Here is a 144,179-nt window from a genome sequence, read left to right as displayed (position 1 = left end):
TCTCTGTCCTCAAGAAAAAATATTATCAGTCCCAAAACTTTGTGTATGCCCACCGACGTCCAAAAACCTTGGGCATGTGAACCTCTTGGTCCATGTATTAGTCAAAATAACTTCAACGGCTCAATTGTTGTCACTGGTTGACCTAATTGATTAACATTAATCACATATAGATCAATTAATCAAAAATTGGTTTAACTCAATCAATTGGCTAAGAAATCCACCAATCTGGATGCCAGGCTACACCTCATGCCCAAGAAGATATAAAGGAGCATGCCAACTCTCTCATGGAACCATTACCATCATCATTATGATGTCTACACAATCCCTTATCAGCATGAGACTCCTAAATGATTTAGATTACGGTAAATCACCAAATCCTAATTGGTCATTTTAGTTAGTACTGATGTTTGGTAAAATCATCAGATAATGCCTTCTATGAAATTTCCCCTACATTGGATAGGGATTTAACTACATCATAACTTGAGTCAGTTTCCTCTAATGCCAAAGAGGAACAATCCCATCTTGACAACACAATCATCCTCGTGGACTTTTTGAGTTAGGATAGTTTGAAATCTCCTAATGAGAGACTCATAGGTCATAGTCAAAACACAAATGTCCATCCACAAGGCATCTTTGGTGTCTTAGGTTAAAGGACTAATTACACAACAGTGACATGAATCAACCTGCCTACTGATAGGTATAATACCATTTAGGGATTCATATGGATCAATTTAATGAACTCTTTCCCCAAAGAGGACCAGTATTTGTCCTTAAGGTCTCCACACGAATAGCTACTAGGTCGGCCATACTCATCATATGAGTGAGGCAAGGTAATGTTATTCTATTCAAGTACTTTGATGCCCCTCTCAAGTATTCTTCAAATAGGAATATTTATAATACATGATTAAAGACTAGTGATCTCCATATTAAGATCTCAATTACGATCTTGTTGTATTTTTCCAAGTCTGATCATGCATTTATGGAATTCATTATAATCATCACAAGTGGAATATAATGAATACATTACACTAATGAACATAAAACAAGATATTGAATTTGTGATTGGCTTGTGGGCCACACATGTTTCCAATAAGTTTTATAGAAACAAGTCATCTTGAGCCCATGTATCCACATGTCACAATTTAGAGTCATTTGGACTAGGAACATATCTCAACCATCATGATAAGATAATGGCAGACATGTAGAAAATAAGAATGTGGCACTTTTATCTGTTCAACTTTATTCTTGTCCATCTCCCAATGGGTTTAAAATAAGCACACCTGAAATGTGGCACTTTTGTTTTTTGCAATGTAGTGGAGATATATATTATCTTTTCAACTTCATTCCCCAACAGATTAATCACAAAAATTCCATCAATGTCCATCAAGCTTTAGTAGGAAAAATTTTCTTTGGAATATCATGATCACGACCATGATCAAAACATAAGGTTTGTGGTGACACCTCACACATCCTCCTCCAAGTGAAGAAGTTCATAGAAATAATTAAACCACTCTAAGGAAAATAAGTGACCATCAAGAAAATTTAAATATTATTTATTTAACTTTGGATAATCTACTTCTTCTAATCTTAGATTGTCTTTATCCTAGATCAGTCTGCCAAAACCTGTTTCTAAGCTCTTGTCTACGTATTATGGATCCAACCTTAAAGTTTTATTCCATTAGGAAAGTTAACCAACTTCTCAAAGATTGATCAATAACTTCCATCAAGCCCTACTATAGCTTACTTTCACTGGAGAGTACAAATAATAACATAAAATTTTAAGTTAATGTTTTTCCTAGAGGGTTGGCCTTGAAATTTTGATCTTTTTACATTGGCATCAAGACTTGGAAAGAACATCTCATTTCATCACCTATTTCCACACACAGATAAATAGTAACATTGGATAAATTTAGTGGCAATAATGAAGCATCAGAATATCCAGTATTTATACTAGTTTCTGATTAACATCAGATTTCACCTCATTAGGATTCTAATCAATCTCTAAATAATTCATAACCCACTAGAAAAAAACTCTATAAAGCATGGTGGCCACTTTGGATACTGCCATAGAGGAGATTATGGTTGTCACTTCATGAATCATAGAGGATAAATAACTAATTCAGGGTAAGGATTAAATACATAGTTGATAAGCAAAAAAGAGGATGTACGTCATCTTTAATTCTTAGATTAAACAAAAAATTTATAATGTTTCCTTACCAAGTCTAGGTTTTGAGTAAGAGTCAAACCACAGAGAGCCATAAATAAATTAGAATCTATTTCCTTTTGATTATATAAATATAGTTTTTTAGGTAAAAAATACTTTATTTTGATCAATCTTTATTTTGATCTAACTCTACGAGAAGCAATACTTTATTTTTTAAGCAAATGCAATGGAGGAAGACCTATATAATGATGAGAATAGTGTTATACATATTTTTGATAAAATTTATCTGAATTTTGTAATGTTAATAAATCAAAGAATAACTACTTAAAATAGCTTACGATATTTTTTTGGCAACGGGTGCCAGGGTTTCTTGCAAGAGCATCCTGGACTTGACGTCGGTGGATCTTGAATTATGCAATAACTTGAGCTGTAGGATGAATTTTTTAGCATCATTTATGGAGTTGAAAAGCCCTGGGTCTTGACTATCATGTCCTATTATAACCAAGCCAGAAAATTTGTGTATGGGAGCTATATATCCATGAAACTCCGGCGTCAATCCCTTTCGGGCCAAGGATGCATTCTTTTTTGCTTTCCTCCAAATCAGATGATCTGATTCCCTTCTTCGCTCAGCCTGACACTGAAAAAGAGTGGTTCCAAGAAAAACTTCTGCACTCAAAACTGCCAAAATAGGTTTTGGCACAAAAATTCAGGGATAGTTACAATGTAGGAGAAAATGCGTATAAATAGGGATCCTAGACTCTCAATGTGTGAAACTTAGAAAGCATGGCCAGGTTTTGGTAATCTGTCCAGTCAATTTTGTGACCCCTTTATAGGAAAGAAACAAAAATTACCCACTTATATTTCTCTTTAAAAATAGGCTTCTTTTTTGATTGGGCTTAAGCCCTTTTGGGATCCACAATAAAGCTCCAAGGAAATCATTAAAAAAAAAACCAATTGATTCAAGGGAATCAGGTGAGGTTAGTTCATAAATCACTAAATCCCATTAGCTAGGACCAATTACAAAACTGGGTGTTAATTTAATTTTCAACATAAATAAGTGATAATTTGTGTGCATATTCTTGATATAAGTAGTAATATAAATCATACAAACATATAATTACCACAAAATATTTGATTATAACTTCGCATAATTCTGTTATATTCCAATTTATAATTTCATAAAAAAATGATGTCATATAGTTTTGTAAAAATTTAAGAAATTGAGAAAACTTATAGATTATAATAAAATGTTTAATCTTTTTTAATATGTGTTTTCTAGGAATTCATAAAACACATATTTTTTATCATTTAAATGAAAATACATAAGGAAAATTCATGATATTAATATAATAATTGGTGTGTTATCAATGATACACTAATTGGTACTAGGGTTGGATGTGGGCAGTCATTATTTCATGATGTCAGATGTTCAACAAGTCGTGGGGTAGTGAATTCTGGATGGGTGTATAATTTTTTTGGATCACCAAGTGATCAATATCTTCTATGCTTATTTGGACTAAAATTTGTGTTAGCATCATTGGAAAAAATACTGATTGACCATCATTCACATAAATCAACTGGAAGCACATAGGAGGTAGGAAATAAAGCCAGAAAATCCTTAAATAATTCCCAATAAATATGATTATGTTTTAAGGTAATTTTTTGGAACTTTATGACATCATAGTTTTATAAAAAGTAATTTTAGTCAATATATATTTTCAATTTTCTGAGTTTATATTTAGAATATATTATTTCAGTTTTAATATATATTTTCAAAAACAAATTTCTGACTTTATATTTACAATATGCTAGGTGTTGCCATCCAATCTATTTAGATGATTGATTTGTGACACTGACTAGATGCATTACACATTGTTAAAATATCCAGTATTGCATGAAAAATTATAATGCCGCAATGGCCAATCATAAGCTGACATTTTACTTTTTAATACATAGGGAGATGTGGCCCAATGACAAAGAGACACAATTAAAATTAAAATAACTGTGATCCAAGTTAGAAACATGTCACCCTGAAGAAAGGAAGCAATAACCTCCTTTGAATATAATGTTGAAGCATCAATTGAGGGAGACATGTCACAACTTTTCATAGGATCAAAGACTATCAACGTGGATCATGAAGCATACTTTTAAAAGCATTGGAGGATGTATTTTTTGTCAATGTACACGTGTCAACTCATGAATACAAATTTATAAAATGAGGAAAAATATTTGGAAAATCCTAGGATTACTTGAGTCATAGGTATTCCCTTTAAATCCTAAGAATATTTGGTTTGGTGAGGAGCAATAAAAACTGATAACGTAGTATTATCTAACTTTAAATCATGATATTAGATTATCAAGGAGTTTTGAGCTGACATCATCATGGGAGCTTTGTTTTTTCTCTCTCTCTCTCCTATATCCACAAGTACCCTCACATCTAAAAATAGACCCATCTATCCATGTGATAACATCAATATGTAGTGATAAATATGCACGAAAATTATCACTTATTCATGTTGAAAATGAAATTAACACTCATTATTTTAAGTGGTTCTTATAGCGGGGTTTAATGATTTATGAACTCACCCCACTTGATTATCTTGAATAACATGGTTTCTTCTAATGATTTCCTTGGAATTTCGTTGTATTACATGGCTGAAATAACGAGAGTATAATAATATATGAATGTTGGAGGAGAGAGGAAATCAAAGTACAATGAAGCCCACTATAGAGCGGGCCCAATCTGGATTCGAAAAGGAGCTTAAGCCGAGTTAAAGGATGGGCCCATTTTAAATGAGAATTCAAGTGGGTGGTTGTTCTTTCTTTCCTATAAAGGGAGGACGAAATTGAATGTTCAGATTGTTGGGTTCTAGAGGCCTTGACATGGAAGAAGACGATGATTCCATGCAGCAGAAGACATGTAATGGAATCATAACTGCATCATTAAATGATTTTAATGGAATCAGATCAATATCAATCAAACAGGTTTTACAGATTGTCCCAGTCCATGTACAGGAGTACCTTCGTAAACAAAAATTAACATGGAAAACTCCCTGAGCAGTGTCATACTGATGAGAGGTGGATTTCTTACTTTTAATAAATATTAATTGAAAGTTTTTTATGAGAGTGGAAGGATCAAATAATCCTACATGCTTCATCAGCTTCATGCATGTTTCCATGGAGATCTAGGAGAACGATGCTAGAAGGATGTAAAATATGTTCGTACGTAATTTAGGATTTCTAAGGATATATTTCTAGTTTGTGCATAAGAATAATAAAAATCAATGGTTACATGACTTTAATATTTTCAAATTACATGCAGGATATAGCAAGGCTACACTGGCTTCTTGTTATCACTAAATGTAAGTCCAGTTTGTTGGAAAGGTTACAAGTAGATTATGATTGAACACTCAATGACTTAAGTCAAATGCATTGTTATAGCTTTATTCTATGATACTATTGGTGACAATTTAATCATCAATGTTAGCCTTATTCTTAGAAATGACACTTGATCCTGTACACTATTCCATTATTCTATGATACTAATAGTGCTATTGGACATGTGACCTATCCCATCTTTACAATATTAATAATGTTATGCTGTAGTTTCACTTGATTAGAGAGATGTTTTCTGGAGAAGGTATCATGAAGTAACAAGCTCCATAAAAAGGATTACATAACATAATCACCTAATGAAACCATTAATCAGACATATTTTTTGCATTAATTAACAGCCAATATGATGTTCTCACAGAGAGGTTAGAATTTGTCCAACTTAAAATTTTCTGAAGTGATACAGCCCGAATTCCATTTTCTCATCCATGTTTAATTTGACTCGTGCATACAAATCATATTCACTATTATTGGTGTAATATTAGTTATATAGTATAATGATATGAGCAATGATGAGTTATATTGAGATCATACAACCACAATTATCTTTAAACATGTATCCTAAAAAAATCTTATTCCTAAAATATTCAAGAGCTACTTTCAAAATTCTATAAGGACTGACAATATCTATTTTATACTTATAAGATAAAGATGATGAGCTTATGACCATTTGCAGAAGATACTAAAGAGAAATAATAAGATGTCTTCAAGGAAAGAGTTCAAGCTGTTTATTCTTGTGAGTCCCTTGATGATCCTTGGATTTGACACACCAATGGCATCTTGAGGATGTACTTTTATGCTCAGAGTATTAAAAAAAGTTACTAATGACGTTATTCAAAACAGTCTTAGCTTGAATTCAACATCCATGAAGGGAATTGATTTTCAACGATGGGATCATTTATCCTTGAGAAAAAGAAGACAAAACACAAGGATATGGTGCTATGAAACCATTGGCTTGGGTAATGAAAATATTTGAAATTTCTTTTTGATGTTTTTCTACTGCAAGAGTTCTCACTACGATGATGTATCCGGGTTTTATAGTTGGTGACGCCCTAACTCATTTAATCAGTGTCACACGGATGAGGGACTACATGTACTCAAATGACATGTGAGTTCCATAAAGAGTTCAAAAAATAATTTCTTCCTTTTGTGATGCATTGTGGATTTATGACTGCACCTATACATTTAGACACATAAATTTAAGCCTTAAAAATGTATGTGTTTTCTGTAGTTAATTCACTATGTTAGCCTACACAGTACCTATTCGGCTAATGTAATAATTTACAATACTGATTTATTGGTCTAGAGAGTCACACACACACACATATAGACTTACCTATACCTCTCAGTTCATCCTCCTATCTCATCATCATCACCATCTTTGGCTACATCTTTCTTATTTCTACTTTTTGTCCTCTCTTTATGTCACAATCTCATATTGTCCATCTTTCAGAATAATGTTTGTACAGACTCTGTAGAAATCAATTATCACCCTCTATAATATCTGATGTAAAATTTTAAAGCTTTCCCTTGTATTTCTGCTTGAATTTAAACCATAGAAAATTATACAAATTAACTAAAAATCCAGAAAAATCCCAAAAATTAGATTTCTCACTTTGAAACTCAATTACTTTATCCAAGCATGGGAAAATTTGTGAAATTAAAATTTCACCACTCTGTGGATCAACCCCTTGCTTGCGCTATATTAATTTTAGAGTATTTAAGTTGAAATTTTCAGAAATATTGTTGGTTAAGTCTGAATTAAAACAATGACATAGAACCCATAAATTTGGACTTATCTATCCCCATTATAGTCTAAATGTCAATACAGTTAATTAAAATTTGGAAATTTGATGTAAAATTTTAGTGCTTTCCCTTGTATTTCTGCTTGAATTTAAACCATAGAAAATTATACAAATTAACTAAAAATCCAGAAAAATCCCAAAAATTAGATTTCTCACTTTGAAACTCAATTACTTTATCCAAGCATGGGAAAATTTGTGAAATTAAAATTTCACCACTCTGTGGATCAACCCCTTGCTTGCGCTATATTAATTTTAGAGTATTTAAGTTGAAATTTTCAGAAATATTGTTGGTTAAGTCTGAATTAAAACAATGACATAGAACCCATAAATTTGGACTTATCTATCCCCATTATAGTCTAAATGTCAATACAGTTAATTAACGAGGGATTACGATAACTGTTATTGGTCATCCAAATTATTAACGGGATTGATACATGGGCCGTAAGGGTCACACACAAGATTTATTGGGAATGGTGAATATATTGTATTCATAATGACTTTATGAAAATTTCTTAAAGAAGTACAAAAGGGGGATTTTAATTACCCATGCGAGCCAGAACCAGGCATCTCCCCTTTATTTTTTCTCTCACTCTCGACTCATTCTAACGGAAGGTCTTGCTGGTAAAAGATCAACTAGATCTTCAAGAAATATGGAGAATAAGAAAGGAAATTGACCAGTCCCTTTATTGCATGAATACTTCTAGAGACTAGGCACATGAATAGCTTGAAGAAACTCTCCCATGGAACAAGTCAAGGGTGAAACAAGTTCCCCACAAGGTACTATGGGTTTAATTTATTTATTAATGAATATGAATTGACCAATTCTTACACTCCATTGAGAAAGTTTTCAATCACCAAATCATAGCCCGATAACACAGAAGAAACATCCATCATTATATTCCCTCTTTATGTGTAATTATCACATTTAACTACATTGGTGTCACCTCATTCATTGGTAGACACTTGCAACTGCTACTCACCTGGAAGGGAGATTTATCTAGTTCCCAAAAACGGGGGCATGATGATTTGTTTTGAAGAAAGATATGGTGATCACAAAATTTTGGTGACCCTCCCAAATTTGGGCATAGTGATATTGGATGCGTCAAGTACAATGTAGCAATATATTGAAAGAAAGTGCCCATTGTGCAAAGGGATTTGAGGCCCACTTATGCATCACTCTTCTCCATAATATCTGGCATGAAGAGAAGTAGATTCCCTTTCTCATCTTCATCAGCTCTTTCAAAGCTAGGTGGGACTGATTTTAATATCCCATACCATATTTCATATATCTGTACTTTGAAAGTTGGTGCTCTCATATGTTTACTTTCATGGATGATATGATGACTCAAAAAAACTTATAGGGCAGTAATAAGGAACTAACCATTGTTTAAGTATTTGATATCAATATCAATAAAAATTATACTTTCGTAATTCAACTTTGCACTTATTTTTAGGTTAGCACCTTCATTATTCATCATTTAGGGTTAAAGTTAGAAAATAAAATTATTTTTCCTAAATTTTATTTTTGTATATTTATTAATTTCCAGACTACTACAACTTGACTTCTTAGAGTCAAGTGGATTTTTTATCATCTTATTGGAATTTTAATTGTTATTGAAGACCTAGGTAATATAAACTGTGATTTATGGACGCAAAAGGGAGAAAAAGAGAAGCCCAAGGCACTTAATCAACCAGAGTAGGGAACCCAAGCCATGACCTATATATATATATATATATACATACACATTTTTATATTAAGACCAAGGCAGATAAAAAAGGTCATTGACAATAACCTTAGAAATAATAAAAATGTAGATTTGAAAATCCTGTTTCCAAATTTGGGAATAAAGGGTGTGGATCCAATATGGATATGAAATCATGGTCACTCTCCCAACCTTTGGAATCAAATACAAGGACTAAGTGAGATAGGGAACTTCTATTTAATACTTTTCCCTCTCTCTTAGTATCTCCTCCTGGATTTTTGGTTCCAGAATATTATTGGCAAAATAATTTAATATACACTTTTTCGCAAGATTTTGGTTGGTAGAGTTCATGTTTGATCTAGGTTCTTCAAAAAAAATGCCACACTCGAGGTTTGCATGATCTCTAATATTTTTATTTGAATTTTCTCACTTTTATCTTAAAGTAAAATTTTCCATGAATATCATATATGTGATGCTTTCTTAAGTCAACAATGAAGCTCCGAAATTCATCTTGTCACAAAATTTTCATCTTTTTTCTACCCCACATGCTGTCGCTCACAAATTATACTTGATCAGTGCAACCGCCTGCAACATCTGGTGCTTGAATGGTGAAGGGTATTTGAATTTAGTTTCAATGAAATATGTCTCTTAGACTCATTAATTATATTTTCAAATAATTAAAAATATTATAATATTTAAATAAAATTTTATTTAATTTATTAAACTTTTTCACTAGTTTACCTTTTTCATTAAATTAAAGTTTTAAAATATCTCAAAATCCCAAAAAAATAAGAATATTTTATAGTAAATTTACCCAAATTGACTCTTTTGTTTCCTACTCATTGTGGATTTAAAATTTTAAGCCTTTAACCTTTCTAAGAAATATATTATTAAATATTTTGCATAAATCAGAGCCCTCATGATGTATTTTGATCAAAATACTCAGTTATCACCACACGTATGTGAGATGAAGAAAATGATACGGATGTTTTATTAAAAAGTACTTTTCAATATGTTTTGTTTTACTTTGTCCTAAAGAGTTATTAACCTTCTTTATGTTAATCCAAAATTTGGTCTTGAAAAAAAATTACTCCCGACCTTTAATCTCTTCCTAGAATTTTATTGGAAAACTCATTTTTGCCCAGCATTCCACATGCTGCCACCAACCCTTCGACTGTGATGTTATTTTTTCTAAAAATTTTTAAAGAGTAGAAAAAAAAAGAAAAATTCCCAAACACAGTCTCTTTTTATTTACAAAGTACACATAAAATTTTTATGAAAAATTCTATAAATGGTTGAAAATATTCCCTTTGGAGATGAAATTTCTTACTTCAGACTCTCTTTTAATTAGAATTTAATTCATTTTTATTTACTTGCCTCCTTTTGGTCTGAGTTCCTTTATCTTCCAAAAGGAAATTTAAAAATATTATTGCATATCCCAAACAATAATGATAGATTGAACTAAAATTAAATCACCTTATTGTTCGACTTATCACAATTAATTTTAAGTATATTAAAATAAAAAATGAATAGAATAAAAACTAAGACAAAAGAGAATAAAATAAAAGATATTATCCTCAGTATACCCTTGTTTTTATAAATATATTGATTATTCTCACTCTGATCATTAAAACTTATTATAAGTCATTTAATTCTACCTAGCACACTCACATTTTTATTGTTTCCAATTTTTTTTTCTATTAAAACATGATATAATATCAACTACACACACTATTTTGTACTATTATATTATATAATAATGTTTTGAATATTTTATTATTATTATCATATTTAACTCTCTTTCTTGTCTTTTTTTAGACATAAATATATTCAGCCATCAATTTTATCCTTGTGTCTTCATTTTAATCAATACTATAGAATTAAGTTCTCTCAATCTCACACTATGGAATTACATCATTTATATTTTATTACTATCCTTATTTTAACATATTTTTATCTTAATATAATTATCAATACTTGTCATTAAAAAAACCTTATCATGCATACACTCATCAACTCTTCATATTAATACCAAAATAACTTAATTATTACAATTATAATAATTATATCTAAGAATCATTCCCATGGGATGACTTTCCTCATTGTTATACACTCTAGAAAGTTGAAACCTGTATAAATATTTTTTATATGAGCTGAATCTAATTCCAATTAAAACTTATCACGCCTAACTTTTTTATATATCATATGTGTACATAGCATGCCTTTTATTGTTCATTATCATTGTATTTATTTATTCAAGCACTAAGGATTCAAAAACATATGAACATGCATTTGATAAAAAACCACTAAATATTTTGCAAGCTTCCAAATTTATAGTGACTTAAAAAATTCAAATATCTCTATTTATAAAGCAGAGATCAATAAATTACATCCTTAGAAAATTGTAAACCAACCAAGATATTAATATATATGATGAATTATTTTCCAAATAAACATATTAAAGTGGACAGGTAAATTAATGATGAAAAAATTTCAGGATCACAAAGAATTACCTATTATAATTCAAAATTTTAATAGAATATGAATGGTTAACTTCAAAAAATGAGGAAATCTATCGATAAAATAAAGCTAGTATTCCAGGAACTTGTGTACTTTATGCATTTTCATGAATTTCAAAATGGTGGTACCATCTAATCCTTTTAGAATCCAGCTTTGAGACAGAAAGATGATAGAGGGAAAGTGATAAATCTGGGAACTACGGGTGAGGAGTTTAATACTAAGTATTACTAACCTAGGTGGAACGAGGAGTTCACTTCATTAAGCAATAAATTTATGTTCCTCACTGATAAGGGAGTGCGGGTCAAACTTTGGAGAGCACTAGACCAAATCTGAGTGGATTTAAGCTAAAAACAGGTGTGAAAGAATCTTATGAATTATATTCAATTTTATTTTATTAAATAGAGTGTAAAAACAGTGAATTATGATTTTTCCCATGTAAATGATTTTTAATGGGTTTTAAAAAATTCATGTAATTTGAGAACATGTTTTAGTGAGTTTTAAATATTGTTGTAGATTTTTATTCTATTTAATTTGTCAGAATTAAATCAGAAGAAATTCAGAATAAAGTGACTGCTTATTGAACAAATCTTGGTCGACCATGAATTCCGACCAAGATTTGCAAGATGCTATTTCACCCCACTCTGGTGGGATCTTCCAAGTGTTGAATATGGAATTGGGTGTGTTCTTAGGCCAAGAACACCCATTCCCACAGGGCAGGTGGTCTAGACAGAGAAAGAATACCTAATCTTGATTTCTACAACAAGAAATCAAGATTAGTCAAGAAGGAGATGGGTAGAGAAAGAAAAAATTGACTTACCTGGATCATGGGCCTCTCTGTCCACCTCCGCAAGCCCTAGACGCTTCCCACTTCTTGGATCCTTTTGCAGATTCAATGTAGAGAGAGAGAGGGGAGGACTTCTTGGGAGAGGGACTAGAGATAGAAGGGTTTCTCTCTCTCCCACCTAGGCCCTATCAGCTCACCTTCCCCTTGGCCCTCACTAACTCTCAGAATTATAGAGAGAGAGATCAAGAAAATAATCTTCTCACCCTTTCACTAAAACTCCAAATGAAAATTCAGGATGTCTTTTTACAAAGGTGTCTAAAGCATTAATAGGCATGCCTTAGATAATGGATCAATTTGATGGGTGAGATTTGGGCCAAGCCATAGGCCCATTGGTGCCCCTTCCAGAAGATCTGAATCCTTTTAAAGGGTATTGTGGAGCTCCTTCTTGGGTCTTCTCTCAAGAGGGAGGCCCATTAGCCCAATGAGATCTCCTTTGCCTTTATGAAGAGTCGCTTGGTCCTTTCATGAAAAAGGTCCGAAATTCTCCAAAGAAGAGGTCAGATTTACCCCACTTGGCTGATTTGCCAAGTGGGTCACATTAAGTGAAAAAAACTATATTTGTATACCATTTAAAAGATGAATATATGTGGAGAATTCTAACATAATATTTAACTAAATACTCATGCTCCACGTTAGGATTTAATATGAAATGTGAATAAAATGTGCCTTAATGAACTCTTATTTAATACCTTTATATTGAGTTATCAGAAATACAATCAAGTTAATTTTGCATTAGGTTCGAAGTATCGACACCCTCTGCTACTTATAATCTTTGGGAACCTTTCATAGTGCCAAAAAGTGGAATATTCACCAACGACCAAAATCTTATGCATGTGACAATCTAGGCCCTTGTATCATGATATTTAATAAATCAAATTGGACAAATAACTTTTACCGGGCAACCTTCTTAATATACTATATTAACATATATGTTAACTCATGAAGTATCGAGTTGACTGAATTGATTGGTTGAATTTCTAACCCATGGGTGCCAAGCTAAACCTCTTATTCTAGAAGTGTACCATGTAAACTCTTTCATGGAACCTTTACCATCATTTGTTGTCATATTTATAGAAGCCTTCATCTATGTGAGATTATTGAATGTCATAGAATATGGTTAACCATCAAACACGAGTGGCTCATTCTAGTTACTAGTCATGCATGGAAAAAAAATCCTAGAACACCTCCAATTTCTTCTCTAACCTAGCATGGGATTTTTTTCATAGTTTTCCTCAAGTCAATTTCCTCTTATAAAAAGGTCAATGATCCCACTTTGATCACATAATTAACCTTCCTAGAGTTTTTGCTGAATCTGAGGGAACATTGTTTGGCATTCCTTATTAGAGACTTTTTAATCATAGTAAGAATACGACAGTATATCCACATGGTGTATTTTCTGTCTCATGTCTTTGGACAACTTACACAATCTTGGCATAAATCAACATGGTTTAAAATTAGGTGTAAAACTATCCAGGGATTCATATTAAATCGATTCTGTGAACTCTTTTCTGAAATGACACACACTATATATAGTATGCATCCACACTGATGAATATAGGATAAATATGCTCATCAGATAAGTGGAATTAAATAATGTTATTCTCTATGGATATTTCAATAGCCATCTTGAGTATCATATCAATATGAATATTGTGTGTGTTAATATATATATATATATATTAGAGATCTCTGTAGCATGTCTCATCATAATTCATTTAGCCATTGCATGTTCCAAATATGTTAATACAAATATAGCACAAAAATAATGAAGAAGGATTTCTTTAATAATATAAATAAGATATGTAAGTTTGATCGGCATGTAGGCAAATATAACCCTAAGTCATTTAGAATCCTTTTAATTTAACATGCCTTAAACTTCACAGATATTCATTAATAATAATATCCCTTAATGTTGAGAGTAATAACACTTATAAATGATATTTTTGTTTAATTTTATTATTGAAGATATATGAATTCAATTGACAAATTCATAAATTTCCTCACCTCGTATAGGTAGAATCCATAGTGAAGAGAGTATTGAAATTAATAAACTAATACAGAGAATAATTTTTCAGGAATAAATCCATATTGAGGAGATTAGTTTTTTCTTATTTAGTTTTATACGTCTTATTTTAATTCATGAATAATTATAAAAAATACATAAAAATCATATTTTCTACTTTTTTAGAGTTTTCATATATTTAACGTAGACTAAAAATCAAGGGGGAAAATTTTTTTTGGTGTTCTTGTGGGTATTGGCAGTACTATGGAAACCTGGTGACACTCGTGCAGCCAGGTTGGGAGTGACATGAGTGTATAATGGAGAAAAACAGCTGCACTAACAACATGTTGTGAATTTTGTGTGCAGCTGTTATAACCCTTGCAGGCACACATGGCAGTTGTGAATTTACACACAAAGCAAACACTTGTAAGCCGTAGATGATGATGAAATGGGGGAACGGTGGTAGACAGCTTGAGATGCCATGTTTTGGAGGAAGAAGGGTGACTAAAAGAGATTTTGAGTGGGATTTGCCAAGAGCACTTGTAGGGATGTAGGGAACCCATGGAGAATCAAATCTCAAAACTATCAATCAGGAAGATAAGACATGCCCCATTATTTTTTTCCAATCATAGGTCAAGTGATTTTATGTTCCAAAATCATTGATTTAGAGTATGGAAACCCTTTTTCAATGTAATCTTGGAATTTACAGGAAATGCTTTTACACAAGGTTGATGACTACTAGGAGAAAATCCCCTCTAATGCTCCAGACTCCTAATTTTCTGCTTGGTTACTGTAGGGTAGGATGACTTGATCTGGTCTATATATCCATGTCCTCTCCTGAATCATATATGGAAAGTTTTAAATCAAAAGTTTGCCAAATTTGAATAAAAACTTGAATGGCGATTAACTCCAAAATGTTCCACTTCAACTCAACTAGTTAATGATCTCAGATATTATTTTTCTCCTTTTGAAGTCCATATTACCCATGTAATCATGATATCCTGAATTCAAATAAATTTCAAGAATATTTGAAAGCTTTACCAACTTGATTTCAAGGAATTTAAGCTTGGAGTCGTTAGGAATAAGGTGGTAATTTGATTTTTCCCCCGTGGGATGCCATGAAACATGTCACGCTCTAGAAGATACGGAGTAGAAAATGAAATGTATCATGGAACCTCTATCATCATCAATTATTGTATATATATAATTCTTCATCCATGCAAGACTTCTGAATGCCATAGGATAGGCCGAACTATCAAACCTATTTGACATTCTAATAGTACTTATGCATAACAAATATCATCCAAAAACATCCTCTCCATTTCCATTTAATTAATTTTCTTCATCTTATAATTTTAAAGGATATACCAAGGATTTCATTTACTTCTATGTACCAGAGCTAAAACTAATTTTCATCTCATAATTAGGGAACTGTAATATGTTGTCAAAATATAAATGTTCATTCACAATATGTTAATTGTGTCTCAGGTGTAAGGGAAACTAACATGACGGTGACATAAATCTACCTAATTAGCAGTTAAAGGTAATATCATTAAGAACGTTCTGGTGAACTGTATCCCTCATGAGCAACCACTATCTGCCTTGTGTCTCTACACTAATGTCCATAGTGCCAACCATACTCAACCTATGCAAGTGTGGCTCATACTCAATCTATGCAATTCAGGCTGCTTAGATTTCTTTTGCAGATCGCTTCTGAAATCTGCCCTCAACAACCCATTCAGGCGGCACAAGGAGTCAGCCCAGCAATCTGTTTGACTTGGTTCTATCGGTTTGTGTACCAACTCTTGTTGGCCCACTAAGATCTCTTCAAGATTCAATACACCAGTCATATACAACCATAATTCCTGCAATCAAAAGAAACAAATACTTGTAATATATTATTTTCATGTAAAAATATTTCAAAAAATTAAGAAGAAGCATTTCCAAGAATCTATTAATCATTACATTTTTGCATCAGATGATAAACATTTCTATAAAAAAATTTTATGGGAGCATTACTGTCATAATTTTATGAATATTGGTAAAGAAGAAACATAAGATCATTATCTAGTTTGATATCTAAACATTCTACATCAGTTTCATATTTTAATTTTTGTTATCTAAATCAGATTTCCAATCATTCACACTGATTTTTTAATAGTCTTATAATATATACATGCTTATGTTGGGCCTTGACATGGATGAATAAATCAAAATATTCCAGAGCGGAAGACTTGAACAGAATCGAATGACATCATTAAAACCATTAAACAAAGTAGCTTTACATGGATCACATCCGTGATTTCTTGGATCTCAGAGTGAGATGAGTTGAGCTGCTCAAGTGTGCAGCCTCTAGACATATCCACGCGATCCTCGGCATGTAAAATCTTCTCCTTCTTATTGACGTGACCCGTCCTACCTCCACTATCGTCGTTACGCCATTCCAATCACATCGGGCATGGAGAGGGGTGTTGGGAGAGGGGAGAAGAAGGGGAAGGCCCCTGAACAATTCTGGCCTGGGTGAATTTCGTTCAGGGCTATACCCTACTTATACTAAGTGGGTATTTTTCATAAAAAACCCCAAAACTTAAGTATATCTTCCGACGTCCAAAAGACCATTCGCATGTGACCCTCTAGGACCATGTATCAGTCTAGTTAATGACTCTAGCAGCCCAATAACCTTTATTGGCCATCCAAATTAATTAAATATATCATCATATAGATTAATTAATGTCGGATTGATCTAACCCAATCGATAGATTGAGTCTCCAACACGTGGGTGCCAAGCCACACCTCGTGTTCTAGAAGATACAAAGGAGTGTGTATCAACTCACTTCATACAACATGTTCATCATCGGTTACCGTGTATGTATAGTCTCTCATCCACTTGATGCTCCTTGGACGACTTAGGGTATGGTCAACTATCAAACTGTAATCAATTCTAAAATCATTGGAGAACTCTTCTCAGATATTTCACTACATTGGCCAAGGACTTCATCGCATCGTCTTCCTTGAGCTGTCACCTCTTATAATGAGGGTGGGCAATCCCATCTTGACCACTCAATCATCTTTGTGAACTTCTTGATGTACCCAAACTAAGACCGTTTTGAATCCCATGATTAGAGACTCGTTGGCCATAGTCAATGTATAACCGTCCATCCACAAGATGTCTTTGGTGTCTCAAGTCTAAGGACCACTTACACAAATGTGACATGAATCAATTTGATTGACAGTTTGGTATAATACCATTCAGGGATTCATACGGATCAATTCAATGAACTCTTTCCACTAAAGAGCACCCACTATCTAGTTGTAGTGTCTCCATGCTAATGGCTACGGGACCGGCCATACTCATCACATGAGTGAGGCTAGATAGTGTTATTCTATCCGGATACTTTGATGTCCTTCTCACGTATCCTTTGAATATGAATGTTAGAGCACATGCTTAAAGACTAGTGATCTATGTAGTATGATCTCATCATAAATCACTAAGTCGGATAATGTATTCATGGACTTCATTAAAAGCATCACATGTGTACTATAATAAAAATGTTGTATTAATGAACATGGAATGAGATGTGGAGCGTGTAATTGGCTTGCAGGCCACTAATATTTCCATCACAGATTGTAATATCAAGGCCAAAAATTCTAGGTTTCTCATGTTGAGAAGATTTTATCCTTATTTATATTCCTTTTCTCCAATGAAACAAACGGGGCTTAAAAATTGGAGATACAGCTCAAGTCAAGCTGGTATAAAGCTCAAGTTATTTCATTATTACTAAACCTGAAAATTGGAGATATGACATCCCTTTTACAACATTGCCACACCTAAGTCCAGAGTGCTCTTGTGGGAAAACTCTGTGATTTCTTAACATTAGACTAGTCAATTTTTTCTAAAAAATACATTTAAAATTATTCCCTACATAGTCTAGGTCCTTCATTCAGTTTGCTTAAAATATAAATATTGGTTCTGTGAGAATATATTTTTGTTTTGAGATGTACAAACTAATATATAAATACACATAATCAGATGAAAAATATCTTTTAATTTATCTCTGGCTCTCTCTGGCTTGACCCTTACTCAAGTCTATACTTAATAAGGAAACATTATAAATTTGTTGTTTAATCCAATAATTAATGAGTTTATACCCTCTTCTCTAGCGTATCACCATGTAAAAAATATCTGGAATTCCTCTTACTTTTGTAGGCTGATTGTAAGAAAGCAATTTTATTTTCCATTATTGATCCAAGTTAGAGGGTGAGTGAGAGGTGGAGGGGCTCTCTTAGTGTCCCAAATTACCTTTATCTTGGTGGAATATAAGGATCTATAGTGACTCCTTGTGTTTATGTTGTTATTTTTTCTCAATAGCCATCCATCTACATCAATCCAGAAACATTTATCATTCCACATCTATCGTTATGCAAGAATGCATCTCATCCACACCCATCATACATCCATATCTAATTTATATATCATTATTACTAACACATTCCATTTTTTATATAAATTTATATTCATCAATTATTCCATGTCCCTTAATCCCCATCTTCCTCATCTCACATAAAATTTTCTCGTCCCTTTATTACCATTTAAAATACATTCAATCACTTACATCCATTTCATGTGGAGACTATCCTTGCTCGTTACTAGCTAATCATTTTCTTTTATGAGTCAAGGTGAATAAATTATATTGATTAGCTCAAATATCAATAGTGGAGAAATCTAAGACATAATTTCTAATGTGTTTATTTTTTATTGTAAGCAACTGAATCTAGAAATGGATCAGCAAAATCCTCTTAGGTACATTACAAAGAAATCATTCTCCTTCCTAGTCAAATTGGAATTACCAAAACTTAAATGGACTTGTTTAATTCTTAAAATCAACCACAAAAATTATATTATAATTAAGATAAAGTGAAAAAGATTCTGTGAGATATTCCATAGATTTGTAAAGGTTTAAGCAGAGTGAATGTCATTAAAATGCATAGTTATGTCTTTTGATGAACATTGAAATTGGATTATGCCAAGTCAGCCCTCATTCAATGGGGTTGACAACAGATCATACATTTACATTTCATATTAGGAGCAAGAAGATAAATGACTTCATGTGATTAAAACTTTGCAACTCGAACATAAGATGTATACCTTCATGTATATGAAGATATCTGACACTTGACTATCCATTCAGCCAGAAAAATCCTCAACTTAGGAGTCGATATTTTATGATATGTTAATAACCATACTTTGTATTTTTGGTAAAATCTTTATGTCAATCACACATCATTGTCCAATTAAACATGATGGCCAACATGGGCTTTTTGTACCTATGTTAGATACTTATATTCATATCATTGGATTATTTTATATTGTATTACATACAGATGAAAAAACTTAAATATCTGAAACGTTTTAGAGAAGAAGATTTAATATAAAATCTTATTATTTCAGATGCATATTCACATATACATAAAATGTTTTACATTTTATGGCTTCTGAAATGAATACTAAAGTTGTAATTTTGCTAGTTCAAAAATTAAACTAATTAAAATGTCTTATTTTTCTCTCATCTTCAACCATTTGACGATTTTATACAGGTGAGAATTACATAATTTGATTTTGAAAGTCCATATAAGCAGATTTAATCATAATTTAAGACTATCCCTCGTCTCTCTCCCTGTGAAATTTCCACTATAATGAGCAAGGAAGAGTTTGGCCTTCTGAAGAGATTTGTCGACTTTGTCGAGAATTTTTTAAGGACCACGTTTGTTTGTAATATCATCTTAAATATATAAAATTTGGAATCATGTAGTTGTGACAGGTTTCAAGAATTTAAGAGGAGGAAAGTATAGTGACCTTGATTTCACTGTGTTAGTAACTATTGCCTGAAGATGATCAGTTAGGGAGTTTTGTGAACGACTTTTTACATTTTTTAAAAGTTGTATTGAACCATTTTTTGATACTTACTTGAATTTTAAAAATATTTAACTCTAAAATATGTTGAATGATTACTTTTCAATGACTATCCTTGAATATCTATGTGGACAAAATTATCTTATTTTGGTTGGTTTTTTCATTAACTCAATATAAAAACTGTATAAGGATTCCAGTAGGTTTTGGGGATCAAGTAGTCGAGGGCTTTGAAGCCTGCACAAGAGAAGTATTTGGGGACTGAGACAAAGGAGGTCAAGTGTCATCATTTTGTGGAAGGTATTGGGGGTGGAGTAAGATATACATTCACAAAAATTTGAATTTCTTCTTGTCCTTGTTATAACCTATAATTTTTACTTAGAAGGAAGTCACACAAACATGGTTAGTGCTCATCATAACCTTGCCTTGGATAACCCTGAAAAACATTAAGGCCTAGCATAAATTATCTAAGAAATATAACTGAGACTAACCTATCCTCAATCTAATTATCTAAATAGATACGTCATACCTGACGTACTTAAATATATTATAACAAATAAATGTTAAATAAGCTAATACAACCCTTTATTAGATCATAACTCAACCACATAAACAAATAATTGTAATGAATTAATGCAGGAGGTTTCTATGCATGATTACCAAACGATCAAAATGGAGGATTGTGACATAAAACTTTTAAAAATGAATTACCAAAAGATTTTATAGTCAACCAAGTAATAGGAAATCCATACAGCTTGACAATAGTTTAAAATTTTAACATCAGGATGACCCAATTGAGCGTACCTCATTTATGTTGAAATATTTTTCCTTGAAAGGGCATTCGATGATGTAGCCTAGAAGCCCATTTTTTTAGGCCCATTAGAAATTGGTGGCCCAAGAAGGAGATTCTTCTAGAAGCTGACAAGATTTTAAACAAAGTACCTATAACCCCACAAAATCCTCTAACATATTCTTCTCTAACAGGATCCTCTCACAGATTCTTATCTAATAAAATCCGCAGAAAAATTCTTCTTCTGCCACAATCTATATAATATCTCTTCTCTAGCTTGTCAGACCTGCAGATCTCCTATCAAAATCTCTTGATCTACAAATATCTTCTGGCAGATTCTACAGGCCCCAAAAGCTGCTGAATATCTTGGTCAGGCCTGCCAGGTTGCTTATCCTCTGTTTTTGAGCTTGTCACAGTTGTTTTCATCTATGTTTTGAGTTGTCCATTCATGGGTACTGTCATTGCGAATGACCTTTCACTTGTTGTGGCCTATATAAGCCCCCCATGTAACCTTGAAGGATTATTATTGAAGTGTATTATTTTGTTGAAACTCATGTTTCTCTCCTCTGAGTGTTCTCTTTGCTGGAGAGTGCTTCAATGCTTGTGGATTCAAGCACAACCCCTTGTGGACTCAAGGGCTAGAGAAGCTAGTTATGTGGATTTAGGACTTAGATGCTTCAAGTAGAACAAGGTTTGTGGCTTCAAGGCATATTCCTACATTTTTTGGTAGCTGCGTCAAGTGGTGAAGTAGAAGGTGCCTTCAGATAATAAATACTTTATTTGCGTTGTCTAGTGATAAGAAACCACCTATCTATTTTTCCTCACGAGGCATTTAGATGTGTGGAATAACAAAATAATACTATTTTAAGAGGATAAATATGAACATAAAATAAATTGCATAAGTGACTGTGATGTATGAAAATTATGTCTCTTAGCTTTAGTGACTGTGATGTATCATTGCATAAGGCTTCTTTGTGATATATTTCATGTAGTTATGTCATATATATATGCAATATATCTAAGGACCTACCTTGCTTTTCAATTTCAACCCTAAGCTATTACCTGGGTATCGTCTCCTTCATAAGATTGGGGATTTTATATTTGTGAGATATCTAGAGTAACATGGTGGGTTGTGCCATTGTCAAGGTACCAGGATATAGTTGATCCAATTTCAGGGGGAGCAGAAATGCATTCAAGATATGTTTGATGAAATTTCTTTCAGTTATATTGAGGCCGCCATTTTGAAGCTAATTTTGATGTCTCCAATCTTACAAGTTACAGTAAATGTATTTTCTACAATCTCAAACCCTATGATCAACTTGGTCACGGAGCTGGTATCTTGGCACATACTTGTTATGGGGACATCTTCCCTTGTTCATTCCTTGATCAGACTGGGTAACACGATAAGCATTTCACAAGGCTTAATTAGCCAGTATATATCATTCGGATGTTTTCATTCTCATCTCAAAATGAAAGGAATGGTTAATCTTGCTTGGACCATTTCTCAATTTGTGTGTGTCATCCTTGCGCACGGGCCATGCTAATCTTCTCTGTATCGTTCCAATTTTATCGGATATCCCCGAAGGGACAATGGTTAATCTTGCTTAACGACTCATGTCAGTTCTCAACTCTTGATCACAATATAAACTGAGTTTTCCATAGGATAATTTTATCATGTGTTAGTTTCAATGAAATTGACATAGCAGAGGTTAGTGTGATAGGAGCATTCATTCGTGGCAGCATTGGTAGGCGTATTCACCATATCGGCCAGAGGCCGATATCATTAGGCGATGCACTTTGATACTACACAAAATCACAGGAACTTGTGATAGAATAAGAGAGGATAGAGAGCCAGATTGAGCATCACTTGAAATTATATTCAGAATTTGTGATTGGAAGAGTTCAATGCATAGGAATATTATGCTTTTCCATATTCATATTCGTATGCCTTTTCGTATTCATTAATGAATTCATGTCCATACTAGTTGTTCATGTTTAGACTCATGCTTGTATTCAGGTTCATCTCACTGTTTCAACCATCATATTCCTGATCCTAAATTCAAATTCATCATGGGAAATTGTAGAACTCTTGAATACGCGAAATCACATGTTGTGTATGCCATGCTGGGCTGATCCCAGCGAGCAAAAAATATGTCTGGGCTCAGAAATCCACACGGCGGTCACTAACTTAACCACCAGCGACCAAAACCCGAGTAACAGTGGAAAGAATAGAATAGTTATGCACACAAGAATAAGAATATGACCTCGGATGAACAAGTAACGGAGGCGTCACAAATGGCCGCCTTCTCCGGTGGCACCACCGCCAAACTTCTCCAGCTCTCGACCGATGATAATATCGCTCGGCGCCAGATACCCACGAAATGACTTTACAGTAAATCTGGGTATCAACCCCATGACCAGAATTCCCAGCAAGCACAGCCAGAAAACAGAGGTGCCCATCACTTGAAAGATAGCCCTGAGACAGCCACAGAAAAAAAAATTGGTGATGAGTTAGAGAAAGAAAGGAGAGGAGGAATTGAGTGGGGGGTTGAATTACCAGTAGCCGGGTAAGAAGGGGAGTGAGTCAATGACGATGACACAGACCCAGGTGGCTACAATGCATCCCCAGATGGATGCATGGGTTATCCAGTTCCAGCGGAAGACGTCCAAGGCAAGGTGGAAGTTGACCAAGATGACCACTCCTAAGATCCATAAGTCACCAACGCTGGACCCGTCTATGGCGCTGTGGCGGTATGCGAGGTATGGGATGAAGAAGATGGCGGCGCTCTGCCATATCGTGTCTGCCATTGTCAGGAAGAAGCCGTTCAAGTCATAGCTCTCATCTCTCTGCCCTGCGCCATAGAGCTGTGGGTACTTGAGCAGCGTTTTCCTGCTCAAGTCTTTGTCCAATATCCCCACCACAATTGTCGGCAACGCCGTGTAGATTATCGAGTATAAAACCGCGCTCCACTCCGATATCGCCGTTGATAAGCTGAAAGCCGTGTAGATAGTGTACCTGCCAAAGAAAAAATAAACTCAAAATTGAAACATTGCCCGCCAATGGTTGAGAGTGTACGCCTGTGTTGCTCACCAGAACACGACGAAGACGTAGACGGCATTACGGTAGAAGTTGTAGAGGATCATGTACGCCATGCGCTGATAGTTCCAGTGGCCATGGACAAGCAGAAGAGGCACCAAGAATCTGAACTGCCCGATGGCAAAGTCGGAGGCCATCACAGCCTGCCTGCCCTCTTGCCCGCTCACCCCGATGCCGACATCAGCCATCTGGATCATCGACACGTCGTTCGCGCCTGCAAGATCAAACTTCTCAGATCTTTTATTACGGCCTTTACACCTTGTTTAATCAGGTTTGCAAACAACATCCTGCTTAAAGATGAAAAGTAACGCCCTTGCTAATGATAGCTATAGCTTTTAGCACAGTTGGTAAGCACTTGAATTCAATTAAACAGAGGGTTGTGAGAGTTACCGTCTCCAATGGAGAGGGTCATGTCATCAGTTCTGGACTTGATCAAGGACACGATGCCGGCTTTCTGAAGCGGTGCGACTCGGCAGCACAGCACCACATTGCAGGCCGTGGCCACTTTGAAGAGCTGCTCCAATCCGGTAAAGAAAAAGGAAATCAGTACAAGCACCAAACCGAAAGAGAGCAAGTAATTAGCACAAACCTCTTCCTCCAACTCGGTCTCGAGGATGTGGACGAGGCTGGTGCCGTCAATGACGAGCGCCAGAGACTCCTGGCCATGCTTCCGAGTCATGGCGAAGGCCTCCTGGAGGCTCCTCCGGCAGGCCTCCTTGGAATGGCTGTTGATGACAATCTGTGTCATGCTGGGGGTCAAAAGCTTACACGAGAACCCAATGGAGATGGCAGTCTCCTGCTTGTCCCCCGTCAAAACCCAGACTTTAATCCCCGCATCTCGCAGCGATTCAATCGCCTCTGGCACTCCTTCCTGTAGCTTGTCTTCAATTCCAGAAGCCCCCAGAATCCGCAGCTGGGTTTCAATGTTGACGGCCACTGCTCGAAGAGCCTTGGACCGCCCGAAGAGCGCCATGCTAGCCCGCTCGTAGCCAGACTTCCACTCCCTGAACTGCACCTCCGTAAGCTCCCTCACGCCCACCACAAGCGTGCGAAGCCCCAGAGATGAGTAAGCCAGCAGGTGATCCTTCGTCTTCTGAACAATCCAGGGGTCCAGCGTTTCCTCCAAAACTCCCAACATCGCATTGTCCGCCCCCTTGGCGAACAGCTTCACCGCCTTGTTCGGGCACCCCACGATCACCGACATCCTCTTCCTATCGCTGTCAAACTCGTGCAGTCCCAGAATATCAAACCTGCCACAGACCCACCAACCCACGACCTCAAATTCTCAGCCAGAATTAGACATGGTTGTTCTGTTCTGTTTGTTTTAGAGGAACAAAAAATTCGCACAAAAGAACCGCACAGGCCTTGTTTTTTTTTCTGTTCTGTTTTTTTTTCAAAAACGAACAAAATTCGCACAAAGCAAACAAAAGAACCGCACACGGGTCTGTGCAATGTTCTGTTCGAATTTGTTTTTGTTCTGTTAGGAAAACAGATCAGAGCTAACAATTCGCACAAATTCGCACTAAAAGAACAGAACGACCACGTCTAGCCAGAACTACACTCTGACGACTGTTCTAGGAAAGCAAAACGGATGAGATTTTTACTTTACCTCTGTCGACGGCCGAGAATGTCGACGACGATGTGACCAGAGGTGCGCTCGACGAGGACAAACCCGTAGGAGGCGGCGGCGTAGACTAACGCCTGCTCGTCGGGAGACTCCCCTTGATAATCAATCAGCTTGGAATTCTCCTCCAAGGTGTCCACAACGATGGGCACAATCGTGTTACAAGTGGCCAGCGCGAGGAAGAAATCGTAAGCCTGGCGACGCTCCTCGCCCTCGCCGCTTCTCAACAGTCTGAGCAGTTCCGGGTTGACTCTCACCTTCATCTTCGGCCTCCAGACCTGCCCCCCCACTGAGAAAGAAGCACCTCGAGAGGTCAACAATGGCGGAGGCACAGAAAGAGCAGAGATAGAACAGAAAATACAAGCTTACTCACCTCTGACGAAGCAGTCTTCGAGATCAGAGGAAGCGGCCTGGTAATCAGACCCGGTAATGCTAGCGCACTGGAACTCCATCTTGTTCTGGGTCAAAGTCCCGGTCTTGTCCGAGAACACGTACTTGATCTGGCCGAGATCTTCGTTGATGTTGAGAGCCCGGCACTGGAACCTCGACTGGGAGGCCTCGTCGTAGAGATTCTTGTCTTGGATCATGAAATAAGCCTGGCCGAGACGAACCAGCTCCATGGAGATGTACAGAGAGATGGGGATCATGATCTGGAAAACGATCACCGACATGAGAAATCTGTACCCGATCTCGGCGCCGATCCCGTCGTAGTTGAAGTCCTTCTCTTCCTCCCCGGAGAAGTCCCTCTTGCGGAAGAAGGGGGCGAGATTGAGCTCCCCTTTGTGGGTTTTGAGCCAGAACCCAGCCAGGAGAGTGACGATCGAGCAGAGCAAGAGCAGCAAGAACGAGAGAAGAACAGTCTCCCTGTTCATCTTCGTCTCCAGCCGGCTCCTCTTCGATGGCGCGCCGGAGCTGTTCAACATCACCTTCGTCTCCCTCCCGGCGTAGACCGCCACGCCGACGATCCAAGCCGTGTTCTTGATCTCGCAGCCGCGGAGAACGATGTTGGGGGCGCCGAGGGAGACGGTCTTCCCTTGAATCTCCATGGCCGCGTGGAATCCGTAGATGTTGCGATTGGGCTGCTCGCAGCGGAGAATTCCTTCGAATCGATCTCCGGAGAGGGTCTCCTGCTTGGCGTACCTGGTTTTGAGGTTCGATTCCCCGTCGAGATTGATGGTCTGAACGTAGGCGACGCCGGTGGGATCGCTGGTGGAGAGGAGAACCATGTCGCAGGGCAAGGTCTCGTTGGAGTTCACTCTGATCACCTCCCCGACTTGAACGTTCTTCCACAATTTGGGGCGGAATTCCCCGTCGGAGAAGACGTTCGCGCTGCGATTGTTCTCGATCCGATCCGCGCGGTGTCTTCGCCAGTCTTCGTACCCGTCCTTCACGGCAGTGACGAGCAGGACGAAGGCCAGAGGGATGATCGAGGCCTGCCGGCTGAAGACCGCCAGCTGCGGGAGCTGGTTCAGGATCGCGATCACCAGGAAGTAGATGTACGCCACGCGGTGGAATTGCTCGAACAGGTTGCGGGGAAGGAAGGTGAAGAAGTTGTACTTGCCGGTGCGGATCGAATTCCCGGCGAAGGCCGATCGGTTGTTCGTTCTCGCCGGATCGCCGATGTACACGAATCTGGCGTCCTCGTCGGCGATCTCCTTCTGCGAGGCGCCTCCGAATCGGTCCGATTCCGGCCCTCTCGAGCCGAGCTCCGTCGAGAAAATCCGATCCTTTCCAGCCGGAAACCTCGCCGACGCGCCGCTGAGCCTCGACGAAGATCGCAGCGGCCCTTGCCCGATCTCCGGATCGGAGCTGATCCTCTTCTCCGACATCGATCCGCGTTCAAATCCAGATCATTCTCCGATCAAACCCCGAGATCGATCCAGAACCACGATCAACAAAACGAAGAAGAAGAAGAAGAGGATCAATGAAGCTGGATCGAGCGAGTTGGTAGCAATTGCCGAGGCGCGTCGAGAGCCGCCATTAAAGGGCGAATCTTGAGGAAGACGAAGCTGCCCCACTTCGCTGGTCAGAACTTGGCCGCCGGACTTGTCGCGAGCAAGAAGAAGAAGAAGAAGACCGAGTAGATTCGCAATTTCCCCCTCCTTCCTCTCTATTTTGCGCTACCCCCCTCCCTCCCCTACCCACTGCTCCCGAGTACTTCCCTAAATAAGTATAATATTCGTTTAAAAAACAATTCCCTATTAGTCGAGGGTTGAATCGAAATCCTCTCGCCCGCGACTCCCCATGTGACGTGGCGCTCACCGATTCGTCGCGCTGCGCGCGTTTCTTAAATGTGACTTCTACCGATGGGCTTTTGTTAAATTATGCAGTGCGAGCTTCTAGAAGCATCTCGGATTCCGTCCGAAATGACGGCTCCAATAACGTTGACGGCGAAACCACTGATCGTTAGAATAACGCGTAGGATGGCGGTGGGGCCCGTGGGTACACGTGGCAGTTTGACTAGATTTCTTAGAAACCAAGGACTCTTGGGACTTGTTTGAAAAAAACTGGGTTTTATTATAAAGGATTAGAGTTGACTTTTTGTAGCGGGGGCCTGTTGGATGATCATCCGGATCCATCGATCCGACGGCTACCAACTGTTGGATTGGACTAGAAACGAGATTTCATGATTTCAGCGAGAAGAGCTGACACTGCGGCAGGCCTCGGTCGTCGTCTAATGATAGCTCTTACTCCCGCACGCCAAAGCCTGCGCTCACGGCAAAAGAGCTGGAGCAAGTATGGGAAGAGAGAGGATAACATACAGAAAGAGAGATAGCTAGATAGATGCATCATCAGAGAGAGAAGGAAACATGCAGAAAGAGAGAGAGAGAGAAAGAGACTTTAGAGAGACAGATAGCGCAATTGATAGAGATTTGTAGAGAGAGATAGATAGGTCACTTAAAGGAGATTTGTAGAGAGAAAGGTGACCCACTTGAAAGATGTGTATAGAGAGAGAGATAGCCCACTTAAAAGAGATTTGTAGAGAGAAAGGTAACCCAGTTGAAAGATGCGTATAGAGAGAGAGAGAGAGCGCAACTGATAGAGATATGTAGAGAGAGAGAGATAGTCCACATAAAAGAGATTTGTTGAGAGAAAGGGAACCCAGTTGAAAGAGATGTATAGAGAGAGAGAGAGAGATCCCATTTAAAAGAGATTTGAAGAGATAAAGGTGACCCAATTGAAATAGATGTAGAGAGAGAGAGATAGCCCACTTAAAAGAGATTTGTAGACAGAAAGGTAACCCAATTGAAAGAGATGTATAGAGGGAGAGATAGCCAACATAAAAGAGATTTGTTGAGAGAAAGGTAACCCAGTTGAAAGATATGTATAGAGCGGGAGCGCAACTGATAGAGATTTGTAGAGAGAGAGAGAGAGGTAGCCCACATGAAAGAGATTTGTTGAGAGAAAGGTAACCCAATTGAAAGAGATGTAGAGAGAGAGCGCAACTGATAGAGATTTGTAGAGAGAGAGACAGATAGCCCACTTAAAAGAGATTTGTAGAGAGAAAGGTAACCCAGTTGAAAGATGTGTATAGAGAGAGAGCGCGCAATTAATAGATATTTGATGGAGATAGCCCACTTAAAGAGATTTATTGAGAGAAAGATAACCCAATTGAACGAGATGTATAGAGGGAGAGAGCGAGTAATTGATAGAGATTTGTAGAGAGAGAGAGCGCGCGTAATTGATAGAGATTTGTAGAGAGAGAGAGAGAGAGATAGCCCACTTGAAAGAGACTTGTGGAGAGAAATGGAACCCACTTGAAAGAGATGTGTAGAGAGAGAGCGCAATTGACAGAGATTTGTAGAGAGAGAGAGAGATAGCCCAATTGAAAGAGCTACGTAGATTGAGTTAGCCAAGTTGAAAGAGATACGTAGAGAGATGGATAGATAGATTCTCCATGAGTTTACCTAGGTTCTCTCCATTATAAAGAGATGAAGAGAGAGGCGGGTTGTAGAGAGATAGAACGGCCTAAAGAAAGGAACATGGAGAAAACCTAGGTAGTGGAAAGAGAGAGGGGAAACTGTAGAGAGATAGAGAGATATATAACCCAAATAGAGATATATGTGAATAAAATGAAACATACAGAAAGAGAGAGACTTTAGAGTGAAAAATAGTCCAATTGAAAGAGCTACGTAGATTGCGTTAGCCGAGTTGAAAGAGGTACATAGAGAGTTGGATAGATAGGCCATTAGAAAGAGATATAAAGAGAGAGGCGAGGTGTAGAGAGATAGAACGGTCTATAGAAAGGAACATGGAGAGAACTTATGTTGTGGAAAGAGAAAGGGGAAACTGTAGAGAAATAGAGAGATAGATAACCCAAATAGAGATATATGTGAAGAAAAGGAAACATACAGAAAGAGAGAGACTTTAGAGAGAACGATAGTCCAATTGAAAGAGATATGTTGAGAGAGATGGCCCAGTCGAAAGAGATACGTAGAGAGATGGATAGATAGGCCATTAGAAAGAGATATGAAGAGAGAGGCGAGGTGTAGAGAGATAGAACGGTCTATAGAAAGGAACATGGAGAGAACCTAGGTTGTGGAAAAGGTGCAGGTAATGATTGAAAAGGGAGGAGAGAGGGAAGACTGTAGAGAGCTGGATACCGCAGTAGAGAGATGTGAATACAAGGAAACATACAGAAAGAGAGAGAAAACGACTGTAGATAGAAAGCCCAATTCAATTACAGATGTACAGCTTGATAGATAAATAGAGAAGTGTGGGTAATGGGAGAGTGAGGGGGACTCCAGAGAGATCGATGGGCTGATAGAAAGAGATGAAGAGAGAGTTGAGGGTTGAGGAGGGAAATATAGAATGGCCGATCGAAAGGAATATAGAAAGAACGAAGGTTATGGAAAGAGAAAGAGGTAATGATGGAAAAGGAAGCAGAGAGAGGAGACTGTAGAGAGAAAGATAGTACAGTTGAAAGAGGTATAGATAGAAAGAGATAGATAACAATGAGGGGGACTGCAGAGAGATAGATAGGCCGATAGAAAGAGATATGAAGAGAGAGGAGGAGAGGGTGTAGAGAGCTAGAACGGCAGAGAGAGCAGTATCGAGAGAACTACTGATGGAAAATGGAGAGGGGAGACTGTAGAGAGATAGATGCGACGATGGAAAGAGATATAGAAAGAAAGAGAGAGAGAGAGATGAGTAGATAAGGAGTGATGGAAAGGCATCATGAGAAGGAGACTAGTGGGTCGTCATTTCTGACGAATGGGTTGGGTGGCCGGCAAGGCGTGAGGAGAGGAGACGCAGAAACAGGGGACTGGCAAAGGAGTGGTTCATGGCGGCGGAGGGTGACGCAGGAACGTGACCTGTGCCCAGTGGACCTGGAGAAGAGCAGACGCATGGCCAGGAGGAGAACTACGGTGCTGAGCTAGTGCCTTATTTAAACCAGAGTGAAAGGACGTATCAGACTGCTCCTCCCCTGGACAGCAAGGGAGGATGAAATATTTATATCTCTATCTATTGCTTCTATATCTTTGTAAATTCTCTCTCCCCCTCCCTCTCTCTCTCTCTCTCTTTCTCTTACTCTCTCCATCTCTATCTCTCCCTCTCTCTCTCTCTCTCTTTCTCTCTCCATCTCTCTCTCTCTCTTTCTCTCTCTATCTCTCTCTTTCTCTCTCCATCTCTATCTCTCTCTCTTTCTCTCTCCATCTCTCTCTCTCTCTCTTTCTCTCTCCATCTCTCTCACTCTCTCTCTCTCTCCATCTCCCTCTCCCCCTCTCTCTTTCTTTCTCTCTCTCTCTCCCTCTGTCTTTCTCTTTCTCTCTCCTCTCTCCCTCTCACTCTCTCTTTCTCTCTCCATCTCCCTCTCCCCCTCTCTCTCTTTCTTTCTCTCTCTCCTTCTGTCTTTCTCTTTCTCTCTCATCTCTCCCTCTCCCTCTCTCTCTTCCTCTCTCCTTCTCTCTCCTTCTCACTCTCTCTTCCTCTCTCCATCTCCTCTCTCCCTATCACTCTCTCTCTTAATCTCTCCATGGCCTTCTCTATCCCTCTCTCTCTCTCTCTCTCTCTCTCTCTCTCTCTCTCTCTCTCTCTCTCTCTCTCTCTCTCTCTCTCTCTCTCTCTCTCTCTCTCTCTCTCTCTCTCTCTCTCCATCTCCTTCTCTCTCCATCTGCTCTTTGGGATTGGGGATCGGATCTGATCTATCGAATCCATATCAAAAGATTCGAAACAACTGTCGATTCGAACCGATCTGTTCAAATGTTTCTATAGAACAAACCATTTGTTCGTGTTCGAACGAACTATTCGGTTAGTTCGTGTTAGATCGGTCATTTGTTCAAACCGTTCGAACAAATGGCCAGGGACTCGCTGGGGACTGCCTGCGGCTGGCAGTCACTAGCCACGGTGGGTCGCTAGCAGCAGTGGCGGTCAGTCGCTGGAGGCAATGGGCTGCGCCATTGCGCAGCTGTGCTACTTGAAAGCGTTTGTCCTCTCTCAACGGTCAAGAAGAAGAAGGAAGAAGAGAAGGAGAAAGAGAGAGAGAGAGAGGGAGAGAAGAAGGAACAAGATTAAGATCATTATTATTCTTCATTCCAAATGATTTAAAAATGTTTGTACTTATACTATAAGATTTGTAGTTGTAACGTATAGTTAATCTGTTATAATTGCAGCCGTTATAACAGGCATGACGACTACAATGGATCTAATCCTAGCCGTTTAATCCTATCTCTATCTAACCCTATCTATGTGAATCGTAGCCATTATAACAGGCATAACAGCTACAATGTATCTAATCCTAGCCATTGAATCGTTTCTATGTCTAACCCTATCTATGTTGAATCCTATCTATGTTAAAACTTATATTGAATCCTACTTATCTAATCTCTAACGAGTATAAGGAGTACATGGCCAATTATTACTGACTACTCTTTATTAAGTTTCCAAATGGGCCATGTCAGCTCTGCGAGTTGCGGACTGCTCTTCACTACTCAGCCTGGCCAGCGCAGCGGCAGCTGGCGGAGCTGGTGGGCTCGCCCGCCAGGCTGTTTGCGAACGCGCATGGGTTTCTTGCCCGGGGGGGGGGTGGCACCAGCGGCACTGGTTTCAGTCGTGGAATTGGTGCTTGCGGGGCAGCACATGTTGTTGCGGTTGGTGCGGACCAAGGCATGGAGGCAGTGGTTCGGGTGCTCGCACTTCCGGGTGGACACGGTGGCACTAGACGAGGGGGTGTTTGCGCCAAGGGTGGCGCTGGAGGGGCTGAGCCTGGAGGGGGGCGGTGCTGGAGCCAGTTCGCGACCACATCTTCCTCCACATAGAATGCGTCTGGTTGGATTTAGACATTCACACTGATCCGATTCAAACAATGAGTTCCAATTGAATCAAATTTGAACATTTGATCCAAACCTCGGGTCTGTTCTGACAATACAATCCCGATGCGCAGATCGGGTTTGGATCGGATCTGAAATTGAATGATCGGTGTTTGGATTCAATCGTTCGAATGCCCGATCAGATCGAACACTCGAACGATCAGTCCAAATCCCCGATCCCTATCTCCTCTCTCCTCTCTCTCTTTCTCCATCTCCTTCTCTCTCCATCTCCTCTCTCTCTTTCTCTCTTCATCTCCTTCTCTCTCCCCCTCACTATCTCTCTCCCTCTCTCTCTTTCTCTCTCCATCTCCTCTCTCCCTCTCTCTGATGCAACACGCCCACTATCGGGATCGATCGGCGCACGTTGCAACACAATAATTCGGCCAACTATTTTCAACGAACGGATGATGACAAGAAGAATGCACTCGATGCAGGAGAACACGAAAGAAAAGATGCTACGCCGGCGCGAACACGGAAATTGGCTCTTCTAGTTTTTCAAGACGGGCTAGTAAGGGACAGGTGCCCCGAATGCCGGTGAGTGACTCGAGACCTACGGATGGGTGCCCCAGTTAGGGTTGAAGCCTTCACCTAGAAGTTAGTCATGGGTGGCTAGTTCTCTACTGGATTGTTTCCGTCCCAAGGGGTCCCTATCAACTACCCCACCCAGCTAAGGACGTAGGTAAGGAGAAGGCATAACGGAAGAGGCGGCTCACATGCAGTCGGTACAATTAAAGAAATAACACCACCAAGATAAGGGGGTTGCAGGCTGACCTGTGGATCAAGATCCCAGCGGTCGCGGTGCGAGACAAGTCCGCGTCTTCGTAAGGTCAAGTCGATGGCGGGAAGGAGAGGGCGCGTTGTCAGCCAACCACCATAAGCGATTGCCCGAACGGTGCTCGCCGACAAGGTCCATCGCCCCACGTCGAGAAGCGGGGCAGATGGGTCAGTGACGGCTCCTGGTTGGGGTGTTCAACGGCCGATGTCGACTGTTTGGGTTGGGTGTCCACCGTCGCCCACAACAGTGGTGGGATACGAGGGTGGCTGAGAATTCCTGGCGGTTGGTCAGCAACAGGCGTCAATTGGCTTGGTCTGGGCGAGCAAGGTCATTCTGCATCAGGAGGCAGGCAGACAGATCGACGCTGACAAATGCTTTTTGGGGGGGGGGGGCAACGGATCGAGTCCCTCTTCTCCTCTCGACGATCGGGGCCCGCCGGATCGGATCGGGCGGGGAAAGCCAGAGCTTGAAGAAGTTGAGGACTAGAGTCCTTGCAGGTTCTTGAGGCATTGGAGAAACATCGGTTGAGTGCCCAGCAGCGACCGGGTCAGAGTTCCAGCGAGTTCGAGGCTCCTGGGGTAGGGCCACTAGAGGCAGTCGTCTTTGCTTTGGACAGCCTGGGTAGCCAGCAACCCTGTTGATGTAGGAATCCTTGTCCTTCGCAAGAGATTGTGAGATCAGAGATAGAGGCAGGCGGACCCCCTTCAATCTTGGGAACATGAGGAGGGCGACGGCGGCTGGACTCGAAACCCTAGTTATCCCTAAAAGAGAGAGAGAGAGAGAGAGAGAGAGAGAGAGAGAGAGAGAAAAGGGGGGGGGGGACGGGATGGCAGGGGTAGGAAAGTTCGGTGGGACTTCTATGGGCAAATTCAGGGCAAAGGTCGTCGGGAAAAGAAAACAGGGAAAGGAGAGTCGAGAGAAAATACAGAAGGAGGAGGGGTGGGGGCTTGCAGGTTGGAGGAAGGGATCGGTGGGAGAAGAGAGGGGAAAGATCGCGGGGAGGAGACCGGGATTGGTGAGAATGCAGGAATAGGGACGTTGTGTGGAATTTCAGAGGGAAGGTCGGGAGAAAGGGGTCGTCGGAAGAACAAGGAAAGGAAGGGGGTCGAGGGTTAGGGAGAAGAGATCAAGAGGAGAGATCAAGGGGGGATCGATGACGGTGGAGGAGAGGGAGAGGCGAAGGTGGTCACCGGCGATGGAGAAGAGAGAGGAGGAATCGAGGGGTCGACGGAAGAGGAGGAGAGGAAGATAACTCTCAAGAAACCATTCTTTCTTCTTAAAAATTCCCTGTTTTTGGGCGTAGGGCACCTCTCCCCTCTTATAGGGTGGGGGAGGGGATGCCGTAATCCGCCCTATTAGGGTGGCGTTTAGGCTAACCATGCCACCCCGGGGCCGGCATCTGTTCAGAAAGCAACATAGAAAGAAAAACAAATGCGGAGTCCCGAATACACATGGGGTAGTTCCGCGAAAACAAAGAGAAAAGGAAACGAAAATGACATAAGTTCATGATAAATGAAGAAAATAACTCACGCCGTGTATTTGAATTGTGGATCCTTGATGTCAGCTCGGGTTGCGCGGTGAGGTTGCTTGCGGCTGGACGCTGGTTCGCTTGGATGGTCCTCCATCGCTCTCCATCTCCTCTCTCCCTCTCTATCTTTCTTTCTTTCTCTCTTTCTCTCCCTATCCCTCTCTATCTCTCTCTCTTTCTCTCTCCCTCTCTATATCTCTATCTCCCTCACTCTCTTTCTCGCTCCCTCCCTCTCCCTCTCCCTCTCTCACTCTCTCTTTCCCACTCTCTCTACCTCTCTCACTCTATCTCTATCTATATCTTTCTCCCTCTTTCTCTTTCTCCTTCCTCTCTCTACCTCTCTCACTCTATCTCTATCTATATCTTTCTCCCTCTTTCTCTTTCTCCTTCCTCTCTCTCTCTCTTTCTCTCTCCCACTCACTCCCTCCCTCCCTCTCTCTATCGCTATCTCTCTCTCTCCCTCTTTCTCTCTCCCTCCCTCCCTCTCTCTCTCCTTCCCTCTCTCCCTCTTTCTCCTCCCTTTCTCTACTTATTAAATGTTTACTCCACTATTATCACCTCTCTACAAATATGTACTTATTTTAGTGAGGTATAGAGAGATATAGGTAAATGAAATAATTGAGTGAATATTTATCTACATAGATGGTCGTGCTGCGTTGTGCCGAAATCCAGACCCCGTAGACTTTTTAGTGGCTTGTGATAAGCCTAAACATGCAATGAACTAAATGTGATGTTAGATATTAGACTCATAGAATACTCTTTGTAAATTTATGGTATCAAAATAATAAACATATATGATAACAAGGAGGCAATTCCTAAGAAAAATATTAATTATTTTTTACAAATATGTCATAGATAATAAAGAAAGAAATATCAAAAGGAACCTTTTACAGATTTTTGGTATTTAATAAAAAGTTATAGATTTTAATATTTCTGAGAAGAAATAAGAAATACAATTTATGTATTTTCATATTTTTTTAATTTTCAATGAAATTTATGCCAAAATTTAAGATGACGCCTGAAAATATACACATAACATATCATGTTTAGGAGCAAAACCCTCTAATGACATGTACATGTGGCACATGCCTTGGAATTTTGGAAATTTTCAAGAAGGAAATCAAATAATTAAGGAGAAAAATATGACCCTAGAGGCAGAATAAGTCCTTGGCGTATTAGGTTGGGGTGAGCTTCAAAATTACTTTTCTCTCTCTTCTTTAACTTTCTAAATCTATCCAAGTATATGGATAGATAGATGTGAAAAGATGAGACTGCCCTCAGAAATTGGGCCCAATTGTAAGGCTCTATGTCTAGATTATATAATTTCAAATCATCTTAATTTTAAATTGTAAGGCTATATCTTTTTATCTCTCCTCCATGTGGCCACTAGCTAGATCAGTTCTTATGATCTTATTGGTTGCTACCCTTCTCCTCATTTCCTCTGACAATCAACGACCTTCTCCAGTGCATCCTTGATGGGAACAGATTGTGCACAGGATTCATAAATCAGAAAAAAAACCAAACTCTCAAATATGTATACACTAGAATAATGAGTACGAGTCGAATGCAAAGAGAGCTAGGGTTGAAATTTTAAAATGCTCGACTCGGTCAAGTTAGGTCACATTAGATGAAAAGGTATTTCAGAATTATGATAATATTTATCCAATTAAATTTAAGAATTATTATAATCCATTAAGTCAAAACACATCAAACTCGAAGTAAAATTCTAATTAAAAATCAATGATAAAGTCAAGTCATTAATTTTTAAGGGAGATTTTTTATTTTTCAATTTTCCAAAAATGGTAATGCAAGGATTGTCTGAAATATCTTTTGTAATTTTATAACTTTAAAATAAAAAGACATCAATGGACTGTTGAAAATGTTGACTTTGACCCAAGCGATTGACTTTAGGTGAATTGAGAGTCCAAATGGTAATATAATTTTACAAATTTTATATTGTCAGAAACTAGAGATATAAAGGATAATTATTAAAATATTTGGGAATTTTTTTGATATGGTAAAAAATTAATATCAAATTTACAATGTCAACGCTTTGAAAATGACCCAATTAATGATATCCATTCAAAGTAAATAAATTGACATAGAAATTGATGAAGTAATTGGGTGAATGAGTTTATGGATGGAAAACCGCTAAATAGAAGATTCCAAAGATATAAAATAAAACAACTTGCAGATTTGATTGCTGGGATATAGATCTCACAATTCCACACCCAAAAATTGCAACTCACATGAGGATGCGCCAGTCAAACGATGATGTAGGCAGCCAAACCTGAAAAGCATTGCCAGTGGTTATATCAATGGAAAGAGGAATCAAAGTTGGATCTATCGCCACAAAAATCATACGATTTGTTTACTAGTGTGTGAAAAAGGTGTTTGAAGTTGCTGCAAACAATTTGCAAACTTGAGGAATGTGATTACATTTTAGTTCAATATAATAAAATAAACTAAGACTACATCTTTCCATCCAAAAACCCAAAAATTAAGGCTTTAAATCAAGTTTAAAAATTGTTAATTAACTCATTTTTTTATTTTGGAGTATTCATGTGTGTTGACAACCATTCTCCCTCTTCTTTTGATGGATTCACTAGACTTTTACCAAGTCAACAACGCAAGTTACTCTATTGGGGACCAGAAAGACACAACTACATGCTCGATCAGTAGAGGATTTCTGAGTTATCTTTATTATGAAGGAAGGAAAAAGCTTAAATAAACTCATACGAACATGAGAGATCTCAGATGTACATTGTTTTGAATTAACTTGGATGACCAAGATGATGCCATGTGACATCCTGGGAAAGGCCACATTGTGAATGTCGTGGGTCCATATTGGGGTCCAAATATTGATTGTTAGATGTTCATCCTACTCACTGTTGGGTTCGATGCCTTGGTTAGTCCATGGAAAGCACGTTTCATGGATGCAGAAGCATGTCGATCAATTCACAATCGATTTTTAAAACAAAATATTGAGTCTACCTTTTTGGGGACTTATTCCACCCTTGACATGCTCACTTTGAAATTGTTCTGAAGTCGTTCACGTATCCGGCCTATAGAAGTATCCACGCGATCACTCGGCACTTGGATCTCCACCTCTTCCTCTTCAACTCTTCTTGGAGACTCTCTCCTTGGTTGATGTTTAGAATGAAGAAAAGGAGGGGCTCTCAAATCAGGCTTGCATGGGTGCTTAAAATGAGACCCCTTTCCCTCTTTATATTTAAAGTTTTTCTCAAAAACCCTCCAAAGTAAAATATATCCACTAATGCCCTTATGACCTTGTGCGTGTGACCTTCTAGGCCCATGCATCATTCTAGTTAATAACTTTAATGGCCCAATAACATTTATTGACCAACCTTATTAATTAACTATATCAGCATATAGATTAATTAAATAAGGATTGATTTAACCCAATTGTTAGGTTAAGTTTCTAGTCAGTGGGGTGCCAAACTACACCTCGTGCTCTAGAAGATACCGAGTAGTCTCGAACTCTCTCATGGAACATTTACCGTCATCGGTTGCCATTTATGTATAATCCATTGTCCGCGCGAGACTCTCGAACAACTTAGGGTATGGTTTATCGTAAAACCCTATCCGTCATTCAATTAGTACTGATGCGTTACGAGGATCATTGGAGAACGCCTTCTCCAATATCCTCACTACCCTGGCCAAGGATTTTTCTACATTGTCTTCCTCAAGCCAATCTCCTCTTCTACTGAGGGGCGGATGATCCATAAACTTCTTGACCACTCTATCATCTCCATAAACTTCTTACAACATCCGATCTATAACTTACTTGAATTCCATGATTAGAGGCTCGTAAGTCATACTTAAAACATAGTCGTCCACTCATGAGATGTCCTTGGTGTCTCAGGTCAGTGGATCACTTATACAACCGTGACTTGAATCAACCTGATTGACATTTAGGTATAATACTATTCAGGGATTCATACTGATCAATTCAGTGAACTCTTTCTGATGTAGGACGACGTCAGTGATTCCAACGACGGGCACGTGATCTGCTCGTCCTTCTCGGGGACGATTGTCTGGGATCACACATTCTGCTCTGGGGTGTCCCAGAAAGGTCCTGCGAGGGGATTCAATTCAATGAAGCCGAGGGTGACGCTATCTCCACATGGTCTGCGCCCACGTGTTCTTTGTCGAGGTGTTGACACGCCCCGACGACGGGAGGGCAGGGAAGTCTACCGCCAGGATGATGAGACGGCGGCAAACGGTGACCGTGGGCGGCGGTGAGCAGTGGTCGTGGGCGGCAGCGGGCGGGGACCGAGGGCGGCGGCGGTGGCGTGCGGCGGCCGAAGGCAGCAGCGTCTTGATGGCGTCACGGCGGCCAGCGGCGGCGGCCGTGGCGGCGCCGGGTGGCGGCCGAGGGCGGCGGCCGGTTGGGGACGGCCGGCGAGCGGTAGCCGGCTGAAATGGCTCCGACGGCTTTAAGGGCGCGGGCGTGCGGTGGCACCAACGCGGGCAAGGCCGGCGGGCGGCGGTTGGCCATGGCTGGGTCAGTGAACGGCCGCGGGCTGGGCTGGCGGTGACCGCTGCAAGGCCGGCGGGAGGCCGCGGTTGGGCCGCAAACTGGACCGCGGGGCTGTGGCAAGGCCGCGGGTTGGGCCCCAGACTGGGCCAGTTTGGACCCTGGACAAGGCCGCGGTCGACCACGGTCTGGACCGCGGAACTGGGACCGTAGTCCTAGGTGGGCCGGCGCGAAGGGCGATCTGGGCCGACGGTGCCTCGGGCGACATGCGGGGCACCCTAAACGGCGCCTTGGGCTGGCGTGGCACCTCGGGATGCGGGCATGGGCGGCTAGGGCTCGCAGTGCCTCGGGGAGCGGTTTGCGGCACCTCGGGGCGCGGGAGCCAGACCGGCGAGTTGAGCCCTTATTGGGCCGGCTAATGGGCGCCGGCCCAGTGGACAGCTAGCCCACTAGATCGAAAGGGCGGGCCACCCAGGCCCGGCTAGACCGGTTAGGCCAGACTGGACGGGGCGGCCTCGGCCGGCAGGCGGCTGGCCGGGACCAAGCGTGGCGCGACCGCCGGTTGGGTCGCGGTTGGCCGGTGGCTCGGGCAGCCGCGTCGGCGGGCTTGGCGGCAGCGGAGCGTGCTGCTCGGACGAGGAAGTTGAGGCGGCGGGCGGTGGCGGCTTCATGGCTCGCGGCCACGACCGCGGGCTTGGTGGCAGCCGGCGGCAGAGGCTCGCGGGCGGTCTTAGAGCGCCACGGTAGCGGCAGCGCCTGCGGCGGCCATGCGGCGCACACGGCGGCAGCCTCATGGCGCGCGCGGCGGCAGCTTTCGGGGCGCACGACGGCATGGATCGGGGCGCACGGTGGCGGCTTTAGGGGCGCGCGGCGGCGGCTCTAGGGGCGCACGGTGGCACTTCAGGTGCGCGGACCAACGGTGGCACCGCCATCGACGGTGGCGCCGCCGACAGTGGTGCCGGCCTTCTTCAAGCTCTCTCTAACTTCTCTCTTCTTCCAAAAAAATTTATCTTCAAAAGACTAGACTTCTCTACTTCTTAACCAAGGGGTCATATATATAGTCCGCATGAGAAAGGGAAACCCTAACTAAAACATAAAATTTTAACTAAACCTAGGAAAAAAAACCTAGATAACTTGAGGGCATCGCCATCACTTTCTCCAAAGAGCACCCACTATCTGTCCTTAGTGTCGCCACACTAATATTTATAGGATCAGCTATACTTATCGTATAAGTAGGATCAGCTAGTTCTATTCTATCAGGATAATTTGATGTCCGTCTCAACTATCCATCAAATAGGAATATTTAGAATACATGTTTAAAGACTAGTGATCACTGTATTATGATCTCATCATAATTCACTAAGTCATTGCACGTATTCATGGACTTCATTATAAACATCACACGGAATAATAATGAACGCAAATATTTTATTCAATGAACTTAAATAAACATGGTGGTGAGATTGTCTTGACAGCCACATAATATCCATCACTCACATCCCTCCACATGTACCTACGTAGAAAATTAAAATAGTAATCCCATATGGAAATAAACATATTTTATGAGCCTCATTGTGTAAGGTCAGCATTTTTTTGGCCCATGTAGGTACTCTGGCTGAGTGGAATGCCTTCGCATTGGTGTCCCTACGTTAACTCCTACCACAGGCCCAAGCCTTTACTTCTTCTTACTTTATAGGCCGTTATAATTACTAATATTCAGAAATAATTAAAATAACTTAGAAAATTCATATCCTTCTATTGAATATGCATTTTTATGAATTTCTCTCCATTATTTTCTAATTTTCATCTTCTTCAAAATCATGCCAGCTGAAACAAATAATAATGACAACGTTACTTGACCATAATCTTGTTGATGGCTCGTGAGTCACAACACATGCGCCAAGTCCCATCTTTCTTGGGCGCGAGCAGTACTGGTACGACACATGGGCTAAGGCTTTCTCGGATTAAGCCTTTGGCCAACAATTCCTTCACCTGACCGTATAGTTCCTCGTATTTAAGCGGTCCATCTGGTAATGTGGAAGGTTCGGGAGTGATGCTCCCGGAACAAGGTCGATGGCGTGCTGGATGTGCCGAAGGGGTGGGAGTTCATTCGGTAGCTCCATAGGGAGCACGTCTGCGTACTCATCAAGGACTTGCATCACCTCCGGTGCTTGGTCCCCGACACCTAAATTGGTGACTTCGTCGGATAGGGTTACCACGTAGAACACGGGGGTGTGCTCACGGTCCTGTTCTAGCTCTCGTCGGAAGATGCAGCCATTACTTAGGTGTACAACAAGACCTCAAGGCGGAGGTCGGCCTTCACATTGATCAACAATTCTTGCATGGTGGAGCACCACAAGGTGCTTGTGAAGACCCCATGAAGATGGGCGCAAAACCAGGTAAACTCCCTACTCAGGCCTGTATTAATCCTAGTAATTTGCTTTATGTTGATGATATGAGTAGCATAGCTAGTGAGCATACTCATAATATGCATGCCATGACCAAAAAAATGGAAGAAGGAGAGTTAGGTGCTGTATAAAAACTTAGAAGTGGGAGAGAACTGTCTTATCCATTTGCAGTTGTAGAAAAACAAAAGGCGGCGGATGATGATTTAGATGAACGAGAAAAAGATGAGGAAATTGTAGTAGAGGAAAGTCTGGAAAAGGAACCCGATCCAAAAGCCTACTGCCCACCTATCCCTTTCCCTAGTGCCTTACAAGCAAAAAAGGAAAAGTCGAAAGATAGCCCACTTCTTGAGTATTTAAAGGAAGCCACTGCTGAAATTCCCGTTTTAGATGCGATACAGTACATCCCTGATTATTCCAAATTTGTGAAAAACCTGTGCACACCTCCTAGGAAGCAAAAGAGGATTCAACTTTCTGAGAATATTAGCTCAATATTTTTGCATGAATTACCTCAAAAGCGCAAAGACCCGGGAGCACCAGTAATTAAATGTGTAATTAGATGAGAAGTATTTACCAGAGCCTTACTTGATTCAGGAGCAAGTGTGAATATTATGCCTAAGGTTTTATTTGAGAGTTTTAAATTCGGTGAATTGCAACCGGTGAATTTGGAATTGCAGTTAGTGGACGGATCAATTAGAAGACCGTGTGGTCAGCTGTTGGATACTGTTATGAAAGTAGAAAAATGCTCATTTCCCGTAGATTTCATAGTAGTGGATGTGAAAATTTCAGGAAAAATTAGTCATGCACCCATCATTTTAGGACGCCCATTTTTAGCTACCGAAAGAGTAAATACTGATTGGAATGAAGGAAAAATTTAATTGCGAATGGGAAAAGAAGAGATTGAACTACCAATTTCTCAATTGATGAGATGTCCCAATAGTAGTCAGGAAGATATTTATACATGTTCCTTAAATGATGAAGAGGATGAATGCAATGATATAGAGAACATAATGTGTGATGTGTTGGCAGTGAATGAGAGTGTTTATGAGGGGGAGGAGGATGACGGTAACGAAATGAAGTGTGAGAGTATGAATAACCATATATCCAAGCCCACTGATGATTGGAGTTGAAACCTCTTCCTTCTCATCTTAAATATGCTTTCTTAGGTCCAAGAAAAATGTACCCTGTGATTATCTCTTCGACCCTCACCATGGAGCAGGAAGCTAACCTATTAAATGTATTACGACAGCATAAGAGCTCCATTGGGTGGACCATAGAAGACATCAAGGGAATCAGACCTGATGTCTGCCAGCATAGAATTTTTATCGAGGGGGGGTCAAAGCCCTCAGTACACTGAGCAACGTCAATGGGTCGGGGTGTCGGTACCATCTGTCCAGTCACCTTGGTGCTCCATTGATCTGTAGCCTCTTGTTGGATTCCAAACGTGACGATAGGGTGCGTCGAAGGTGGAGGGATCGGTGTGATCTGGATATATCCAAGTGGATCATCAACATCTTAGCCATCGGGGCATTCAGCCGGATACTCGTCCACCTCAAGGTCATCCTCCGATTGCTCGTCCATCAGATTCCCATGTATATCCATGTGAAGGAGGGTGGGGCAGTTGGTACCGCGATTCCCAAAAACTTTGCACTTGAAACACTGGATGGGCTCTCGAGGGGCATTCGGAGCCCTGGCGGTGGATATCGCCGAGGAGGTGGGGGTTGCCGGGGTAGTGACCGGTGCCGTCGAGGGGGCAACCATGCGTGGAACTGTCATGCTCCCTCGGTTCCAAGTCGATGAAGCTCGTGTAGTCAAGGAGGTAGACACTGTGGTGGGAGCCGCTCGTGGAACGGCGGGAATGGATGGCACAATATCATCGTTGCTAAGCTCATTGCTTTCCACGAGGCTATAGGCTAAGTCTACAGTCATCGGGTTCTGCTCTAGGACCTGTACCCCTAGGTCTGATCGAAGACCGTGAATAAAGACCTGTACCCCTAGGTCTGATCGAAGACCTGTACCCCTAAGTCTACAATCTGAATTTGTGGGCTGTCCACAGATTTGCATGTCATCCTATATTCCTCAAAGTCTTCGATGTACTCACTGACCTTGTGCTTCCCTTGCTTAAGGTCCATCCACTTTAGCAAGAGACGGGTCATATAGAGCTTCGGGATATACTTATCCTTGAGCTTTCGTGACATCTCATCCCACATGAAGAGAGGGTCTCCTCGTCGTCGTGCTGCTTCTTTCTCGTTTTTCCAAAAAATTTTGGCTTGGCCTCCTAGGCGAGCCTCAGCATAAGACACACACAGATCGTCATCCATGTCTACCATTGGAAATAGCTTTCCAAGTCTGATTCCCAATCTGTGTAGTCTTTTGGGGTTTCGTGCTCCTTCTAAGATGGGTACCTCTATTCGGACGCTCTTCTAGATCATGGCACGGTGTGCTTCTCTCCGTCGCTTGTGTTCGTCCTCATGGTGATGAACTGGCGGCCGACGGGGCGCATCTCGTGGGTATGCATGATCCCGGTGCTCCGAATAATATGCAGCTTGGGGAGCTGCCTGTAGGTAGTATGGACGCTCGTCCGGGTGCCCATAGTGCTGGTAATGTCTCGGCGGTGCCAGGGGGGGTGCTGGTTGGGCGTACTCTGGATGTGGCGGGTAGGGGTTCGGCTTCCTAGGTCGAGTAGGCTCTTCCGGTGGGTATTCCGGAGGTGGAGCGTAATTATAATCTGTGGCGTATCTCGGTGCCACCATAGGCGGTGCCGGGGGCTCCTCATAACGGGCTAGTGCAGGTGCGGGCGCCGACCCGTAATAGGTCGGATGAGCGGAGTTACCACCATATGTGGCTGCCTTCGGCCGACGGGTAATGGGGGGATGCCGTGGGCTACCCGGTGCGGATGAATAATGGGGAGCGTACGGCACGGAGATTCTGTTTGGATTATGGGCCATCTCGTGAGGATGCCCATGAGGGTCATGATGACGGGAACTCCTGTTCTCGGGTGGGTAGTAGTTCATATCCGGTAGATAGGAACGGTCATCGTAATATCTCAGTGCGTGATACTCTTCCGGGGGTGGAGGAGTTCTTCGTCGTTCTCCATGGTTGTTCTCCCAATCTGGTGGCCTGCTGTAGCGGGGTGGATGCGTTGGTGGATCCTGCGGTCGGTGCGTCGGAGCAGGAAGATCCGGCATTGGGGCCTTGCCGGGACGTTGGGGAACCTCGTTGGCTGAGGGGACACTATAGTGCTCATTCACCGAGGCCCTACGGGTAGGTGCCACGGTGATGGAATGGCGGTCTTCGGATGTCCAAGGTGCTGGTGGCGCTGTTTCGTCGGGAGGCATCGAAACCCGTGGAGCGGGGTCCCTAGGCAGCAGAGGAGGTAAAGTTACCTCCTCATTTTCCATATGATCCGTCTGAAATTGTCTGCCTAATGGATCCTCGTATAGAGGATTCCCTATGACGAGATCATTATCATAATCTTCGTCGCGTTCAGCTATGTCGGCATTCCGACACTGGATTTGCGTGCGAACCATCCTATGGTCAAAGATCCACCAATAAAATTTCTACGGGTTTAACCAATGATGGATGCAATGAAATGACGTGGTATAGATGCGAATGAATTTCGAGATATGTCGTGCGTAATTCGTTAAAGTTTCAAATGATATGCTACCGACCGTGTTAAGCAAAAGCTAACACGACCGGCGCTGATACCAATATGATGTAATATGATGAGCGTGTCGGGATCAGACGGCTCATATTACGTCACAGGAGCAATGGTGAGTGAATTCGTAGTTAATGATATGGAATGAATGTCGATTAGAAATCCTTAGTGAGCAATAGGAGACGACTACGAATGAGGAGGGAAGATCAATGACGTCCACTAAGAAAGATATTGATCTAATTAGACTCCCAATGACCCTTTGAGACCAAATACGATGGCTACGAGTGAGGGGCGTTTGACAGCGCTGAGCTGTCCCAAGTCTAAGGATCAACGAGTAACCTTCTACCGCAAAGAAGTCCTATCTCTCGACACGGTGGTTATCCTATAGCAATTATCGTAGTAATCCAAGGCAGAGGAAGAGATAGCGGGGGACGGCACTGGAGGCAGGTAATAATATTGGGAATTAATGGAGGAGAGGTGAGTAAATAACTGGCTGACGATAGTCCACAGCGCAGTAAGTATTCAGGATGCTGGCGATGAAGACGAACCGACAATGCAGTGCGGGGGGTAGGGTGGCCGTGCACGGCGGCGGCAGAATGAGTGGAGCCAGAGTCAGATGCGCATGCTATGGCCTGCGTGCAGGTGGAAGGGCGTGTGGGCGGGAGGCATGCGCCGCGGCCGCGGCGAGCGGCGGCGGCAGCGCTGCGCGAAGTCGCTGCGCGTGACGGCAGAGCTGCACCCGCGGGCAGGAGGCCTGCGCGTGGCGAGGCCGGGTGCGCAGGTAGAGTGCCTGCGCTGCGGTGGTTGGGTGCGCGGGTGGGAGGCTTGCGCGCATCCAAGGCGGGGCGTGCGGGCAGGACGTCTGCGCGCAGTGGGATCGGGCGAGCGGGCAGGGCGCTTGTGCGCGGCAGCGAGCGGGGTGTGCAGACGGAGGCCGGCACGCGGGCAGGGCATCTACGCGTGGCGGGACCGGGCGTGCGGGCAGGGCGCCTGGGTGCGGCGACGGGACGGGGCATGCGCGCGATGGTAGACGGGTGGCGGGACAAAAGGTGCGACAGGCTCCAAGAAGGGTGTTTCTTGAAGAGCAACCACCCAAGAACCCCAAGGGAAATGGCGGTTTCTTGATCTGTTGGAGGATTCTTGCTGGCAAGATGGCTGGATCTGGAGGGAGATGACGACGGCACGTCCCCTGGAGTAGTCTCGACGAGGAAGTCTTAATGCTTCAAGAAAGATCGATTCTTGAATCTTTAACCCTCGGCCTCAGAGTAGTCTCGACGTGGAGCGAGAATAGCCACTTCTCTCTATACTCTAATTCCTATCTACGCTAAGATAGAACGAGAGACAACTTTTGAATTTTCTTCAACAATTGCCTGCCTTCACTTGGGCATGCTATCCCCTTATATAGTGAGGATAGGTGCCAAGTGAGGTCGTGGAGAGGACGAACCATCGTGAGACGTGGTTCGATCTCTCTTCAACGGTTACAAGCAAAAGGAAAACATAACATGGACGAGGCCCAAAACACCGGCCCAGTCCGTAAAATTCAAGAACAAAAATTACAACAAGACAATGCAAATAAAATTTGAAGATAGAGGATGCTTACGTGGAGTACTTAAACCACTTGTGGCGATCACCGGCACGAGCAGCCCGGCATGGTTGGACTCGTTCCGTCCCGACGTCAGCTGGATGGTCCCCCATCATCTTCCCCCCTTTTCAAAAGAGTGAACAAAGAGGAGAAGATGCACTACACATGGGGGATGGTCGTCCTATCGTTCAGTAGCGACAAAAATAAAACCGGCGAAGTGACGAGGAATTTCCGAAAAACCCATGAAGGACTTCTGACAACTATAAAACTGTACAAATACAAAATAAAACAAAACGACGCGGATACGATTTTTAACCTAGTAATGGAAGTTTGTTTTTTTTACGTTGGCCCGGGCTCCACAACGAGGCTGGTGATGAGTCGGGGCATGTTCGTTGGCATGGTCCTCCATCACCTAGTGTGTGATCCCTCCAACTGGCATATAGCAAGGGCACAATCACACATTGTCCATTCCATGTCCACCCGATGAATTGGGAGTCCTATGAATGAGATTTGATTCCTAGAAGTCCAACAATATAGAGTGATGGCCACTCTATCAACACTATCCAATCAGTCACGAATGCCGCTCTTCAACTCCATATAAAGCTTGAAAGCTTTTTTCTTCACGACCCTTGTCGATGGAACGTATATCTCCTCATGTGTGATGTATCGAAGCAATCGTATGAACTATTTCTTACATACAACGTTCCATGGTGAGGCTGACTGACAAATGAAACATACAAGCTCTCATTTTGTGACGCTGGCGTGTGATCATTGAAGTATTGTTTTGGATTCACTTTTCAGTCAAAGATGTTATCCACCAATGGTTAGCTAGAAGAGCTGCTTTCTTGTGCCTTCAACTCATTATGCTCTTTACAGTGCACATTTTTCAAATGTTGCCATAGGACCGTGTTGCAACTATACTTATTTTGCATGTGAAAATATTCGGCTCAACCTCTGTGAAGTGTGTCCGTGTAGCGCACTCATTCTTTCTCTTCTTCTTTTTTTGATTTGGCCAACACTCCCCCTAGAAGATGCAGAGCTTTCATAGCCACCAGATGTATGAGATAAAGGACCTCTAGGCATCTTGTGCACCTCACTAAGAAGTTATGAAAAAAAAATTACCATCATCAAAAACATGCAAACCTAATGTCATAAATTAGCACTAGTTCGATCCTTCAATTCTCTTCAAAATTCTTGAAATTCATCACCAAGCATAGAATCACTTAACAATTCTACTGAATTTCTTGGTGCATGAGTGAAGGGTCATTTTTTCCTCTTATTGCTGTGCTTCTTGATCTGATCTTTAAGGAAGTTCATGGCATTATTAAACCATTCTCATGATCACTCTTATAGGTTACATGGATAATGCAAAAAAGCAAAAGATAACAAGGATTTGTCTTTAAAAAAAATATGGTGAGGATTGATCTTATGAATTCAGCAGCAATTTGCGTACCAATTTTAGTGCATACCCATTGGGAAGGAACTCAAAGAAATATTCCATAAATTCTGCAATAAAAAGATTATTGTAAAATATGAATTAAAAAGGGTAAAATGATTAAGACTAGAGGATAATTTAAGGGCAAGGAAGATAGCATAAACTTAAGCAAGCGGACATGATAATATCATATTAAGATTATGAATGTACAAATTTGCATGAAATTATATTAAGAATCAACGACATAATTGTGACCAAAAAATCATCTGTCAATATAATTCAGGCACAGAATAAGATCATATGCATGTTAGGATGGGAGTTTTTTTTTTGTTTTGAATGGCAAAAAACACGGTGTCGGGTATGGCCAACCTTGTGGTTGTGCTCGTAGTCCCATCCAGCCGTGCCCTGGTAGCCACCCAGGGGGGTTTAATAGATAAGTGGAGTGTTTATAAGTGTTTATAGGCGTGGAATGAGTATAAATATCCCAATTAAACTCAGATCCCACTCGTCCATGCCCATGTTCAAAAAATGAAAAGATAAATAAATGATACCTTACAGGTGCTCGGTGAAGTGCGCACGTCGACGTCCCACCAAAGCCCCCCACAATGATGATGATGGAGCGGTATTGGAGCTGTCCTCGCTGGCGTCATATGGCACCGATGAAGTGTGTGGCGAGGACCTCCTTCGAGGCGGGCGCAGTCCACCCCTCTGGCTTGAGACGCCGTCGGCTAGGCGGGAGGGTGAGCGCTCCCACCTCGAGTGCTCCACACGATCCGCCATTCCTGCGGGCCTGCCGTCGTGAGTGTCCGACGCGTGCGGAGGGTCGGCAAGCTGAGACGATCGACACGATAGCATCCCTTAGCTGTCGTAGGGAGCTTCTGCCAAGAAAGAAAAAGAGATGAAGGGAGTCATGTGTGTACCGCATGGTTGATGAGGGCATCGGCTGTCTGGTTGCCTTCTCGTAGTTGGTGTCGAACACTAGTTGTTTGCGAGGGCGGCACCACATGATGTCCTACCAAACCGGGTGTAGTCACCACTGGGAGCATGTACCTACACGAAGCATGTCAACTAACACCTGTGAGTCAGATTCTACGACAATAGTATGAAGGTTTTGTTCCTCGTAGAGGAGTAAACCATCCCGTATCGCCATAGCTTTGGCTACTGTATTAGTTTGTATGCCATAGAAAGATGAGAAAGCAAAGAGGATACTCCCTGTATGGTCTCGGAGGATACCACCTCCCCCTGCAGGCCCCGGGTTCCCCTTGGCCGCACCATCCACATTCAATTTGAGGATGCCGATTGGCGGTGGGAGCCAATAAATGACCTGTAACTGAATACGGATAGGGGCAAGGGTCACCGGAATGCCCTAAGAGTGGAGGAGGTCGCATGCTAGGGCTGAGCTACAGGCTCAAGTCGGAATGAGATGGTGGATGCGCCGTATCCACAGCTTGACTCAATGCATGATATCCAAGGCGCGCATGGGCAAACCTGCAAAACGAGAAGAGTTTCACCCTTTCCATATCTCCCATAGTAAATAGGCTATGGTGATGTGTACGATGGGGCTCTGCTTAGAGCATGTTGGCAAAAGAAACATCCTGCCCAAACACTCGAATGGGGTTAGTGGAGTGTGAAGTAGTGGATGCCAATGGTGTAAGATTTGGCGCCAACATTTGAGGGTTGTCTCACTATGGAAGAAAAGATGGTCCATGCTCTCAGTCTGTGGGGATATGGGACAACAGTGACAATGAGAACTGAGAGAGTGACCTATACGAATCACTCGATCATCAGTAGGAAGGCTGCGATGTAAGAGCCTCCAGAGGAAAAAGGAGATGCGAGTACGGATCGCCGGATGCCAGATGCGGTGACCCTAGTGCTGGATGGGGGATTTCTCATAGAAATGATCTCAAGAAGAGCTGCACGAGTAGGCTCCACCAAGTGTGAGTGTCCAAATGGCTCGGTCGGGACTAGACCCGATTAAAGTACTTTGGGCCCCGGGTAACGTGGCTGAAGGGAGGCCATGTTGCTCCCATAGGTGTTGCGTGTTGCCCATAAGCAGTTGGGCCACTGTAAGTCGCACTTGATGGGGTACAAAATGTGGATGGCGAGCTAATGGCCCATCAGCCTGCCAGGTATCAAACCAGGCACTAATCTCTCCTCGGCCAATATGCCAATGTGTGACCTGAGCGATCTCAAGCCAACGGCGCTGCCACATCTGCCATCTCCGATGTCCCCAGATATCTATCTCTCGACGAGCCCACTCGTCATCCTTGGCTGAGATAAAACTTCCCAATGGGGAGTGTGTGGTGCGCATATGCCATACTATCTTCTTTTGAAGCATGTCCTAGACATTCGTGAGGCATCTGATCCCCAAACCCCCCTCGGCCGACATGCTTTCTCCCAAGAAACCCAATGATGGTGACTCTCTCCCTTGAGGTGTTTGGACCATAAGAAACGTGCGCATAGTCGTTCCACGGAGCGGAGAATTGTAAGAGATAGTGGGTGGACCGCAAGGGTATGCAGCGGGATACTCATGAGGACATGTCGAATGAGTTGGATACTCCCTCGAGGGGAAAGGAAATGAAGTTTCCATCCCTCTAGTTTCTTTCTAAGTTTTCCCAACAAGGCATCAAAGTAATGATGCCTAACGTGTCCTAAAAAGATAGGGCATCCAAGATAGTCGAACGGGAGGCATCCTCGTGAGTAGTAGGTATGGTTCTGGATTATCTGACAACGCTTTATAGTGGTGAAAGGACCAACTTTAAAGCTACTCTTCGAGGCATTGGCGAGCTGACCCGAAGCTTGCTCGTATGCTGTGAGGACACTCATAAATTCTTTAATGAATTTTTTAGATCCATTGAGGAAGAGGATGGCATCATCTGCATATCGAGAGTGCGAGAGGATCGGGCAGCCCCTTTTTGTAAAATATGGTTGGATGAGGCCCTAGTCAATCGTACGTATGAGCGATCGGTTGAAGACCTCTTCCATCAATATGAAAATGATGGGCGAGATAGGATCATCTTGCCGTAGACCTCTCGTGGCTGTGAAGAAGCAAGTGGAGTTGCCATCCATAAGGAGAGAGAAGTGATTCTCGCTAATGCAAGCATTGACGAGACCAATGAATGACGTGATGAACCCAAAGCGACGCAACGCTTGGGTAAGGAAAGTCCACTCGACTTGATCAAAGGCCTTCTCCATATCCAATTTGATGATGAAATTTGAGCCCGGTATTTTAGTGTCTAAGGACTGGGCTAGCTCGTGAACGAGCATGATATTTTCATGGACCTGTCGACCCTTGACAAAACCACACTATTCAGGCGAGATAATATATCAAGGGACTTCCCTAGTCGATTTGTAATGATTTTGGATGAAACTTTGTAGCATTCATTACAAAGACTAATGGGGCGAAAGTCTCGGAAAGTAGTTGGAGTGTCCACTTTCAGAATGAGCGCCAAAAAAGTGGATTTCCAACTTCGAGGGAAGACTTTGACCTAAACGCCTCCTTCATAGCAAGCACCAAATCTGTGCCTATGAAATCCCAGCATGCGGTATAGAATTCCGCTGAGAATCCATCCGGTTTTGGAGCCTTGTTCCTAGCTAAGGAAAAGACGATCTCCTTGATCTCTGCTCGAGTAGGAAGAGCTGTGAGGAGGGTGTTTTCTTGGTCGGACACCAAGTGAGGGATAGAGGTGAGAAGGGCCTCACTCACAACAGTTGGTTGTGAGGAGAGGAGCGAACGATAAAACTCAAATACTACTCCTGCTTGCTGGGCGGGGTCTTGATCATACGTCTCTAAGAGGGTCGTATAATTAGCACGGGCTCTATGACGGATCAAGGCGTGAAACAAACATGTGTTTCTATCACCTTCTCTCAGCCATTGGACATGTGATTTCTAGAGATAGAAGATCTCCTTACGTCGCATAGCGTCCTTGAGCTACTCTCGAAGTAGAGGCTGGCGCTCTCCCACGTCGTCTGTCCAAACATCTTGCAACTATCGATCGACGGCAGCTAGTTCCTTCTTGAGTGCTTCCACCGGTGCGTGGACATCGTCGAAGACATTTTGATTCCACCATTTCAAGTGGAGCTTGAGATTCCTCAGTCGATAACTGAAGTTCTCCATAGGTGATGTCGAGATCGTTCCATGCCAATGGATGTATACAAAATGATGAAAGTCGTTATGCTCTAACCACATGGCTTGGAAGCGAAATGGAGGACGGTGGACTTGGGTACTCGAGTCTGGGAGGAGGATCGGTGAATAGTCCGAGTAACATCTCGGTAGGATCTCAATTTTGATGGTACAATGCATAAGTGCAGTGTTGTTAGTAAAATAACGGTCAATCCGTTCATACATACGTGCATCTGCTTGATGCCCATTACACCAAGTCCACTTCTCCCTGATGATAGGAGGCTCCACAAGTGATGTCTGGTGAATAAAGTCGTTGAACGCTTGCATAGCACGTGACCTAGGTGGGCGGCCTCCCTGGCGTTCTCTGACTGCTCATATGCAATTGAAATATCCAGCTAGAAACCAAGGGAGATCAACAGGCCTAGAGTGGGAATGGATATGTGAGGCGAGTTCCTCCTAGAGGACCTCCCGTACTAGGTGTCTATATGAGGCATAGACTATGGTAAGTATGTAGGGCTTCGGGGAGTACGATACGTCAAAAGTGGCGTAATGGGTCCCTTCAACCAGTAGTTCCAACGAATAATCCCGCTTCCAAAAAAGCCAGAGCTTATTCGAGGAGTGACAATAAACATGATCCATTTCGAGTTTCCTCGTAATGGAGTGGGAGTTATCCGATGTAGCTATCAGCTCAATAAGTCCAACTATTTTTAAGTTGTACTTCTTGATTAGGGAAAGGAGATGTGATTGGGTTAGAGGATTGCCGATTCCTCTACAATTCCAAACAAGACTTGGAATCATAAAGCTATCGCCTCGCTATGACGTACCCTCGATCTAGTGTTATAGATGCGACGCGTGTAAGGAGCATCCGAGTGATGCTCTAATGGGGTGTCGATGTCTGATTCCTCAGAGATGGAGGCATCATCGTCCTCCCCTCCTGTGGAAGCATGGCTGCTAGTATCCTGACAAGTATCCTCCGAACTAGGGAATAGGGCTTGACAGTTAGTCAAGTGGTCATACTTAAAAGGGATATGTGATGGGTGGAGGTCAGGCAAGGAGGTGTGTATATCAGGTGGTGGGGGAGTGCGGCTAGGGTGGGGTAGTAGGCTAGGAATAGGGATGGGTGGAGAGCAAGGTAGGGGGAGGAGTGGTCCCAAGGGAGGAGGGCAAGGGGATGGTAGAGGAGGGTAGAGTTGGGGGTGTAGAGGAGGTAGGTGGAGGGGTGCGGGTAGGCAGGGATGGTGGGAAAGGCAGGGATGGTGGGGAAGGTGGAGTAGGTGGAGGAGAGAGGGTAGGCGGGGATGGTGGGGAAGGTGCTAGGGGGGGGGATAGGTGCGGAAGGGGGGTGGAATGGTGGGAGGAGACTACAAGAGGGCGATGTAGGTTGGGGAACTAGGGGGGGACGTGAAGAAGGACGGGGGGATGGTATAGCAAAATGGATATGTTCGACCTCTGTGCAATCTCCATCATGTCTCCCTAGCCCATTTAATAAGGCAAAGGTATTTGAGGTAAGTGGGGCACTTATCTCCTTACCTTTGATCGATCGAGTACTAATAATAAGGGCCCCCGGAGTTTGGAATTGGAGGGGGCTTATTAGCGCCCTTCTTCACCCATTGTGAGGCAGCCGGGCCAAGCTTGGCATGGGCCGGCTTAGCCGACATAGAATCTCGTGGGGCTGGGACACTAGGTACACCCTGTGATAAGGGGGTGGGACGGGTGCTCGGGGGTGGGTTTTGCCGCTAGTATATAATCGTTGTACGGCAAAGGGGGAAGGTACTCCTCCATGGGGGTTGAGGTGGTCGAGGACGCCTTTTGGCGGCACGTATGTAGGGTATGGCCAAGGAGGGTATAGTGTGTACAGAACTGTGGTAGGTTCTCATATCACAGGGTGTAGCGTATCAACTCGTCTCCGTTCTGAATGAGTATCATGCAGTGAATGGGTTCAAGGAGATCTATCTCGACACATACATGTGCATATCCGGGGCGATTGAACAAATGTACGTATTTATCAAGACGTATAAATGTTCCAACTTCACCAGCTAAAGATTTGAGAGCAGTGGGCGTGAAGAGATGTGGTCATAGCCCTGGGAAACCTATCCAGACCGGCACGGAGTGAGGACAGTGCTCTCGGGTGGTACTCGTCTGCTCGGCCATCCAGCGATAGTGTGCATGGTGGAGTCACTGATCGTCCACGTAGTTCGACTCCAAGCCTTCCTAAAGTCAACTTCCAATTGGAAGCAAATGAAGACACTTCGATGGTTGCGTGCGCCAATAACCACCGATCCAAAGAAATTCCCCGGTGCTAAGTAAACCCTCATGATATCATCTATAAGTGGGTATTTTGTAGCAAATCTCCCTATCAATGAGTGGGCAAATGGTACTGCCATCCTCGAGACCTCCTCTTTGGAGAAGGCTACTACTCGCATCCCCTCCGAGTCAATGTAACCCCGTTTGGGGGTCGTGTCATCATAAAGTGGTGGAAGCATGGGTTTGGAGAGGGGTTGAGTGGTAGCAGTGCTTGTAGTGCCGGTCACTTTTGTGGCCCAGGTCATCGGCGGTGGTTGTCCAGGTAATGTCGTATCATGCATAGGGCTGGTCTAGATGACAGCATCCGAGTTGGTCAAGGCTACTTGATTGGAGTCACGCGACACTACCAAGTCAATTCAACCACGGTCGCTATGGTCGACTTGGGTATAGTCACTCCCTCAAGTATACATCTTCTACTAAGTCGTAGTTGACTGGGTCAACTATGGCCATGTCGTCTGGGCGAGTTCTGACCTGGTTGATCGGGTCGATAGGATTGGGGTTGACTATGGCGTCATAATAGTCTCGATCACTGTTGACCAAGTTCCCTGGTTGACTGGGTCAAGGTTGACCGAGTCAACCTTGGCATCAATAACAAAGTCAAGGTTGACCGAGCCAGTGTTGACCGCGTGGGTCTCACGAAGTTTTTCAGGGTTGACTAAGGCATTCTGGTCAACTTGGTCGAAGTCGACCAAGTCAATATGGTCAATCTTGATCAAGTTGACCAAGTCGGGGTTGAATGAGTCAACCTTGGAATCTGGTCATGTTTGAACGAGTCAACCATGTCTCCTTGATCTGGATTGACTACATAGTCGTCCTAGCAAGGGTTGACCAAGTCGACCAGGTCAACTTTGTCAGTTTTGACCGAGTCAACCAGGTTCCCTCGGTCAGCATTGACCAAATTGTCAACCCGGGGAGGGTTGACCAAGTTGACCAAGTCTCCTCGATCAGGATTGACCAAATGGTCAACCTGGCGAGGATTGACCAAGTCCCCTGGTCAACTCGGTCAGTTTTGACCGAGTCACCCTAGTCGACTCGGTCAGCATTGACTGGGTCAACTCGGTCGTTGTCGACCGGGTCGACTCCATCAGAAACCGCTGAGTCGATCTGGTCGATTTGGCCATTCGCGACCCGGTCAACTCGATCGACTCGGTCAGGGTTGGCTGAGTCGACCAGGTTGGGTCAGCCGCTTTCGACCCGATCGACTCGGGCTGAGTCAGCCGAGTCGATTAGATCGAGTCGGAGTGACTCAGCCAAGTCACCTTGACCAAGCATCCCCATGTCAGCCTTGTCGGTGGGCCGATGTGGAGAAGGCTGCGTGGAGGGATCTGAGCCATTGGTTTGGTAGACCATCGAAGCATCTAACGGTTGAGAGTGCGTTGAACGGTCAAAAATGGTGGGCGGCGGCGAGGGGGGTTGATGCAATACGGCAGATGCCGGGATCGACATCACATGCTGCAACACAGGAACTAGGGTATTCTGTCCAATAAGGACCTATGGGGATGCAGCGGAATGATGATAAATGCAGAGTTTGAAACCAATCAGAAGCAAAATTGGCCGCTCACCTAGGGCGAAACTCTAGGAACAATCCGAGTGTGATCCGAAGGGCAAGACTCCCAATAACCCGATAAATCAGCGAGAAAACTGACGGCGCGGAATACCACAGTCGGGGTAGTCTGCACTCGTACGATGAAAGCAGGTCTAGGTCGGTACCCAAAAAATATTCCCTACCCAATCCCACGGCAAACGAGGCTTCCTAATCAACTACTCCCAGGTGGTGGAACGCGCAAAATCGCCACTGAATGAGATAATGATACTCGTAGGGGAGTGAAGAAATGACCTGAAGATCCCAAGTTTGGGACGTCGAGGTGGGTTGAGGTGGCGTCGACTGGCGGCGATGAGGTCGATGTCACCGACGTCGAAGATCGCTCAGCTCTCGAGGAGGCGACGATGGACTTCCTGGCGGCAGCCCAAGGCGTCTCCGAGCCGGCTCTCTAGGAATTCCGAGCCGGCTCCGTCGTGCGTCCGAGAACCAAGGGCAAGAGTCCCGGGGGGGGGCCGAAGGGAGTGGGGAGGCCGTTTGGGCCTCCCAGGACCGGGCTGGGCCGGTTTGGGTCTCTCTGGGCCGGCCTAGGCTGGTTCGAGGTCTCTCTGGGCCGGTTTGGACCGGTATGGGCCGGTCTAGGCCGGTTCGGTCGGCTGGGCCCGACTCGCTGAGTCGACTTAGTCCGAGTTGACTGAGCCGACTCGGCCGGCTCAGGGCCCAACTCGGTCGGCTCGACCGATCTAGGTCATGCCGGAGTGGCGAGCGGTGGGCGGTGAAGGCGGGCGGCGGCAGCAGGCAGCGGCGGCATGCGGCGGCCTGCCAAATCTTCAAGAACCGACGGTCTCGGTACTGGTAGGCCGGGATCGTCGGCTGGAGGTGGTTTCTTGGTGAAGGGCCAGCAGAGGGGCGGCGGTCGTGGGTGGCGCCGGATGGGCGCTGGTGGCGCGGGAGGGCCGCGGGCAGCGTGGGATGTTCTCTGGCGTGCAGGCGGTGCTAGAGAACTGTCGAATCCGACGGCCACAGACAGAGAGCGCCGGATCTGGTGGCTGGCGGCGATGCGGCCGGATCCGGCTGGCCGAGGAGGACGCAATGGGGTTGGATCCAGCCAAATCCAGTCATTTGGTCGTGCGTCCGACCGGGGACCGACGACGGGCGGCAGCGGCGGTGACCGGAGATACAGGTTCTGGTGGCGGGGTCGCCGGTGACCGCTGAATCAGCTCCGGCGATCACCGGATTTCGGCGAAGTAGCGGCTGCGATGCTCGGAGAGGCTTTTGCGACAGCGGCAGCGCCTAAATCTCCAATCCAATGATCTTGACTCGAGCCAGCGACCAGAAATCGGTGGCCAGTTCTTGAACGAGCGATGGGAATGGCGCGATTGGCTGGTAGCGGCGGTGTGGCGCAGCGATCGTTGACGGGCGTGGAGGTGTTGCTTCTGCTAGGCGCGTCTGGAGCTATGAAACCCTAAGAAAGCTGGAATATTGTCTCCCCCATGGGGGGGGGAACGAGGTGGGGAACCTCCAAGAGTGAAGAAATTCAACTCAATTCAAGAAATTCCCAAGTTTGTGATGTGACACCCTCTTCCCTTTTATAGGGGGGGGAGGCAGGTGCCCTAATGCGCCAGAATTAGGGGGGTGCTGAAACGGCGCGCCGCCTGACCGGCGTGTCAAACATATCTACTCATGCAAGAAAATAATGATGGGACACCCGGAATACATTTGGGTTGTCCCTAAATGCGCGAATAAGTCCAATTTCAAAGAGAACTCAAGAAATCAACCTGACGTGTACTCGGGGTGTCTCATCACACCGTGTACATCACATTTCCGTCCTTCGTATCAGCTCCAGCATCACGACGCGATCACCCCGTGCTGGGGACTGGTCTTCGTGATGGTCCCCCATCAGGGGTGAGGTTACCAACAACGCACTTAATACGTTGTCGGAGCCGTTGTTTTTTGAAGCCTCTCGGGATGAGGTGGCAGATCCGACGGTCATGAGTAAATCAATCTTGAGAGGAGATTCATTCACGATTGTCGGATCTGACGTGGGTAACGGGCCGTTCTCGAGGCAAAAAGGCATCTTAATTGAGCCGTTGGCATTGATTGCGAGAGGTCCACTGTGAGTCCATCGTGTGGGCCATCGCGATGGTCCAGATGGACTCGGGAACCCCTTGCACGGAAGCATTTAATGCTGTCGAGATTTTGTTTTTTTTTTTACTTTTTCTTTTTTTTGTCTTTTATGGTATTAAGGTAGCCGTCAGATGTGTCCACGCTGGCGGATCCAATGGTGTGGACACTTCCGATGGCTGGTGTGGACTAAGACGGATCCACTATTGTATTAGTGGACCTGTTTTTTGCCTCCACATGGGCTGCCAGGGTCGCCAGCCCCTCTGACGTGGCAGCCACGTTGAATGGGCGGCCCTGGCACCCATGTGACTCTGCAGCCCGCATTGTTTGCGAGCTGCAAGTTAGCTAATACGACGAGGGAGATTTTAGATGCAAATTTTCTGTTTAAAAATGCAGATTCATGGGTAATTGATAACTTTAAAAAATGTGTCACGTCCAGAGGGACAGATCAAGTATAAATTTAGTATAGTTCGAGCATCAGAATCATCTCAATTATGGAAAATAAATTTTGGACGAGAAAACTTACCTCTTGGAATCAAAAGCCTCCAATCTTAGCTATAGGAATCTGTAGATGGTGTTCTTATAGTCGATTCCTTTAGATAAGGCCTTCTGAATCCAATGAAACAAAAATCACTTCGATCCAAGCACTGTAGCGAAAGTTAGGATGAAATCGCCGAATGTGTTGTGTGTGGAGGAGATTATCTCTAGATAGGATGGGAGTTCATGTAGCATTAACAATCTATCTTATGAAATTAAGAATCTATCTCATGCCATTATTAGATATTGGGTGCTCAAAAATGCATTATTATAGGTGGAATCCACTCCGAAATCATTCTTTCAATGGTGTACACCTTATTTGTTGTAATTACCCTTGTGATGTAAAAACAAAGTATGAACGAGACTTTTCAAATAGAAATGCAGACACAAGCATTTAGGCTGACATATTAAAAAATTAGCTTGTAGATTGACAAAGAAAAGAAGAAAAGAAGAAGAAGATTATATTTAAAAATAAATTAAAGAAGATTCATATCTTACCGTGATTCTTGAGGGAATTCAGTCGGATGATTCTTCAAAAATGAAGAGAGGAAATCGCCACGCAACCAAGGGAGAGATTAAATCTCCGCGCCGCCCAGGGAGAGAGCAAATCGTCGCGCCACCGAGGGAGAGAGCAAACCACCACGTCGTCGAGAGAGAGCAAATCACTGCGTCGTTGAGAAAGAGGGCAAATCGCTGCGCCGCCCAAGGAGAAAGCAAACCATCACACCGCCGAGGGAGAGGGAGGGAACAAATTGCTAAGGCTGCCATATTTTTTAATATTTTTAAATAATAAACATATGTTTATTCTTTAAAAAATGATTAAAATAAATTCGCACAAAGCGAACAATTTGAACCGCACACGGGTGTGTGCGATGATTTGTGCAATTTTTTTTAATATTCTGTTCAGAAAACCGAACAGAACGAATAAATCACACAGATTCGCAAAAAGCGAACCGACCAACCATGTCTAATTTCATTCACGTGTGACACCAATGGTTATTTCTAAAGAAAAAGAACTATGGTATTGTAAGATATTAACAAACATCCAACATTTTTTTAAAAGATTATGAAGATAATTTCTAGGTGAAATATCATGATTGAAAGATATCCATTGACCGACTGATAGAAAGTACATAGAGGAAACCGCTAGGTCAACATGTTTAACCATCACTAGAACACAAAGGGTTGGTTCTCTTGTGGTGTTAGCTATATTCAAAGTGGAGTAATATAAGTTTATGAGGCCTGCAAGACAATTGCATATTCCACATCTATTTTAGCATTCATTAATAGTTATATCATACTCATTATTATGCAAATGTCATGCTTATAATGAACTCCAATGATATATGGAATGATAAGTAAATTATGATGAGGTCAAAATCTCATGATTAGGGTTGGACAATTAGGGCCAAGGACTGGTTTGACCAGACCAAACTGGGACCGTAGGTCCTCCATCTGAGGGTGGACCAGTTTGTCAAACAAGATTAGGTCCAAGGGTCAAACCGGATCGGAACCTGATGCATATTATTTGCTATTAATTTGATATTTTTATAAAATTCTAAAAATATCAAATCAATATTGACATGGAGGTTTCTATTGAGCTCAGCGACCATTTGTGGACACCCACTTGATGTAGAGAATATTTAACATTATTTTTAACATATATTTTCTACTCTGACTTTGACATTGACTAGTCAACCTGACAACACTGGGATTGGTCCAGACCGGACCAGGATCGAACAAGAATGGACCAGAACCGGACTGAAGTATAGGTTAGGTCTAGGTCTTTGTTTAAAATCTGGGCTGGACTGGCACTATCAAACCCTACTCATGATGATGTGCACTTAATGTATGATAAATAATCTTATTTTTTTGGACATTTGAGGATTATACTCATAAATAACATCCTAATTTTGATAGTAATCTCATGTATTTTCTGTGTTTACTATTATTAACATTATCATAAATCTATGTTTTAGGGCTCAAATTGATTTATTAAATTTTTAGAATGAAGTTCAAAATTTTCGAGATGTTATTTTATTTTAACATAAAATAAAATTGGATGGCTCAGATTGCTCTAACTTCAAAAAATGATATTTAACGATCCAAAAAAGTCCGTGCTGAAATTTAAGGGTAGATCTATCCTTGTAAAGAAGGCACCCTTGGATTCTCTTCCTAATTATGATTAGCAGAGCATCCAAAATCTCGTTTAGGTATGTTCTTGTACTCCAAGACCAAAGGATTGATGGAGAGTAACATTCAGATCAAGACACGTGAAGAAGCATCACCACTCGATCAATTGGGCACATGAAAATGATGTTAGTGTGATCTTTGTCTTTTTTATCTTATGTATTTGTCCATTTGCTTAGGTAATCATCACAAATAGCCTAACTTTTCACTTGCATTCATGCCACCTAGAACTCTGCCCCTCATCACGGCATATCCACCTCCATCTCCATCAAACCAGTGACAGTAAAATCTTCATCACTCGTCCCCGCTCCACCGCTTGTTGGCAATTTTCCACCCTCATCTCTATCATAATTAGTGGCCATATCTTATTCATATGCTCTGCTCCACTCATGTGCACCACCATCAATCACCACAGGGCGATGCTGAAGTGCCAAAAAATTTATTTTTTATTAATATTTTACACAATAAAAATTATATGAAACTCTTGTAAATTAATTTCTAAATTCTTAAAAAATAGGTTAATTAGGAAAAATAATCTATTTCATAGTTATTTGGAAATAATTTTAACTAATTTGGCTTTATTAATCAAGGTTAAATTACATGAAAAAATATTGGAAAACCAAAAAATATAAATTAAGACATTTTTCATTTATTAAAGACTTGCTCTATGTGGATTTGACCCTTACTCACATTTTGCCTGGGAGGAAAATTATATATATTGTTTTATAAACTGAAAACCTTAGAAGACATATTTAACTCTAATTTATGGTTCATCAAAGGACATTAGAATGTATGGACACAGCAGTACTATTTTTCCTAATATGATGTGAATGGTTCTTTAACCATTTGTATATAGACATGAAGGATATATAGTGATGTTATTTTCAACCAGGTTGATTCAAGTCAAAATTGTGTAGGTGGTCATTAGAATTAAGTTACTAAGGACATTATAGTGACTATGATTTATGATTCCCTTGTTATTGAATTCAAAATACAGTTAGCTTGAATCTAGGAACAAGCCCACAATGATGATTGACTATTCAAGAATTGTCCTCCAACCTCATGTTAAGAGGAGACAGGTTAAGGAATATGAGATGATGAAGACCTTGGGCAATGTAATGTTACTATGGCTTGAAACTTAAATGTAATTGAACTATGGCCAACCCTAACTGGGATGATTATCTACGGTTTGAAACTCAACCATGCCCTGATTCTTTCTTGGACTATAACGACCTCAAGAGAATATACCTAGGTGGAAAGTAAACATGGATTTATACCTATACCCTGAACTCTTTGTAGATTATGGAGTACATAGTGTAGATTGGCACCTCATGTGTTGCCAACTCGATCTAATGATTAGGTTAATCGGATTTTGGTTAGTTCATATCTATGTTGGCTAAATTACTTTCAAGAGGCAATGGCCAGGAAGGTCACATGCATAAGGTTTATTGAACTAAGAGGATATACCAAACAAAGTAATGGCTTTCATGACAATTCCTATTAATTATAACAGGATATAATTAAGGTAATGGCTTTTATGACAATTCCTATTAACAGGATATAACAAAGTAATGGCTTTTATGACAATTCCTATTAAGGTACACACAGGCAAGTCTTTACTTGGGTCTCCCTCCTTTTGCTCCTCTTCTTGGGTCCCCCTCCCCTAGAAGGACTGAAGGGTGAGAAGGTCTTCCCAAACCTTAGAAACAGATTTGGGTAATAACATTTACAAACATTTATTTACTACATGGTCATTAGCGGTTGAATCCATATGGAGCAAGTAATGATGAACTAAATTTGGTTTAATTTTATTTTAAAATATTTTTTAAGTTTTTAATATTTTTTGATATATAGATATTTACAAATGGTCAAAATAAGTTAACAAAAATTAATTTAGATAAATACTTTTTGGGAACTTTTAGAGTAACGAAATCAATCAAAATAAACTAAAATACATTGGGCAGTTCTCTATGGCTGGATTTTGTAGATGGTTGCACTGAAGGGGGTGGCATTTTCAGGTGGTGACATGCATTAGGAAGGAGCAAACTTACGCAACATCATGTGGTGACAATAATGTTGTAACTTTTGCTACATCAGGTAGTATTTGGAATGACTATTGATGTTGGAAAGCCTGCCATCAAGGCTACCACTAGAATTTTAGCCTATTTAAAAGGTAAGAAATTTAAATAAAAAGTGCCAGATATTACATACATGCCGTGGCATTTCCCGCAAGGCCTGGGTGGTGTTCTTTCTACAATAGACCTACTCAAACTTTAACTCTCTCCTACATGCTCATAGAAAATTTATGGATAAAATAAATCTAATGTACAAGGCCTCCAAAAACATGTTGGGAACATCAATTCAAGATGAGATACAGAGAGAGGGAAAAGTTTTAGACAGAAGGGACCCAACTCTGATATCCCTTGGATTTAATTCCCAGGGTTTTGATGAGTAGGATAAGTTGTTATGTCATCTTCATCCAGATACTTAGTGGTTCGAGTTCAACTTTTTTGGCACCAAAATTCTTGCATTTATCTTACCCAGCCCCTAAAAGGTTGTAATGGACTCCAGAAGGGGGATTCTAGTGTATTAGACTTCTTTTATAGTCTGGAAGATAGCTTGGCTTTCCTGTTCGGTTCACAACATGGCTTGAATTCTCTTTTTCAAACATTTTGATTAATAAATTAACACTCCTGAATTTCAATTAACACTCCTATAATGTGTGAGAAATTTTCACTTGACTGTAAGGAGTCTAGTGGAGTTAGTATCATAAATCAATAACTATAGGAAAATTTTGAATTTTATAATTTGAACCTCGAATGGTGAATACTGCACATGCAAGCTTTAAATTAAGTGGTTAATTTCAAGTATAAAAGGATATTTTATTGACTTAATTTGATGGCATCGCCCATTGAGTAGAATATTAAGTCTCCACCTTCCTAAGGAATGGCTCCTCCTCATTTAAGAGTTTCTGTAGGTTGAACACAAGAGGAACATACATATCATTACATAAGTCTATAACTAAATGACATGATCAACTTACACTGTTAAAACATCAAATTGAGTATTATCAACATGCTTCATCATTTAGTTGATTTGGTAATTTTTACATGACAGTCCAAATAATCATTAAAAGGGACAAACTATTAAAATAAAAACACTGCTTAAGGTTGTATTGCCGTAACTCAACTCACTTTTGAAAGAACTAATAATCAGTTAAGTATATGCATTCATACTTGTGAATGGTATATATGGAATTAAAATACTATTCCATTAAATTGTTGTGTTTTCTGGGTATAATTGAGAATATAAACATAATTTGTGCGACAGCATTATTTAATTATATTTTAATAACTGGATTTGAATGAATTAGTTTCGAATTTTATTCTATCATGTAAAAAAATAGCCACCAACGATATATGAATGATGTTTTTTCAAAAACTTGCCTTGGGACATATCCATTTACAGCAAATATATATTTCTAAAACTATAATTTTTTTATAACTATAATGACACTTCGTAAAACTAATATGATGATTTTCCAAACAAATTAGTAGAACTAGGAATTATCTAAGAACACACCACAAAAACCAGGAGTCTTTTTTCTCAGTAACATAGAGGTCAGATATCTCTGGTGGAAGTTAATGTACTATCTCATTTTTAGATCAAATCATTATTTGGAGCCTTGATCGATGGTGGTTGCGCGCAATTTTGAAACTTCAACTTAAAAATTCAGCTAGCGCACAAAAATATATATAATGGTTAACAAATGAGAATTTGCAGTGTGCGGTAATTATTTAAGAAAAAAAATTATGGTATCTTTCTTAGTGGAATAGGAGAGTAATTTTTGAAGCATACGGAGCACGTATTAAATCAGTAACTTGTTACAGAAATTTTTTTTTAATATATAAAATGATTTTTGGATTACATATATTCGTAAAGGAGTATATATTTTAATACCTTATAATTTATCTAATTATAAATATAATTTGGATTTCATTTAGATTGAAAATAATTAACTGTATTTTTAAAATGCTTTTGTTCAAATTTTTTTGGTTCAGTTACTCAGATGAGTCAACTCAGTCGTACATGAGTCAACCCGGGTGCATGCTATGAGGGCGGTAGGTGTGAACGCCGACACTATAGTTAGCAATAAAATTATTACGGGGTAAGAGGGCATCAGAGTTTGGTGATAGCATGTGTTGGATAATTTTGACAATAACTTTGGATTTATTGAAAATTACTAGACAGGTTTGGTGCCCCTGGAAAGTGATGGATACTTGCTATCTTTCACATTTATTATGGCTAGAAAGATGAAATTAAATGTTTGACAGTTTTGATTTGACACACTTATATTGTAGCCACACAGATTAGGGCAAGAGATGGTGTTCTTTCGTATTTTTCTTCTTCTCCAGATAAGAAAATTTGGATAGCTTATTTATCAATTTAACATCCTTAAAAAATACTGGAATGAACAAAACTGACACAATAACTCCACCAACAATTCATTGTTACATAATTTAAGGATATGATACAAATAAAGGAAGAGGAATTTAATAAGAAAAACATGAATGCTCTAAGCCATTGGATTTGGCTCTAGGAAGTTAAATGATAGAGATCTCTTAAGCTCAGCCTTGATCTATGCTCTCATCAGTCCTCAAATTGGGAAGGAACTTTTTTAGTAAAATTATGAAGTAGTTCCACAAAATTTTCCCCTTTCAAATGACCTTCAAAATGGGTAGAACTTAACTTTTCACTCCTCCTTGAGTATTGGGCATTGAATTCTGGTCCAGTTCATGGTTTATTTTTCACCTATTGTTGGATTTTGTGCCTTGGTTCAATCGTGGAAAACATATTTTTTCCATGGATACAGAAGCGATTATCGATTCTAAATCAATCATTAAAATCCTACATCATATGTACCTCATGGGGAACTTGTTCCACCCTTGACTTACCCATTCTGAGATTTTTCTGAAGCTGTTCATGTGTCCGCTCTAGAAAGATCCACGCAATCACATTGCTCTTGGATCTCCACCTCTTCTTCTTCAACTCTACTTGAAAATCTTTAAGATCTTCTCACCACGAAGATATCAAATTGGATAAAGGGGGCTCCCAATTCTGGATGACCTGGGTGCTTGAAATCAGTGCCCCTTCCCTATTTATATTTTACTTATTTTTTTCTCAAAAACCCATTAAGTAAAGTATATTCACCAATGCTGCTATGATCATATGCATGCGACCCTCTAAGCTCATGTATCATTCTAGTTAATAAGTTTAATGGTTCAAATAAAATTATTATCCAACCTTATTAATTAACTATATCAACATATAGATTAATTAACTAAGATTTATTTAACCCCATCGATAGATTAAGTTTCCAGCCCATGGGGTACCAAGCTACACCTCATGCTCTAGAGGACACCGAGTAGAGTTTAAAATATATCGTGGAACCTTTACCGTCGTCAATTACCGTATATGTATATTCCTTCATCCACATGAGACTCTCTAACGACTTGGGTATGATTGATCGTCAAACCCTAATCAATCATTCGATTAGTACTGATGTGGAACGGGGATCATTGGAGAAGGCTTTCTCCAATATCCTCACTACCCTAGCCAAGGATTTACAACATCATATTCCTTAAGTCAATCTCCTCTTATACTGAGGGTGGATGATCTCATCTTTACCACTCAATCATCTCCATGAGCTTCTTACAACTTTGGATCTATAACTTGTTTGAATTCCATGATTAGAGGCTTGTAAGTCATAGTCAAGATGTAGTCGTCCATCCACGAGATGTCCTTGGTGTCGCAGGTCAATTGATCACTTATAACCTTGACATAATTTAACCTCATTAACATGTAGGTATAATACCATTCAGGGACCCTCCAGATCAATTTAGTGAACTCTTTGTCTAAAGAGCACCCACTATCTGTCCTTAGTGTTGCCACACTAATAGCCACATGATCAGCTATTCTTATCAGCTAAGTAGGATCCGTTAGTGCTATTATATTCGGATAACTATGTCGACTATCCACAAAATAAGAATATTTAGAATACATGTTTGAAGACTAGTGATCGCTATATTATGATATCATCATAATTCAATAGGTCATTCCATGTATTCATGGACTTCATTATAAACATCACACGTGAATAGTAATGAACATAACATTTTATTCAATGAATTAAATAAACATGGTGGTGTGATTCGGGTTCTTGGCCACATAATATCCATCACCTATAAGTACTCTTATAGTTCTTGGAGGCTGAGACATTGACCAAGGGAAGATCCATGTACAAGACATGTTACCTACATGCACATGGAGTGCCTAGTCTTCATACTTGAAGTTCTTACCAAGATTTCTTCAAGGAATTTTCCCGCAGGAATTGAAATTATTTGGGATGAGACATAGAACACTACATAATTTTAAGAATGGATAATTCACTCAGTCATAAATTGAAGGAGGTCAAATATCTTTCAAGCTGAAGGGCAGTATATGGGTTGTAAGCCCTAAGAGTGATGGATTAAAGAACAGAGCCCATGATAATATATCTTGAGAAGCCTCCTTGGTTTTTTATATGACTTATGAGTAGTTTTTCACTGCCATGGCACCTTGTACGAGGCCAAATCTTGCCATTATAACTAAAAGGAAATAAAGTAAGAAAATAATGAGAAATATGGTTATATTGGGCTCAATGAGATTATGGGGAGATGATGGCCTGTGAAGGGATCGCCAAACCTCATGATTTAGGTACATGGGCCACATGTATTCAAAATAAGGATCCCAGGTCTAATCCACTAGGATGGTATCCGGATCCATAATATATCAAATATAGGAACACTACCAGGTAGTTTGTACAATAGTCAAGCCAACGTGGAATCCCTTGATAGTAGTATTTTTTAATGTTGTGGGGAAGTTTAGTGTGTGATCTAGACTTGTTGTCTTTATGTAATCATCATGCAGTAAAGTGGGGTGATGTCATGTGAGACCCTAAAAAATAAGCTTTAAAATCAATTTTAATAATTCTTGACATGTCCTTTATTAAGGGATTCAGTCAATAAAATAATGATGACTCCAAAAATGTGGTTAAATTTAATTAATTGAAATTATTGATGATTACTGGTAAAGAATCATCATCAGATGCTAATGCCAAAAAACTGTGACTAACAATGCTTGGAATCACCATTGAAATCATAAAATTCATATCAGAACAAACTTGTTAATTAAAGGGTTCTGATAGCTGAAGATCTGTTTGACGTTTAAGATAAAATGAAATTTCTAATCATCAGAATCAATGGACTGAAAGAAGGTAGAACAACCGTAAATTCCGATTCACAAAAAAAGATTTTATTTGTTCTCGATTTTCAAGAAAAGAATTCCAGCAAAAACAAGAGTCTGATCTCTTGATTTGGGGAAATTTTATGTTATGGTAAGAGAGGTTGACATAAAAAAACCTGAAAGAAGAAAATAGTATAAAATATGGGAATCATTTATTTTTTATGCTATTATGAAAATAAAAAAATATTTCTGTGAAAGCATTTCGGCGAAGGGTTCGATATGGGAATGAGATCAGGGGAAGATGATAAATCCTTCTTAAATTGTATGACTTTGTCAGCCATTGAAATATGAATCTTCAATGCCTGAAGAGCCTACCTTTTGTCTGTGTATCTCTCCCAATCAGATATTTTTTATCATGCAGGGAAGACTTCATGAATCAAGATTCAAGAAAATCCTTTAGAGTATTTGGGTATGATAATTGGGGAAGATAATTGTATTTATGATAAATGGTATCACATATTTTTCATTAATTTAATCATAAAACATGTACAAAAGTTATTTATAGGTACAAGTCACAAGAAGAAGATATCATGTATTATTCATTAATTTAATGTTACTCACACGAAAATATGAAAATTTTCTACTGTAATGGAAAAATATTCACTAAACTTACCATAATATCAAAATCAATCAATTTTGGGAAATCTTTTTGTAATATTTGTATCAAACTTTATCTTAATTTTTTACTTCATTTAATTATACCCCAATCCATTTGGATCACTCTATTACAATAAGGTCTTACCGTTGCCCTGTTCTTCTGTAGTACTTACGTCAACTTCCTGAAGTCACTTGCCCCACCTTTATCTTATTCTACGTAATCTGAATATATCTTCTGAAGTATCATCACCAACTGATTGAAAGTACCACCGCACATGAACATCCGTCGCCATCAATGCTTTTGCTCCTCATTTTTTAATCCTTGCGGCATTAAATTCCACCAATATGAGAGGCTAATAATCACTCTCTTCTTCTCGACACGTATCCATTGCGCGGTCAAATAGAAGGATATGATTGGCTGACAACGGTGACCGGTGAAACTAAGTTATCTTATCGACGGCAGACGCCACGGCTAACTCGTTTCAAACCCAGCTCTCTTCTTCACCGAATACCTTAACAATTGGCGGCATTTATCACAAATTAATTGTGGAGATCTTGTGTGAACGTGCAACTCTTCTCAACGCGGTAAGTACTCTGCTATAACTTAGTCGCCATCTTCCTCTCTGCTATAACTTACTCTGCTATCACAAGTTAATTCGTCCCTTCCCAGACAGCAGAGCTTTAAGAAAAAACTCTAACCTGGACGACCCGGCCCCACTTATAAGTTGAAACTTAATCCTCTTTAGTCTATCTTAATTAATCATGTCATTATAATTAAGATGAAAGTACCCTCTACATATTTAATATTAAGGCCCGTACTTGTTCAGAAATATCTAAATCTCATCATTAATATTAAATGACATGCAATTATAAAAATAGCAATATAATTGTCCACGGATTATGAAATTAATCTAAAAAATTCGTGCCTCCCCCCCCCGTCAAGGGGTGATTACACCAGGTTTACTACCGTTCTTCATCCATATCTATTCCGTCTAACCCTTCGAACGGCTGAATATCCGTTCCTCTCATTCCGTCATCTGTAATCCGTCTCCTTTAAACTCTCCGTAGAACGGTAGAAGTCTGAAAGGCTGACGCCGTTGTAGACTACGTCATCGTTGTCCATTTTGATAACGATCATCCTCCATCATGGAAAAACGCGCTTTTGATGACAGTGTTTATGATCCGGCGCTTAATGGGTTGGCCTGAAAACGTTCGAGAACAGCTGGCGCGCTTCTCCAATTAGGTCATCGAAAGAGATAACCGATGAAATCATGTCTTGTTTGACGCGGAGATATCATCCCCTGCCAACCTTGTTCGCTGTTTAACAGCGTGTCAATACTCACAACCCTTTGAGATATCATTGCTTCCTTGTTCCTTCGTCACCTCATGGCCTGCCGCCAGCCTAACTTGAAACCCTGATGACGTCCTCGATGCAAAGCTCCATTAAGACATCTCAAACCGAAAAACAAAAAAATTGGTTCATTAAGCCCATAAATGGTACATGCTCTGGCTTCTAGAAGATTAAAACGGGTGATGCGAGAGTTTCTGGGTGGGCCCGGCTCATTCAACGCTGAATATGATTATAGAAAGAAAAAAATTCCAGGTTTTGGTTTTTCTGATGGTGGTTTTTAAAAATTTTCTTTATTTTCTATGGGCTTGGATCGATGAAGGGTAGATGATCAGAAAAAGAAATTGCAAAGGGTGTCTTCGAAATTTATTAAAAAAAGAAAAAGTCCTGCGTGGTGTGCCCAGATCGGGAATTTCTAAATATTGTTGAAGTTCCGATAATTTCAGAGATTATTGAACAGCTACTGCGTCATATGACGCGAGCGATGGCTCGTTGAGTTAATGTTAGGCAAAATTACTCTGCCGGACTGGCCACCCGTCTCCTTTATTCCGATTCCCTCCAAAACTTGCACTTCTTATGCAGCTGTATTTCGTTAGATTCGTCTCTAAATCCGTCGCAAGAGAAGGAAGAAGACGATCATACTGCCAGGAGATCGAGATAGAGACATATTCATGAAATAGTATTCCATTAATGAGCTTTGACGGGGGCCAACTTTTGTCCGAGGATGAACTCCATTTGCAGAAAGCCACAATTCGGTGCACAGATTCTTCGTATAACCTCGATAGCAACCTCACTTTTCCTTTTCTTCGGATAATTTGATTTTTTTTCATTGGAAAAAGGATATGCTTCCCTGGTCTCAGTTTGCAGCTATGACAAAGGGCTTCCCATCCGCATAACCACGCGATAAGATCAAGTCCCGTTGAATTTGGAACCGCTGTTGAAAGAGCAAAGGAGAAAACGGCGCTAAGTATTCGGCGTATAAAGGAGAATGTCAGCGCGGAGCAAAGGTCAACGTACGACTACGGCGAAGCAAATCAGAATCAAGGTGCATAAGATATTAGTCGATCATTAGAGATTAAATTACATTATTTTTCACTTTCGCACGCGGTTTCTGCAGATTTTCCACAGTTATGACGGTATGATGTGACCTAAACAAGGACGGCAGTTCCCCCTTGGCTACAACCAATTAAAAAAAATATTACTCTTAATATTCGCGAAGAAGCTTCCTGGGTAGTGCCTTGGCCCTCAAGGGTCCACCGTCTCCAGCCAGTTATACTCTATTTAGATCGAGAAATCTCCCCTCGTACCTCTTTCCTATCTTCTTTCTCCATTCCTTGCCGACCACCTCTCTCTCTTCATCTTTCAGTCTAGTTTTCTGTCTTCTTTCTTGCCTCTTTCGAGAATTTTAAGGACAGGGCACAGTTTTGAAGATCGGGTGAAACTAAGAAGAAATCATGGAAGAGAACTTAGCTTTGCCTCCCGGGTTCAGATTCCATCCGACCGACGCGGAGCTCGTGAGTTTTTATCTGGTTGAGAAGTTGACGAACGAGAACTTCAGCCCCGCAGCCATAGGCGAAGCAAATCTGAACAACTGCGAGCCCTGGGAGCTTCGCAGTAAGTTCTACTCCCCGTTAATTTTCTTAATCCTTTAATTTCCTTAATCCGAGTTTCTTACTCTACTCAGGCTTGGCGAAGATGGGGGAGAAGGAGATGTACTTCTTCTGCAAGAAGGAGAAGAGGTACCCAACAGGTTCTAGGACGAACAGGGCAACAGTTAGTGGTTACTGGAAGGCCACAGGAAAAGACAAGGAAATATTTCAAGTAGGGAAGCCTTCTTCTCTTCTGGGAATGAAGAAAACCCTAGTTTTCTACGAGGGAAGAGCTCCCAAAGGAAAGAAGACCGACTGGGTCATGCACGAGTACAGGCTCGAAGGCAAATCCTCACGCGACAGTAACATCATCCCCAGAAATCCCAAAGTACGGCCCTTAGTTTTAATTCCCTTGCTCTTATTTACTTCATGATTAATAATTCTCTAGCTTTTGTCATCGCAGGATGAGTGGGTTGTTTGCAGAGTATTCCATAAGGGTGGAAGCCCAAAGGCAAGGCCATCGCCTGAGTCAGACCAAGTTGATTCGTTCGGCGATTTCCTCTCTCCTGAAGACGACTTCTCCACTTACGAAGCCAAAGTAAGCCCCCCAGCGACGATGAATCCCTCTTACAACAACAACAACAATAACGTCTGGACCAGCTTTCCGAACCACGACTTCTTCTTTCATTCGATGGCCCGAACGAAAATGGAACAACAGCACAATTTCTCGTTTGCGAGTGCGTCTCAGAACACGGAGACTTCTTACGAGGACGTCGGCTACCGGTCTTCCTCGTCTGCCCCGGCAGACGATTTCGCCAGCTTTTGGGAGTATTGAAGCTGATGTTCGATGGTAGCTTAGCCCGTTTTTATTTTTTTTGAGGAATTGCTTCCTCTTTTCAAGGTTCTGGAGGGAGTGTTACTTGCCCTCCAGAAGCTATTCATCTTGTGCAGATACTCTGCGAAAGGCAGAAACATGAATATACCTATTAATCTACTTCGTATACATTCATACAACATAGTGATGAGAAATTAAGCCAAAGATTTGGAGGCCCTTTCTCCTTCATCACCCCCTCAGCAGTTGCATGAAGAGATAAAAAAGAGAAATTGAAAGATCGAAGATTTGTATATGGAGAGAGAGAATGAGTACATCATAGAACAAGGGAGTCTGTAGATGTGGGTTTCCTGTCTTGGGAGGAAGAGATAGTGAAAAGATGATGATAAATCTGAAAATTATCGATTAATCTACTTCGTATACGAAAAGATGATGATAAATTATGACAACACGCCTATATACATAGATTGGCTGTCTGGATGTGCTTTTCCTTATATGTTCGTCGTTTTTATTGATTGGCTGTCTGGATCTGCGCATTCCTGTGATGCCAGCCATGTAGCATGTGGTGTCCCTTTCTCTTTCACAAACCCTCTTGCACTTGCTCAACTGCTTGTTCACCTGGTATGTTCTTGAGAGAGAGAGAAACGGTGACATGTAGATTAATGGGCAGAAAAAAAGACAGAAATATTGATTGATGGATGGAGAGAGAGATAAAGATAGATTGTCAACACGCCTATATACATAGAGAAATATTGATGGATAGATATATAGATGTTAAGAAAGAAAGAAAGAAAGATAAGATTGGACGGATAGATGCATAGATGGATAGATATATAGATGTTAAGAAAGAAAGAAGGATGGATATATAGATATAAAGAAAGAAACAAAGAAAGAAAGAAAGATATATAAATGTTAAGAAAGAAAGAAAGAAAGATATATAAATGTTAAAAAAGAAAGAAATATAGATAGATGGATAGATAGATTTATAGAAAGAATGAATAAAAGAGAGATAGATGGACAGATTGATAGAGAGAAAGACGTGGCGAAGAGAGAGAGAGAGGATGACTACAGCATAAATCGAGGAAGTTTGTTGAAAAGTTAGGTTTGTGAAAGGAAAAGGAAAAGTGGAGAAGCCATCGAATGCAGTTCATGTGATCGAACGCCACGTTGCGATTCTACTGTAGAGATCGAGGATCTTCTCCGAGAAGCCAATTAGAAGCGGGATTCCCTCTCTCTCCTACTCTAGTGTCCACTACTAGTCATGGCCTTCGCTTACTTCCCTCATTGAAAAGAAGCGGCTCCATATCGAATTCACGCTGTGGATTGACTCCCATCGTTAAATTCAATTATGATTACAAAATCCCGCTCAAAAACTATAATCAAATACAAAACTATCTTCAACATCCCACGAAGGCTTGGCCGATCAAGAATACTGACATGAAAATATCGTGTTTGGGTTTTAAGAATGTCAATACAAAGTAAGAACGCCTTGAAAGGGCACCGTGTAGTTTTAATACATCCGTTTGACCAGTAAATGAAACCGGAAGTTACTCATTTGATCTGGAGTCAGCCCACCTAACCTGCCTCTCAGGTCCTGCTCTAATTTCCCCTATTTCTAAAATAATTTGTTCTTTATGGGTTGATAAATATTGAAATAGAGAAAGATATATAGATATCTTCCTCTCTCTTGGTCTTCTCTCTGCATGCAATTGGAAAGCCACGTTTCCAGAGGGAGAATGTAAGGGTGGCCTGTCTACCATTGTGCTGACAAAGTTCAACGTGCATTAAAACCACAGAAGTCTATACTTACATATAATATTAGTCTGGGTCAAACCCTAATTGTTTCCTCGTTTTGGCGGCTCATGTGAAGCCAAAGTCATTGGTTGAGACTTTTCTCTTTCTCTTTCCTCTCTTCAAATAACTTGGAGTATTATTTCTACCGGGAAGAGTTAGTCTTCGCGTTCAACTCTTCAAAGATCAACGGAATACGCAACGTGCGTTTAAGTAATTGAGCGGTACAGAAGACGCGTACAGTTGGCTTTCTTATGCGGATTAATTCAATTTATCCAATTAGCTACTTAAAGAAGGCATAATCGAGCAGTAAATGGGATCATTCTAGCTTGTTTGAACGTGTCAGACTCTGATCTGAATTGAGGTTAAAGAAAGAGAGAATGAGAATGCAAGAGAGGGTGAGGAGAAAGAGCGATGGAGAAGAAGAGAGCAAGAGATAGAGATAAAGACAGTGAGAGATAGTGGGTGAGAAAGAGAAGTAGAAGGAGAGAGTAAAGAGACAAAGAAGGAGAGACAGAGAGTAAAGAAACTAAGGAGAGAGAGGTAGTAGAGAGATAGGGAAGGAGAGAGAGAAAGAGACAAAGAAGGAGAGGGAGAGAGTAAAGAAACTAAGGAGAGAGAGGTAGTAGAGAGATAGGGAAGGAGAGAGAGAAAGAGAGACATAGAGACAGAGATAGTAGAGAGATAAAGAAGGAGAGAGAGAAAGAGAGATAGATATTAGAGATAGAGAAGGAGAGAGAGAGAGAGAGGTAGTTGATAGATAGAGGAGGGGAAGACAGATTGAGAGATAGAAAAAGAGAGAGGCAGATAGAGAGAGATAGATAAAGAAAATATGAGACCAAGATAGAGAAAGAAGAAGAGAGGCAGAGATAGATTGCTGGACAGATAGATACAGAGACAGAGATTGCTAGAGATAGAGATAGAGACAGAGACAGAGATAGGGAGAGAATGTGAGTGTTTAAGGGATGTGCTCAAAAGTCAACGCCCAATTTCAGTCAGCGTAATCGAGGTCAACCTGCAGAGTTGACCAATAAAAGTCAACAAAGACAGAGAGTATCCACATTTGAGACCGTTTAGTCAACGACAGGGGGTCCTGATCAAATACCCATACTTTTCAACCCTCCAATGTTGAAAATAAAAAACTTGCATTTATCCACTTGCTGCCGACAGCTCGACTTCATCCAAACCCAACAGGTTAAACGTCGCCATCAGCCGTCTGCTGTTTCTCTCTTAACGTTTTCTCATTTTCTTGAGGTGGAGATATTTCTTTCACAAATAATTAACGATAATTCCCATCTAAACTGGCCACCACCATAGATTCTAGGGATTTTTTTCCACCCATAAACACGTGTCAAGCTCTGGTTGAGCCGAAGCTGCATGGAGGTCTAGTTTTCAAGATGGCCACGTTGCAGTCTCTTAACCCGTCAGATGGCCGATCCTGGGGTTACTCCACCGGGAAATCGACGGCTGGAAATGAGATAAACCCCATCAAATTTTCAGATAAGTCTCCTCTTGTTGTGGATTAGATTCTTCTTTCCAGTTAGAGAGAGAGAGAAAGAGGTCATAAAAGGGGCAGGAAGGCTGGGTGTGGATAGAGTTGTTGTTCTAGACGGATCTATCCGCTGCTTTTTTCTTGCGTGAGAGGTCAGAAGAAGGATAGATAGATAGGTAGATAGATAGAAAGCTCGGCTGAAGGATTTGGTGATCTTTAGTTGAAGATGGCAGATGTGATGGCGAGGAGCGGCGTGATAACGTCTTGCGGTAGGCGATTCACTGTCTGCAGCCACCGCGGTGGAGGCGACGGCAAGCCCTTCGTTCCTGGTTCTTTGAGATTCTCCTCCGGTAGTGACTTTCTGGGTTCGTCTTTGGCTGAGAAGATGAGCTCAGCGAAATCTCCGCCGTTGAAATCTTCCCTCCAACCGGTCGCCGCTCCCTCACAGGTATTAGATCTCTCTCTATCCTGATTTTGGGGGTTTTTTGGAAGACGAAAGTCTTCGAATTTCTTCATTTTTACGATGTCTAATTAAGCGTTGGGTTGTTGTTTAGCAGACGCAGAGAACCCTCGGATTCGTCAAGGCGATGAAATGGTGGGAGAAGGGCATCCAGCCCAACATGAAGGAGATCGAATCGGCAGAAGATCTTGTGGAGTCTTTAACCGGCGCCGGAGATAAGCTCGTGATCGTCGATTTCTTCTCTCCGGGTTGCGCTGGCTGCAGAGCCCTCCATCCCAAGGCACGCACGCAACCTCATAAAACTTCTCAAATTCTATAGTTTTAGTCGCGCATTTTCGAGATTATCTAATCGATTTCTCTTCTACTCTGCAGATTTGCCAGTTCGCGGAGACGAACCCAGACGTGCTCTTCCTGCAGATCAACTACGAGAAGCACAAGTCCATGTGCTACAGCTTGAACGTCCACGTCCTCCCCTTCTTCAGGTTCTACAGGGGGGCGCAAGGGCGCCTCTGCAGCTTCAGCTGCACCAACGCAACGGTAACCTCTCTTCTCAGCGCGTTTCTTCTCAATCTTCTTACTTGGCGCGCATAAAAAATCGATTTTTTGACGTGGGTCGTCGTTTTTTGCCCAGATCAAGAAGTTTAAAGACGCCATGGCCAAGCACGGCACGGAAAGGTGCAGTCTTGGGCCGGCAAAGGGGCTGGAAGAGTCCGAGCTGTTAGCCCTTGGCGCGAATAAGGATCTCGCCTTCACCTACGAAGGCGGGTCGGCGGACAAGCCAGAGACCATTACCGAGCCTTCAAAGGAGCTCACTCCTCCGGCCCCGAAGCCCTCTATCGCCGTCACAGCGTGGAGATGAAGATATGCAAGTCTTTAACGCGCCAAGGGCCAACAGCTCTCTCTCTCTCTCTCTCTCTCTCTCTCTCTCTCTCTCTCTCTCTCTCTCTCTCTCTCTCTCTCTCTCTCTCTCTCTCTCTCTCTCTCTCTCTCTCTCTCTCTTATTTTCCCTCTGTAAATATCCCGTAGAAGTCGAAGGACCGACGCTAGGCTATGGTTTTTGGATGATTAGCCTGTCTCTCCCCGTTTCCCCCACTGTCTTTCGCTCTGTTGCTTGAAGTGTGGGGGATTTGGAGGAGTATTCATCCATTCATCCTCCTGTAATGGTTGTGGTTGAGATGAATCTATCAGTGGGTGCTTGTCCCATTCGAGAAGGCGGATTTCTCTGTGGCTTGAGATGCGTCTGCCGCGTGGTGTGGGTTGGATGGAACGTGTCGCTTTACAGAAATGCGATAATTTGTGAAGAAAATAATGCCTTGACTATTTATTTTGATCGTAAATTACGTCGTTTTGTTCAAGTCTGCAGAGATCGATAGGCACGGAGATAGAGAAGGGGAAGGAGAGAGGTTAAAGTAGTTTGGCCTTGAAGTTTATGAGGGTTGATCGGAGACCGGGTTCTGCAGATATCGGCGGACAGGTAAAAAAATAATTGATTTGTTGTAGGAAGATAGATAGATGGAGATGCAAGCTAGATGATAAATAGATAGGTCGGTAGAAAAGAAAAAAATGGATAGATAGAAGCAAGGGGGGCGGGGCATTATGGATATGTCGTCTTCATCATGCGGATGAGGTAGTTTTTTAGATGGGAAAAGGGGCGGGGCGGCGGATATTCTGTGGACGGACGTGGAAAGGAAAGGTTGTAATGAAGCCAACTGTCAATTGATAGTAGGACTGAACTTGGACGCCTCAAAAATCCAACTGGCAACTCCAGAGTGGGTTAACTTCGGCGTGGATCATGCACCTCCCCGGCATCCATCCCATGTGGCTCGCACAGTGACCACTCGGTCCTTTGGCGGTGGTGACAAAGTTGACAACTGCTATCTCTCCATTCTCTCTCTACCTCCCTCTCTCTCTCCCATTCTCTCTCTCTCCCCACTCTCCCTGTCTCCCATTCTCTCTCTCCCTCCCTCTCTCTCTCCCCCATTCTCCCTGTCTCCCATTCTCTCTCTCCCTCTCTCCCGTTCTCTCTCTACCTCTTTCTCTCTCCCACTCTCTCTCTCCCCCACTCTCCCTGTCTTCCATTTTCTCTCTCTCCCTCTCTCCCGTTCTCTCTCTACCTCCCTCTCTCTCCCATTCTCTCTCTCGACCTCTATCTCTCTCTCCCATTCTCTCTCTCGATCTCTCTCTCTCTCGACCTCTATCTCTCTCTCCCATTCTCTCTCTACCTCCTCCTCTCCCCCATTCTCCTTCTCCCTCCTCTTTTCCTCTCTCGCTGCCCTTGTCTCTCTTTTCCTCTCTCTCTCTCCCATTCTCTCTCTACCTCCTCCTCTCCCCCATTCTCCCTCTACCTCCTCTTTTCCTCTCTCGCTGCCCTTTTCTCTCTCTTCCTCTCTTTCTCTCCCATTCTCTTTCTCTACCTCCTCTCCCCCATTCTCCCTCTACCTACTCTTTTCCTCTCTCTCCTCCATTGTCTCCCTCCGCCTCCCTCTCTCTCCCATTCTCTCTCTCCCTCCTCTCTCCCCCATTCTCTCTCTCCCTCCTCTCCCCCATTCTCTCTCTACCTCCTCTTTTCCTCTCTCTCTGCCGTTGTCTCTCTCTACCTCCCTCTCTCTCTCTCCCTCTCTCTCTACCTCCCTCTCTCTCCCATTCCCTCCCTACCTCCTCTCCCCCATTCTCTCTCTCTACCTCCCTCTCTCTCCCATTCTCTCCCTACCTCCTCTCTCCCATTCTCTCTCTCGACCTCTCTCTACCTCCTCTCTCTCCCATTCTCCCCCTCCCTCCTCTCTCCCATTCTCTCTCTCGACCTCTCTCTCTACCTCCCTCTCTCTCCCATTCTCTCCCTACCTCCTCTCTCCCATTCTCTCTCTCGACCTCTCTCTCTACCTCCCTCTCTCTCCCATTCTCTCCCTCCCTCCTCTCTCCCCTTCTCTCTCTCTCCCTCTCTCTCTACCTCCCTCTCTCTCCCCTTCTTTCTGCCCCCTCCTCTCCCATTCTCTCTCTCGACCTCTCTCTCTCTCTCCCATTCTTTCTGCCCCCCCTCCCTCTCCCATTCTCTCTCTACCTCCCTCTCTCTCCCATTTTCTCTCTCTCCCTCTCTCTCTCTCTCTCTTTCTCCCTCTCTCTCCCTGGCCCTCTCTCTCTCCCTGTCTCTTTCTCACTCTCTCTCTTCCTCTCTCTCTCAATCTTCTCTTTGGTTATCTGGTTCAGATTCTAGATGGGCAAAGAAATCGGAGTCTGACAATATTAAGCAAGAATCATGACACCAATTGGGTCGGAGATCGCCAAAAAACATGGTCCTTCAATGGCACAAGGATGAGCTGCCACAGCCACAAAACAGTTCTCTAAGCGTAATACAGAGTTGAGAGCTACAACTTAATACCTCAGGAACAATATCCGGTTTCCCAATCTTAACCATTTTTGCCGTTGTGGAGAACAAGAGAATCGATTTATCAAATCAAAATGTTAAAGGGTCTCTTTCTCTCTCTCAGAGTCACATAAATCAAGATTTCTTATCCAAGATGCATGATGGAAAGATAAGTTACCTTAAAAATTGTGGACGCAGTTGATCTGTTTTTAGGTTTAATGTCAATGGCAACTATATCCAAATTTCATCAATCAGTGTCCAGATATGAGGATCCAATCAATTGTTTCATGGACTGCACCAATTTCAAATTGATCTGCCCATGATTCTATGGAGGGTCCAGTAGTATGCCCACTAGTCTCTAGGGCACCCAACCTTTTGACTTAACCAAATCTGGGTTAAGTATTCTAAACCTGATCTGGACCGGTATTAACCATTCTAAACCAACCAAGAATGTGCAAGCCAACCCAAGGGCCCATATCTGGCCGCTCGCACATCAGCTATCATAACCGCCGTCACTGCCATCGATTGCCGGAAAAGTTAAATCGGGTGTTTTATGGATTAAAAAATTACAAAATTAAAAACAAATACCTTAATATATTATTATTGAAATCTAATCAATCCACCCTCTAATTAAATTCTAGAAAATTATCTAAGTATACAATTTATCATTTCAATTCTTAAAAATCTATAAAATCTGTTAGGGAGACAATACTTCAATTTCAGAATTATCTTGAGGTTTGGACAAAAACAAACGGACTCAAATGTAAAATAAAATTTTGGGGCTTTTTTCTTACTTTCTGAGATGTTATATAATTTAGGATGTAGTTTTAACAAAAACTCAAGAAAAATTACTAAGTGAATGTAACTACGTGATGCGAGATGTCCTAGATGAGATGTACATGCAGGGCCGACGAGAGGGAATTCACCGAGCTCCGAGGCGATAGCTGATGACGATGACGGGGACCTTCTGACCCTCGTAGGAACGACAACGGTGACTACGGCGCCGAACGGAAAGTTTCCGTTAGGGCTCGCACGTAACGGACGGGCTCGACCCGTTTTTGTGAAGATTCTCAGCACAGTTTTCTGTACCTCATCGGTGGCGGCGTTTGTGGTCAACGTCTTTGTTAGTGAGAAAGTCGGTGCGGGCTGATGCAGTGAGAGACGTGCGGTAGATGGGTACAGCTGGGCTCGACTGACGGCAGTGAGGCATCGCAGGAGCGTAATGGCGGAGGTCAGAGGTGATAAGTGAATGAGGACGGGATCGACGCGCGGTAGTTGGCCGACTCGAGCAGATCCGGCAGAGCGACGATCACTGAAGATGCACCATGGCACTCGTATGCTTGGGGTTACGCGTAGGTGTAACCCAGAGGGCCTCGTAGGAAGTTTGGACGTCAATCTGCTGACCACGGGGACTCCAGCATTGCGGCGCAAGTTGAATGACGCTTCAACGATACAGGCGTGGGCGGATGGGATCGCCCGTGGCAGAGAGACCCGAGCGAACGACCGTGATGCAGTCTGCACGCGCAGAATCGATCACGATGGTGATTTGCGCTGACCGACACACGACCGATACTGGGTCACGACTGGGTATGCGCACCTAGTCGTGCATTAGTGTCGTCGGTGGAGAATCCGCGCGTAAAACGACCAGTCGCAAACACGATTAGCCTTGACCGATTCAGGGTCGATGCTTAGCACGGCCAGGATGTTTGCACTGAGCGCGGGGCCACTGCCACGACCAGAGAACTTGCACTCGGCCGTGCGAGAGGCATCGTTTGGTGGAGACGTCCGCGCGTAAGCAACGGGAGACGTCTGCACCAGGGATCTGTCCGATGGAAGATGACGGAGTAGAATAAACACCTTTTCTTTTCTCCCACCTCTTCCTTTTCTTCTTTATCCCTTCTTCTTCCTCCTCTTCCCCTTCCTCTCCTTTCTTCTAGAGTGAGATCTGAAAACGGGAAATAACTAAAACCAAAAACTTCCAGATCTGACGACAACGTGGTCCCATCATGGCCTTATATAGGGCCATGATGGGCCTTACATGGAGTTCAGAAAGGAGAGTCCATTAAGGATCTCTCCCTTCCTTTACAACACACATAAAATAAAATAACAGACAAGACGACGTAAAACAGACGACTGAAAACAGATATTGAGACGGCTGAAAACAAATGACCAAAACCACGAGATACGGGCATGGACGTGCTCTACCCGGGGTATTTAAACCCGGTCATCTTCACGGACGCTTTGGCATGCCGGTCGGGCTGGACTCAGACCGGTGGTGATGCTGGTGATGGCGATAACGTCGTCGACGGCTCTGTTGACGGTTGTCAGCGTCGTCCGGATGCGCTCCATCATTAAAGTTGGACATATCAGGTACCATTAGACTATAAATGACATCATCCCTGGATTCAATTACTGTTATATTGGTACTAATAGATTTACTACTGAAGATGGTGTGTTGTGATATGATATATAATTTTTCATGATTCTAATCACAAGTTCAATTATAAATTTGGCACATGAAGACTATTTTATATCTTACTAGAAGTAATGTGTTTGCACTTTTGATTCATTTGTAAACAAACAAATAACCATTAAATATATTACAAATTAAAATATACTTTGGTAGATGCATAAATTGATACTCTCAAATCAACTTTTTCTACCAGTATCACTCCCTGTGAACTCTGATGCTTCTATTATTAAGCTAAACTATGATTTCTAGTAAATAAATAATGCTTTTATTTTTTATGTTTTAAAAAATTGGGTTAGAATCTGAAATATGTAGTGATAGTTTTCATGAAAATTAGACGTAACTTTTTATTTAGCTTATCAAAATATTATTTTTTAAAAAATATATTTTAAAATAATAAGCAACATACAAGTCAGTACTTTGAATTTTACCATATTGGTCTCTCAGTTTGAGACTTTGATGAAATTAAAAATCATGATAGCACTATCCTCTTGATGATACATATATGAGAATTGTATTGTATGACATTAATGAAACAAATTTACAAGTCACAAAATATTTATCTAGATTTATTTAAATATTTAATCAGATTTATTATATTTTTAAAATGATGTGCTGATTTTTTATTTTCTAATATTTTATGGAATTTTTTGAAGTAATATTCATAAATAAAATAGTTTTATAATTCCAAAATTATGATTTACAATATATTTATATATTTTTAATAAATTAAATGAATATTTATGATCCTAGAAGTATGTGCCACACTGGCAATCCGCCATATAATTTGGAATAAAGAGAATATAGAGAAGAGAAAATTGGATCGATAATATTGCTCCAAATTGAAACAGTGATATCGAATGATCTAGAAGGAGCTTTGGGCTGACATTTTGAGGGTAGTCACATCTTTCCCTCATTACATCTACCATCTTGTATCAATAATAAAACCCCCATCATTGCAAAAAAAGGCACCCTTGGATTTTTTTCCTAATAATGATTAGTGGAGTGATTTTCTCATTCAAAATCTTGTTCATTCTTGTACTCCAAGATCAAAGGATTGAAAGAGGGATATTCAGATAAAGAGACATGAAGAAAGATTAAGTCATCCTGTGATCATCATCTTTTTCTAACTCACATCTTCCTCCTTTTTTCTAGGTTATCACCACCGATATCCTAGGTTTCCACTCTCATGCACACTATCTTCAACTCAACCGTTTGTGTGCGTGTATCCACCTTCATCCTCGTCGCACCAGCACCGGCTAAAACGTCGTCACTTGTACCTGCTCTGCTGCTCGTTAGTGCTTATCCGTCATCATCTCCATCACAATTAACATGGTATCTCTTTTATCGCTCCACTCCTCTCCCGTTCATCTTTTTCTACCATCGCCCGACGCTCCCAAAGCAACGCCTAAGGTATTTTAAACTAGAATTTAAATTAATACTTTGGTTTTGCCATGTTTTATATTAGGTATTTTCCTACTGTAAAATTATACTAACATTCTCAAGATTATAATATAAAATCTGCATATACTAGGTTGAACATGAATAACATTTTCTGACCTTCCTACAATTATTTAGGATTAATTTTCCTAATCTTTATTTATTCAAATTAGATTTAATTTTTAAAACAAATATAAAAAAAGCAAAGATAAAATTGTCTTATTAAACACTTCCTCTCTGTGGACTTGACCCTGAGTTATTCTATGCTCGTACGGAAAATATAAATAATGTTGTATAAAGCAGAAGCCTTAAGAGACATATTTAACCCTAATTTCTCATTCATCAGATATTACATCCCTAGTTTATTTGTGATAATGTTTAATACTTTCCAGTAATCTTGAAGACACATGAATTACAATAAATTCCATTTTAAATTATGTTACCACTTTGGCATTGCATGGTTTGGATTGAGGAAGAGAGAGAAATAATCAACTATCCTTAAATATCCAACTTCAAGATGTTATATTACAATTTATGATGAGTTTCATGTTGGAAACTGTGAGGGTAGTTTTGTCTTTCTCTCTTGTATCTGCCTTTCTCTCCTATATCCATCAATACTCTTGGATCTAAAAATGGAACCCCCCATCTACGTAAGAATGTAACCTTAGATTTTATTCATTAGTTAAGCATATTGATTTACTCATTCAAAATCTTATCCGAGTAAGATCAAAAGCTGGAAAAAAGCGCGGTATGAGCCACTGGTCATATGAATAAAATGTTACTGTTTTCTTCACTATTTTTTATCTAATTTCATGTCCTTTTCCTATGTTATCTTATTTGATGATAGCATCGGCCTCAATTTTACGAACTCACCGCTTGACAAGGCAGATGTTGGGTTCTGTGGTATTTGATTTGGTTAAAATTAAATAGATTCACTCAGGGTTAAAAATGTAACATAATCATGATGGCATTCAAAACTTATTGATCAAGTCACTTGTTCATGGATTGGATTCATGATTTCTCAGTTCCTCAAGTGAGACATTGAGCCACTAAAGTGTGCAGTTTCTAAATGTATTCTCATAGTCCTTGGCACATCAAACCTTTTCCTCAATCTTGGCTGCCCTTGTTCTTGCTATACCATTGTCTTTACACCCTCCCAATTGCTCGAGATTGGAGAGATTAAAAGAGAGAGGGGAAAAGAAGGGTATGGCCCTGAAACTTTTTTGCTTCGGTGAATTTCATTCAAGGCCATCCCCTATTTATGATACTTGGGAATTTTTCATTAAATCCCTAAATTCAAATTCAAATTCAAACCTGTCAGTCCAACAGCATTAATTGGCCTTTCAAATTAGTATCTATCTCGTCATATACTTTTAACAACCACAAATTGATTTAACCCAATGAATAGGTCAACTTTTTAGATGGTGGGTGCCAAGCTATGTTCCGCAAATGAGTAAGTGTGGATACACTTATGGAACCTGTTGGTCATCAACTACCATTATCAATAATTCCTCATCTGCTTGATGCTCTATGGATGACTTAGCAAACGGTCACTTGTCAAACCCTAATCGGTCATCTGAGTTTGTACTTATGCATTTGGAAGTCATCAAAGAACGCTTCTCTAATATTCCACTGACTTGGCTAAGGATTTCATCACTTTATCTTCTTCTAGATGTCTCCTCTTATCTTTAGGGCTGACCATGCTATCATCTTCACCATTCGTTGTGTGATTCACCATCAGTAATAATGGCTCTAGGACAATCGAATCAAGAAAATATATTTTGAAACAAACTTGTGTACAATCCAATTATCATTTTTCCTAGTGGGCATTGCCTCAACCCATCTAAACACACAGTCTAATACCATTGGTATGTATTAGTTCCTTCCAAAGGTGGAAATGGTCCCATGAAATTTATTTCCCCATAAGTTAAATATCTAATCTTCAATCATGGGTTGCAAGGGCATCTCATCTCGTCTTGAGATGTTCAATGCAAAGTGAGGCAATAGAGGTGTTCCTTGTACTTTTCATTTACATCCTTGAATAGAGTAGGCAAGTAGAAGCCACTTTGAAACATTTTCTATACTGTCCTTCTCCAAGTATAATATCCTTCGCATGATGAAGAGTGATGCATTGCCAAAAGATTACATTGTTCTTCCTCAAGCTCACATCATTTGATCATTTGATATTCCTCCTAAATAAAACAATGGAGGTTATTCAAAAGAATAGTTCCTAATCTCATGTAAGAACTTCTTTGGAAGCTTATTCCAATATTTGGTTGTCGATTCCATTACTAAGACATTTATATGTGGGCAGCCCATGGTGACTTATTTGTGATGTGAAAAAAAATTCATCGGGAAATGTGCCTCTAATCTCTCAAAAGTTGGTAACTTGGAGTCAACAGAAATAATCAGCTACAGTTCACAAGCGTTGATAACATGATAATTTTATTATTGATGGGAGCAAATATTATGCTCATTTAACACATGATTTATCAATCAAAAATAAAATTTCCAGCTCACTCAATTGTGTGAACACAAGCGTGATGATGAGTACAGGTCAAATTCACATAAAACTTGGGTTCATTTTTTAAAATAGTTATGTAAAAGTAGGTAGATTTGGATGAAAAATGTGATAATTAAAATGTTATTTATACAATAAAATGCAAAGAGTATTGTTATCCAATTAAGTCAAAAAGATAAAATCAGATTAAAAATGAATGATGAAGTCAACTCAAGTGAATGCATTGACCAAGGAAACTGATTGATTTTTAAGGATTTTTTACAAGTTTGATTTTTTGAGAAAGAAAATAATATGACTACTAAAGTAGCTTTCATACTTTCTATAATTTAAGAAATACAAAAAAGTCAGTGGACAATTTAAAGAAATGACTTTAATTGAGCCATTGATTATAGGTGAGTTGAGAGTGAAAATAGTAATTTAATTTTATGATAACAACAAATTTTCTGAAACTATAGAGATAAATGATAGTTATCAGATAAAGATAATAATTTTTGGAGACGATATAAAATTAATTTGAAAATGACCTCATTTAGGATGTGGGGTCAAAGTAAACAAATTTACCAAGCAATTGATATCATGATTCAATGGATTAGAAATGGATGAAAAGTTCCAAATAAAGGATTCAAAAGATCCAGAAATGATCAAATTTGGAGCTTCAAGCACTGAGAAGTGACACTCAAAGGTCAACACCCAATAATCCCAAATTTCATGAGTCCATAGTGGTCAAACAAAGATTTCAAGGTGAGATCTCAACAGAGTTCCAATAAATAAGAAGCGAGAAATCTGTTGCTGAAGTTATCCCCAATGTTGATGATTCGATCAAAATCTCTTTACTTTTTTAATCTAAATACACATTTAGCTCATTTTAAATCAAAATGAATAAATAGTACGTCTTTCCAACTTAGAGTCATTAGACCTTAAACCAATTTTGAAGCTCGTTGATCGCCTTATTCTTCTCTTTTGGAATATTCTAACATGTTGGTGGTGATTCTTTCTCTTCGTTTGATGGATTAATGAGGTTTTTCACCAAGAAAGTTGTTAGCCAGCCACAAATGCAGATCCATATCTGTTTACTGATGAAACACAACTACACTCTCGATTAATAGATGATTTCACATGCATATTTTTTTGTGAAGACGGAAAAAAATTACCTAGATTCATATGAACATGAGAGATCTCAGCTCTACATTTATTTTTAATGAAATCAGAAACGGTTGAGAAGATGCCTTATGACATCATGGGATAGGTCACTTCCTGCATGTCGTGGGGTCAATAGTGGTTTCCTCTTCAAATAAGTCTTGATTGTTAGGTCGTCACCCAATGGCTCATATTTTTCCATGTTCACCTGCATAGAAATTCAAAATAGTAATCTAATATGGAAATATTTAAATTATTGGAAGAGTAAAAGATTGACATTGAATATTGTCATGAAATAACTCCTTTTAGCAGCCAATGGCCCCCATGATGTCACGTTATACGCTAGCTGGTTGAAATGCCTCCACATAGGCTCAGCCATGTCAGCTGCTTTCAGGTGCCCACATACACACACACACACATATATTCAATTTAGGCCCTAAAATAATTATCAAAAATTGGAAAAGTAAATATAGCTTAGAAATTTCACATTTTTAAGCTATATGGTATTTTTATGAAACTTATCCATTTGTTTATAATTTTGATATTCTTGAAACCCATGCTACCATAAATAAACAATCAGATAGTAAAAAGGATTAGTTTACTTTAATAGTCAAACTTGGACAACTTATATTCTTGTAATATTTGCTTTCGTCTCTTTGCTTTCTTGTTCATCCACTTGAGTCCTGAATGAACTTAACTCAATTAGTGTGGTTAATTTTAAGTTTTATTACCGCAAGAAATTTCAAGCATGAATACAATATATAATTAACCTTCAATAATGTAAACTTTCTGACTACGTGGAATGGCATGGTAATGTGAAAATATAAACTACAATGATAAAATATATCATAGTCATGAGAATTAGGCATTACATGTAGTGAGAATGATATATATGAATGCACAAAATGCTTGTTATCAGTGTGAGGAGAGAGAAGAAGAAGAGAGTGCGTAAGGTGAGATTGTGAAGGGGGTGTCTACTAAATCTTATGTGTGTCTCTCTTTAGGCCCATGTACTAGTGAAGTTAATGACTCCATTAGCACACTACCTCTTTTTTTTTAATAGTCCAATGAAGAAAAATATATCTACCATACAAAATAATTAATCATAGATATTTTTAATCCAATTGCTAGGTCGAGTTGCCAAAATGTGATGTGCAAAGCTTCATCACATGTTCTAAAAGGTAAATGGGGTTTGAGAAACCTTTCGTGGGACATATCTGTCAATACTAATCATGTATGTCCATTATTAGTGTGAAACTTATACATTTATTTAAATTTTAATGAATCATTCTAGTTAAGACATAAAAAAATCATCAAAAAATTCTTATTTCAAAATTCCCCCTACCTTTGGTCATGACTTCATTTGATGATCTTAATCAAGACACTTTAATTTTTATTGAGGGAAAAGAATCACATCTTGACTACACATTTACTTCATGTACATGTTCATGCTTCTGATTTAATATGATTTGGGAACTCATAAGTAATGATTAGGGACTTGTATACAATACTTAAGACATAACCCTCCATCCACAACATGCCGCTGGTATCTCGAAGCTAAATAAAAAATTCACAATTTTCCCATGACACAACATGATTAAAGTTATAGATAAATTATCCAGAGATTCATATAGATTAATTCATCACTCTTTCCCTAAAGATCCCACTATAATCTCCTTTTAGTGACTCCAAAAAAATGGTTTCAGGAAAAAACATCATAAATGAACAAGAGTAGATAGTGATTTTCTATCCTGATGTCCTTCTAGGATATCCTAGTAGTCTAAACATTTAGGATATGTGCTTAAAGATAAATAATCAAGTAATTACCTTGTTGATTTGAATCATGATTGTATAAACCCTAATAATTATAAATATCTCGCATCATTTGTAAAAATATGATTTACATTGACAAATATCGTGACTGAGTCGTGAGATATAGAATGTCAATCAGTATGCCCATGGCAGCCCAAACATTAGCAGTAGTGAATAAACTCGATTGGTTGACCCTTTTGAAGTCCAACCAGATTGAGTGAACTAGTTCACCCAATTCAATAAAGACTTGGCCTTCGAATAATGAAAGCATGATAAATAATATGATGAGAAATAAATTAATCAAGTTCAAGAATAATATTAATTGATTAAGAAGTTTTATCATTAATCACAGAATGGAGAACTCCTAAAAGTTCAATAAAATTGTTGGAGAGTAAAATTATCTTCCAATAGAATTGTTCATTATTTTTTCATACCCTGCATTGGTTCTGGCCTCTATAACTATATCAATTCTTTCACAATTAGCTGGATGAATATTACATGCGTCTCTTAATCAACAACATTTTGAGGAATCTGAGTTACCTCACCGTCAAAATATCATGGTTCTATTCATCTAGTTTGTATTTTGAATTTTATCTGAGATTTTTTTTAACGTAAGATTTTTAATAAAGCAATAAATTTTCGTTAATATAGTGATAAATATTATTGAAATATTTCCACCATGCCAAAATTCACTTTCTAACGATCAGCAGTCCACATCTATTTGATCTTCTTGACTTATGCACACAATGCTTGTCTGATTACACACACCTGAGGCAGCTTGGCTGGGAATGGAAATGTATAGATAAAATATAAGACCTACTATTAATATAAAATATAAGACCTACTATTAATGGTATGGAAAAGCAGAATTGAAACTTAATGGAAATGTATAGGGGAAAAATTAGAAATTACATGGATATATTTGGCTCATTGGCCTTAATAAGCTTTAGTGGATTTTCAGTAATCTAAAAAATGAGATAAGCTGCATTTTTTACACTCTTGGATGGAACTGTAATGTTCAATCAACAAGAAAAAGTTATTTTGAACTTGCTCAAGATTTGTTTCTAACAAAAAATCTCCAATCCTTCCCACACTGTGAATCAGTATCATTTAATATAATATGGAGAAAATAGCAGATTGCTCTTTAACTAAAGATGCAAATGACAGAGAATGAAAAATTAGATACTGATAAATGATGTATATAAAATAACACTACTCTAAATAGACTTTGTGATATCAGCTGCCAACCAATCGTCTATAGGAGATACACATCATCTAAACCAGTCTAAGTCTATCTATCTCTGTCACTGTCACATCATCTATCACCACTAATCTGTCATGTCAACCATCGCCGTCACTATCTCCAAAAATGTCATCCATCACCGTCACATCATCTGTCATGCCTTCGTCATCGCGGTGAAAGACATTTGCATAACCCTAATCATCAAATTGGATGGATTGGCTGTAATGCATGGTAAGACAATGAAAACTCATGGTACTTGTACATACATGTCCGAGTCAGCTCCCAAGCTGATCGAGTTGACTTCTTCGTACCATTCTCCCATAATTATGCATACTGCATAAATTGAGTGCTTCATAATTCCTGGATTACTCACTTTGGATCCTTGATAGATTTCTAGGTTTTGACATAAACCTAATAGGTTACTTCCAATTACACAAATCAATAGTTACTTCCCACTCAAGGGTAGGGCACATTAACAGATGCCATCGTCATCAACCTATAGAAATATAAAAAAAAAATTCAGAAACATCATCCTCAACTAGACCAGCAACATTAGATTTCCCAACATAGGATGCGAATATCGAATATCATAGAGCACATGAATGAGTTGTCTTATCCAATATCAATATCTGATATCAATACCCTATCTGCTTGTATCTCACTATTCGAATGCTGATACCAGATATCATTCTACGGATATTGATTTGTGCAATACCAATATCTGATATCCAATGACGAAACCTGGTATAGTATCAATGATTATCAGACCCATTGTTTTCATTATGGGGAAAGTCATTCCACACCATTAGCCTATTGACACATGAAGAGGCAATCCTCATTCATTTTTTTGGATGCCAATTATGCTAATATATGCCTGTAATTATCAGGTATTGGGAGTACTATTTAATGATGATTCTTGGCTGTGATTGTCCAAAGAATCAAATTAGTTAAATATTTGATCATATTTCTGGACTATCATTAGTGTTGTGTTTGATGTCATTACGAAATGATCTTTTTGGTAGCAATTAAGTGTAAAATTCAGACCAATGAGTAATTAATTTTATACAATTATTTTGGGTTAATATCATGTGACAGTCCAAACCACGTTGAAAGTCTGCGATCTAACCTTTGCTTTTTTTTGGTACGGTATATCCCAAACTCACTAAGTCGTCTGCGATATATCCTGGTGATGACGTGGAGTCCATCGTGGCTGCTAGGTGGATCGTCGATCAGTTTTTGACCTGGCGGAACCCACCTGGCAGCCACGCTGGACTCCACGTCATCACCGGGATATGTCGACCTGCCAAGGGTTTTCCGATAAGAGAGAGAGGGGCATTCTAGAGAGAGAGAGAGGGGGGCTAGAGAGAGAGAGAAGGAGAGAGTACGGGCTATAGAGAGGCGCCCGACTCGTCGCCCTCTGCCTCGGCTCCTCCCTCTATGCCTTCTCGATGCGCTGTTCAACCCCTCCCGACCTCTTCCTCACCAACTCCTTGATCGACCTCTACGCCAAGTGCCGCGCGATCGGCAAGGCCTAGGCACTGTTCGACCGCTGTCCGACCCGCGACGCCGCCACGTGGACGGCTCTGATCTTCGACTTCCCCGTCAACGGCCGCGCTGGCGAGGCGCTGGCGCTGTTCAGGGAGATGATGTGGCTGAATCTGGTCACCTTCCTGGCGGCGCTGATGGCCTGCAGCCACGCCGGGCACGTGGACGAGGTGCTGCGGCTGCTGCAGAGGATGCGGTCAGAGCACCGCCTCGAGCCGGGCGCGGTGCACTACGGCTGCGTGGTCGACGCGCTCTACCGCGCCAGCGACGCGCCGGCGGCGGCAGAGGTGGCTGCTGGCTCGGCGCCGACCGCCGTCCTGTGGAGGATGCTGATGAGGGGGGAGGTTGGTGGCGCTCGGGCGGCGCGGCGGCGGTTACGGGATCTCGGGGCGGAGGGTGGCGGAGATGCCGCGGCGATGGGGAATGTGTACGCCGTCGCAGGGATGTGGGAGGAAAAGGAGGAGGCGAGGTCGGGGATCCAACGGTGGGATCATGGCCGGAGCGTGATCAAGATCGACGGCTGGATGTATGAGTTCGCCGACGGGGATCGCTGTTGGCATCGCCGGCGGAAGGAGCTTCTGGAGATTCTCCATCGCATTTCTCTGATCTCTTCCTCTTCGTTGTAGATTTGTGATTGGGACGACGATCATCGCTGCCGCATTGCTCGGATCAATCCTCCTCTTCGTTGTAGATTAGTGATGAGGACGATGATCTTCGCTAACGCATTGCTCGGATCAATCTTCCTCTTTGTTGTAGATTTGCGATGAGGACGACGATCTTCGCAGCATTATTGCTCAGATTGATCTTCCACTTTGTTGTAAATTTGCAATGAGGACGACGATCTTCGCTGACACATTGCTCGGATCAATCTTCCACTTCGGTGTTAATTTGCGATGAGCACGACGATCTTCGCGGCCGCATTTCTCAGATCACTCTTCCAATTTGGAGTAGATTTGCGATGAGTACGACGATGATTTCTTGGATCACTCTTCCACCTCGGAGTAGATTTGCGATGAAGGCGACGATCGGTGTGGCCGCATTGCTCAGGTCTCTTCGTTTTCGTTGTATATTCATGATGAGGACGACGATCTTCGCTGCAGCATTGCTCAGGTCTCTTCGGCTTCATCGTAGATTTCTGAGGAGAACGACGATCTCTGCCTCAGAATAACTCAGATATCTTCTGCTCCGTTGTAGATTGGCGAGAAGAACGTCACTCTTCGCCACCGGAGCTAAGATCTCTTCCACTTCGTTACAGAAATACGAGAAGAACGACGATATTTGCAGCCAGCTTTCTCAGATTTCTTCCTCTTCCTTCTAGATTTACGAGAAGAACGGTGATCTTCGGAGACGAGATTTCTCCGACCGCTTCGACTTCGCTGCAGATTTACGAGGAGAACGACGATTTTCGGAGACGAGATTTCTACGATCTCTTCGACTTCGTTGCAGATTTACGAGGAGAACGACAATTTTTGGAGACGAGATTTCTACGATCTCTTCGACTTCGTTGCAGATTTACGAGGAGAACGACGATCTTCGCAGATGAGACTTCCATGTTCTTTCAAGGAATTTCTTTCTAGTACTTCTTCCACGAACTTATACCAAGACGCCGATCTCTGGAACGTCTTCTCGTGTTGCATTCTGGCAAGAATGCATTCTTAGAATGAGAAACGTACCCCGGGAGACGTTCTTTCCCGGATTGCATTCTTGCTCTCTTTCTCTCTCCCCCCCCTCACTCTCTGTTCATAAACTTCCTGCACTCTCCCGCGCGATTCGATTTGGTCGGGTCTCTCTAGAGTGCCTCTCTCTCCCTTTCTCTCTCTACAAAATGTCTCTCTCTCTAGACCACCTCTCTTTCTCTCTCTAGAACCTCTCTCTCCTTCTCTCTCTCTCTCTCTAGCCCGCCTCTCTCTCTAAAATGCCCCTCTCTCTCTAACCGGAAAACCCTTGGCAGGTCGACATATCCCGGTGATGATGTGGAGTCCAGCGTGGCTGCCAGGTGGGTTTTCGCCAAGTCAAAAACTGGTCGACGATCCACCTGGCAGCCAGGATGGACTCCATGTCATCACCAGGATATATCCCAAACGACTTAGTGAGTTTGGGATATAACGTACCAAAAAAAAAGCTAAGGTTAGATCGCAGACTTTCGACGTGGTTTGGACTGTCACGTGATATTAACCCAATTATTTTTGATATCCAGTATCCGACATCCAATATCTAGTACTGGCCTCTACTATCATCCACGTGGAGAAGATATTCACAATTGGTACTGACTTCAAAAATCAACACCTATATCTGTCCTAACATTCTTGGATCTCAAATATAAAGAGGGCTCATATCAGACATCAACACATCTGACAAACTTTTTAACTAGCATCTCTTTACTAGACTCCTGATACTCGCATACTGTGCCAACTGCCCACCATACCATGTAATCGTCAAATATTATATCACCATCAGCGATGCAGTTAATGAGTACAGAGCATGGTTCAGCACAGATCAACCATCACATCAAACAATGTCGATTTAGGGTTCATAGTTTAGGCTTTAGGATGACGAGCGAACCCTAAGTGCAAGTGGGTGAATCTTTGATCTCACTTAATGGGCCTTTTGGGCTTAACACTATGAACCAGTCCATGAATATAGTAAACCCGAGTCACGTGAGAGAGAGGTGGAGGAAGACTCCAAAGGGAAGTAGATTGGCGTTTGAGCGGGAGTGGAACTGTGAGTTGCCCTTTGCTTTGAATTGGGTCAATCTTTGGTATCCAATATCTGTGTTTGCTATCATCCACAACAATAAGATATTCGATATCTGTATTGACATCCATATTCAACACCTAGATCTGTCCTAACATCGCATCAACGATATTATCTTAGCCAAATATTATATCACCATCAACGATAAATACAATGAGTACCAAGAATGGTTCAGCGCAGGTCCATCATCACGTCAATGATGCCGCTTAAGGGTTTTGGGTTTGGGGTTTTAGGATGACGAAAGAATCCAAAAATGGAAGTGGCTGAATCTTTAATCTCATTTAATGGGTCTTCTGGGCCTAACACTATGAAACAGTCCATGAACATGGTAAACAGAGTCACGTGTAGGGGAGGACAGCCGTCATCCGTCACATCACACGTCTCAACGACGACAACGTGATGGATGATGTGACGGCAACAGTGACAAAATTAGGGACCGTGACGGTGACAGTGACGGATGACAAAGTGGGCATGACGGTGACGTGATGGTGACGCTGGGCCTCGGACGAGTGACGTGACGGGACAGCCATCATGGATGAGGGCTGGACGGATTTTTAAAAATGACTGAAGAAGCTTAAAAATCGTTAGATTCAAGCTTTTCGACGGCCAAGATTTTGCCACGTGGCGTCATTACCTCAATTTCTTATCATTTTGCAGAAAAGACCCTGCATTAATTTGCGCACTCAAAACGCTGCAGTCCAAAGATAATTGGAGATATGGCCCTCCAATTCTCTCTCCTCCGCATGGTTGTTTTTCCGTCACACGTGACGGTGACGCGAACGTGACGGGTTTTCCCGAAATCCTCGGACGTGTGACGGGAAGGTGACAGGGCGAAAGTTTCATCACGTCATCCGTCTCGTCACGTCCCGGACGTGCCGTTCCCTAGTCACGTGAGAGAGAAGTGGAGGAAGATTCCAAAGGGAAGTAGATTGGCATTTGAGCGGGAGTGGAACTGTGCGTTGCCCTTGTTTTGAAGTAGAGTAATAGCAAGGCAGCTCCGGAAGAGGGATAAAGGAAGCGCATTTCGAAGGCTGGAGAGCGGAGCTTGGCCTGCTACTTCAACCCTTTGAAGGGTTCCTCCGATCGGCATTGATTTGGTTGTGGTTCGATCTCTGGGGAAGAAGCCCTTTTTTCCGGCTCTCTTTGCTGTTCATATAGTGTGGAATTCGAGGCTAACGTCGGTACCCTTCTGATTTTCATCCGTCGGGGGTAAGCTGATCGATCTCTTCTGTTGTTCTGTCTCTTTTTAGCTGTTTGAATCGATGGGTTTGCTTGAAACTGCGGCGTTTTTTCTCTTGGAAATTCGAACCACTTTCGCCTTGGGTGGAAGAATCTGTGTTTGGCCTTTTTCGAGCTCTGGTTTTTTAGCTGCGAGTGCGAAATGTGACCCGAGGAGCAGCATTCGGGGGTTTCGTTTGATCTTCCTGAAATGGGTTTGTAATTATTAGCTTCTTTGGCGAAAACCTAAGTTTCTCTTTCTAGAACTCGAAGGGTGTGCGTTGCTCGATTTGGTACCAGAAAATAAGGATTCAGCAGTTACATCAGTAGGAGGAAATTGGCGTCAATTGTATTGACTTAGATAGTGAATTTCTGAAAATGACACTTCTCCGTCTACTTCTCCTCCTCGCGCTCGAGATCTTTGCATCTGTGAGGGCAGTTAAACTCGAGGGATGAAATTTTTCTTAGAACGCTCTTTTCCCTGAATTTGAAATTGGTGTTTGTAGTTCAACGTCCTCTTCTTGAATATTGTCATCTGTTGTGTCTGATCTTATTCGGAAAATGTCAGCCTATGAGATATCTTTGCATTACTCCTCTTAAATTCTATGTTCCATTCGATGCTTGTATTATTAGTATCGATTTTTATATTGATTAAAAAAAAAACTCTGTAGCAGTAATCTTTGTATCTATTTTCTCCTCTATTAAGTGCTGGTCTGCCTGCCTGGCCTGAGCTGCCTTAGTGTTCAAATCATAGATGCGCCACAAATGATATTGTTTCACATTGTATTCATGGATCTCATCCTATAAATTCTAGAATGCAACCACGTACAAGAAATCCCTCCTTATGTCAGGGGTCATGATGTTTGATATCCATTTCCGGATATTTCCGGTTTCTGGTTTCATTCACTTTCCAGGTCTTCTACCATGAATCTTCTCTGTCTGCCCAGCCTTCTGTCTGCCATGCTTAACTCTGACATTTTGCTCTTTTTAAACATGTTCACCTGGTCAAACTTGATCTCAATGTCTGGTAATACCTGACGCTTCTTTGTTTTTCGTCATTGTTGACTCTGGCGCAATTTCTTCCAACTTTCCGTAATGTCAGATTACATAGACGCTAATAGGCAAACAGGTGACGAGCAGGAGTCTGAGGAGAACATGAATGTGCAATCTCTCAGATTATTATCTTTTGAATAATATCTCGCTGATTCCATGTTGATCTTGCTGATTTGCCTTTCTTTCCTCCAAGTGCTGCCGCCAACTATCCTCTTAAAGCGAAGAAGATATCTGTTAACTGGCTTAAGTCACTAGTTTGCAAATTGGAAATATGTGACCAAAAAGGAGTTTGCATGAAGGGGGCCACTTATTGTAACTTGGCCCACTAATACAGAAAATGATACAAGGAAACAGAAGAGACATAAATGAGCCACTTACAACCCATGGCTCACGTACGATATACAATTATCTCCACAAGTAATAACCTTTTATTTTAGAAACGAAAAAACTTTTATTTTAGCACAGAACCTTTACGTGGGATGTGTGTTCTTACATGTGGGCCACTTAAACATCGTGACTCCATAAAATAGAAGAAAAGAAGATTGTGTGCCTGGGCCACTTATACTATTTGGCCCACATTTAGAAAAAAAAGCAGGAGGAAATAACTGCCAGCAGATTAACACCCGCTCTCAAGTTTGATTTGGATCTATTTTTCCAAAAAAAAAAGTTTGATATGCATCTTACTCATCCCACCTTGTCCACAGACTACTGGAATCCAGGGCTCGGATGGGCTTTGGTGAAGATATCCCCCTTCTGATCTGCGGATCCTAGTATACCATCAGTTCCTCCAGCAAGCCCTTAGTCCATAGGGCCTCACACACTGAGTGTATAACTTCAGTTCCTCCTGCAAGCAATTAATCAAAGAATTCACTGCGACTGCTATTTCTAGGAGAGTGTGATTTACGTAACCTAATTTGGCAATCAGTCTCTGAAAGGACTCCTTGTTCACTGAGGCGTTGTGGTCATCGCTGTGAAGATAAATTTTGGTATTCTAATTCATTTGTGTTCGCAAAAACATTTTCTTAAAAAAATGATAACTTATTTTTTTAAAAAGATAGCGTTTATTTAAGTCGAAAGAAAAGGGCACTATTTTGCATCTTTTAGTCCTTTTTTTATAGTATTAGCGCATATAAACGAAGATAGCATTGCATGTTTTACAGAGTTGATTTCTTCAAAAAAATAGTTTACCGAGTTGATTCGATCCATTTATCATTGCTTTTGCTCTTAGTAATTTGGTTATTACCTTTTTACTCTTTTGAAAGGTTAAGAGAATGGACGATGTATCCCGAAGCCTGTACCGCTTCAGACGAATACCACATCAACCGTTGGCTTCAAATCCTGAGCTAGGCTCATTGGTTTGTTTCTGTTTCTCCGTTACATTGGATTGGAAACCTATTCTTGTGCCCTCACATTGTTTGTTTCTCCTCGTTTATAAAAGCTTCATTTTCCTCCCATCAAGCACAGAAAGGAGTATCAGTTTATTATATGCCATGATTGTTATTTTATAATGATGTTTTGTGTAGTTCCAAAAAAAAAATAATGATGTTTTGTGGGACGATGGTCTGTTATGCGTTGCACAGAGAATATCTAATATTGTCATCTGTCATCAATGCTACGTTTGACATCGCTTATTTCTACGTTTTGGGTTCGGCTTCTGGATAGCCTAAGTTGATGATTCTGTTGTTGATTCCATCATTTTGGATGTAGCTTAGTATAACCTGTCATTTTGATGTGGAGTCATAATCCAACAATCTTCAATTTTGTTAGTGAGATAGTCAGCCTTATGGGCTAATGGGCCCTATTCTATAAGCCCATTAGCCCTCTTATCATTCTCTCCCTCCTAGGGTATATGTATACCCAGCCATGTACTCTATTGAGTTATGTCATTATCTTCTTCCTTCCTCTCTTGACATGGTATCAGAGCTCCAAAGCTCTTCCATCTAGGGTTTGACATCACCCTCTCGCTGTCTAGCGAACCCGGAGCGTGACCGACGGATCAGCCACAGCGAGAGCTGTAGCCAGCCCGCGGAGCTTCCGGAGAACCAGCCGCAGCCGCAGCCCTAGCCGGAACCGCAGCCGCAGCCGAGTGCCAGCCACAGCTGCGCGCCAGCCACAGCCGCGCACAGCCGCAGCCGCAGCCGCGCACAGCCGCAGCCGCGCACAGCCGCAGCCGCTCGCCAGCTGCAGCCGCGCACAGCCGCAGCCGCGCGCCAGCCACAGCCGCACACAGCCGCAGCCGCAGCTGCGCGCCAGCCGAAGTCGCGCGCAGCTGCAGCCAGCTGCCTCAGCCGCCGCCGAAGCAGCAGCAGAAGCCGCAACAGCGTGGGAAGCCGAGGAACACTTCGTCCTTGGATGGCTCTACACGACCTCCCTGGTACCCTCATTCCGTGAAAGGTTCCCTCGCTGCGCCACCGTGAAGGGTTTTTGGGACTAGGCCAACAAATTTTGCGGCCGCGAAGGGGACAACTGGTGCCTCTTTATGCTCGTTGCTAAAGCCAGCAACTTTCGCCAAGGCGCACTGTCCATCTCGGACTATGCGCTGGAACACAAGAAGCTGTGGGACGAGGTGGACTACTACTTGCCGACGGATGATCCGACGTGCAAGTCATTCCAGAACACTCTTCGCCTACGCCTCTTGGGGTTTCTTTATGGCCTAAACAAGGAGTATGACGACACTCGGCGCCGTGCCCTCCATCGCAAGGAAGGCCTTCCTTCCATTGATGACTTGGTGAAGGAACTCCAGGAAGAGGAGAGTCATTTTCATGTCATTGGCACTCTCTCCTCGGAGGCAGCTCGTGACTCGATTGCCCTCCTCGCCCAGCCTCCCTCGCCCGCTCCTGCTCCCCCCGCGGAGGCGGCCCCCTCCGGGCTGATTTGCTCCTACTGCAACAAGCCTGGACATCTCCGCAAGTGGTGCAAGAAGCGTCAGTACGACAACCGGAAAAAGAAGGAGGCTACCGAAGGGAAAGCTATGGTTGCCTCCTCCTCTACCTCTTCTACCAGCCCGGCGACTATTGAGCAGCTCCAAGCCGACTTGTCCCGTCTCCGTGACCAAGTGGCTACTATGCAGACTCAGACTCAGTCGACGGCACATTTTGGTGGATTTGGTGCGTTCTCTCTCCCTCAGTCTGAACAGTGGTATTGTGGTATGGCTTCTTACTTGCCTCTCGTATCGGATACGAGCTGGGTTCTTGATTCGGGGGCAACCGAACACATGACCCCGTTCAATGACCCGTTTGTATCCTACGAAAGGCATAGTGGGGACCGTACAGTTCTTACAGCCGGTGGTGGACGGTTGCGTGTTGCTGGAATTGGGGCAGTGTTTGTAGACGGCCTCGGAGTGGTCAGCAATGTTCTTCATGTCCCCGCCCTGCGAGCTATACTTATGTCTCCTCAGCGTTTGGTTGACAGTTTGTCCTGTTCTTTTCACCTCCAGCCTGACGGGATGTTTCTATCTGACAAGGTGGGTCGGACTACACCGATTAGGCGGGAGAACGGGTTGCTGTTGTTGGACGATGGGGGGCGCCCTCGGTGCTTCCTGCTTAACCGCCAACTCTGACCGGCGGATGTGCAGCGTATGGGACGTCTCCAGTTGGCTCACCAACGGCTGGGTCACCCGCCATTTTCAGTTTTACAGCGCCTCTTTCCTTCGATGTGTACTGGATTGGACCTTCAGACTATCGTGTGTGATGCCTGTCAACTGACGAAGCACCGTCGTTCATCTTTCTCTCCGTCCACCTCGCACTCCTCCACTCCATTATTTCGCATCCATAGTGATGTTTGGGGACCCGCCCCGCAGGCTAGCCTAAAGGGCCACCGATACTTTCAGATCTTTGTTGACGAGGCCACCCGCTACACATGGGTCTACTTGTTGACCGCCAAATCTGAGGTTGCTCCGACGGTCCGTCACTTCTGCACCATGGTTCGTACTCAGTTTGGCCGAGGTATTCAGCGCTTCTGCTCCGATAACGCCCGGGACTTCGTCAACACGGAGCTGGCCACGTACTTTGCTGACCATGGGATTCTCCACAAGTCCTCTTGTGTGGCCACCCCGGAACAGAACGGTATGGCAGAACGTCGGATCGGGTATGTCACGTCGACCGCCCGTACCTTTCTACTGAACTATTCTGTTCCGTGGGCGTATTGGGGCGAGGCGGTCTTAACGAGTACCCATCTCATAAACCGTCTCCCCTCCCAGCCCCTCGGGTTTGTCAGCCCACTAGATTGTCTCTCCACGGCGTTCCCCCATCTCTCACTGCGGACTGGACTCCTCCATCGCATCTTCGGGTGCACGGCGTACGTCCACGATACGGTTCCCACTCGCACGAAGCTCGATGCTCGAGCTCTCCGGTGCATCTTCGTCGGGTACGTTTCTCTCCAGAAAGGTTATCGTTGCTACCACCCTCCGTCTCGGAGATTTTTCATCTCGGCAAACGTCACCTTTGCCGAGCATGAGTCTTACTTCGGTGATTCTACCTCGCCACGCCTTCTGCTGGTTGAGGCGTCTTCGACTCCTTCCTTGGAACCCTTTTCATTTGTGGGACCCATTCCTCCACCGTCGCCGTCCCCAACCACCTTCTCTCCCTTGCCTCCTACCGTCTCACCTCCCGGTGTACCGTATCCTCCCCCTAGTGCACCTCCTAACCCCGGGAAGTCCATCTCTCACCCCGGGGAGCTACCTCCTACTCTTGGTGCACCGTATCCTTCTCCTAGTGCACCACCTTCCCCCGGGGAGCCTCCCCCTACCCCCGGGGAGCTATCTTCTTCTCCCTCCTTTGCTTCCGCTCCTCCGTCAGACGATGCGTCACCCTCGTCTACTGATGATGATGCTCAGTTGGGATGGCCTATCGCCCTTCGGAAAGGGGTTCGTCAGTGCGCTCGCACACCTCTCTACCCCTTATCTCACTATCTCTCTTTTGATCGGCTAAGCCCTTCCTACCGGTCCTTTCTTTCTCACATCGAGTCGCATCCCCTCCGTCGTCGCCTATCCGATGCTCTTGCTTCTCCTCATTGGAAAGCGGTGGATGGATGAGGAGATGCAGTCCTTGCTCAAGAACCACACTTGGGAAGTCGTCCCACTTCCTCCTGGCAAGAGGGCGGTGGATTGCAAGTGGATTCATGCCAAGAAGCATCATGCTGATGGTACTCTCGAGCGCCTCAAGTCTCGACTTGTGGCTCGGGGGTTTACTCAGTCGTATGGCGTGGACTACTTCGAGACCTTCTCTCCTGTGGCGAAGATGGAAACAGTCCGTCTTCTCTTGGCGCTATGCTCATTCCGACTGGCCGATACGACAGTTCGATGTGAAGAATGCTTTTCTCCACGGTGACTTGACGGAGGAGGTGTACATGCAGCCACCTCCCGGGTATACCCTTGGCCCCCCGGGCACCGTTTGCCGGCTGCGGAAGTCTCTCTATGGACTGAAACAGTCACCGCGGATGTGGTTCGGTCGGTTCTCTTCGGTCATGAAGACCGAGGGCTACACTCAGAGCAATGGGGATGCCTCCCTATTCTTTCGTCACAGTTCCGCGGGTGTCTCCATCTTGGCCGTGTACGTCGACGACATCCTCATCACGGGGTCCGATTCTGCAGAGGCCGGCCGCCTCAGCTCTGCGTTGGCCAAGGAGTTCGAAATCAAGGCCCTCGGGCTTCTTCGCTACTTCCTCGGCCTTGAGGTGGCCTACTCCCCCCGGGGGGTCTTTGTGTCACAGCAGAAGTATGCCGTTGACCTACTGGCCTTGACCGGAATGACTGAGTGTGCACCGGTTACTACTCCCATCGACCCTAACGTCAAGTTGGGTAAGGGGGAGGACTCAGCACCGGTGAACGCATATCAGTACCAGCAGGTGGTGGGGAAGCTCCTGTACTTGACCCACACCCGCCCCGACATCAGTTTCGCCGTCAACCTCCTCAGTCAGTTCATGCACTCTCCGCGGGAGATCCATCGTCAGGCGGTCAACCGGGTACTTGCGTACCTTAAGGGCTGCCCCGGGAAGGGCTTGTTCTTTCCTCGGAGTATGGAGCGGACCGTGAAGGTGTACACTGATGCGGACTTTGCCGGCTCAGTTGTGGACTGTCGTTCCATCACGGGGTACTGCACTTTTGTCTTTGGCAGTCTTGTCAGTTGGAAGAGCAGCAAGCAGGACAAAAGTGTCCCGCTCCAGTGCTGAAGCCGAATACCGGGCACTTGCCGATGGGGCCTCTGAAGGCCAGTGGATATACGGAATTCTCCATGACCTTCGTGTGGAGTATTCCGGCCCGATCCACTTCTACTGCGACAACAAGTCGGCCATCGCCTTGGCAAAGAACCCTGGCCAACAGGGACGGATCAAGCATATGGAACTCCACCGCTACTTCTTCAAGGAGCGCGTGGACGAGGGCATCTTTGACTTGGAATTTGTTCCATCCGCTGATCAAGCTGCTGATGTCCTTACCAAAGGACTATCTCGACCTCTCCTGCAACGTGCAGTGTCCAAGCTCGGCATGGATGACATCCATACTTCGCTTGCGGGGGGGTGTTAGTGAGATAGTCAGCCTTATGGGCTAATGGGCCCTATTCTATAAGCCCATTAGCCCTCTTATCATTCTCTCCCTCCTAGGGTATATGTATACCCAGCCATGTACTCTATTGAGTTATGTCATTATCTTCTTCCTTCCTCTCTTGACAAATTTCATTTCGGTGAGTCTATTTTTTGTTTTTCCCTTTGCATAAACAAAGCGGGTGACATGTTTACGGTGGCTGTAGGTTTTGGAGGTCCTAATTTTGACAAGTTCTCTGAAATGAAATACACGTCCTTTCTGTTGATTTTCGTCTGTTTCTGAATGTAATTCCGGGTACATAAGTAATTTGATGACAAGAAGATTCCTATTAAACTTAGTATTTTTAAAGACATGGTGCATAATTACCTGTCTATGCAAGTGGGTTAGTGGGAACTGAACTGTGTTAGGGCCTGGATTTGATCTCCCTTTTTTGTCGTTTCCTTACCTCAACTTCTTTTTCTATTCTAGACAAAGAATACTTTGGAGCAGTGGCCCCACTTGAATGAGTTGAAACAGTGTTACGAAGCTGATTGGTTGAAAGATGAGAGCAAATACGGCCGCTATGATCGTGCTGCATCCGCCCCTTTTAAAAGTCAAATTTATGAAGGTCCAGATACAGATATTGAAACAGGTAATGTAAATGATTGTTCATATTTTTTTTAGTTTCATTTGAAAGAAAATCAATTCTTCATACCTGCTACAATTTATACACTTTATGTAATGTATTTACTTTCTAAAAACTTCTTGAGTCCCGCTGTTGAATCTCATGAATAACAATGTAAAACATAGAACTGCCATTTGTGGTGTTTGTGATAAGGTTCCTTTATGGACCTATCATAGTTCAAAGAAGAGGTGTCAACATCATAAGTGCACAAAGTGACTCGCACGTGCCTACTTCAATTAAAGACGGGAGCATGAATTGCTTTCTATATAAAACATTGGGAGCCATTTGAAATTTCATCAAATTTAATTTCAAGATTGACAAAGCTGATTCAGGGGGAGGCGAGGAGATACTCCCAACCCTGATGAGTGAGTGTTGATCTGTTCTTATCTCGACATCAACCCGCAATGAGACCTATTTGGTTCCTCACTATCACTATCTTCTTGATCTTGATATCAATTACTGTTCTCATTCTGCATTTCAGTTGTCGTGTTCTTGCCTTCTCTTCTGCTAGTCTTGAGAGACAGATTTCTTGGAGATCTGCTGGCTTTGGAATTTATTGCAGAAGGATATACTCAGTTACATAGAATTTTGGTTCAAGAACCAGGATTGTAATAGTTCGTTGTCCCAGGACACACACATCATATGCCAAGGACGATGGCAATTTGTCATTATTTCCCGTCATCTTGAACAGCTAGACGAAGGGATTCATCCCTCTGTCACCATTGTGCTTGTCATCAAACGTGGCTAAGAAAACGACAGCATGATCCTAGTCAGGGATGGGTACTCGTAACAATGATGATTCACCATCATCCTCTCATTATCATCAAATCAGAAAATGTCTCAAATGAGGGATTGAAATCTCAGGCACAATAGAGAGATCTTATTTGCATATAATCAGTTTCTTGAACTATTTGGAAAATTTGACATGAAACTGTTTCCTTCTGATGAAAACATTTCTTTTCTTTGCTGATTTTCAGAAATGCATCTTGGTTGCGCTAGGCACGCTAAACCTGAAGATTGTACCGATGATGACGTTCCCACTACTTCTGGCAGACAATCCTCGGTAACAATGGTTCCTTGTTTTTTATTTCTTAATTGCAATGTATATTTTAATGGAGTTTTCTGATTACTAACCATTTAGGACATAAAACAGAATAAACGTTTTGTATGGTTTGAGCCGACTTTCATTATTTTCCACCCTTTTCTGCTATTCTTGTTTTTGAACTCTAGATATTCCAGTAGTTTTTGTGCAGGATCGTATCAGTCTTATACTTTTGCTTTTGAATTGCCTTTTTGAAACTCTTATCCTTGAATCTTGTGTTTGTATTTGGCCTCCAATTGTTGATTGTATTTGGGCTATTTTTAGAGTTAAATTCGTCAGTTGGCTGTATACTTTTGACAAATCAATTAAAGGATACCAAGAGAGGAATTAAATCTTTATTTTTTTCGTCATGTTATTCCCAAATTATTTTGTGGCAGTTTCTGCTGTTACCAGGCTAACTCAGAGCTTCTCGGAAATAAAACTTCCGAGTGGAAATCCAGTAACCTACAATGGATGAGATAACCCAGCCAACTTCATGTTATTCTCTTGATTTGTTGGTTCAAACCAAACTCTTTTTACTTTATTTCCAACCCATGGATAAATTTACACCAAACTCTGGAATATGAAATATCGATGCTTCATTTATTCATATTTGTTCGAAACGTCATTAACTTTAAAGAAAGAGGCTTCACCTGTTTACTAGGATCCATTACTCTTCTTTTCATGATGGTTCCATCATTATCCATCTTATTCAATATTTATTTTTCCTTAGTTGTGTTTTGCCTGTGATGGCTTTATATCATTTATCTGACATTGGCTTACTAGTTCTTTCGCATTTGTAATCAGCATTTTGGAGATTCACCTTTGCCTGCCTATGAGCCATGCTTTGATTGGGAAACTGAACGATCGATTATTTTCGGACAAAGATCTTCAGAAATTCATCCATTTCAGTATTCAAGGTATGATCTATTCCTTAATTCTTTATCTCATTCTCTATGGGACAAAACTATTTTTTTTAGATGGTCAAACTTGATTGACGACACGTTCTCATTCTCTGAGGGGGTGATGTTTAGATCTGCAATCAACAATTTTTCACATTTTATACAATTATTCGTGAATCTCTAACGATATCACTAAATTCTCAGCGCCCTGAAGATTTCTGTGAAGGTTGTTTCTTTAACATTTCAAGCTGGACTACCTGGTAGATTCTTTGCATCTGCTTTAAATATATGATCTTGTATGTGAGTATCCCTTCCTAAACACAGAACCACTCACTGGTGGAATTCTTTCCTTGGTTTAGAACCCTTCTATGGGACGATCTGTTTGTACAATAAGGACAGACGGGAAAAATTATCGGAAGACTTTTTCTTTCACATTCTGCCTGACAGTGGACTTGAGGTATGTCATTTGGATGTTTTCTACTTCGCCTTTTCTCTTAGCTCTCTGACCGCAGTATTATGTTTTTACTTGTAAACATTCTCTTTTTGTTAAATCTATTTCTGTTGATTCAGTTCATTTAGTAATTATTGACTAGTAGAACCATTATTTGTACGTGTCTGGGTGACTTGTTGAAATACTGTAGGTGGAAGTTTTGAGATTCTGTTTTGTTGTTATTGCAGTTTATTAACGTCCTTTTCTATCTTTAGGCCAATTCTCTGCCACAACGCCGGGGTATTTTTTCCTTAGATGCTCCTTCACCGTCAGTCTGTCTTCTTGTACAACTGGAGAAGGCAGCTACTGAAGAAGGGGGGATTAGTGCGTCTGTATACTCCAGGAAAGAACCCGTAAGTCTTAGTTGTGTCATTAGCCCATTTTTTGTCTCTCTTAGACATGTGATCACTCGTGTGTTATTAAAAACCATTTATTGGATGTGATAATTGTTTTTTAAACAAGCTTGTTGAGTTAATTGTTTTTCTTTTCCAGAGACAAACTGCGACGTTTTATTTGACGATGGTTGTTAAATGTCAGCAAAATATGCAATAATTTAGTGTTCAACTTTTCTTAGTTCATTTTCAATCGCAGGAGCTACGAGTTTACTTATTTGATGTGTGGACAATGGTGGATCCCTTTTTTTTTACTTTTGAAATCCTTGGTCATCTGTGATAGAAATATTGATTCCGACTTCTCTAAGAACTTTAAAATCCTAGCATGAATACGATGTTCTCATCTAACATTATCCCATATTACCCGTTACCCTTCTTTTCTGTCTCTGGATCTTGATCTTCTATCTTAATTTGACAGTTGTTACATGAGTATAATGGATACGTAGTGCACGGTGGGTAGTTATTTTGGAAGTGAAAGTGCCCACGTTCATTTAAAAAATTATATGCCATTCATTTAAAAAATTATGTAGTACGTCACCTTCGTATTCTATCTTAACCCTCTTACACCTTTTTATGTAAAATTATCGTCAACTTTGTCTTGTCACGTCACTCTGTTCTAGAAATACTATTGGATGTAGGCTTTTCTTTGATTCTCTTGTAGCTCGATTTTTTCTCAGTAAGGAGTTGTTTTGATGCAGACAAAACTTATGGAGATTGCATATGTTTACAGGTGTCGTTGACAGAGAAAGAAAAACAGAAGCTTGATGTATGGTCGCGAATCATTCCTTACAGAGAGCCGTTTGCGTGGGCCATAGTTCCGCTTTTTGAAGCTGGAACGTATTCATCCGCTGGAGTTGGCTCCCCTAGTAGTCCGCTTGCGCCCAGTATCTCCGGATCCAATTCCTTAGAAAGTGCCGCAGAGTCGTTTACGAAATCAACTTTGGATGGGAAGCTGACACATAATTCGAATGGGGGTCCTATTACGCTTGAAATATCGAATTTGAATTCTGTGAAGGAGAGCTACACAGAGGACTCCCTTCAGGTGTCTCAATTCCTCCAACATTATTTTCTAATTTAGTTTTTCATTAATGAGAAAAAGAACTCCCACTGGGTGCTCATCAGCTTTGTTTCACTGATGTTTTTTTTATGAATATTTTTTTTGAAAACTTCATAATATTGATTAACTATGATGCTTCATCTTTGTGTATTTAACTTCAGTTAACCCTGTAGCTGCAGGATAAGCCTCATTTTGATTTGCTATTTCGTCAAATTTTCTGCTTAACTATTGTTGAATCGTGTAAGAGCAATATGTTCTATAACTTGTTTTGGTCCAAATGATGGTATCCTTGGACGCTCTCTCGATGGTTGCTTTACAGTTTAGCTCTTGAATGGGAAATTTAATGTATAATTTTTTTCTCGTAGGACCCTAAAAGGAAGGTTCACAAGCCTGTTAGAGGTTTGCTGAAATTGGAGATTGAAAAACGCCAATCGGACATGATTGATGGTGATAAGGTGTCTGAAAATGGCAGCCTGGACGAATCAGTTGATGTGGGAAACAGGCAAGCAGACAGTGGTGGAATCAATGGGAAAGAAGTGAGCCGGGCCAGGCTGAATGGTGCAGGCGCTTTTCCCGCTACTAGTGACGTAAGCAGAAGTGCTGGCTACTAGAAGATCCCTTTTTTTTTTAAAGAATGCTACTAGAAGATCTCGTGCTCTCCAACCTCAAACGTTTATGTTGAAAATCCGTTCTCAAAAAAGTTTCGATCAAACTTTTCATTTTGTGATGGTGATTTTGTCGTTTCTTATTTTTTTTCGTTTCAGTGACGTGCGACCTTTTTCTCATATGAGTTGTTTCTCATGTGTTCCTACGGTTCAGTTGTCACATTTGTTGTCTTTTTTTAGAATGCTATCTTGAAAGTCAACTGCATTTGCCTTTGAAGTCTCATTCTGCAATGACAATAAGTCTCTATCTCTCCTTATGTTAATGTTTTTATTGCATTTTCTCTGTGGTTTCTTACTTCTAAAGTTGTGATATCTTGCACAAATGTCTCACTAACCATACTTGTGTTTGTTCCAGATTCATGTTTTTGATTTCCGCACATTGACTAGGAGCGAGCCCTTTTCACAGCTTTTCCATAGTCTCTACGTTTACCCATTGTCTGTAAGCATGAGCCGGAAAAGGAATCTATTCATACAGGTGGAGTTAAGGAAAGATGATCTTGATATCCGGCGTCAACAAATTGAAGTACGCATTTTTTTCAGTTTGATCTTTTTGTTCTTTTGATAAAACGAGCTAATGAGTTTTTTTCCTTGGAAGGCTTTATATCCAAGAGATCCAGATACAGCTCTTCAGAAATGTTCTCACACTCAAGTCGCTATTGGTTCTAAGCTTGCATGCTTCCATGACGAGTTTAAATTATGTCTTCCCTCTATTCTGACTCCGCAGCATCATCTTTTGTTCACCTTTTTTGATGTGGACCTTCAAATGAAACAGGAAACTCCAAAGCCTGTGAGCGCTTTTGTACTTTTTTCTCATTTATTCTATTTTTGCGATTTTAACTATTTCTGTTGCAACTAATATTTGATTCTTCAGGTTCCTATAGGATATGCTGCGCTTTCTTTGTCCACCCATGCTCAGTATGTCCTCTTTTTCACCAAATTTCTCTTTTTATACCACCATATTTAAGTCTGCAGAAAATCCTGTTCATTTTCTGTTAAAAAATCGTAGTACAAATTTAAAAAGTAATACAACCCTTCCCAAGAAGTTTTTGAGGAAGGCTTGTACAAGGAGGGAAGCTCGTTTGACTACCTATTGTTATTAGGAGGAAGATCGTGACCTTACAAATAAGAGGGATCGAGCCTCAGTAAATCATCTGGAGCAGTGCTGGACATTGGAGATACTCTTTCCTAGTTATCTCGATCTTTACTGTATACTGCCTTCGAGTTTGTTCAATTCTGTCTCTCTCATGATACCCAAACTGGTGGAAATTATAGTGAATGATAGTTCTCTCAGGAAGTTCGCATTCTGATGACTTCTCAATTAGACATGATCTTGGGGATGTCTGTATCAAACATCAATTAACTTTCTCAATTCATTCACATTATCGTCAAACTGATCAATATTCTTCTGATAGGCTATATTCTGATGTCTCTCTGCCGATATTTAGAGAACTTGCTCCAAATTATCTTCAGGAAGCAAGCAAGGTATTGTTAAGCCCACTAAGAAACCATTTTTAATCTTGATAGCTTTAATGTTTTCATCCTGGTCTAATCTTTCGGAAAAAGATGTCAAAAGACTACGTTTTGAGCTTGCTGCCAACATGGTTCGAATTTTCCTTATTCATTTCCTAAAATTGAATTACATGGTTTGATATTATTAAATTGTACCTCAGGAAATCGTCTGTTTGATGGTAATTTACGACAGGAGCACAACGAGTTGGTCATTTAAAACATTTGTCAGCTGGTGACGTACTAATTTTATTGTTGTATATGCAGGAACGGTACTTGGAGGATGGGAAAACTCTTTTCAAACTGCGTTTAAGATTATGCTCTTCCTTGTACCCAATCAATGAGAGAATCAAAGATTTCTTTGTGGAATATGATAGACATATGCTGAGGACTAGTCCTCCGTGGGGATCAGAGCTTCTTGAGGTATCGGTTGTTGATCTTTGGAGGCTTGGTGCTTCAGAACCGCCTTATGTTATATGTGTTTTAGTATTAACATCGCTATGTTTACTTCCCCCTGTTTTTCTACCTCTTTAGACGTGCTTCTGAATCTTTGTATATTGTTGGGTTGTACTTTAGAGGTGTTCAAAATGGTTGTCTATTCTATGGGATACTCAGCTGATTGTTTCTGATCTGGATTACCACAAAAAAGAACTTGTGTGAATTGGTGTTGTAGTTTTTGTTCGCCTTTGAATATCTGTGGTGCGTGAGCTGGTTTCTGATCTAACTACAAAATATATCCATTATGATGCGATACTGTAGTCCTAGTGAAATTCATCCGATATTTTTTTGAAGAGAGAAATTCATCCGATATGATTTCAATCAAGAATATTTAGTTTTTTTATTTAACCTGCGTCGCTTGTTTCTCTTCTATGCCTAGCTGGTCAAGTTTTCACCTTTCCACTCTTTGCTCCTGGACTGATATACTTGATTAGACTTTATGCAGTTCCCTTAGGATTTGATCTTGTGGTTTTCAGGCTATTAACAGCCTCAAGAACGTTGACTCCACTGCTTTACTTCAGTTTCTTCAGCCAGTACTCAATATGCTCCTTCACCTCATTGGGGACGGTGGGGAGACACTTCAGGTGCCCTATTGTCCATTTTTTCATACTTTGACGATACTGGGCTTCCAGCTAGTTTTTTGGGTTATAAAGTAGTTGAAACTTGGCGACCTTGGTCTAAGTAATCTCGTTTTATTTGATTTTTTTCATCAACATCAGGTGGCTGCATTTCGTGCTATGGTCAATATCATAACTCGGTATCTCTCTGAACTCTAGTAGCAACCATTATTTGAATCCATATTTATTCCTCAACCGGTTTCCTTCTGGTCTCGTTAATATGGATTAGATAATGAATTCATCTATGTATGTGATCTTTCTCGCTGTTTCCTTGATTTTTTTTTTTTTTATTTTCTATTTTTGAAAGAAGGTAGGGCAGGCCACCCGGAAACCGGTGGTCTACCTATTCCATTAAAAAAACAAGCATAATGTACATATCATCTACAGACATGGCCATGGATGGCCGAGAGGAGTTACCCCCCCAGCCCCCAAAAAGATACTAAAGACTCAATGTCCGAGAGGACGCTGTCCACCGATGCTGCCCCGCCTTTGAACACCACATCATTTCGATGCATCCATACATCCCAGAGTATCGCCAATATTTTCCCCCAGTCCGCTCGGCGCCGGTGTCTACCCGTCGTGAGTGACGTCCAAAACGCGGTGTCGGAGGAAATATCCACCCCGTGGACCCGCTGTGTTGCCCATACTCCCCTGGCAAATGGACATGTGAAAAAAAGGTGTGAACAGTCTTCCTCCCCCCCGGCACACAGAGGGCACGAGACAGGCTCCGTTGGTGCCCATCGTCTGGGATATACCTGTGTGACCACTCGCGGTCTCCTCAACAACCACCCAAACAGGCGCACCTTTAAGGGGATTTTTTGTTTCATTATGTGGTGACATGTAGCGCCGGTGGAGTTGTCGTCCCTCACTTCCCCACGGATTTTCAAATAAGCTGCTTTTACTGAGAAAGGTGGCTCCCGCCATGCCCACCCGTCTCGGGATGCTCCAGAGGGGCTAAGATGGAATATGAGCTAGTGCATCCTCAGCAACTCCACGAACCGTTCCTCCGACAGCGACCTAGGGAGGTTAGGGACCCACGCCTCGTCCCAACATTCGCTGATGGTGATATTAGGGTTCCTCGCCAGCGCAAAAAGCCTTGGGAACTGCGTCTTCAAGGGGCGTTGTTTTGTCCAGTTGTCTGCCCAAAATCGGAACCGTTCACCATCCCCCAGCTGAGGATCGAAAAAATCCCGGATGTGGGGAATGGTTTGCCTCAGGCTACGCCAGAATGGGGATTCTCCTCTCTTTTGCGCCCACCCCCTCTCCCAATTCAACGGCGGATCATACGCATCCCTTAAAACTTTGAAAGCCAGCCCTTCCGTCGATGACATCATCCGTTCAACCCATTTGGCAAGCAGTGCAAGATTCATGGACTCTAAATGAAGAATCCCCAGTCCTCCCTGTGAGCGGGAGCCCCAAATAACGCATCGGAAGCGAGCTTCGCGGTGTACCTAGCGCACCAGCGCATAGATTCTCCTCGTCAGCAGATAAACCGAACCCCACGAATGCTGATTTTTCCCAATTGAGACTTAGTCCCGAGAAGTCCGCGAACAAATCCAGCAAAGACGAAACGGTGTGAGCTTCTTTCACCGAACTTTCCATAAAGAAGGTCATGTCGTCTGCATACTGGAGCAAAGGAATGCCCCCCGGATAGCTTGCCGTGTGAAAGCCTCTTAATAGGCCGTGCTCGCCCGCCTTAATGGTACAGCTAGCCAGAGTGTCTACCGCCAGGACGAACAAAAGTGGAGCTAGAGGGCAGCCCTGCCTGACTCCTCTCTGTGGGTGGATCCATCCTCCTTCTGCCCGGCCATTGACCAAGATCGCAAAAGAGTGGGATGTAACACACTGTCGCACCCATGTCACCCACCTCTTGGGAAAACCCCTCCTTCGCATGACGGACCATAGGAACTTCCAGTCAAGCGAGTCATAAGCTTTCGCGAAGTCCACCTTCCACATAAAACCCTTTGTCCCACTTCTTTTCCATGCGGAGATGATCTCTCCCCCCACCACTGCGCTCTCTTGCAATTGCCTACCCGGGATGAAGGCCGATTGGAACGGACTAATTAGATCCCCGATGATCCCCCTCAACCGGTTGGCCAATACCTTGGCAATGATGAGATAGATGGAATTCGACAAAGCAATGGGTCTGAAATCCCCCACATTCACTGCCCCCGTGCACTTGGGCAGCAGAAATAAGTATGACCGGTTAAGTCTTTCCAAGCCAAACTTGCCCCTCTGGAACTCGTTCAAGGTATCCATCACGTCAGGGCCGACAACTTCCCAGAATTCGCTGAAGAAAAAGACTGGGAAGCCGTCAGGGCCCGGAGCTCCCTCTCCATTCAAACCCTTGATCGCCGTCCTCACCTCCTCCGCACTGAAAGTCCTCACTAGCTCATGCTGTTGTGCTTGTGATAATCGGGATACCCCCTGACCCTCCCATCGCCTCTGGTTTCGGAGTCCTCGCTTAGTTACTGCTTGGAAATGGCCCGCTAGTGCTGCTCCCACCACTTGTGCCCCTACAAACTCTTGATCCCCCACTTTCACTGTGGAGATGTGATTTGACCTCCGCCTTCCATTCGCCACCATATGGAAGAACCGAGTGTTGGCATCTCCCTCCCTCAGCCAAATCTGCCGCAATCTTTGCCTCCAATCCATCTCAAGCTTCTTATCCTCCTCCACCACCACCACCTCTCGACATGTTTTCCTTTCCTTGAGTTCGTCTTCTAACAGGCATCTTGTATCTTCAATGGCGTCCAAATTTTGGACCCTCAATAAGGCTTCATCCCGTCTTCGGCGTCTTCCCTCTCGAATCTGTCTCTTCACCTCAATGAGGTAATGGCGCAGGCCTGCCAACTTGGTGGCCAGCCTCATCATGGCTGAGCCCTGTGAAGAGTGACCCGTCCACCATGCTATCACCTTCTCTCTGAAGCCCCTCTCGCGTAGCCACGATCAGTCCAATTTGAAGGTGGGTCTAACCTGCCCACCGTTATCCTGCCATATTAATTGGGGCGTGATCAGATAAAGGTCCGGGGAGAGCTCGTGCATCTGCTAATGGATGTGTCTCCAATAGGTCGATCGAGCACAGGAATCGGTCCAAGCGGGAGAGCATGGTAGGACCTCTCGGACTACGCCATGTGTAGTTGCAATTCAGCGGTCCCATTTCTTGCAGTCCTGCCCCCGAGATGAATGCCCAGAACGCCTCTGATCCTGGGTCCTGCCCTCCCAAGCCATTCGGTCTATCGCTCGACTCCAGGGTGACGATAAAATCCCCGCCGAACAGCATTGGGGACCCCTGAAAGAGAGAGGTGACTACCTCCAATTCCTCCCACAATCCGTGACGTCGGGCTGCAATGACCGGACCATATACTGATGCCACCATGCATTGGAATCCGTCACTTCTTCTCCGTAGATTAACAGCCGCCACTTATTGTCCTGTCCACGACTCTTCCTTAGCAAAGGACGCCGTGTTCCATGCCACTAGTAAGCCCCCTGACCTGCCCGTGGCATTTACGGCCACAACGCCCTCCAGAGAACCCCTTCCCACTGAGTTCCATACATTAGTGTCCCATCTCTCCAACATCGTCTCTTGTAGGCACACCAACTCCGCTCCCCATTGATGCAAATAGCTGCCCACAACTCCCCGCCTCCCTTCGTCCCGAAGGCCGTGTACATTCCATGATATGCACTTCATTGATGATCCGAAGCTTGCCCCCCTTGTACTCTCACCGGAGTTACTCCCACCACCTCGGCCAACTCCGCCAACGTCGGATGTGTGCCATGGACCTCCTCTGTCACCGCGGCCTCTGTGTGGCTAGAGGACTCTGCAGCCTCTACCCCGCTGTTTTGCTGATCTCTTGGCACAGCCCCATGTGGCTTTCGACGAGCTGCCATCTTCTTCGATCGTCCGTCGGCGATTAGGCGTATCTGACCGTTGTGTCCGGGCACCACCCAAGTCTTCTTCCCGTCCTCCGTAAGCGCCAATTTTCCCCTCCGGTAAACAACTCCCTTAAACCGTCGGAGATCCTTGATTTAATTACTTATTATTGGTGAGAACATCACCCATAATTATTTCCTCTGCTCTACGTTTTTAAAAGTATGTCTACTATCTTCTCTTGGCTGATTGGAGGGGAGAGAGAGGAGGCAGGGCTTCAGGAGGAGCTTGGCGCTCTGGTAACAGGGAGTAAAACCCTAGAAAATAACTTGAATTGCTCATTTTCGTTCCTGTTGTATCTACCTTAAATAGGCAAGTAGACTATTATACTTTAACGTAGATGCCCCTAATGCAAGAGAGTGAAGTTTATCCCAGCGTTCTAACATCTATAATACATCTCTGCAGAGCGTAAAATGGATTTTCTGTTATAATTTCTATAGGGAATATCTGTTGTCTTTCTTTGCTTTTGTAGATCTCTTATAATGTATAAGCAAGTCTATTCGGTGAGATATATCAGTTGAAGCGACTTAGTTCATGGATCCTTTTTTCTAAGCGTGGATCTCTGTATTATGAGAATTTCATTGGAAGATGTAGAAATAGCATGTCCATTGTAGGTTTCTGGGAGCATATTACTTATGTATAAACAAAGAATGTACCCATTGTTTCTGGAAATAAAATCTATCTGTTCACTTTCTCTTCACTTTCATGTTTTTGGTTTCTGTCGGTGTCATTCTTTTGGAAATCATGCGTTGTCTTCGTTTTATTTGAATTAGCAATTTCAAGTCACTTGATGGATATCTTATATTTGTGAAGACTTCCAAATTTTTATTCCTATTTAAAATTGTTCAAGTGGTCCAGAAATTCGCGAGAATAAATTTTGTTAACACTGTCTGTGGCCTTTTTGCCCATTCCAATTTTCGCAGTGTTCAGCAAGAGTCTTCTGATAGCGCAGAAAGAAACCGATTTCTTGTTAGCTATATTGATTTTGCATTTGATGATTTTGGAGGTCGCCAGGCCACTGTCTACCCTGGTCTGTCTACCGTGTGGGGAAGCTTGGCTAGGAGTAAGGTGAGAGCTTTTTTTTCCGTATGTTGAGTTTTGAGTATTTGTTTTAAATATTCATCTAGCCTCATCCACACTAATATTTTTCATAGATTCCAATATTAGCTGATGAAAATTTAATTTCCCATAAATACATCTGAGTTGTTAGCTGGCGAGCCTTCGTTCTACAGACTTTCCTTTATTGAACTCTCTCTTATATGACATGTAATAGACTCCTAAGGAAACCCAGTAGTGTGTAACCTGTCCTGTGTCCCTTTATGTAAGAGATGCACATCAATAGATTTGTGAGAAGACAAGTGATCTTTCTCTAATGGTTCTCCTCCTCTCCACCTGCCCTCTAGGCTTTGGTTGAGGACATGGTATCAAAGCGGGATTTTTGAATATTACACCAAAGTCTAGAAGCTGTTGTCAACCTACCTCGCCGCAATGCATCGAGCGACATGAATTTGTCAAAGGTGTGTGCCATGAAAAGCGTCGTCAAGGTCGCCTTGTGACCTTGGAGTGAAGCTTGTTTGTCGTTGTCAGTACGTATGGGAGCTACTGTAGTCGTGCCATCACTGCAGATCCAGGTCTTGTATCTGTATTGCCAATGCTGCATCTGGATTCTAAGATCGTCTGTGAGTCTTACCCATGTGCCAAACATAAGAGAACATCATACTGTGGGAATGGTGAAAGAAGTGTTATCCTGTTCTCTCTTATTCACAGTGATGTATGGGGCCCATCACCCATTACATCATTGACAGGGTAAGGTGGTTTCTTATTCAAATTAATGGCTGTACACGGTTGAGTTCCGTAGAATCACTGAAACACTAATCATAAAAGACAAAAATAGTACAAGATTTCTGCAGAAGATTTCTTCAATGAAAGATTTGTCTTCATATTGCCTGGTGTAAGGAATAGTACAAGAATCTTCAACCTTGTATTTCTTGAAACATTTGTCCTTGTACCCATGCTGGGAGTTAGCATCTACCTAACAGCTTGAGGGAGGGTGTTAGCTGGCTAGTTATCCTTTATTACACTTTCTTTACATGTCTTCTATTTTTGGTCTTTCTATCTTCTGGCCATTTTGTGTAACCCACATAACCCACTATATAAGGGGTACACAGGAACAGATAACAAAACAAGAATTATTATTGTTTCTTGCTTCTTGGTTCTCCCCCTCTCCACCTGTCGTCTAGGGCTTGGTTGCGAGGTCTACACAAATACATAATGTCCAAAAAAGGCAAAGGAGGATAATTTAAAGAAAAAATAAAGAAAGAGCCGATATGGCCTTTAGAAGATGCCATGGCTTACACATGCCATTCCCAATCATAGCATTTTGATTTTCACCGCGAGCATTGTGAAGTTTTCAAACATAAAAAACTGGATGAATTTAAATAGATACACGTAAGTCAAGCCTATCCTAGAAAACGGGAATATATATTTTTAATGTCCTAGAAAATCCTGATCAATTGGGGCTCTGCATCCATAGTGGCGGGAAGAAGGGTTGGAATAGTATTTATTCCCATTATCCTATTTTACGTAGCCACATTTATGGACAAAGTTCATTTTTTTATTTCTGCTTTTTGTTCATATTCCTAAAAGTTTCCTCTTAAGTGCTTCAGTAATGGCCTTTTAAAGTCCTTATTCTAGAACTTATCCTGTGGGAATCTTGTTTTTCTTAATATACATGCTGAATGTGAGGCCTCATGAATTGAAAATTTATGGTTAATTCTTCAGGCGAAAGGATACCGTGTTGGGCCTGTTTACGATGATGTATTGGCAATGGCATGGTTCTTTCTGGAGCTCATCGTTAAGTCAATGGCACTGGAACAGAGCCGTCTTTGTGGTGATAATATTCCTCCTGGTAATTTGAAAATTCAGAATTGTTCTGTCGCATGAAGCCATAACTTCCATCTTTCTGAACTATGCTTGAGCTAAAATAATGGTTATCATTTGCGGTTATTGTTAGGGAAGAGAAGAAGAAGATAATGACATAACTTGAACAGAGTACATGTAAGGGTATATGTACCCTAAGAGGGAGAGAGGATAATAGGGCTAATGGGCTTATAGAATAGGGCCCATTAGCCCATGAGGGATAGTCTATCACTAACACCCCCCCGCAAGCGAAGTATGGATATCTTCCATACCGAGCTTGGAGACGGCACGTTGAAGAAGAGGGCGGGAGAGTCCCTTGGTAAGGACGTCCGCTGCCTGGTCGGCGGATGCAACAAAGTCCAGGTCAAAGATCCCTTCGTCAACTCGCTCCTTGAAGAAGTAGCGGTTGCGCTCCATGTGCTTGATGCGGCCCTGTTGTCCAGGGTTCTTGGCCAACGCGATCGTCGACTTGTTGTCGCAGAAGAAGTGAATCGGGCCAGCATACTCCACGCGAAGATCGTGAAGGATGCCGTAAATCCACTGGCCCTCAGAGGCCCCATCGGCGAGTGCGCGGTACTCAGCTTCGGCGCTAGAGCGGGAGACTTTGTCCTGCTTGCTACTTTTCCAGCTGACGAGACTGCCAAAAACAAACGTGCAGTAGCCCGTGGTAGACCGATGATCCACAACGGAGCCGGCAAAGTCAGCATCAGTGTAGACTTTCACTGTCTGGTCAGTGCTGCGAGGGAAGAGCAGGCCCTTTCCGGGGCAGCCCTTCAGGTACGCAAGGACCCGGTGGGCGGCCTGATGGTGAATCTCCCGTGGGGAGTGCATAAACTGACTGAGCAGGTTGACGGCGAAGGCGATGTCGGGCCGAGGGTGCGTCAGAGGAGCTTTCCCACCAGCTGCTGATACCGGTGGGAATTGCCAGCGCGAATCCTCCCTTTGCCCAACTTGACGTTGGGATCAATGGGAGTGCTCACCGGCGCACAATCGGTCATCCCTGTCAGTGCCAGTAAGTCGACGGCGTATTTCTGCTGCGAGACGAAGATCCCACGGGGGGAGTAGGCTACCTCAAGACCAAGGAAGTAGCGAAGAAGGCCTAGGGCCTTGATCTCAAACTCCTTAGCCAAGGCAGTGCTGAGGCGGACAGCTTCGGCAGCATCAGATCCCGTGATAAGGATGTCGTCGACGTACATGGCAAGAATGGAGACACCGTTCGGGCGGTGACGGAAGAAGAGAGAGGCATCTCCATTGCTCTGAGTGTACCCTTCGGTCTTCAGAACAGAGGAGAACCTCCCAAACCACATGCGCGGGGACTGCTTGAATCCATAGAGGGACTTCCGCAGTCGGCACACGTGACCGGGGAGGCCGAGTGAGTAGCCCGGGGGTTGCTGCATGTACACCTCCGTCAAGTCGCCGTGCAAGAAGGCGTTCTTGACGTCGAACTGGCGGATGGCCCAGTGGAAGTGCGCTGCAAGCGCCAGAAGAAGCCGGACAGTCTCCATCTTCGCCACGGGAGAGAACGTCTCGAAGTAGTCCACGCCATAGGACTGAGTGAACCCCCGAGCCACAAGCCGAGACTTGAGGCGTTCGAGAGTACCGTCCGCATGATGCTTCTTGGCATGAATCCACTTGCAGTCCACTACCCTCTTTCCCGGAGGTAGTGGAACGACGTCCCACGTGTGGTTCTTGAGGAGAGACTGCATCTCCTCGTCCATCGCCGCTTTCCAATGGGGAGAAGCGATAGCATCGGCTAAGCGTCGAGGAACGGGATCTGACTCGATGCGGGTGAGGAACAACCGGTAGGGAGGACTCAGCCGGTCAAAGGAGAGGTAATGAGAGAGAGGGTAGAGGGGGGCCTTAGTGCACTGACGGACCCCTTTCCGTAGAGCAATAGGCCACCCCAACTGATCGTCACCATCGACAGGAGAAGGAGCGGAAGCAATGGGGGACTCCCCGGGAGGAGCAGTAGTCGACACACCGGGAGTCGTAGGAGACTCACCGGAGGGCGAGGGTAGACCGGGAGGGGGGGGTGACGAGGGTTGGTCACCGAGAGAGGAGGAGGGTGACGCACCGGGGTTTGACAAGGATGGGGGGCCGGAAGGAGGAATGGAGACCAATGGGAGAGGGAGAGCTGCCGAAAGGGGAAGGGCAGGTAAGGAAGAAGAGGTAGAGGACACGTCCAAGGACCCCGCAGGAGGAAGTGAGGAAGAGGAATCAAGGAGAGAAAGATCCGGAAGTGAGGAGGGTGGAGTGGGAGTGGTGGACTCCACGATCGGACTTGGCCCCAAGGGGGGGGCCGAGGGAGCCTCATCCAGCGGAAGGCGTGATGAGGTAGAGTAGTCCCCAAAATAGGGTTCATGCTCGGCAAAGGTGACGTTTGCCGAGATGAAGAACCGCCGAGAAGGCGGATGATAGCACCGGTACCCTTTTTGGAGGGAAGAGTAACCCACAAACACACACCGGAGTGCGCGTGCATCAAACTTCGTGCGTGTGGGAGAAGTATCATGGACGTAGGTGGTGCAGCCGAAGATACGAGGCAAAAGTCCTGTCCGCAAAGAAGCATTCGGGAATGCCACAGTCATCCGGTCCAAGGGGCTGGAGAACTCCAGGAGTGGGGTGGGGATACGGTTAACGAGGTGAGTACTCGTCAAAACCGCCTCTCCCCAATAACGCCCCGGCGCCTTGGAGTCCAACAGCAATGTCCGCCCCGTCGAGGTAACATAGCCGATGCGACGTTCAGCCATGCCATTCTGCTCGGGCGTGGCCACACAAGAGGACTCGTGGAGGATGCCCCGGTCGGCAAAGAAGGAGGCGAGGTCAGCATTGAAGAAGTCCCGGGCATTGTCGGAACAAAAACGCTGGATGCCTCGACCAAACTGTGTCTGTACCATGGCGCAAAAGTGTCGAACATTCTGTGCAACCTCCGACTTCGCAGTCAGGAGGTAGACCCACGTATAGCGGGTAGCTTCGTCCACAAAGAGTAGAAAATAGCGGTGCCCTTTCAGACTGATCTGCGGGGCCGGCCCCCAAACATCACTGTGGACTCGGAACAGCGGGGTCGATGTGTGAGACGAGGATGAAGCAAAGGAGGATCTGCGGTGCTTGGCAAACTGACATGGTTCACAAAGCATAGTCTTAAGGTCCACGCCCGAACACAACGAGGGAAAAAGACGCTGTAAACTGGAGAAAGGTGGGTGTCCAAGTCGCTGATGCTCCATCAGAAGGCGTCCCCGACGCTGCTCAGCCACCGAGAGAAGAGTCCGGTGCACCATGAAGCACTGGGAGCGGCCTCCATCGTCCAGCATCAGCAGTCCGTTCTCCCGCCTAATCGGTGTAGTCCGGCCCACCTTGTCAGACAGAAACATGCCGTCAGGTTGTAGGTGGAAGGAGCAGGAGGTAGCATCAACTAAGCGCTGCGGAGACATAAGCACGGCCTGCAGGTCAGGGACATGGAGAACGTTGTGGACCACACCAAGGCCGTCCACATAGACTGCCCCGATTCCGGCCACACGGAGACGTCCACCCCTGGCCGTGAGGACAGTGCGGCCACCACGATGCCGCTCATATGATACAAACCGGGCATTGCTCGGGGTCATGTGTTCGGTAGCCCCCGAATCAAGGACCCAAGTCGTATCGGAGACGACAGGTGAGTGGAAGGCCGTATGACCACAGTACCATGCATCTGAAGATGAAGGGAAGATGCACCAAAGCCGCCGAAGTAGGCCGTGGACGGATTCTGCAGGGCAGCCATCTGGTCACGGAGGTGGGCCAAATCTGCCTGAAGCTGGTCCATAGTCACTGCGGAAGGGCTGACGGAGGAGGAATCAGAATGGGCCACCATGGCCTTGCCTTCTGCGGCCTCTTTCTTCTTTTGCCAGTCATTCAGGCGCTTCTTGCACTTGTTCTTCCCGTGGCCCGGTTTGCCGCAATACGAGCAAATTGTCGTCCCAGCTGGAGGAGCGGCGGAGGTGGGCGTAGGGAGGATCGACGGTGCCTTGCCGCCTGAAGGGAGGGCAGAAAGTAGTGCGGTCGACTCACCCGGGGGGCCGGAGGAGGGAGTCCCATGGAGGAGGAAGTGGCTTTCCTCTTCTTGAAGCTCCTTCACCAACTCCTCGAGGGCAGGAGGACCTTCCTTGCGGTGCAAGGCACGACGACGTACATCATCATACTCGCGGTTCAGGCCATTGAGGAAGCCCATGATCCGCAGAAGAAGCACATTCTGGAACGTCTTGGACGTCGGATCGTCGGGCGGTAGGTAGTAATCCACTTCATCCCACATCTTCTTGTGGGCAAGTGCATATTCAGAGATCGTCAACGACCCCTGACGGAGATTGCTGGCCTGACTTGCAAGGGAATAAAGACGCCACCAGTCGCTTTCCCAGCCACAGAAAGAGCGCACCTGATCCCAGAAGCCTTTCACCGTTTTCTAATGCGGAAGACGGTCGCGGAAATCTGGAGCCAGGGTGTACGCATACATCCAGCCGAGGATGAACTGGTCCTCAACGTCCCACGCTGCATAATGTGGGTGGTCGATGGTAAGGGGGTCTTCAGTGCAATGCTTGAAGAGCTGGCGCGCTTCAAGGTGGTCTCGGCGGCGCATCCACGGGAGTAGATTCGGGCCCCGTAAGAGTGTCGTCTCGGGGACCGACGGAAGCGGATGAGCCACCTTGTAGGACAGTGGCTTCTCCAGGAAGTCGGTCTCGGTGAACGGCATGGTGCTGTTACGGCGCTGCTACGGTAGTGCTGCGGCTGCGGCTGCTGTGCGTGCGCGACGGCTTCGGGCTGCGGCTGCTGTGCGTGCGCGGCGGCTGCGGGCTGCGGCTGCTGTGTGTGCGCGGCGGCTGCGGGCTGCGGCTGCTGTGCGTGCGCGGCAGCTGTAGGTGGGCGATGTCAAACCCTAGGGAAGGAGCTCTGGAGCTCTGATACCATGTTGGGGAAGAGAAGAAGAAGATAATGACATAACTTGAACAGAGTACATGTAAGGGTATATGTACCCTAAGAGGGAGAGAGGATAATAGGGCTAATGGGCTTATAGAATAGGCCCCATTAGCCCATGAGGGATAGTCTATCACTAACAGTTATCATGAGCATAAACCTCCCTCTAGTTCTCTCCTGTAACGGGAAAGGCATTAGGGAACAATTTCCTGCGATCGGAACCAGATCTCACTGTTCTGGAGGATCTTCAGAGGTGTCAACTTACTTTGGTGGCACAATCTATCCCTCATTGATTCTCTCGACCTTTAGTTTACACGTGCCATCTTAAGTAACACGTGTCATCTTAGTCATGATATGTCTTGGGATTTTTCTTACTGCAATCGTTTCATATCGGCAACTCATTCAACAATGGATAAATCCATAATCCCTGCCATATTCCTTGAGTCATAACTCCGAATTCAGCCATTGCGCGGTACATAGAAACATCTTGTTTCTTGCTGCTCCATTTAATCATGTTGCTGCCCAACTAGAATGGATATCCCATAACCTGCATCAACTCAGATATGTACACTCATCTTCAGGCACGCGTTAATTGTAATTCCTCATTCAAAAAAAAGTTGTAATTCCTCATCCCAAATTTCTTTTCGTGATATTGAAGGACGCTATATGCTGCTTAAAAGAAGGGACGTCAAGGAGAAGACTTAAACTGAATTAGCACTGCGTCTGAATTAGGGGTGTCTGTTCTCGTTTGAGCCAAATAAGTCAACTTGCCAATCTAGGTGCTCTCATGATACTTTATCTAGTATCTTTAAAAAAAAACGTTATCTAGTTGATCAGCAACCTCCACTCTTGAGAGCTTGTGATTGAGTTCAGTTGGAGTAGTTAATGGTTCACATTTTAACATGCAAGTCTCTTTCAAAATTTCAAGAGCTTACATCTGTTGGAACAAGATAATGCCTTTAAGCGAGTGAGCCACCTTAATGCCAAGAACAAAAAGTAATGTCTTGATCGTTTTATATCTGAATCAACTGTCACCTTCTTGTCCAAAGCCTTAGCTTCTACACCATCATGCATGTTTCTATAATGTCATCTGTGCAAACAAGGAGAGTTTAGGGACATTTTTGTGGCGTTTAGGGAAACAGGAGAAGTGGTTCTATACACATTCCTTGAGGCCTGGTGACCTCCAAGATGGCCAATGGAGAATCCGTTGCTGTCGATCCCAGGAAATGAATCATCACTTCAAGGCTGTAATAGGACGATGCAGATTGTCCTGCTGAGTGTTCCAGAGCCAATGAAGTATAATGGGCTTAATACTCTGCTCTGGGGACGATATATTGAGCTGATTCCGACAGTTAATTCCACACAGTTAATTCCACAGACATAGGCTAAAAAGTCTGGAAGCAGGGTGATGCACTGCTCCACGTGTGGATGATGGGGAGCATGGCAGGAGAAGAATTCAAGAGTTTTTCTATTAAAGCCAGCAAAGATGATATGGGAGCATCGGCTCCAGCGAAGTTCCAAAGGCACAAATTGACAGATATTTCCTCTGGTCGCCTAGGAGAAATATCCCATATATTATGTGAAAAATGTTTCATCGAACCCCAATGTGTTGCTTAATTTATGGAGGAAAATCAACCTAGGAGAAATAAAACGTCAATTCTGAGGAGCGACAATATGTGATTAGGATATTTTCCATTTTTCGTATCTTGAGCTCCTGGTCTTCCAAAACATCCCCGCTTGGGGTCGCATCAGTTTTTTGGGAGGCAATAGGTCATTCTGCTTGAACCGGTAACCAGGAAACAAACATAATTGAGCAGCAGACGTCTCTCTGGAACATGCAGAATAAATAAGATTTATAGGTATGAATATTTACATTAAAGTCCCCTCTCTTCTAGCAGGTTTTAATTGCAAGCGGTGAAAGTATATATCATGGGTATGAGATGAACGAAGAACAATGGGCTCATCAGGAGGGGAACTGGTGGCTGGATAGATTGGGATGGTGATACAATCCTATACCTCCTCAGGGGAATCTTTGGTATTTATTTCATTAGGATCATTTGGTCATTTCCATCCAGGGTAATTTCCTCTTAATAGATGTATGTCTTCCTTTCGAGGAGCAGCAAATAATGAAAATTTTAAGTTGTGGTTTGCCTCAACTCCTCGTCGTCAGATGTTCCTAGTTCCTATATATTTGCACTTGCATTAATAAGAGGTTTTAAGAAATATTACAACTGGGCGGAGTGACGTAGAGTGGCACTTACTTGTGTATTTTTAGTGGGAATTGATATGTAGAATTCTTAAGGGGCACTAAATTTTAATTTTCTTTTATTAGGTTAATATTTTTCTTTGGCGATGGTTTCTTGACATTAAGTTTTATTGGCGCTTACTTGTGTATTTTTAGTGGGAGTTGATATGTAGAATTCTTAAGGGGCACTACATTTTAATTTTCTTTTATTAGGTTAATATTTTTCTTTGGCGATGGTTTCTTGACATCTCTTTCTTATGTTGATTTGAACGCCTTTGTTAACTATGTACATATTGCAGGGGAAGATATTCCGCCATTGCTCTTGAAAGAGGCCGTGTTTAGGTGTATTACACAATTATATGACTGTCTTTTGACGGAGGTGCATGAGCGCTGCAAAAAAGGATCAAGCTTGGCTAAACGACTGAACAGCAGTCTCGCGTTTTTCTGCTACGATCTTTTGTCTATTGTAGATCCACGTCAAGTGTTTGAACTGGTAAAACTTGCCTATTTTATATTATAAATTGCTTTATCGCTGTGTTGTGTTTTTTTAAATTAATAATCTGATTTGGACTGGTAACATAAAATCCTGAATCATTTTTTTTTACAGTGATGACCGACAACTTGTTATGTTGACTATTTTCATATTGTTGGTGGGGGCCAAAATCTCTGGTCTTTTAACCGTGAGAATAATTTTTTTTGTTCGAATATTTATTAATGCTTGTGGAGCTATGACCTTTTTTATCCCGACCTCAGGTTCATGTCTCAGTTGCCCTTTTTTATGGTATATTTTGCAATCTATACCGAACATTTTTACAGGATTTTTCCACGTTTAATTCCGAATTCAAGTTCCCTTAATTTTCCGCTGGATTAAAAGGCGAATTTCTTTGAATTTAAATCACAGGTTTCTTTGTATATGGACAAATTTGCGGGCATTTGCCAGCCGGCTCTCCACGACTGCAAGCTTACATTTTTACAGATTATTTGTGATCATGATCTCTTTGTTGAGATGCCTGGAAGAGATCCTTCAGACAGGTACTGGAAAACCTTCTTCCAATGTTTCATTCTTTAAGGTCGGAATTATGCTTGCTGTCCGTCCCATAGTTGGGGTACAGTTTTTAGCTGTGTTTGTAATTGACTAAGACCTTACCCAAAACCTGACAGACCCTTCAGACAGGTGAGGAAAATCTTTGTCCAAGGTTTCATTCTATAGGGTTATACTTATGCTCGTCTTCTGTTCCCATAGCTATGATACAGTTTTTTGGGTGTGTTTTGATTTCTTGTTGAAATTTACCATGAATTGATGGTTGCCACTCCCTTGCCGATTTGGATTTGTAATGAATCTTTTTTTCAGGAATTATCTTTCGTCTGTTTTAATTCACGAGATTTTTCTGACTTGGGATCATGATGATTTAGCGCTGCGGGCTAAAGTGAGTCATTTTTCACTATTTTCAATTAATACATGTTTTGCCCTTTCTCCTGTATTTTTCACTATTATCGGCTGTATATTTTATTTTCAGTTATCTACTTATTTATTTTTCTCAGTTTTACAACCACGTGGGTTATTTCTATAGGCTACTCGAATCTTGGTGATCCTCATGTGCAAACATGAGTTCGACTCTCGTTACCAGAAACAGGAGGACAAACTTTACATTGCTCAGTTGTACTTTCCCCTGATAGAACAGGTACGTATGAACGGGAACATAATTTTATGGCTTGGTGATTCTAATCTACCGTGAGTATGAATTTTCTTTTAAATATTTGACAAATAACTGGGTGAAAGCTTGTTAAGTTTTCTAATTTATTTCGTCAGATATGTTTACCTCACTAACGGTTGCTGGATTCCAATTTTCCAGATACTAGACGAGATGCCGGTCTTTTACAACTTGAATACAGTTGAAAAACGTGAGGTCTTGATTGTCTTTTTGCAAATTGCACGCAACCTGGATGATGCCACTCTTGTCAAGGCATGGCAGCAGAACATACCCCGAACGAGATTGTTTTTCAAACTCCTGGAAGAGTGTCTTACTCTCTTTGAGGTTAGTGCTATTTTCTCAAAGATTGATTGACTAAGTTTTTTAATCATCTCTGCTGAAATCTCAACCAATGCCACTCCGTTTCCAGCACCGGAAGACTGCTGACAGCATGCTCGTCGGCTGCAGTTCTCGTAGTCCGGATGTAGAGGCATTGGCCTCTCCCAAGTACTCTGACATGCTTTCCCCTGCGATTAATGCTTATCTATCCGAAGCTTCTCGCCAGGAAGTTCGGGTAGGATTTCTCAGTGTTTCATAATCTATTCCCCATCTTCTTCGTGCCACAGGATTCTTCAGTTTGACCATTTTTCCTTTTTCTAGCCTCAAGGAACGCCGGAGAATGGGTATTTGTGGCACAGGATAAGCCCTCATCTCGGCTCCCCTACGCCTCCTTACTCATTAAGAGAGGCTCTCGCTCAGGCCCAATCGTCTCGAATCGGTGTCTCCACTCGAGCGTTGAGGGAATCTCTTCACCCAATTCTCCGACAAAAACTGGAGCTCTGGGAAGAGAACCTCAGCTCAGCCGTAAGCCTACAGGTTCTGGAGATGACTGAGAAATTCTCAACGGCCGCGGGATCACGCTCCATTGCTACCGACTACGGCAAGCTTGACTGCATAACCTCTATATTCATGAGCTTCTTCTCCCGTTGTCAGTCACTGGCTTTCTGGAAGGCTCTGTTCCCTGTGCTGGATAGCATCTTCCGCTTCCACGGGGCCACTCTAATGGCGAGAGAGAATGATCGATTTCTGAAGCAAGTTGCCTTTCATCTGCTCCGACTCGCTGTCTTCCGCAATGAATCTATTCGTCGACGGGCTGTTCTCGGGCTCCAGATCCTTCTCCGGAACTCCTTGCGTTATTTTGGCCACATGATGCGGCTGAGAGTGATGCTGACAATCACACTGTCGGAGCTGATGTCGGACATTCAAGTGACCCAGATGAGATCTGATGGGAGCTTGGAGGAGAGCGGAGAAGCCCGACGACTGAGACAGTCCTTGGAGGAAATGGCAGACGAAGGTGGTAGCTTTGGCTTGTTGAAGTCATGTGGAGTCCCGCAGGATGTACTTGATGCTGTTGCTGAAGACTCGACAGAGAACCGCTGGTCCTGGGCTGCAGCCAAGGGGCTCTCCGAGAACCTTGTCCAGGCCCTTGATGCAGGACTTGAACACACACTCTTGGTTCTATTTTTATCCTGTTTTTGGCAAGATTTTTTACCAAAGTTTGTGTTTTTTGATGAATGCGAGAGATGATTGGTTTGCAATTGCAGGCGACGCAGACCACTGCAGATCGTTATGCTACTGCAGAGAGTTTTCACCTGCTGGCTGTGGCGTATGCTCCTGTGCCGGATCTCCACATCATGTGGCTGCTTCATCTGTGTGATGCACACCAGGAGGTGCAGTCATGGGCGGAAGCTGCTCAGTGCGCTGTTGCCGTTGCTGGAGTAATCATGCAGGTGTCTGGCTACCAACTTTTGGCGGGTTCAAACCCAAGTTCCCTTTCCTTCAAAATTTTGATCTTTAATTTGCTTCATTTTATTGTTTAATTTTACTGGCCAGAAAGGATTTAATCGTTTACTTGCTTTCCAAGAACACATTTCATCGTTATTTTCTTTACACCACATGATTTGATCTTTAACTTGGCTTACCTGCAAACATTTTATCCTTCATTCTTTACAAGAAAGAATAAGTTATTTAGTTTGCGTTCCTAGAAACGATATGATGAATAATTTGCATTCCTTGAATAATAAAGACCATCTTAAGAGAATGTCTTTAAATTGCTCTCTTTGGGCACATTGTCAAGAAAATTTTGATGTCTAATTTTTTATCCTAATGCTTTCTTTTGCAGAAAACATATGGTGTTTAGTTTGCATGTCATGGAAACTATTTGATTTTAATTTCTTTGAGAAAAATAATTAGTATCTGCCAAAAAATTAAATATCACTTCTTTTTTTGTGTAATTTTCTTTCTGTGAAAGGATTTCTTCTTTAAGTTTTGCTCCATGAAGAGAGTTTCACTTCTTCCATCGTTAATGTTCACTGGGACAGGCGCTGGTCGGAAGGAACGACGCTGTGTGGACGGCAGAGCATGTGGTAGCACTGCGGAGGATATGCCCGGCAGTGGGCGACTCTGCAACGCCTGAGGCGTCGGCAGCAGAGGTGGAAGGTTATGGTGCTTCCAAGCTGACGGTTGACTCCGCAGTTAAGTACCTGCAACTGGGTCACAAACTCTTCTCGCAGGCAGAGCTGCATCACTTCTGTGCTGCCATTCTTGAACTCATCATCCCCGTCTACAAGTCCCGCCGGAGCTTTGCCCAGCTAGCCAAGTGCCACACTTCGCTAACGACAGTCTACGAGGCAATCCTTGAGCAGGAGGCGAGCCCAATCCCCTTTGTGGATGCCACCTACTACCGTGTTGGGTTCTATGGCGAAGCATTTGGTAAGTTGAACCTGCAGGAGTACGTCTACAGGGAGGCAAGGGAGGTGCGGCTGGGGGACATCATGGAGAAGCTCAGCCACATTTACGAGGCAAAGATGGGTTCGGCAGGGCAGACATTACACATCATCCCCGACTCACGCCAGGTGAAAGCAGAGGAGTTGCAGGCAGGTGTGTGCTACCTGCAGATAACAGCTGTGGATCCGGTGATGGAGGGTGAGGATCTGGGCAGCAGGAGGGAACGGGGCTTTGCCGCGGCAGGAGGCGGTGGTGGTCAGGCACGGGTGTTGGAGCGGTTCCTCTTCGACACACCGTTCACCAAGAATGGGAAGACGCAGGGGGGGCTGGAGGACCAGTGGCGGCGGCGGACGGTGTTGAGAACAGAGGGGTCATTCCCAGCACTGGTGAATCGGCTGCGGGTGACAGAGTCAGAGTCGCTTGAGTTCTCGCCTGTAGAGAATGCTATTGGGATGATTGAGACCCGCACCGCCGCTCTACGAGGGGAGCTCGAGGAGCCACGTAGCTCAGAGGCTGACCAGCTTCCCAGGCTCCAGAGCCTTCAGCGCATTCTCCAAGGCAGCGTTGCTGTCCAGGTTCTTCATCATCACTGTTATTATTTACCGCCATTGCCATCATCATCATCTTCTATCTGTGGTCATCTTCATCATAGTCACGGTTGTAATTGTCATCATCATCCTCTTCTTTGTCGTCTGTCATCATCTTCATTATCTTCATGTTCGTCATTGTCATCGTCATAATCTTCTTCCGCTTTAATCACCATTATTTTCATCATCATTGTCATTATCATCTTCTTCTTCTTTCACTGTCATCATCGTCCATCATCAGCATCATTATCTTCTTCGCCTTTAATGATTGTCATCATCATCGCCCAACATCATCTTATTCTACTTAAAGCATAAAATTGTTTTGTGCGGTGTTGTTTCCAGGTGAACAGTGGGGTGCTCAGTGTATGTACGGCATTTCTATCCGGGGAGCCGGCAACGAGGCTTCGGTCTCAAGAGCTGCAGCAGCTCATCGCAGCGCTGCTGGAGTTCATGGCAGTGTGCAAGCGCGCGCTGCGGGTCCATTTCAGGTTGATCGGGGAAGAAGATCAGGACTTTCACACCCAGCTTGTCAACGGGTTCCAGTCTCTGACAGCCGAGCTTTCCCACTACATTCCTGCCATTCTCTCCGAGCTCTGACCCCCGGCGCTCTCAAGCCTCTTCCTTATCGGAGGGCCTCCCGCCTTCTCTGTTTCAGTGTCTTATTTTGTACTCCTGGACAACGATAGCATTTTTTCCTGTACATGTTTCCTCCACTCTCTTAACCATGGCCATCTCTAACTTCCTGCATGTAATTTGTTGACTTTAATGTTAAACGGTGCAGTTTTTCTGGGAAGGGACAATCATCAAGTTTGTTGGGATATCAAGTTCTATCAGATTGACTTTAATTTGTTGACTTTAATTTTATTGTCCTCTGCAGACCCAATCATCAACATCATATGTGGACTTTTGTTGGGATATCAAGTTCTATCTGTACATGTAATATGTGAAGCCTTCCTCTGGGGTTTGGTGATGAACCTGGATTGGTTGGTTTGAGGCTTAGCTTGGTTTGTAACAATTAGAGAACAGCTAATAAGAAGATCGAAATAGCCAAGTCTATCTTTTGAAATTGCTGGACCTTCAACATCACAAATATGTTGACTGCAAAAATGCTGATAAAAAAACGAATGTGTAGTGGCCTTATTCTTCATGATAAAATCAGTATGCTGTAAAAGTTTACTTAACCTAGAAGGCCTATCTAAATTTGGATCAATTTGTGGTAGGACCAACTCAACCTTTCAGTACCTGCAGAACCAGAGTTTCCTCATCAGAGGGCTTATTCTTCATGGTCCTACTGGAGATAAAAATGAGCTATTATAATAATCTGACATATACAACTCATATTATTAATGCCATTTAGTTCCCAGTTATCAAACACCACTCTTTTATGTGGCTTACAATAATATTTATATTTCTTAAATTTATCTAATTTTTCTAAACTCCATATTAACACCAGTATTTTTATTTTTGTTTTTTCAATGAAATCCTAAAGGCCGAGTTTGTTTCACCAATAGAGGGCTAAGCATTGGAGCTGCCTTAAGGAGAGGTCAAACAAGAGCAATAGTATAACATATATAGGCGTTTGATGAGCTAAGATAAAATATCGGTTGGAGAACGTAAAGAAATACCAAATATCAGTTGTAAAAGATGTACAGTATAAAAAAAGTCACTAGAGGACCACTAAGTTCCTCAAATTTTATTTTATACATGTCTATGATTATGATCAAACTGAATTGATGCCTTATTCTTGATGAATCTTGATAAAGAATTTGTGCCTAATTCCATTTTCAATTGAAATAATCCTGTCTTATAGATTTTGTGAATACTTTGGTAAAAATATAATTTTCTTTTACTTCACAAAATGAATAATTTTCACCCTTATTGATATTCTTTAAAGAAGCAATGCTTCATTTTATCGTGCTTGGTTTGACAGTGCATCATGGAAAAGCAATGCACTTTTGTAAAAAAATATAGCAATAATATTTTGTGCTATCTCCAAGCCCGAAGTTTAAGGGCAAAATACTTGATGCCCATTAGATGATACATCCACTGAGACTTTGGATGTCCCACTTTTGCTATTACTTTCTTATTTCAACTAAGAAAAGGCTGGGGTGTAGAAGTGACCAAAGTAAACTCTTTATTCTTTAGATATCATATGGCCATGTCAATGGTGCCTTATAAAGTGTAAAATTATTTTATAGGATGTGAGATTACCGAAGATAATTGTGAAATATACAAAATTTAAATACAGTACTTTTATCCAACTGTATAAAGTCAAGTTTAATTTGGTAGAGAAAATTTTCCGAGAGTTATGTTTTGTGGCCATCATTGTTTTAGTCAAAATATATTAAAATGAGTTAGGATGGAGATTTAAAATGGAAAAAAAACCTTCAATGATCATAAGCATAATTGAATCTATAATCATTTCAGAGCCTAGATGGAGTCTTCGTGAGTGATACAAATACTCAGCCTCTAGATGTATCAATGTGGTCCTCACCACATTGAGTCTCATCATCTACTGGATGAGTCCCACCACTGCTCCTTGATGATGTTCTTGCAGTTCTAGTTTTACTGGGAGGGGGGGTCTAAGGAGAGAAAGAGGAGGTACAATCAAAGAAATACTGGCATGGGTATACTTTATTGGTGAGTTCTTTCCTTCTTTACTTAAAGGGTCATTTTTTCACAAAAAAACCCTAGTACTTTGCATGTGACAATCTAAGCCTATTTGCTTGTCCAGTTAATGAACTAATAAGCGCAGTAAATTAGTTATTATTAATTAATATTAGATTGATAACATACTTAATAAATTCATACTGGATACCATAATTGATAAACTATATCCAATAGATATTAATTAATATCGTAGTGATTTAACCACGTTGATAAGTTGAATCGCAAACACATGAGGTGTTAAGCTGTACCAGATGCTCTTGAAGATTCAAGGGGTTCATCAACCCTTCCATAGAACCTTTCTATCGTCATTTATAATGTATGTATAATTCCTCAAATGTGTGACACTTCTAAAACATTCAAGGGTATGGATCGCCTTTTAAATTCTGATCACTCATCCAAGTCACAACTAATGCATTGGGAAATTGATGGAAACATCTTTCTCTGGTATTTCCACTACCTTGACCAAGGATTTCATCACATTTTCTTTCTTAAGCTATCTCCTCTTATACTGAGGACGATGGATGGACTCAGACTTAGAGTTAAAATTAGGTTATCAGTGATTTCTAGTTCAATCAATGAAAATTTACAAATGGATAATCACATAATAATTCTAGTTAGTGGATGAGTACAGTTTGTATCCACAGGGAACATATTTTTAGGGATTTGAAAAATCTAGATAGTGAAGGAATATTTATGGTGTTGGAGGTAGTGATGCGATGAAGATGGTGAGTGGTCCAAATATTTAATCAGTATGTGGCGGTTAAAAATAAGATAAGTAGGCTGACATGAATGGGATGATGTACCAGATTTGTGATAATGATGAGGGATGATGATAGATTTGAATGCAAGTGATGAAATGATAAAGATCTAACTAGTGGTTGACATGAAGAATAATCAATATAAGTCAAGTTTCTAACCTTGGATGCCTATTTTCCAACATGATGAAGAGAATTATTTGATGAAGCTCGGCCTCTAAAATTCTCTTTTGAAACCAAGAAACCTTGATAGATCTGAAAAAACCTTACTCTCTTTCAAGAAACCTCAATAAGTTCAAAGATGATTTTTACAAAGATTAGGGGTTCATTAATAGAGCAATTATATGGATGGATAGAGGAGAAAAAGACCAAGCTTTCCCCAAAATTTCAGCTCAATCAGACTTCTAGATTGTTCGATATCAAGCCCTGAAGCTAGAAAATTCTTGGCCATAGATTTAAATCAAATATTTCTCTCCTAATCCTCATCACCGCCACCATGGCACTTTTTGAGTTTTTTGTCTTTAGCTCCGTATTAAATGCAATGATTGGCCTGGTTTATCTTGCATCATTCTCTATCAATGGCTATGTTTTCCCCACATGTCCCTAAAGGAAGAAGACGAGAAAACAGTAATGCTTAATAATAAATAAAATTTGTGTAATGTGGTGGCATATCAGCGTGTTACATCCACACGATGCATTTTCCCACCATAAAAATGGGTGCCACATCACTCGCGCATGCCACTTGTGTGCACATATTTGCTTGTATATGACACATTTTTGGGGATGTCATGTTTGACTTTTAAAGCTAAATGAAATTCATATTTTATTATATGCTTTAAATGTCACTTTCAATGTAAAAAAACTCCTTTTTTATATTAGTCCACGTCACCACTGCGATTAAAAAAAGATAACCATGAATCAATAATTGGCCGTTATGGCATTGCAATTTGTGATGTCATAATGGTACTTTTTTGCAATGATTAAATACCTAACCATTAGGGGAAATGGTGATATGTCATCTTTCAACGATTCAGATAATGATATGTGGCATGTAATCAAATTTTTCCTACTTACTACTTTATATTTTTATCGGGTATCATGCTTATACAAAACATCTGTCATGATTTTCTTGGATATTATTTCCTTCCTCTAGTTCATGCTTTCAATGTATTACATATCTGTTTGAATATCATTATCATGTGATCTACTTATGCCTTTGGTAATAAATTATATATACATATATGTTGTAATTCAAAATTATATAGAATAATTTTAGAATTTTTTGTAAAAACATTTTTTATTAAAATTCCATTTTTAATTTATTTCTAGTTTTGATATGCCTTGACCTTAGAAAATATGGAAATATATATATATATATATATATATATATATATATATATTATATGAAAAGTAGTAACTATATTCAAATATTCAAAAAAGTATTCAGGAAACCATGCAAATGGGTAATTCATTGGATCTTGAAGAATCTTCATTCCTCTTTTTATGTAGACTTATATCAGTACCTTAAAATAAAATTTATGATTATAATTCAAACTATGCCGATATATTTTATTAGAAACTTTAACTTTTAGTGAAATTTAAGAAAAAAACATTTTTAATTACAATACACTTGATATAATGTTATGCTATAAATTATATATTTGTTGCATATATCTTTATTTAAATTGATTTTATCTGAAATCACCTTAATATTTTATTTTCTGTCTAACTCTAAGGTTTAAATTTTCCCATACATGAATGATTTTCAATGCACATTGACCACTGTTTTGGCATATATAATATTCTCTTTATATAATTGAGATTCTCCATATGTTTACCTGAAATTCTGAAAAATTGTCCTTACAGAAATTCAGGGAAATGCTTAAAAAAATTGGAATAAAATTAATAAGTACATATAATCTTCATAATTATATCTCCATGAATATGTCAACAAATAAAACCATGATTTATGACCTTGAAGTTTTTAAACTTGATATACCTTTTCATTGGTTTTGATTTCAAGTACTATGAGTTTAATGAATCAGTCAAACGATGTTGCCAATGCTCTTTGAGCAGTTAATACATATTGCAGTAGGTTATATGTTTTTATGAGTAAAATTTAATGATAAAAATAGAACTATAGAAACTGTCATGAAATGAATCACATTTATTTTAAAAAGTTTCCTCTTAAAATTTTTTGAGGTCAAATTCAAAAATATATAAAGTTTCTAGTTTCATATTATCATATTTTTGCATTCAACATAATTGATGTTATGATATCGATGAACCAGAATTTGGGTAAAATAAGTCATTTTAAGTCTCTGATTTATGCAACAATATTTATCAAATCTTCCATAGAATAGGGTTAGTAAGGGTCGAATCCACAAAAATCAGGTAATGAGAGAGTAAATTGCATTTCAAATCTATTTTAAAATAATTATTTCAGGTGATTTAGACTTTTATGGATTTTAAAGTATTTTCTAAAGAAAATCAATGGAATAAATAAAAACTAGTCAAAACCATTTTAAATAAATTAAATACATACTTATTTTTTTAGATGAGTTCTGATAATTAAATGCAATTTTTTAAGGAATTATTGGGGGATTTTTAGGGCAAGAAATAAGATTTGATGTTAAAGAAAACATTCAGCCACAATTTGTGGGCGGCGACACTCCGCTAGGTGGGTAGTAGACTGAAAATAAGGTAACTTTTGTTACAGGAGAAATTTTTCAGTGCTGTTTGATGCGTTGGAAAGCTTAAAGTCTAGATATTTACCTAGAGAAAAAAGTGAGAAAATTCAAATCAATATTCAGGAGATCACACAAACCTTGTTGTAACTTTCCCTGAGGGCCAAGTGGTGCTCTTTCTCCAAGAATCTTGACCACCCCTAAACTCTCTCCCACACCCTCGTAGAAAAATGATGGATCAAAGAAATCTGATACACTAGGACTCGAACAACAAGTTGGGAGAAGAAATCCAAGATGAGTTATAAAGAGAGGGGAGAAGAAAATAAATAGAAGTGCCTAACTCTCCCAGCCATTGGATTTAATTCCAAGGGTTTGGAGGGCAAGGATTTTTTGATTTCCAGCCTAGACCCACGTTCCCTCTGTCCCAAATTTGAAAAAAGCCTTTCAAATTCAAAATTTTGGTTAGTTCCACAATTCTTGCCTTTAGTTGATCGGGTCCTTAGGTAAAATTGAATGGGCTTCTAGAGTGGGCTTCACGTGTATTTGACCTCTTCTTATTATTTATTAGATGGCTTGGTTTATACTTTCCTCCCATTTTTATCTCAAATTTACTATTGTATTTACCTAAGTCCTATTTTTTCAAATAAAACTCCAAGAAGATGTGAGAATTCCCTTGACTCCGAGGAGTCAAGTGGGGTTAGTCTAAAAAATTAATAAAATATATAAACATAGAGCTTAGGAAAATAAATCATAAATTTATCATTGTATCCTTAAAGGGTGAATAATGGTAGTGAAAATCTGAAAATATGTTATAAAAAGAAGTATGAAACATAGTCTTATTGATCTAATTTGATGTACTCATAGATAGAGATTATACGTTGGGCCATAAATCAGAGGAAGAACCCTATATGGGAGTTGCGTTACATTTTTGAAAATATTGGTAAGGACTATGAGAAAATAAATATTATTTGGCAACTAATACTTACCTACGGAACCATACAATATATCATGAATGACATTAGAAGTTTTTAAAAAGGTTTTGGCTTTTTTATGGCTAAAGTGAAACCTTGGGGGTCTGTCCCTAGTCTCCTCTCTCAAGCATGTTTAATATATTCTAATTAGTGAAGAATGCATATGCTGTGAGTGGCTTCTAATATGTAGAGCCATATGACATAAAAGAGTAAGCTTGTGGGTGCCCTTGAGGTGATATGGGAAAGGAAAATGAAGAAACGTGAGTATAGCCAAGAAAGATGCAAAGCAACAGACTATGGCTGTGGTGAGCTGGTTACTGCCCCAGTACTGGACATCACGTACCTATAATTTGGCTCTGGCAAGAAAATTTAGCCACTCACAAACTGTGAGTGGATAATGTCTAACTACCTGAGGCTGGACAGACTTGGTGTCAGTGCCCATTTTGAGATGGAGGAGTTTGAGATGCAACGGTATTGATAACATCCAATAGCTATCAATTCTTATGCATGATTATGACTTATTTGAATAATTTTAGAAAAATTATAAATTATTTCTGATTAAATATTTAAATTACATTTCGAGTCCTATTTTTTTGGAATTTATTGGTTCGTGTGACTAACCCCACTTGATTATCCTGAATTAGGTGGATTATTGTTAATATAACTCAACTCATTTTATGGAAATATAGGATTTAGATAAATAAAATATTGAAATCTGGATGGAAATGGGAGATAAGGAAACGTCTAAGCTGTGACTCGAATTTGAAAAGGAGGAGAAAATTCCTGATTTCCTGGATCACACCCTTTCTAAGCCAAGTTTCTGGGAGCTACGATCCAAGCTCAACGTCTTCTCCGTCGTCGATGAGCTTGCGGGGGGGTGAAGACGAGTGCAAGATCCCTGCAGCATCAACCTCGACTAATAGGATTTAAGAACTAGTTTGTAAAATGAGAATATGTATTTATACTCGTTAAAGAGAAATAGATTGATAGGATTAAATATAGTTGTTAGGATTAAATATAGATAGGATTAAATTCAGTGGTTAGGATTAAAGACAGATAGGAAAAACAAACCGTTAGACAAACTAACGGTTATGCTTTATTTAAAATAGACAGTTACAGATCGAGATCTGCAACTGTCTATCACTATCCGTTATAGAAATATCTATAAATACCAACCCATTTGTAAAGATTTTTAATAAGAAGAATCAACTATTTTTATATCCTTGTTCTTGCCTCTACTTCTTCTATCTTCTCTGAGCGAATCTTTACTGGAGGGAGAGAGAGAGAGAGAGAGAGAGAGAGAGAGAGAGAGAGAGAGAGAGAGAGAGAGAGAGAGAGAGAGAGAGAGAGAGAGAGAGAGAGAGAGAGAGAGAGAGAGAGAGACCAAGGGAGAGCGAAAGAGAGAGAGAGAGAGCGAGAGAAAGAGCGAGAGAGCGAGAGAGAGCGAGAGAGAGAGAGAGACCGAGAGAGAGCGAAAGAGAGAGAGAGAGAGATAGAGCGAGAGAGAGAGAGAGAGCGAGAGAAAGAGCGAGAGAGCGAGAGAGAGAGAGAGACCGAGAGAGAGCGAAAGAGAGAGAGAGAGAGAGAGAGCGAGAGAGAGAGAGAGAGCGAGAGAAAGAGCGAGAGAGCGAGAGAGAGAGAGAGAGAGAGAGAGAGAGAGAGAGAGAGAGAGAGAGAGAGAGAGAGAGAGAGAGAGAGAGAGAGAGAGAGAGAGAGAGAGAGAGAGAGAGAGAGAGAGAGAGAGAGAGAGCGAGAGAGACAGAGAAAGAGAGAGAGAGAGAGAGAGAGAGAGAGAGAGAGCGAGAGAGAGAGAGAGAGAGAGAGAGAGAGAGAGAGAGCGAGAGAGAGAGAGAGAGAGAGAGAGAGAGAGAGAGAGAGAGAGAGAGAGAGAGAGAGAGAGAGAGAGAGAGAGAGAGAGAGAGAGAGAGAGAGAGAGACCGAGAGAGAGAGGAGTGTTTACACAGACTCACGGAGCGGTAAGTACGGCCCACATTTCCTATGTCCCAGTCTCAAATTGACATACCTCCGTGCATCAAGAAAGCAGCTCATCTTCCGTCAAAACAACGTCTCTGCTGCCGTCATCCGGTCAGTCAAACGTCAGCGGACAGTCAACGAACAACGAAACCTCGCGTTCCCGTCTCGTCCCCGCTTCAATCGTTATCCGTCCGCGCCGCGCGCCGACAAAGCAACATCACTTGAATTAAAGTAACATCTTTTCTTTTAATTGTTTCAAAGTGCAATTTTTAATAAAAAAATGATACCGTTTCCAGGAATGGAAAACTTTTTTTAAAAGATATTTTTATTTTTATTCCTCCAATCAAGGCCGTGCCACGTCGGTCTCGAGCAGTTGCATGGAGAGGGGGTGTTCTTTGTAGCTGCCCGTCCGAAGCTTCTAGAAATAGCCGAGCCTGAGCGACACATCTAAAATTCCGCCATCTTCTGGAGCGTTCGGCTCGGCGTCCGTCTGACCGCGTGATCCGCTTGTTAACATCTCTGCCTTCTGCCATAGAAGAAGCTGCAGTGAGGTTTTGCTATTTTCAATCCGAAGAAGATTAGCCGAAATTAGCCCTCACCTCCTGCTTCAGCTTCTTGTTTTCCTCCATCAGACGCTTCGCCTGCATGTGTAAGCGAGATCGTTTGTCCTTGAGATCTTCATCTCTTTTGGAATCAGTTCAAGTTTCTCGAATTGGAATGAACGAAATGTTTTTGTATTTACTTCTAGTTTACGGAATTGAATAATTTAAATGTTGAGGAAATTGATGAAGTTTCTTAAATTAGTCGTCGGGAAATGTTTTGGTGTTACTTCAAGTTATTGATTTGAAATAATCGATGAAGATTCTTAAACTTGTCATAGGAAAGTATTTTGTAATTACTTCAAGTTTATCGAATTGAAATAAATGATGAAGGTTCTTGTATCTGTCGTCGGAAAATATCTTGATCTTTACTTCAAGTTAATCGTGCTGATGGATTAAATGAAATGTTGAGGAGTTTGAGACCTTCGCCTGGAGTTTCGCAATCTGTTCCTTTAGAATCTTTTCCTAAGAAAAGAGGAACAAAGTCAGGCGAGCGGGATGATCAATCAGGTCGACATCTTTCTCTCCATTACCCGGCGGAGTCCTGATTGAAGTATCCCTTCTATGCTTTCCAGCTCCGGCGATGTCAGTTCTTCGGGGACCACACCTCTTAAGTTGCTGAGCTCGCAGATAGATTAGTAATAGAATCAGACTACAAAGATTGAAACAAAGGTTGATTTGTGGATTGAGATCTTGAATGCGGATAAAGATTAAGGGGGCCGATGGGGTACATAATATAAATATGTAGAGCTGGACATAGAAATTAAGGTCTATAGATTGAGGCAGACATGGAGAAAAACAAACCTTATCAGATTTCTCTCGCCAGGAATCGCCGATTCGAACCTTGTCTGTAGGAATGGTGCTTCAGGCTTTTAAGTACGAATTTATAAAAAGAATGATCGGCACATATGAATGAATTTCCACATGGCATTCAGATGTCAGACTTTATCTGAATATTAACAATGCTCGGGGCATTAAATCAACAGCTACAATGCCACAATCAATGAAACAGAAGTGCCTTACCGCATCAATAACTGCGTCAGAAAGTTTTTCCACATTCTTTGGATGCTCATTATATTTAGCAAATATATCTTTCACGCTGCAGCGTTGAGAAAATAGCATATTAAAACGTGTCAGGGAACCGAATAATAGTTCAATGTTTGATTGTACAATATGATGTTTCAAGATAGTGTCATAACAGAAATCCGATTGCCATAACTGGAAGCCCGCATCAAGAAAGCAACCTAACCAAAGATTTCGCTTTATTTACTTTCATTTGCTACAATTTACTTTTTAATTGAGACATTTTTGGACCTGTGATAACCATCAGCGTGGTCTTGTTTTTTATATAGATGGAACTGTTGATTCTTCACAGATTCTGGAGGTTTATAACTGCCAAAATGGTTTAAAGTTTTTAGCCAGAAATTGTGAGGTTTATCCTTTTGACAGTAATCTTGTTTATGATAGGATCCTCTGCAAGACCTGTCAGTGAATACTAAAGAGAAAAGCAACGACTCCTCCCACTCACTCGACAAGACAAGGAAAAAGGAATATATAAAAACCAAATAATAGACAGACGTGGGGAAGACGGGTACGCTCTTCTATCGTATTCGTCGCTTCTTAGATCAGCATTTCTGCAGCTGAAAATTTTTAATGTTTCCATTTTTTTCTCTTCTTAATTCTGTTTTATCCTCAAGGATCCAAACAAGTAAGAGATCCTTTGGTAACTCTATCAGTTATATCAGGAACATGGAGATTCAAAGGATGAACATCTGAGAGCAGAAAGTCTACCTCAAAGAGTGGTGATCATTCCGATGCTACTCTGGCATGAATATAGCAGATACTTGAGGATCTTTGAATAAAGATGGGTATTCTCAATGTAATGGGTACAACCAGAATCTCTGTGATAACTTTTACGAGAGGCATTGATGATGCAAGATAATCAAAATTTCAGGATATACCCGATCATCCTGTTTTTATGGGAGACAAATCAGATAGCTGGATCAGGCTTGACAAACTCCATTTCTTGTTATACTGGATGATTGAATGGATTAGATTTTACATGATCGATCATCAGATGAAGATGCTCCAGATTTTTCTGGACATTGAACCCAGGACTCTGTTTCTTGATTGTTCTGATCTCATTCGATCTTAGGGAGTGTGAATTCCTTTCTAGCAATGATTGAACTTGAAGCAAGCGGTGTCCACATTAGACTATCAAAGTGAGTTCAAACAGAAATCTGTTCATTCCCTGGATGCTCCAACATGGTGTGCTCACAACATCTTCCATCAACAAGCTATGTCAAATTCAACAATTACACCATTATCGTTGCAGCAAGGAATTGAACCTTTTGATAGTGCACCTAAATAACGAGCTCTCAGAGGAAGTCCATGGGGTTATTGAGACTCATTTAAGATGAATAGCAAGTTTTGAGGGGTGAATGTATGTTGATAATGGTGTTTTTTTATTCAGCTGTGGGAGTACCTCTGACAGGAACTTTGAATAGCTATGGTATACATTTGAGAAAAAAATTGCTATTTTGGTTGACACTAGAGCGAGCCATAATATTCAATTGGCAATATTACGAATGAATCGCCAATGATGGGAAGTGGTATTTTGAATCAATTTACGGGCATGCGCAAGGAAGTGGAGATCCACGTGCAGGCGCCTTGGATGTTACATGTGGACACAATGAAGATGAAGAAGGTGTGGAGCGATCCAGCAGAAATTAGTGTTTAATATTTTTTGAAGGGGACTAAAGCCACAACATACAAAGTGCAAGCGGAGCGGTAGATTTTCCATTCTTTGGTTATGTAACACAGGCTGGGCCATGAGAACCTCTGCTAGGCAGCGTGTGGAATGGCCGAGAGCGGACGGACCTTTTTGGATATAAAGGTCGCTTTTCTTCAGAATCTTAGACTGCATTTACTTCGTAACCCGCTCGTAAACTCGCCCCTTCCCACAATAACGGTTCTGCTGTCTTGCGGAGCGTTGAAGCCTGCTTCTTCTCCGGAGTTTTCTGTGGCCCACTAGGTTTCTGTGGCTGACCCTAGATAGTCCATTGGCTGAATTGTAGAGTTCTATTGGGCTGAATCAGGAGGTTCTGTAAGTCGGCCAATTATGGCTTCATTGTAGATAAAAATGC

The 144,179-nt window shown here is 42.2% G+C and overlaps 5 protein-coding genes, 2 long non-coding RNA genes and 1 other non-coding gene across 10 annotated transcripts; 5 read left to right on the top strand and 3 right to left on the bottom strand.

The window, feature by feature from the left end:
- Positions 1-22,615: 22,615 nt before the first annotated feature.
- LOC144714221 (U6 spliceosomal RNA) lies at positions 22,616-22,718 on the bottom strand. Its single transcript, XR_013584285.1, has one exon. It is a non-coding gene; the product is annotated as a U6 spliceosomal RNA (small nuclear RNA).
- A 479-nt stretch (positions 22,719-23,197) lies between these two features.
- Positions 23,198-27,924, bottom strand: ALA1 (aminophospholipid ATPase 1). Its single transcript, XM_078581491.1, has 7 exons — positions 26,224-27,924; positions 25,836-26,139; positions 24,816-25,476; positions 24,617-24,740; positions 24,221-24,440; positions 23,687-24,145; positions 23,198-23,605 (listed from the first exon to the last, which is right to left on the bottom strand). The coding sequence occupies exons 1-7, from the start codon at positions 27,677-27,679 to the stop codon at positions 23,419-23,421; spliced, it is 3,411 nt and encodes a 1,136-aa protein (XP_078437617.1). The 5' UTR covers positions 27,680-27,924; the 3' UTR covers positions 23,198-23,418.
- Positions 27,925-72,463: 44,539 nt separating this feature from the next.
- LOC144708227 (NAC domain-containing protein 79-like) lies at positions 72,464-73,743 on the top strand. The gene is made up of 3 exons (XM_078581455.1): positions 72,464-72,765; positions 72,836-73,128; positions 73,204-73,743. Exons 1-3 carry the CDS (start codon positions 72,606-72,608, stop codon positions 73,573-73,575), a joined length of 825 nt encoding a protein of 274 aa, XP_078437581.1. The 5' UTR covers positions 72,464-72,605; the 3' UTR covers positions 73,576-73,743.
- A 3,171-nt stretch (positions 73,744-76,914) lies between these two features.
- On the top strand, positions 76,915-78,526 carry LOC144708236 (thioredoxin-like 1-2, chloroplastic). 2 transcript variants are annotated; one of them, XM_078581476.1, is made up of 4 exons: positions 76,915-77,303; positions 77,413-77,595; positions 77,688-77,852; positions 77,947-78,526. In XM_078581476.1, the coding sequence occupies exons 1-4, from the start codon at positions 77,082-77,084 to the stop codon at positions 78,172-78,174; spliced, it is 798 nt and encodes a 265-aa protein (XP_078437602.1). In that variant the 5' UTR covers positions 76,915-77,081; the 3' UTR covers positions 78,175-78,526. The 2 variants fall into 2 exon arrangements, with proteins under 2 accessions (XP_078437602.1, XP_078437593.1); XM_078581467.1 differs by having other exon boundaries at positions 77,410-77,595.
- A 14,416-nt stretch (positions 78,527-92,942) lies between these two features.
- LOC144703233 (putative pentatricopeptide repeat-containing protein At1g74400) lies at positions 92,943-93,470 on the top strand. Its single transcript, XM_078575389.1, has one exon. It carries the CDS (start codon positions 92,943-92,945, stop codon positions 93,468-93,470), a length of 528 nt encoding a protein of 175 aa, XP_078431515.1.
- Positions 93,471-96,549: 3,079 nt separating this feature from the next.
- On the top strand, positions 96,550-132,170 carry SPK1 (guanyl-nucleotide exchange factor). Its single transcript, XM_078581445.1, has 29 exons — positions 96,550-96,807; positions 99,132-99,224; positions 104,876-105,038; positions 106,049-106,134; positions 106,960-107,072; positions 107,259-107,314; positions 107,414-107,511; positions 107,760-107,897; positions 108,667-108,978; positions 109,359-109,580; positions 110,014-110,181; positions 110,254-110,445; positions 110,530-110,573; positions 111,071-111,140; positions 111,432-111,587; positions 112,139-112,246; positions 112,382-112,419; positions 117,134-117,278; positions 118,992-119,118; positions 126,612-126,805; positions 127,214-127,344; positions 127,664-127,739; positions 127,884-127,994; positions 128,166-128,348; positions 128,434-128,577; positions 128,664-129,518; positions 129,608-129,793; positions 130,385-131,365; positions 131,720-132,170. The coding sequence occupies exons 2-29, from the start codon at positions 99,141-99,143 to the stop codon at positions 131,972-131,974; spliced, it is 5,436 nt and encodes a 1,811-aa protein (XP_078437571.1). The 5' UTR covers positions 96,550-96,807; positions 99,132-99,140; the 3' UTR covers positions 131,975-132,170.
- An 8,772-nt stretch (positions 132,171-140,942) lies between these two features.
- LOC144708209 (uncharacterized) lies at positions 140,943-143,012 on the top strand. The gene is made up of 3 exons (XR_013582754.1): positions 140,943-141,083; positions 142,501-142,624; positions 142,731-143,012. It is a non-coding gene; the product is annotated as an uncharacterized LOC144708209 (long non-coding RNA).
- LOC144708212 (uncharacterized) lies at positions 141,312-142,123 on the bottom strand. 2 transcript variants are annotated; one of them, XR_013582760.1, is made up of 4 exons: positions 142,057-142,123; positions 141,838-141,881; positions 141,567-141,651; positions 141,312-141,498 (listed from the first exon to the last, which is right to left on the bottom strand). It is a non-coding gene; the product is annotated as an uncharacterized LOC144708212 (long non-coding RNA). The 2 variants fall into 2 exon arrangements; XR_013582759.1 differs by having other exon boundaries at positions 141,312-141,651.
- Positions 143,013-144,179: the final 1,167 nt, after the last annotated feature.

This window comes from Wolffia australiana, chromosome 1, assembly GCF_029677425.1.
Source record: "Wolffia australiana isolate 7733 chromosome 1, ASM2967742v1".
NCBI lineage: Eukaryota > Viridiplantae > Streptophyta > Magnoliopsida > Alismatales > Araceae > Wolffia > Wolffia australiana.
The sequence above is the reverse complement of the archived record's forward strand: the minus strand, read 5'-3'. Positions and strand labels throughout refer to the sequence as shown.

Coding starts and splice junctions, on each gene's coding strand:
- ALA1 (XM_078581491.1), bottom strand. CDS start 27,679: ATGTCGGAGAAGAGGATCAGCTCCGATCCGGAGATCGGGCAAGGGCCG. Junction 24,146..24,220: donor TACGTCTTCGTCGTGTTCTG/GTGAGCAACACA, acceptor TTTCTTTGGCAG/GTACACTATCTACACGGCTT. Junction 23,606..23,686: donor CCCTTCTTACCCGGCTACTG/GTAATTCAACCC, acceptor TGGCTGTCTCAG/GGCTATCTTTCAAGTGATGG.
- LOC144708227 (XM_078581455.1), top strand. CDS start 72,606: ATGGAAGAGAACTTAGCTTTGCCTCCCGGGTTCAGATTCCATCCGACC. Junction 72,766..72,835: donor CGAGCCCTGGGAGCTTCGCA/GTAAGTTCTACT, acceptor TACTCTACTCAG/GCTTGGCGAAGATGGGGGAG. Junction 73,129..73,203: donor TCATCCCCAGAAATCCCAAA/GTACGGCCCTTA, acceptor TTGTCATCGCAG/GATGAGTGGGTTGTTTGCAG.
- LOC144708236 (XM_078581467.1), top strand. CDS start 77,082: ATGGCAGATGTGATGGCGAGGAGCGGCGTGATAACGTCTTGCGGTAGG. Junction 77,596..77,687: donor GCAGAGCCCTCCATCCCAAG/GCACGCACGCAA, acceptor TCTACTCTGCAG/ATTTGCCAGTTCGCGGAGAC. Junction 77,853..77,946: donor TCAGCTGCACCAACGCAACG/GTAACCTCTCTT, acceptor TTTTTTGCCCAG/ATCAAGAAGTTTAAAGACGC.
- LOC144703233 (XM_078575389.1), top strand. CDS start 92,943: ATGATGTGGCTGAATCTGGTCACCTTCCTGGCGGCGCTGATGGCCTGC.
- SPK1 (XM_078581445.1), top strand. CDS start 99,141: ATGGACGATGTATCCCGAAGCCTGTACCGCTTCAGACGAATACCACAT. Junction 107,073..107,258: donor CATCCATTTCAGTATTCAAG/GTATGATCTATT, acceptor CTAAATTCTCAG/CGCCCTGAAGATTTCTGTGA. Junction 110,574..111,070: donor TCTTTGTCCACCCATGCTCA/GTATGTCCTCTT, acceptor TTCTTCTGATAG/GCTATATTCTGATGTCTCTC.